Below are 144,179 nucleotides of genomic sequence, written 5' to 3'. Positions count from 1 at the left end.
GGTCTTCTCTGTCAATGAATGTTTGAGCCATTAATTCTTTCAGTTCCTTACACTTACAGAACAACACCTTCCTATGCTACAACTGCAAGAACACAAACCATTAATTTTCCAAGAAACCAGACAAATAGACGTGGAAACATCAAAGTGGAAACCAGGAGGAATACCTTCTGCTAAGTTGCTTTGACAGAATAATTTCAAGAGTTTTGTTTCGCAAGAACTTTCTGACAAATTCTTCCCACAACTGCCTCCAGAATTCTCAAGATTGCTGCCCAATATACTTTCTGAACTTAGAAAAAATAACTACAATAGCCCCATTTATAACCTAGTGATTGTTTCTGGAGAACTGATAATTAATTGCTGACATATTATGGTATCCAGGAGTCTTTAGGACTCTGGGCCTCTGACTTGCACTTCCAGTGAAGAAATGCAAATGTTTTGTTAGGATTTTTCACAGAATTTTTCACAGAATTTTCCCCAAAACAACCACTGACAGACAATATTGCATTAGCGATATTAGTGTGTTCCTGGAATAGCACCCAAGAGAGAAGACAATATCTGCTCACCATTTTCTTTTATTGTTGATCCTGTACAGAGGCAATAGCAAAGATTTCTTTCAAAACACTTATTTCTGCTTTCCCAAGATTATTAGTCTTTCCCAGTCCATGATTTATAGTCCTTAAAAATAGCTGCCAATAAACCAAATCCCTCAACAGACTCCTCTAGGATTAAAGCTTTCACTTAGAAACAAAAAAACAAAAAAACACCCACCAAAAAACTACCCTCCATCTCTTAATTTCACCAAGCATTTGACTCTTTTTCCTCATAAAAGACACATAGCAAGACAAATTTGAAATGAAGCAAACCCACAGAATTCATAGAGGAACTGCTATTCCTCAGTGAGGCAGCTTGGCAACCCAGACTGAAAGAAATAACTATTAACTATTAAACTCTATACATCAAAGAAAGAGTAGTAGGGGCTGGTGTTTTCTCAGTTTTGTTTGATTAACTCTCTCTTTTCCAGAAAGAATATCAACCTAGAGCTGAAGAGTTTTTCCAGGTTGGAGTGTCAGGGATTTCTGAGGTCCATTCAACTGCATCTTCCTCAAACTTAGATGGTTGATCTTGATCTAACCCTATAAAGGTGGAATCTTTTTATTCCTTGATTTTTGCTACTTATACATGTCTAGTGCCCTAGAGCATGCCAGTCTAGTGCCAACAGCATGTTTTGGCTTTATCTATTTAGGTTGCAGTTCAGGGGGACAATATGTTATCAAGTATTACTGCCTTCCTCTGGCATGAAAAGAGGCTCTGAATTCAACCATAGGCCAAGGTAAATACAGGCCTCAGGGTTCATACTCAAGCAGTGCTTTTCAATTGCACCTGAGACTGATTCAATTGTGATAGATTTGATTGTGACAGTCTAGTTTAGCAACCCTGGGATTCTTGTTTATATTTCGTTTATGTGAAAAATTTCATAAAGTCTGCCACTGATTTACTTATTATTACATTATAACTGTATTGCCTCTCATATGTTTTTCCCAAAATATTTAAGACTCTTTTGGCAGAAGACAACTTAGTATTAGATAGATAACAAAAGTCTCCTTTCTGAGAGAATAACATGAAAGGATTCAGGATTTTATTTAGTTTTGTAACATTTTCCATTCATAAATTAAAAAATATTTTATGTTAATAGAAATTGCTGAATGGACATCAATTCAAAAGCAAGTTTAGTCCTTTTAAGAATACACTCTTAAGATGAAAAGTAGCACTAATTTCTAGCATACATGCACCTTTAAAAATAACATTTTACAATTACTGGTTTTGATATTCACTTTGTTAAAAAATAAATTATTTTCTAGACTGAGAAGAAATTAGAAGGATAAATAAGATGATAAAACCAGTGTAAGAATAAATATAAATATTTAAACCCTCAGCCAACTTGTACATATGCAAATGTTAGAAGGTCCATTTGACAGTGATAGGGATGAGGGTAGTTGACACAAAATGACTGACTGACTGACCAAAAAAATTCTGGTGATAGTCACCTTTATGTTTCCTTGTCCCATGGTGCATTTCACATTATATGTAATTTATGGGAGTGGGGCATCACAATAGAAGTTAAGATAGCTGACAAGCAAAATATGAATGGGATTGGGATAGAAACTAAATTCAGTCCCAAAACCTTTTACTAGTGCTGAAAGCTTTTGCCCCGTCTGTATAATGGACAAATTTTCATGTTGTGGATCTGAGAGATACTTTACATAATTTAGTTAACAAGAAAAGTTGGCCTTAGGAAACTATCAAACCCCAAAAGAACCAAAAAAACCCCACATCTCGTAAGGTTCAAATGCACTTCCCTTCAAAGCAGTCATCATACCAAGCCTTTTAAATCAGGGGCAGGCCATCCCAGCTTCCTCTGCTATGGAACAGAGAGAGTCACGTCCAAACTGCAGTTCTGCTCACTTAACCTCTGAATCACCTTTGGCAAAAGCTTCTTTCTCTCTCTCTCTCTGTACCTGCTGTGGGAGTAAATGACAGGGGTTATGCTCCAACCTTAAGCACCTCACACTGCCGTCGCAAGACAAAGAAGTTTGAGTGCTTTTACTCAGCCTCTTTCCACCCTTGTTTAATATATGTATGTGAATCATACATATAATTTGGGAGAACCAAAACACAAAAATACAGCTCAGAACTATAGCTGTCCTGCACTACAATCCACAACACCTTAATTATCATATTATGCTGAGTACAGAGCTTTACTGCAGCAAATCCTCTGGCATGGGAAGAGTAAAGCTATTTAGAACTCCTGTATTATTATTCATTTCAGCAATGTGTCACTTCTGTCAAAAAACAGCAAGACTTTTTAGAGCACATTTGTGTTAATTCAGATTCTGTAACAATTTTTTTTTTTTTGTTTCTTAGATTGTTTGCACTGGCATAAATTGTTTCAAATCCCTTTTGGGGCCAGAGACTTAGGTAGTAATTAAGGCCTTGCATATTACTGAGTGGAACACAACACTGAAGTTGAAGCTTAAAATCCAAAACACTGAGTCAAAACTTGTGTTGGTGTTATTCATTGTTTTCTACAGAAATGTTCCTGTTAACAGCAAGACTGAATGTTCCTATGTGTTTTGCATAATTTCCCACTGAAACTATTCAAATTTGTTTTTCCAAACATACCAATTAACAGCAAGTGTCTCCTACTGTTGCTGTCATATAAAACCTTCCAAGGCTTCTCTCCCTGCATCCCAAGCAAAAGTTCATTCTTGGCAACACATACTGGAAGTTGTTATTTGCTTTGGTTGTGCTAGTGAAAGTGAGAAGCTGTGACACATTGAAGGAAAATTTACTCTTTATCTAAATTTATCTACACACAATTTGAAGTTACTTTACTTTCTGGGAACGTGTCACGGAATAGAGGGTGAGTCCTGAAACAGTTTGTGACTGTGTTGGAAGTGTGGAAAAAGCAAAACAGTGAAAAAACTGCAAAACACACATTTCCTTAACACATGGTGCCCAGAACAAACACAGGACGGGATGGAGATCCAGTGATTTGTGTTGCCATGGCACTAAGGAGGAATGCGAAATGAGGTGGAGGCCACGCGATCCCATTCTTCCACTTTTCTGAAGGAACATTTGACATGACTATGCAGATTTATCTCCTGCTCTTCCTCTTCTCTCAAGGACTGTTTTGCAGTACTCTGCAGACCTTATCTCTCATTCTTCCTCTTTTCCCACAAAAACAGCACACACCTTGCACCAAGGAATGTGCTGTGTCGTTACTCAAGAAACAACGGCTTGACCACAGTCCCACCCACTCACACATACATACTATGATAAATATTACCCTGAGTTTGTATCTAACTCGGAGGGACAATAATCTGATACCAAATTGGAGAGATAGATCAACGGGTTTGTGCTCCTCACACATCCCCTTCCCCCAGAGAAGGGACGCCTTTGGTAAGATTTGGGCCTTCAGCTACGCCAAGTGATTACCCGGGAATTAAGTGTGCGTGATTGCAATTGTTTTTTTTGTGTGTAGTGCTATATAGCCAACCTGCACTTTGGGCATTTATTGTAGGCAATCTCAAAGAATCTGTAGATGTTGCATAAGAATAAACCGTACTATTCATGAACCTGACTGCTTCTCTTGAATGCAACTGGACCTACAGCATATGGGCTGTTTGTGCATCTGGTGTCAGGCCTATAGTTACAGTCATAATTGGCATACTTATTAAGAGATAAGTCCAGCCTCCCCTAGCCCATCTAATCTCTGGGGACTGGCTAGAATGCAAGGGAATTTATCTCTTACTAAATTAATTCATTACCTTAAATGCAACAGACTGTCTGTTCCAGAATGAGTTCACATGAGTGTAGCTAAGGAAAGCAAACTGCACCCAGACTAAAGCCAAACATCCTGCCATTGACTGCACTGGGAAACCAAGCTGTACAACAAAGAGTGTCTGCTAACCATGAGCAGCGGGACTCTTTATAGAGAGAGTCCTGTCATTATTTGTTTAAAACAAAACAAGAAAATGTCATTGATGCAAACTTTGTTTCAATAGAATGCTTAAGAAAGTGACAGCTTTGTCTGACCTTGATCTAATGAAACCATGCATAGAAAATTCAGCATTGCATAAGCTTTCATAAGTGTTTAACAAAAAGAAAATGTGGATAACAAGAAGGATGAAGAATTATCAAGCAAGTGCAAGAGAACATTTGAAAGAGTAATGGTGTGAAACCATCAGTGTGGACTTAGACTAAACTTTAGCAAAGTTTTCTTACTGGCAAACCTTGAGCTTTTTTAGTCCAGCATAAAAATCTAAAGGGATCTTAAAGTTCTCTGCTATTAATTAATGGGCATTAAAACATGATTTTCCATTCCAGTGTTGATGGATAAAGCATACTTTAAAGAATTAATAGTTAAAATCTCTCGTATTCCTTTCAACCTCTCATTTCTGCCTGCGACTCTTTGACATAGGACGTGCACTGACACATTGTCACGGTCCACTCGGTGGACTCGTGATGATTCGTTTGCTACGATCTCGAAAGTGCAAAATTAAGGTGACCAACACCAAAGGGGATAGCAGTAATCAAACAGTGAAACTTTATTGGGTTGCCTGTAAAGAGGCACGCGATAGTTAGAGATGGGTGAAAGAAAGGAGAAAAGTAAAGTTAAGTTTTAGAGAGAAGAGGGAGAGAGGTTATAGCTACCACCGCTGATCTCACGACGTCCTAACGGTCCCAGGTCCAGCTGATGCTGCGTCGTCGATCGTCGTGGTCCTTGGTGGGGAAGCTTCCAATTTTCGTTGTCCAGAAGTAATCTTTTATGCTTAGTAACACACCTTGCTCCACCTCTGCCTCGGGGGTCTCCGCCCTTCTCAGGATTCAATTATCATATCTCCACCCCTCTCGAGCAAGGCCATCGCGCGTGCGCGGGGGGGAGTGTCTGAGGTGTGGTCAGTCTCGGAGGCGGGTAACCTTCAACCAGGAGGTGTGTTTTGGTATTATAATGAAGCAAAGTTCATCTGAGGTTCATGATTTCTTCATCGGTGTTATGGCAACAGTCACGATCCATCTTTTTGACAATGGCTATGCAATTATCACTAACTGCTCTGGCTAGGCCCAGGTACCGAACAATAGCACTACACTCTTTGTACTGCACGGCTCAGGCACCAAAGAACAGCACTGCACTGCCTGCACCACACGGTTCAGTACTCAGGAGAACAGCACAGCACTGTCTGTGCCACACAGTTCTGCATTCAGGAGCCTTTGCACCACATTCCATTCCAGGGGTCGGCAGCTGCGCTCCAAACAGGCCGTTGTCGGGTACCTCACTGTCCATGTCCCTGATGACAATGTTGAGACAATGCTGATCTTCTGACCGACTCTTACACACATATGCACACTTTGTCCTTTTTTCTCATTGCCTTGTAAGAACCCTGCCCCTTTCCCAATATGAAAGCATGCTGTGATGTCTCAGTGAGATGTGTATTGTTTCTGAAGAACATTATACTAACATGCTCATCTGCAGGAATACTAACCTGCTGAAGTGTACTCTATAGATTAAAGCACAGCATGCAGATTACTTCTACCTTGGCAGACGCTATGGGCCACATCTTGGGAGACTATTATACTAACTGAATGCTTGTCTAGACTAGGATAAAAGGTGTATTTTAAAAACATGTGCCTGACAAATTGAAGTTAAGTCAACAATAAGTAGTAAAAATGCTAATAGCTAAGGTAACAGCTAAGGACCCTGAGATTTATATTACATTTTTTGTAATGCGGATGCTCTCCTTTTGTGGGAAATTTAATTAAAACACTATTTGGGGAATTAGAGAACAGCTTTTCTTTGTTTCTGTTCTTTACTTACAATTATGACTGTTCACCGTTTTAAGTGATGCAGAACAAATGTTAATGGTAAATTGTTGGAGTGTGATAATTGATTTCTTTATTAATAAAGGAGATTTAATGCTCCATGGAAAGCACTATCTAACTCAGCATTAGAGATTTTGCTTTAAGAGTCATCTACAAAGTGCAGTTCTTCACCTTGAAGGGTACTTATTCCTCTTACTAAGCATAACTGCCTTTGCACAACTTCTTATCGTATGTGGGATGTGATATTTTGGAATCACTAAGTGATTAACACTGTCATTAACTTCCTGTGGGACTGTGCTCAGCACTTCTAAGAGCCAGTTCTGTGGAAAATGAATCTGTTCTGCCATTAAATGTGGATGATTAAAGTGGAAGGAGACCCACAGCAGGCTTATGATGAAGAAGAGCAGGGGGCAGGTCTATCTTAATTTGAATGTGCATGCAATAAGCTCTTGTGGCAGGTATCCTGAAGAGCACAAGCAGAGAGCACAGGAGGGGCCTCCAGAGGAGAAGCACAGTGTAACACCAAAGACCCAACAGTATGGACACAGATCTCCAACCATCAGTTACTGGTCATTAAAAGCAGACAACCCAGAGAGATTCATAAGCTCTATCCTATCCAGTTATAGGATGTTACGAAGAATGCATATCCCATGTATATAAAACATCACACATTTGGTGAAAACACGGAAGAGGTAACAAGCACCTATAAGAAAACCCACAGTCACAACCTGTAGAATAAGAAGAAAGAAATGGTTTGCTCCATTACTGCCCCCCCCCCACCCCCCCCCACCCCCCCCCTGCTGCAGGACACCAGACCAGACCATTCTAACGTTTATCCACAGCATCTTACCTTCACTGGACAAAAAGCACTGCTTTCTGATTTACCCTTCATCACATTTTGCTTCTGCAGGCTCAGCAATCATACATACGGCATTACCTTTTACTATATCTTGTAGCAAATGCATTAGAATTTTAAAAAGCTCTGTGTGTGTCTGTGTGTATCCAAAGGACAAATGGATCAGCACTGAAGAGGAAATTGGAGAAAACGCCCTGTCCCTTCATGCCAGTGTAAGCAGTTGCCACACTGTGGGCAGTAGCACAACAGAAAATATGGCAATAGAAATACTAGAAAAAAAATAATCTGTGCCTTCCAAACAAAACCAAAAAAAAAGTGAGAGTATTTTAAATTCAGATACTTTCAGATGTCAGCAAAGGAACCTTTCTTGTTTAAAGGTGTACTTCCAAGATGACATTAGTGCAAGCCAAGCTTTCATTCTGACAGATGTTATCACTGGCCCAGCTGAACTGTGTGCACATACTCCAAGGCCATTTGTTTAAATCACCTCCAGCTAACAAAAAGGTGATACAAGAGTAAATAGGAAAGTGTGTGAAAATTGCCTGAGGGCAATTATGAATGCTATTTAAGCAATAGCTTTTCTAGAATGCACCGAAGGACTTCCATAAGGATGCCACAGAGCTACTCCAGAGGCATATGTAGGATGCCAAAATGTTTTTAATATGTGTTACAATATGAAATATTTATTCCCTGCTATGTCGCTACTTGTGTGAGAATTATTAAATCTCATTTTGAAGTTAATAATGACTCATGTCAAACTGACACAAAAAATGTTAAGAACTAAAACTCCAGCTATTGCTATTCAACATATTCTGAAAAAATGGAGCCTCAAGTGCCATCTAGCGTAGACCTGACTCTACAGTCCTAGCATGAGTTCATTCCTCTCATATTACTTAATTCCTTAACATGGCTATCAAAGGAGAAGGTGTGTTGCTGCTTTCAGTTTCTACAGATACTTAAGAATAGAGTTAGTACTTCAGAAACCTTATTTAACCTCAAATTCTACTATCATTAAGATAGTGATTTCAGCAAGATGTTATTTTGGTTAAATTTTCAAATCAGAAAAAGGAAAATTTCTTTAAAACTCACATATTCTGTTGTTCAAGGAGAGGAATTTGTAGCACAGGCAGGTACATTAATTTTATGTGATTAAAAGCCAAGGATTAATACAAAACTGAGAAGTCTCATCTTCTGTGAATCTCTGTCCTATGGATTCTGATGTTCAGTATTCTGCTAAGTGAAAGCAGCAACCTCTGGTTGGCAGCAGCACTCATTTTGGTCTCTTTTCTCTAGCCACAGAGGAAGCTGCTCTCCTTGATAAACGTCATTGAAATTTTTCCACAAACTCAAAAAAAATATGAAGAAGGAGAGACTAACAGAGAGTACAGTTGAAAAAAAAAAATATATAGTATATATATATATAAGGAAACTAAGTCAATCAAATAATGCCTTTGAACAAAAGGACAAAAATCTAAAATAATTTTTAAAAAAATAAATTTAAAAGGTCAGTTCTGATTACACTGTGTCAGAAACATGGCTCCTACAGGTCAAACAGACTCAAATGTTATCAACATCATTATATTCTACATGGTACCTGGTGTCATTTTTAAGAAATAGTGGCAGCTTGCTAAATTCCTTTGAGGGAAAAGACTATTTGCTATTTGGGTATTTTACTGATAATATCTGATATTCATAGTCTTATATCCATTGGGAATAGTTAGGGCACTTTGAAATCACATTTTATCACTGATACATCTAGATTTTACATCTTGCTTTCTCTTTGTTTTATAAATGAGTGCAAAACATATTGTAAATAGGTCCATATATAACATTAAAGATAATCTAAATTACACATATATAAAGATAAACTGATCAGAAAATTTACTGTTTGTTATTTAATTTCAGCACATACAGACATGCTTTTCTGCAATATAAAGTATTTTCCATAAAATTCACTAGGAATAGAAAATATTTCTCAATAAATTGATCTTTATTCCAAATTAGAGAAGCAGACACGGAATGAAAGCAGAACAAGAATCAAGTAAAATATTGCCTACACAATCTGCATACCAAATTTCAAGACAGTTTTTTTGTCTCCATTTTATCTTGCCATATTCATGCATTCCTGCCCTTATAAGAAGGCTCTGTTTGACCTTCTCCAGACATACAAACAAGGGAGAAAGCCTACAAAGTAGAAGGAAATGCTGGGATCTAACAGTTCATTTTGAGAACCTTATTCCTGCAGACCTTCAAAATTTACACAATGCTTTTTGGCTGATTTCTCCTATTTCATACTACACAGGTCAAACCACATTAAGAACTTAAAATTATAGGTTACCATTTGAAGTGCTCTCTGAAACAAAGTAGAAGGAAGTACAGAAGAAATGTCAGTTCAATGAGCTGTGAAAGCCACGAAAAGTGTTCTTCAACCCCCTGATTCATCAGGCATTATATATAGATGCCAGACTTCAGTTAACTTCAGTGAGAGTCCTGTATTTGGAAATGCAGAAGAACCCAAATATTTTTTGTCTTGATTAGATTTCTTCCCTTCTTATTCTCTAAATATATGTAAAAATTCAGAAACCCTCCTAGGTTTCCTAATTGGGCAGCCATTCCTTGCTAGTGATAGAATAGAAAGCTCTAAACCAACCAGTCTTGTGGCCAAAAGCAGATTCTAACTTAAAATCAGCAGGATGCTGCTGAAGTTTCTAAAGAGAATCAAGACATATCTAGTGGTGGAATAATTATGATAATATCTCATCTCTTTATGATACCAGTAACCTAGGACTGGATTCTGAAACAGAACTACAAATTCAAGTCACATATGAAGCGGACTAAAGCCTTTTTTGGATACTGATGCTTTCAGCATGAGCAGACAAGCATTTATTCGTAACCTTAAATGTTATACTAGCTAATATACTATTTATTCCAAATGCCAAAAGAAAAAAACATAGCATATGCTCCATGGTAAATGTTAACAGAGATTTTCTGCAGCAACCAGATATACTGCATCAACCAGGTTTGCTTATAACTCTTCAGCTGTCTAAAGCTGTTCTCATTACTTGCAGTGCAAAGACAGGTGACAAATTAAAAAATAGTAATAGTAAAAAACAGGGATGGGGTGAGATGATTCTTTGTTTTATTTACACAAATGAACAAAACAAACAAGTTAAGGTCATGATACTCATAGCTTGAATTTTGCTCCTGCAAAACATGGTGTTTTCTGGTAAACAGAAAATACAGCATGGTAAATTAAAAGTTTTCCTTGTAATTTTTCCTATGGCTTCTTTACAGCAGTTTTCATGTCTGATTTAGAGAGCTAATAATTTGAAATTTTCTGCTCATTAACACTGCCCCTTTATGCGGCCCCTGAAGTGCTCTACCATTGTGTCACATAAAACTCACATAACCCATTCCCTGCGGAAAGAGCAGGCATGGCTGCTGTCTGAAGTAGCTCACGGCTCATTTCCTATGCATGACAAGAAACTTCATTATCACCTTATTTAAGTGAAGTTATACATTTCTGCACTGATCTATTTCAGTAGCTGGAGGTGTCAAAATGCTATTTGGTTATTGGCATACTATGCGGATGGTTAGAATTAATACTAATAACTTTCTTATCATCACTACAGTGTGTAGAGCATTTTTATATATGTATATATATATGTGCTCCTCACCAGCTGGAGATTAATGATATTTTCTGAGCTATATAAGAAGGGAAAGTACAATATGGTATTTTATTCTCTGCAGAATGACTTTCTCTCTGAAAGTAGGCCCAAGAGCCTTGCTAGATTTCCCATTTCTGTGAACTCTGTTATTATGAAGACTTACTAATTGGTCATATCTTCTTGAATCAGCCATATATACTGTCTCTATTACAGCAATAGTATATATTTTTTATGCTTAGGGCTCATTACAATGTGCTGCTTTTCCTCACACCATCCCTCTTCATTATTACATCTTGTATGCACACTGTAATTTGCTAATATTAATATTCCACTCCAGAACTCTAAACTGATAGAGAAAAATCATCATTATTGGGACATTTTGCCAGCCAGAACAAGCAGATGTCCCTATGAAGAGTAGAATTTATTTAAGAACAAAATCTATAATGGCTAAAGAGGAAATTAAAACAAAATGAATCTAAAACAAACAAACCAACAAAAGCCACATTGTGGTGGATTAAAAGAACTGCACTCCAAGAAAAATTCATTGAAGGCACAATTTCATTGATTTCAGTGGAATTATATCTGATAACACCAGGAATTCACTATTCAACTATTGTCTTTATTTCTTCATTTAATCTTAATTTTAAAAGATGATAACTAAGACAGAACACAAAAAAATATCATCTGTTTAACATCTGGTTAAATTATACTTAAACAGTTGCCACTATTTAACCTCCTTTACATGGTTTGGGGTTTTTTTTTGTTAGGAGTTTTTTGGGGGGTTGGGGGGGGTGGGGTGGGGGGAGTTGTGATTAAAACTACACCAGTTCAGCATTCATTATGTTTATGAGTGTCAGATTAAATTGATTCTGAAGAAACAGGCATCTGAAAAATGCAATGCAGATACCCAAGAGTATCCATACCATTCCACTTTTGCCTTACCAGACCGTTGCATTCATATCTTCCTGAGACTTCCTAGGCCATACTGTGCTTTTTTGTTTTATAAATTAATCTCCTCTTGAAGGTCTAGATGTTCCACGTTAATAAAGGTTCCAAAACGGATGAAGATGGATAAAGGTTTGTTTCCTTAGGCCGCCATGGTACCAGAGAATTAGTGTGAAGTTTAATGCTGCATTTAATCAGATCTGATAGCTGTCAGTTGCCAAATGAGAAACTGTAGTGCTTTTCCCTGTGCTATGTCATTCATCTGCCCTTAAGGTAACCCAGTTCAAAAACTCAGACCCAGCTAAAATTAATCCTAAAAAGAGAGAATAGTTTTCTACTGGTAGCAGCTAGCCATAAGATTAATTTCTCTCTAACATCAGACTACACCTGTTAAGTGTGTGGTGTGACATTTCCATCTGCAGCTGAATGGTCCCATCTCTTCAGGTAGCTAACCAGGAAATTGTGGCCTGATGATGGAAAAGACAAACCAAGGAGACATTTTCAATATCATGGTCAGCTTAAACCAAACCTTCCTCTGAAATCCAATTAAATGCTATTTCTGAGGTTCTAAAACTAAAGATTCTGATTCAAAAAGGGATTTAAGATTTAGAAGGTGGAGAAATGATAGTTTCGCTCTCAGTATACACAAGTCTACTGGGACACTGAAAGAGGTGTCATAAAGTGAAAACACTTTTTAAGATGTTGTACACCTAAATCAAGAAGTTCTAATATATCATTTTGGTGGTTCAAGTTCAAAATTAAATCTAATATATCAGATAGTTCATTAAATGTTATGCATTGAATCAAGATTATATCCTGAACAAAATATTTATTGGACAGGTCCATCAAAAATAGATACACTGGCTGTAGTTTTTTTCTAGTTATTGGTTGATGAGACCCATTCTATTTCTTTTTATTATGCATTCTACATTTAATGTAGTTTTACTAATTTTGTACAGTATTTGCAGCTCAGAATTCCCTGAGGAATACCTGTCAAGAAATACCACTTATTTTTTACACAGCTGAACATTTATGTGAATGAAGAGAAACTATGGTGGCTTGATTTTAAAGTTAGCTTAATGTGTATTGTGGGGAGGGAGGGCAAAGGGTATAGAGTTTTTTAATGCTTACCTTGTATAATTGGTTATGCTATATTCTGTTTCACACTGCACTAATTGTAAAATAGCAGTTTCAGACCATATTGGTGATTTCTGTAACATTTTTTTCTTAATTTCCAAAGTTTTCTTTCGTTGTTGTCAATTTAAATCAGTATTTAGCCTATGAGGTCAGACCTAATGCCACACCCAAAAGATTTCCTGCCAGACTTCAGCAGGATATGTACATTAACCTACATACCATAAATATATTTAATTTGCATTACATTAAATATCCTAATGGAAAAAGATGAAATCCCTTAAGGATGATGTGAAATACTGCAGTTTTTACTTTTTAGGTCAGCATATACACAGGCTCCTATTCAAGCACATGCATAGATCACTGCAATGCAAATTTAAAGGTATGTATCTAAGCACATCAGGGTGTGGAAGTAACTTATCAATGTTATGGACACTCATATTATTTTTCTTCCACATTTCTACCACATTAATGGTAAGCATTATTTTGTAGGTTAATTAGGGTATTAATGGAACTTATTTTTTGCTTTTTCCCCTGATCAGCACAAGGTGCTCACAGTGGGATTCATTTCATTGAATTTGTACTTTGGCCATAAATTCCTTTTGTAGTCAACACAAGGTAAAACGGATCTCCACATTACAATTCATCTGATCTATTGAAGCTGAGGAACCTTAATTATTTTAAAAGGAGCTGTTTCACCCTCTGGAGGTGTTAGGCCACATTGGCCTTTTTGATGCCTAAAATAAGGGAAGTGATTCTCACCACCCTTTACTTGCATGGCACACTCTCAGATTAAGTTAATATGGAGATACTTCAATAGCTTGACTGAATCTGACTTATGATCTCAAACCCCTAATACAAACCATCCATAAACCCCAAACCCACAAAAAGAATTTAAAACCTTTAAATGCCTATCCCCAGCAAAGTCACCTTCAGCCCAGATTATCTTTGTAGACTGGGACTTCTACAGACTGAAAGTATAAATAATTTCCAAATATCCAGGTATGGAAAGTTTTGACTGTTAGATATAAGTACAATGTTGAGTAGTGGGAAAAGCATTGATCAGTAAAGTTTAGTGACCCAACCCAATTATTTAAAGCTCGGTTTACATTTCCCACAGTAATCCAAGGGTGTATAAAGCAGCGTGTTCTTCTGCTGTTCAAATCAAGGTGAAGTCACATAGCACAGTCTTTGCAACACAGCAGTGCTCCTGCTGTGAGGAAAGGGGGTCAGCTGCTTACCCTGTATATTGTCATGGATTTGTAATCCTACCAGCCTTTAGTATGATTACAGGTGGCTAAATTCAAAAACAGCTTTTCTCACAGTACTTACTATAACATACAGCCAACACACTGGATTTTTTTTTAACAGGAACTTTGTTAATATAGCTGTATATATTGTCCATGGGCATGTCAAAAAAGTTACAGGTTTCCGTAAGGATCAGAGTACATATGAGAATGCAGTAAGTATAGAACAAAGTCACGATGAGGAGTGCTGGCAAATGTACTTAAACAACCTGTATTTAGTTGCAGTATTGACTGTCTATACATATATATATAGGTGTACACTGTTGATCTCTAGCGGCTTTTTCATGGAGCAGGTTCACTATCTAGAGCAACTACAGAAACCATAGCAAAGTAAGTCACAGCATTTTTTATTTTTAGAGGTGGTTGGTGAGAATTTTGGCCTTAGGTCCGCTGAAATGTGACAGGAATATATAATACCTGCCTCTTTTGCAAATAGTAAGAACTTTTACAGGGCACGAATACCAATATCACATAAACAAATGCATCTTATCTAAAGGTAAATCACATCTTTGCTATGTACTCTAATGCACACAACAAGCAGGGAATGTTAATAAGAGAGTATGAATATTACCAATGATTCAAGGAAGGTCAGCAGTTCTGAAATTGATGTTAAATACCATGCAGGTTAATGTCTGTCCATACTGTTGGGAGAACACTGTGCTACACTAAACACAAAATTTTCAGTCAAAAAACCTGCCAAGGATATATGCAATGTGATGTAGAAGCAATAGCAACACAATGACAAATTTTACTCATAAAATCAATGACAACTTTCTTTGCGAATCCTGTAGCTGGCATCTGGCATTACAAAGATACAAAGCTTCTTTTCCCAGTTAGAGAAATCTACATTCCCTAACTATTTTAATTTCAAACTTAAGCATTAGTAAATATGAGTTAGGAGCAAAGAAATTGAGCTTGACCACTTCTGTAAACATTTGCTTTAACCACAATCAAAATCACAAAACTCCAGTTGATCTATCTACATTTTCCTCACAAACATTGTGTTTTGCCCTTTGTAGTTTGCAATTCTAAAGAAATGCTACTTTCCTCTTTTCATGGACATATGTCAGGAGAAGGGGTTGGGAGAGGTAGGTAAAGGCAAAAGACTGTAACAGAACTACTCTAAGAGCACGTGCGGTCTACTCTGTAGTCATCCCTATCTGCTCACACTCAGAGGAATTACGTTAGCCTTTTTATCAAGCCCAATGGCCTAGTACGAGAAATGCCACAGGGCCATAGACAGTGCAGGTTGAAGTGTTTTTCCAGAAGTGCCCATTAGAGAACATGTTGGTATTTTATGGAGATTATTGGAAATGCCTGAATTGTGAACAATAAATGTCAATGGAGACACTAAGGAAGAGCTCCTACATTGTCTTAGGAGATGTAAGCAAGGAAGTCTTTGTTTTTGTTGTTCCTTGGTCTCAAGATTGGTGGTCTTCTAAACAGGCATGCCAGCTACAGATTATCCATTTATTTAACTGGGGAAAAAACAAAACAAAATCCAAGCACCTTTCAAAGATTCTTATCCAACTTTATGAGAAGTTCTTCTATTATGTTAGAAACATATAGTTTGCAAATTCTATTTCATCGACCAAGGTCACAGATTGTGAATTTTAAGTAGACTATATATCAAGCCAAAATAATTCTAGGAAAATGACATCTTCATTCAGTTTGGGAATTTCTCCCAAAGTAATTGCTGACTTTAAGATTCTGTGTGAAAAATGATATACAGATTTTCAGGAGAAAACACATCCCTTTTAACTTTCCTGGGGAACTGTCGGAAGTACCTTCATGATAAAACTGAACTCACATTCATACTTTTTTAACTATGAATAGACTAAAATAATGTTGATAAGTAAATAGTAAACTACATAAAAACAGATATTTAGTTTACAATATCTTTGTCTGACATAGAACAACAGTATTTAAAATATCATTACAGGTTCAAATACAAAGGGCCACCAAGGATAGACTATATGCTAACCTAACCTTAACTCTGACATTTAGGCAAATTGTTTGTGTTATTAACAGATCTTAAATTTTACCTGTGACTTAATGTCATTCTCAAAAGTGATTTCACTAGGATCATAAGATAAATAAGAAACTAATGATATGTGGATTTGTAACTCACTTGTGAAGCCATATTGTCCAATGGTTTTTAACTATGTTACTGTCAATCAACAAAGTACTCGAAGTTCAAGCTGAAGTTCCACTTGAACTAGATGTTGAAGTATTTACATGTCTGCTAATGCTTCTTTATTGGCTGTAACTTTCTTCCTAGAGAAAATGATTGAGAGCACAATTTTATCTGGGATGCATTCTTCCCCAAGCCAAGGAAGAACTAATAAACTTTTTAGATAAATTTTATTTAGTGGCATAACTTGTTATTGCCTGAGAGGTGGTATGAGTTCAGTTAAAATCTACATTGAAGGAAACATGGCATAGAAGGTACCAAAACCTCACAAACATAAAATGTTAACTCACGTGAGCAGGCATGTTGTAAATTTGCAGAAGAAAGGCAGGAAGCAGCAGTGGAAGAACACTGGCCAGATAAATGCTGAGCCTACAACTGTGTCACACATGGAAAAGGGAGTCAAATAGGAAAGTATGGAAATATACATTGAAGGTATGTTGAAGAAAGCAGTCATTCAACAGTGAGAAGAGGACCAACTTCAGCTGTAGCAGGAAAAAAAATAATTTAAAAAGCATCCATATTGTCATTAGAGCACAAAATGGACAGAAGCTCATCAAAAGCTTTCAATTAAATCCTCATTTAAACATCAGTGTAGTGCCCGCAGAAGCCTAGGTGCATTCAGAACATGCTGCTCCAATACTCACTTCACCAATGTAATTTTGCCATTCCATGCAATTTACCTCTCTTTTGTAAGGTATGTAGGAAGTTACTGAGTAAGGATGAATTCCGAAAGCAAAGATGACTCATGAGTATCATTTGCTTTAAATATGAAGAAGTTATGGCCTAAGCAATTAAAAAAAGGAACAATTTAATAATGTTATGTGCTGTGATCCAAAAAGTGCACATGGAGGCATAAGTAATGAAGAGCACAGCTGTTTTATTTAGATGTGTTATACTCAGGTGTTGCTTTATCAGTTGAATTACAAGTTTGCACTGTACACCACCATCAGACTGAGGTTTGGTGTGTTTTGTAGGTTAGTATTACTGTAAACAAAGGAATTTTCAAGTCAATTAGCTTCAAAGGAAAGAATTTACAAAACCTGGGCAAGTCATATTTTTCTGGATTATTGCTCTTCTCTTCCAAACACACAGCCTAGAGAAATGATATGCAAAGTATCTAAAGTTAATGAACCAATATCAGCCAGTAAGAGCAATGACAGAAATCAAAATCAGTAATGCCAAAAAGTTCCAAAGTCACACTTTCTCCCACAGTTTTGACTTAGCAACATGATCCATCTGTGGAGTTCCCATTTTAGTTTCTGTGTTAACTATTCACTTTCTTAATGTCTTATTGTTTATTAATAAATTCTAACAGAAACAGTGCAGCCAGTTTTTAGTGCATTTGGAATACTAGCAGAACTTCAGCTTCTAGAAATTCTCATTTCAGGCTCTTCAATAGTCATAATCTTTTGAAGTTTGAGTTCATTTAACTAGAATTTATGCATAGAGTTTGGGAGGAAGGGAGGTTATATTATGAGAAAGCTATACCTGTATTGCTTTCACCTATATATAAACACTCTTAACACTCTACAGCCTTTCCCTGAAAGATGAAAGTCTACAAGGAAGTTCAGACTGAAATACTCCTTTTGAAAGGAGAAGGAAGTAAAATAGGTGAGAGTGTAAGAATGTGTATGTAGGGAATAGCTGGAATGAGCTTTCTGCCCTGCTAAATATGTCGGTGCTGCAGGCAGCGAGATGTAGCAACCATGTTTACACCTCTGCTGCAGGAATTGATGAGCAGGGAAGATCCAGGGGACTTTTGCACCCACAGTGCAGTGAGGTGGATCTAGATAATCTTATCTTGGTTCTTCTCCTATAGACAAAACTTTCCCTATACAAAAAATAAGAAAGTTAAAAGAAATAAAAGGAGAAAGCACAAGATCAGGGGAAGAATAGGAAGAATGGAGTGCCCAGTTCAGAAGTGACTAGGCCGCTAAATACTTCAACACAGAAATATCGGGGTATAACTTCCACCATTTTTTTGCGGTTCCTTATGGTCACACATTCTACACCCTTCTTTAGTGCAATGAACTATATCCACCTTCAGGTTATCTCCCTCTCTAGGCTAGTTACCATCCCATTTTACTCCAGAAATAGATTAACATCACACAACCACTCCTCTACAAAGGCAATTTAAACTACTTCAGGTGCAGTCAAACAGAGCTCACACATCCCCAGGCCATCAAGTAATCAATCAGCACATATGCAACTTCACCAGAGAGAGGCACCCTCCACTTGGCCAGGCCACCATGTGCAGCATGCCAGCCCTGAGGGAGGCTGCTCTAACTTCCCAGTTATGAGTTTCACCTCCTGGCTGGTTTGGTCAGGACTGAAAGAGAACATTGACTGCTTGCAAATATAACCAAGGCATCTGTGAACAGCTCTGCTGGAATGATCCTCTTTATAAGTAGAAAAATAGCCCCTAAGAGTAATAAGACAACCAGCAGCATTTGAAAACCTCTATAAATAATGCATACAAATAATATCCCATAAATGTAAATTACATTGCTTCTTGGGGTAAAACTGGAGTTTATTTTACTCATTACTCATCAACTGCTAACTCTAATGTTTATGAGCAATTTTGAATGTGAATATGTAAAATATACAGCATTTATTATATTATTCATTGAATGACATTTACAGACAAATGCTTCTGATTTTTGATTCAAGAAGGTGGGTTCTCTCAATATGAGTTTATTTTAATACCTGCAAGATTAAAATTCAAGCAATTGGGTGTTTTTGCCATGTTATTATTCTGTATTTCTGCCAGCCCAGAAGTCTGGCTCTGTAACAAAATCTGAGTGGAGGAGGAGTGTACAAAAATGAGTTTTAGAGAAAATATAGACAGGGCTAAATATTAAAGCCCAACTCACAAGCAAGGGACAAATGTTATGTATGAATTAAGTCTTTCCAGAATTTCTATCAGGCATCTATTTTTATCATGAGTGCTGTCAGTGATCTAACAATCATTTTCAAGAATTCTCTGAGATGGTTTCAGCCCTTCCTGTCCGATCACTTCTAGGCAGTAATGATACAAAATTGCTTCCCTTCCTTTAAGTGCCATTGGCTCTAATCTCTCCCTCACCATATTGTCTATGTTTAGCTGCTAAGGGAAAACTAAGAATCAGGGATTCTAGTTTTGATACTGAACAGCTTATCTGAATTTTGTGTTTATTTCTAATATTATAACCACTATACAGTTCTTACCAGCATCTCTCAGTTATTGAGGTTTAGATGAAACGCAGATACTTGAAACTGAGCCGTGTCTCTACTGAGCTATTTATTAGAAGGAAGGTTAATAATATATGCTTCATTAATAGCTGCTAATTTCTAGAGAAGTAATTACAAAAATGTGAAATAGATTCTCTTATTCTTAATTAATTTTAGTTTATTAAAATCGTTCAATTCATTAAACCTCTACTATATTGTACGATCTGTTATATAAGTGCAAATATAACGATTGAATCACATCCTCTCCATGAGATTCCACTCTTAAAATGCATTGCTCAGCTGCCACAAAAATAAGCACTATTACACATGCAATGCAAGCCATGCACTGTTGAATTGATTTGTTACAATAAAGACCCTCAAGCTTGAAACCTTAAAAAAAATCCATCAAAAGGTATGACAGAATGTAAAACCAGCTGGTATCAGTCTTTATATCTGACTTTTGCCATGAATACATCTGTGAGAGACAGACCTTGTTCTGAGAACTCATCTGTACTTCTTGTGTATGAGTACTATTGGTGTTGGCTCATAAAACAAATGCTAATTAAAACAGCTGAATTAAAAAAAAAAAGATAAGGGGAATCTATTCTGCTTAATCTGCATGGATAATTTTGTGACTAAATCTTAGGCACTTCACAAGAGAGTTCTTTAAAATAAGTCATTAAGGTCACAGACAATGAAACTTTGAAGCTCATTAGAATACGTCTGCCTACATCAGGTCTGGGACGTCTCACCTAACTTTAGCTATTCAGTAGTGAGGAGACTTGCCTATGCCAATGAGTCATCTGCAGTCAGTGGAGGGAAATGGGCAACTTGCCCCCCATAGATTAAATACCATCTATCTCTGTTTAAGGTTAATAGTACTCTGAAATAAACTGTTTCTCTCCAATGTCTATAACACAGCCCAATTTATTAGTTTAGACTAGACCCTTAACCTTACATGACTATAAAAAATCGAGATGGGTTACATCCTAGGTACCAAAACTTGATCAGATAGGACTTCCTTTGAGAATCACCTACCTCTTTCCATTTATTATGCAGGGAATGAGAACTATTGTATTAGGGCAACTGCTTCATTTGGCACCTAACAGTTTCTCAGGTAAGGAAGCTAAATCTCAAACAATATTTTTTAGAGCTGCCAAGCCATATTCAAATGCATGCTAGTTGTGCTGCATTTCATATGCTTTGGTGACCATGGATCCATTTCAATTTCATTGATAATTCCAACAAGACTCTTCCCCTCTAAAGCTGTTGAAAAACAGACAGTGTCACTGATATTTTTCGCTTAGTGTTTTCTCTTCGAACTTGTTAGCTGTAGTTTTAGATTACAAAAAAAAAAAATTTAAAATGTATCCCAGCACATCAGTGACAGATTATCTGATTTAACAACTTTTAAAGCATATTATTAAAACTATATCTTCCGGGACTGTGTGCCTCACAAAAGCTCCTTGACAGAAAGTATATACTCATTTCCAGCACAGAATATAACATCGTATAAGCAGCATCCTATTTCCTTTGGCCTATATTAAGTCAAGCATGTTTACTTCTCTCTGTCCCTTTCCCTTTCTTCCTTCCAGCATTCAGTATTTTTTTTTCCATTTACACAGTGAAGGATGCACACTCACTTGGTGCTTTGATTTAGTACTCTAAGTGGCAAGTGTGCAGTTCATCTGATTAAATGTAGACATCTACACTTTAACTAATCTCTTCAAGTTCTTTTTTTGGTCAAAAAAAAAGAATAGGTACAGTTAGTGCACAATTGTTCTCAAAATGCCTAATTCTTTCCATTGACTGTAATGAGAATGTAGTGTGACTAGCTCAAAGACAGACAACTACTCTGTGGATCAGTGTATTTGCTGAAGTGGACCTCACACACAAAGTCTCTTGAGAAGAAAGAAATGTTTCACCTGTATCTCAGTGTCACACAGAATTCAAAAGAATTCTAGTCCCAGTGGTGTGGGTTAACCCCAGACAACAGCTCAGGCCCACCTGGGCATCTTTATTACTCTAAACTCTTCTAGTCACTCGACTACCAGACATGCTAATTGAGGGTGATTTTTTTTTTTTCTTAGTACGTAATAAACAAATGAGCTACTACTCTAAAAAATCAACAAACATACTAATACCTTTCAAGAAAAATAAACAGCAAATTTGCATTCTCTTGCATCCTTTGCCACTCTCTTTTTTTTAATTGCATTTCCCTTTTTTAGAGAGGATAAAGAGGAACAAAAATATATAAAGAACATGGAGAGATAAAAAGGGGAAAAAAACTCACTGCTAGAAAATACCAAAATAAAGTGCGGATCTTTTTCCATGAAGAACTGCCATATTTTGTCCCATTCAGTTTTAAATTAAGGTTTTTTTGCTTTCCCTTATCTTCACTTAAAGCCAGCTCCCCAAATGATTGCTTAATGATTGATGTTCTCAATAAATTATAAAGCATGAGAGTGAAGTAAGACAGATGAACAGATTGAATGTTATACCCATTTTCATCAGTAACAACGTTAAAAAACTTAAAACCTCATGTGAATGTTCTTCTAGTTTCTGGTTTGAATCTCCCTTTGTGGCTAAAAGTTAATGTCCTGAGTACACTGAATTCTGAATTAGATGAGGATTGGTAAACTACATGACTTAACTGTGAATAAATCCAGAATAATCATGCACTATTTTCAGCAATGTTCACATATTTTGTGTTCCAAGGAAAAAACTCAACCATGTCTATATAGTAATTTATGCAATAATTCATATGTCCATTAGTCAAAAAATCTTAAAATTATATTTATTTGAAAGGTATATATCATGGTTAGTTACAGTTCAGTATATAATTTTCCCTCTGTAATAATATTTTGGAAAACAGAGTAAGAATTTTTCTTATCTGTTGAATTATATTTGCTTATTACACAGGCATATGACACGTATCAGTTTCAGGTGCCAAACAGGTGCTAAGGACTGCTTACTTTTATTTACTACAGCTGGATGTGGAAGAAACCTGTATATGTTCTAATCTCTATCATCTGGTTATTCTGTTGATGCCTAAATGTGCTGCTTGTGGATTCTCAAATGCAATCTACTCAGGACTCAAGCACAGACCTTGCATTGCTTCACCTGCAAATGTATTACAAAGTCACAGAGATACTGTCATTCCTGCATAGTCTAAAATATCAAGTAGCCCACTTCAGTCCAGCTTCAATGTCAGACCATTTATGGCTTTACTGTAGTTATTACTCCTCTTTTACTGTATCATACTTTTACTGTCTTGAAATTTGTGGTCAAGTGTGTTCATCCTCTGAAGGTTATAAAGAAGTTCAAAACTAAAGGTACAAAAACCCCGAAGTTTTAAAAAACATTTTAGCATCATATGTACAAAAATACATGTTACATATGCATACCTTCTTTTTTTTAGGCCTTTTACTTAAATAATTCAGTGACAGTCTTTTTAAGTCTACATATTGAGCAATTATCATTAAGATAAGTATGTGCATTATGTTTCAGCATGCATTAAGTAAGATTTGTTATGAATGAAAAATGCAGCAGATTTTACATTTAGAGCATCAGTACCAGTTGACTCTATTGAACTCCTTCAGCAATAAGAAATCGATAGCATCCCAAGTTACTTTTGTCTAGAAAGCAAACCAAAACTACACCAACCTATGTTTTGGTAGGGCAACTTGCATTTCCACATGTTATTCTTTCTTTTCTAAGACTTATACACTGTGGCACTCCAATTTGGACTCGTTATCTTCTCAAACTGTTCATGGAAGAAGATGATTCCACTAATTATCCACCTGTGTAACTTTAAGCCCATGCACAACCATGGTATGTTTGTTTATGCATGTTTGTGACAGCAGGATCTTCGAATAATAATTTATTTATTTTTTTAATAATAAAATTCAGTGTCCAGCTTTGCACTGTATAGGTATCACTCATAAATGCATAAACATAAAGGTAGACCTGAAACCACGCCAAACATGTTGTGAGCTGAGAAATAATTAACATATCTGGCAAGGATGTGGAGAGGTAGGCCAGTGTTTATGTAAACACTGTATGTTTCCCCACAGAAGTATTAATATTTGAAAAGTATTACCTAGCTTGCCACAAGTGATCAGTTCCTTTTCATTATTGTGAAGCACTGTAGCCTACCTGCTGAGTTCAGGAAAGGTGATGAGCCAGAAACCAGGTAAAACCATAACTCCAAATCAAATCTGTTCCCTGGAAAGTGTGGGCAGACAGGAGAAGAATAATTTGCCAAAGGGGCTCTAGATATCCAGAGAGTCAGCTGCAGGCTAGCTGTACCCATTCTGCAAGCTGATGGGGCACATTGCAGATGTGGCTGCCAAATATGTTAGCCAAAGGTTGCATTTAGGTCTTGCTGAGACAAGGTGCGTGCTCTAGATATGTAAACACAGTGCTTCCTGGTCAGGAGTGGCTTGGCTGCTGCAGAGAGGCACTTCTTGCCTGCTACCTCACCACAGATAGACTTTTTGGGAAAAGGGCATGGGGTCCAGGTCTCAGCAGCTCCTCCACCTGATTTCAGATCATTTCTGAACACTTCGCCCTATGTTTCTGAGGGTCAAAAGCCAGGCAGACCTGATAGTCATTTCATTCCTGCTTGGCAAATGTTCCCACACCCTTTGAACATCCTTTGATTTTTTCTGGTTTCATCAGACAGGGAAGGGGCAACGATGACTTTCTTGTTCACAGTGCCATTTAGTCTGTATCTTAGTGACATGAGGGACAAAACAAAGGAATAACTAATACATTACTTCATAATACAGCAGTGTTTGACTAAACATGTGGATAATATTTAATCTCTTTGAATTAAGTCAGGTTTGGTTGTACTCTTGCCAGAGGAGAAAAGGGGCAAGGTGTATTGCTTGACTCAAGCAGGTGAAGAGTGGGGACTCCTTTACATATCCAGCTGCTCCACTTTCCAAAGTTAAAGAAGGATAAAGATAAACATTTCCTGACCATTCAAGTGTTTTCTGGAAAGCAGTTTTCTTTAACTTTTCCAGTCAGATGTCCCAAACTAAAAGCTGATAGCATGATAGTAGTCAAAACTGCCATTAGGAGGGAAAGAAATGAAGCTGAAGCAAGAAATCAAAAAAAGGAGGGAAAGAAATGAAGCTGAAGCAAGAAATCAAAAAAACCTAAATGAAATAATTTCCTTATCTTCACACATATCTGATTATTACTGTGTTGTAGCTTCATATGAAATTATGATTACTTCTGTCAGATATGTAACACCTCACTACTCTGTCACTACTACCTTCCCTGGGACAGGCCCAGCAGGCAGACAGGACGCATGATACAAAGGATTCCCTATCCTCTCTCCACATGGCAGAACACAGTTGACTTCAGGAACAGGGGGCAATGGCGACAAGTTCCTGCCCAGCACAGCAAGTGCGTCTCCTCTGTGACCACCCCACATTCTCAGGTCCCCCTGCATAATAGATATCAGAGTCTGCAAGTGGAACCAAACAATGAGGACGATGGTTCATCTAGCTTGGAGTTGTCACCGAGCTTAAGTTGGTCTATGCCCTGCATCATAACTGCAAAAAAGATAGGTCACTGTCATAGGAGACTCTCTCCTGAGGGGAACAGAAGGCCCAGCATGCAGACCAGACCCACTTCTTAGGAAAGTCAGCTGCTTCCCTGGGGCCTGGGTTAAAGATGTGAAGCGAAAGCCTCCTACCCTGGTATGGCCCTTAGATTATTATCCATTATTGATTTTTCAGGTAGGTAGCAATGAAATTCCAACAAGAAGTCCGAGGCCAATGAAGAGAGACTTCAGGGCCTTATGATTACTAGTTAAGGGATCAGGAGCACAAGTAGCGTTCTCTGCTATCTTTCCAGATGCAGGGAATGATGAGGGAAGAAACAGGAAGAGCCAGTAGATCAACACCTGTCTCCAAGCCTGGTGTCACAGACAAAATTTTTGGTTTTTTGAACATGGGTCAATTTACATGACACCCGACCTGCTGGCAACAGACAGGGTACACATATCTCAAATGCGGAAAAGGATCTTTGAGCAGGAGTTAGCAGGGTTTATTGGAAGAGCGTTAAGCTAGATGTGAAGGGGTAAAGGGATAAAAACAGGCTCACTAGAGATAAGCACGTGGGCAGCATGCCAATGTTTGAGGGATGGTGTGATAGCAAGGTCCTTCTATCTGCTGTCTCAGTGGAGGTAGTGGATGGAGATCCATGTGGCAGCAAAGATGTAAGTTCTTGATGTGTTAGAAACCATGGAAACACCTGAGAATTGTCATGTAGGAATTAGGGCTTCTCCCCCAACTGAATTACATCTACATCAATGCACACAGCATGGGCAGCAAACAAGAGGAGCTGGAAGCTGTTGTGCAGCAGGAAAAATATAATATGGTTACCATCATGGAAAAATGGTGGGATGACTCACACAACTGGAGTGCTGCAATGGATGGCTGTAAACTCTTCAGAAGAGATAGACAAGGAAGGAGAGTTGGTGGAGTAGCTCTGTATGTTAGGGAGTGTTTTGACTTTCTAGAGCTTGATGATGGTGATAATAGGGTTGAGTGTTTATGGGTAAGAATCAGGGTGAAGGCCAACAAGGCAGAGAGTCCGTTACAGACCACACAACCAGGATGAAGAGGAAGATGAAATATTCTATATGCAGCTGGCAGAAGTCTCACAATTTCTAGCCCTCACAGAATCACAGAATCATCTAGGTTGGAAAAGACCTTGAATATAATCTATTCCAACCATAAACTTAACACTGACCATTCTCAACTACACCATATACCTCAGCGCTATGTCAATGCGACTCTTAAACACCTCCAGGGATGGGGACTCCACCACTGCCCTGGGTGGCCCAGTCCAACGCCTAACAACCCGTTCTGTAAAGAAATGTTTCCCAATATCCAGTCTAAACCTTCCCTGGTGCAACTTGAGGCCATCCCCTCTTGTCCTATCACTTGTTACTTCATTAAAGAGACTCATTCCCCAGCTCTCTGCAACCTCCTTTCAGGTAGTTGTAGAGGGCGATGAGGTCTCCCCTCAGCCTCCTCTTCTCCAGACTAAACAACCACAGTTCCCTCAGCCGCTCCTCGTATGACATGTGCTCCAGACCCTTCACCAGCTTCGTTGCCCTTCTCTGGACACACTCGAGTAATTCAATGTCCTTTTTGTAGTGAGGGGCCAAAACTGAACACAGTAATCAAGGTGCGGCCTCACCAGTGCCGAGTACAGGGGTAAGATCCCTTCCCTGTCCCTGCTGGCCATGTTATTGCTGATACAAGCCAGGATACCACTGGCCTTCTTGGCCACCTGGGCACACTGCTGGCTCATGTTCAGCCGGCTGTCAATCAACACCCCCAAGTCCCTCTCTGACTGACAGCTCTCCAGCCACTCCTCCCCAAGCCTGTAGCGCTGCTGGGGGTTGTTGTGGCCCAAGTGCAGCACCCGGCATTTGGCCTTATTAAAACTCATACAGTTGGCCTTAGCCCATCGCTCCAGCCTGTCCAGATCCCTCTGCAGAGCCTCCCTACCCTCGAGCAGATCAACACTCCCACCTAACTTGGTGTCATCTGCAAACTTACTGAGGGTGCACTCAATCCCCTCGTCTAGATCATCAATAAAGATGTTAAACAGGAGTGGCCCCAAAACTGAGCCCTGGGGGACACCACTTGTGACCGGTCGCCAACCGGATTTAACTCCGTTCACGACAACTCTTTGGGCCTGGCCATCCAGCCAGTTTTCTACTCAGTGAAGTGTGTGCCCATCCAAGCCACGAGCAGCCAGTTTCACCAGGAGAATGCTGTGGGAAATGGTGTCAAAGGCCTTCCTAAAGTCAAGACAGACAATGTCCACAGCCTTCCCCTCATCCAATAAGCAGGTCGCCCTGTCGTAGAAGATCAGGTTTGTCAAGCAGGACCTGCCTTTCATAAACCCATGCTGACTGCTACTGATCATCTTGTTGTCCCACATGTGTTGTATGATGGTACTCAGGATGAGCTGCTTCCCGGGCACCGAAGTCAAGCTGACAGGCCTGTAATTTCCCCGATCATCCTTCCGACCCTTCTTATATATGGGTATCACATTGGCCTCATTCTCCTGGGGGACTTCAACTTACCAGATATCTACTGGAGATACAATACAGCAGAGAGAAAACAGTCTAGGAGGTTCCTGGAGTGTGTGGTGCCTGGTACAGCTAGTGAGTGAGACAAATAAGGAAGAAGCCCTGCTGGACCTGTTGTTTGAAAACAGAGAAGGACTTGTGGGTGATGTTTGGAGTCTGTCTTGGGCACAGCAATCAGGAAATGGAAGATTTTTCAATTCTCAGAGAAGTAAAGAGGGAGGTCAGCAGAACTGCTACCTTGGACTTCCAGAGGGCAAACTTTGGCCTGTTTAGGAGACTGGTTAACAGACACCTTTGGGAGGCAGTCCTGAAAGGCAAAGGAGCCCAGGAAGGCTGCACATTCTCCAAGAAGGAAATCTTAAAAGCACAGGAGAAGGTCATCCCCCCATGTGCTAAAAGACAAGCTGATGGGGAAGAAGACTGGCCTGGCTGAGACTGAACAGAGAGCTTTAACTGAAACTCAGGAAAAAAAAAAGGAGTTTACGGCCTTTGGAGGAAGGGGCAGGCAACTCAGGAAGACTACAAGGACATTGTGGGCTTATGCAGGGAACAAATTAGAAGGGCCAAAGCCAAGCTAGAACTTAATCTGGCTACTGCCGTATAAGACAATAAAAATGTTTCTATAAATACATTAGGAAAAATAGGAGGGCTAAGGACAATCTCCATCCTTTATTGGATGCACAGGGAAACATGGTGAAAAAAGATGAGGATAAAGATGAGGTACTTAATACCTTTTTTGCATCAGTCTTATTAGTAAGACCAGTTGTTCTCAGGGTACCCAGCCCCCTGCTCTGAAAGACAGGGATGGGGAGCAGAATGAAGCCCCTTTAATCCAAGGGGAAATGATTATTGGCCTGCTACACCACTTAGACACACGCAAGTCTACAGGGCCAGATGGGATCCACCCAAGGGTACCGAGGGAGCTGGGGGAAGTACTCACTGAGACACTTTCAATCATTTATCAGCAGTCCTGGCTCACCACAGAGGTCCCAGTTGACCGGAGGTTAGCAAATGTGACGTCCATTTACAAGAAGGGCCAGAAGAAGGATCTGGGGAACTACAGGCCTGTCAGTCTGACCTCGGTGCCAGGCAAGGTTATGGAGCAAGATCATCTTGAGTGCCACATCACGTCATGTACAGGACCAGTGTGATCCAGGCCCAGTAAGCATGGATTTATGAAAGGCAAGTCCTGCCTGACTAACCTATTCTCCTTCTATGACAGGGTGACCAACTTAGTGGATGAGAGAAAGGCTATGGATGTTGCCTATCTAGACTTTAGTAAATTCTTTGACACCATTTCCCACAGTAGTCTCCTCCTGGTGAAACTGGCTGCTCATGGCTTGGACAGGCATACTCTTCTTTGGGTAAAAAACTGGCTGGATGGCTGGACTCAAAGGGTTCTGGTGAATGGAGTTAAATCCAGTTGGTGGCTGATCACAAGTGGTGTTCCCCAGGACTCAGTACTGGGGCCAGTTCTGTTTAATATCTTTATCAATGATCTGGATAAAGGGATTGAGTACACCCTCAGTAAGTTTGCAGATGACACCAAGTTGGGTGGGAGTGTTGATCTGCTTGAGGGTAGGAAGGCTCTACAGATGGATCTGAATGAGCTGGATTAATGGTCCAAGGCTAGTTGCATGAGGTTCAACAAGGCTAAGTGCCGGGTCCTGCACTTGGGTCACTGTCATGGTTTGAGCCCAGAGGGAAACTGAGCACCAGACAGCCACTTGCTCATTCCTCCCCCCTCAGGAATGGAAAGGAGAAAATAAAACAAAAGGCTCAGAAAATGAGACAAGGACAGAGGGGGGTTATTTACCCATTATGGCCATGGGCAAAAGACAGACTCATTAGGGGAATAAAAGGAACATCAATTTAATTCAAACACCACCACCACCACCACTTAAGAATCAAACAGATTAGAACAGTGAGAAGTATAACCACATCTTAAAAACACCTTCCACCCCACCCCTCCCTTCTTCCTGGGCTTAGCTTTGCTCCCAATTTCTCTACCTCCTTTCCCCCAGCAGCACAGAAGGGCAAGGGATGGGGCTCGCATTCAGTTTGTCACCTGCTGTCTCTACTGCTCCTTCCTCCTCAAGGGGAGGACTCCTCACACTCTTTCTCTGCTCCAGCATGGAGTCCCTTGACACTGGTGAGGCTACACCTTGAACGTCATGTTCAGTTTTGGGCCCCTCACTACAAGAAAGACATTGAGATGCTGGAGCATGCCCAAAGAAGGGCAACAAAACTGGTGAAGGATTTAGAGTACAAGTGTTATGAGGAGCGGCTGAAGGAACCAGGGTTGTTTAGCCTGGAGAAAAGGAGGCTCAGGGGAGACCTTATTGTTCCCTACAACTACCTGAAAGGAGGTTGTAGCAAGGTGGGTGTCGGTCTCTTCTTCCAAGTAACAAGCAATAGGACAAGCAGAAATGGCCTCAAGTTGTGCTGAGGAAGTTTATATTGGATATTAGGAAAAATTTCTTCACCAACTGTTGTCAAGCATTGGAACAGGCTGCCCAGGGGAGTGGTTGAGTCACTGTCCCTGGAGGTATTTAAAAGACATGTAGATGTTGTGCCTGGGGATGTGGTTTAGTGATTGACTTGGCAGTGTTAGGTTAATGGTTGGACCTGATGATCTTAAAGGTGTTTTCCAACCTAAATGATGCTATGATTCTGTGATACTCAGTGAGGTGCTGGATAGTACTGACTACTGGGTTTTAGAGCAGAGGTACAAAAACTGGGCTGTCAGTGATAAAGAGGACCATAATTATGCCAGTGATGGTGTTTATATGAATGTAATATAACATGTATACACTCTATTGATTAATTTACTTCTACTTATCTGTTCATGTCGGTGATGCGGACTGACAGATTGCACAGCTATTGCACTTTGCCATCCCAGTGAACAGTGCATCTCTTTTCTGACTATTACATCTTGTGGATTAATTCTTAATAACCATTTTACAGAAACCAGATTATTCTCTCTTGAATAAAAAAAGGCAACAGCTTGACTTGCCATTAAGACATTTTCATTAGAGCAAGACTGAATACAAATCATCTTTTCCAGAAATTGAAGACCATTACTATTTCCTAATGCAAATACCAGGAAATTTTAAAATCTTTTATCCTCCAATGTAAATAGGTAGCAAGATCTACAGGTTGGGGGGGTGTGTGTGTTTATTTTAAACTGTACATATACTAATGTTTCACGGCTTATGTTTTCTCCCTCTGATGACAGGATGAAATAACAAAGAACATGAAAGGTTTTTTTTTTATTATCAGCTCACATATCAATGTTAAAATTACTCCAATGATATAAGAATCTGTGGAGAATATTACAGAACCCAAAAGGGGAAAACTATTTCATTCCACTCAGCAGTCCAAATATTGTGGGTTTTTCTTCCATACATTCATTAATTTGATGTTTCTTCAATTTGTATCTTTCTAATAGCTTTCTATGTTATTGCAGTGTTCTGTATAGATTAGTAAATAGACCAATATGTTAATCAGAATTTAAACTCTTCTGATAATCAAGACGTTTATTAGTATAAGAAGCCTATTGTGCTACAGAAGAGAAATTAACTTTAGAGATAATGTAAATATTTGAACAAAAATTTTGAATTTAAATTGCACTTAGCAACATTTCAGTCTTAGTGAAAAAAAAAGTTTTGCTATTGGTTTCCAATACTGACAGGACTTTAACCACTATACTGTGCTGACATATGTATAATAGGTAGGATGCATAAGTAGTGAATGACATAGCCACAGACTCATTTTGGTATTTCTACTCATTACGTTTAGCTCAAGGATGACAAGAAGGCAAGAAAACAACTATGGAGTTCTATGCCAACCCATAATTGCACTACAATAAAACTGGTTTTAGGTTGTTTAGTGTTATAAACTTGAAGTAAGAGAATGAATGTGGTTTAAGTGTGACAAAATATATTTCAAAAAAATTGAAACTCGAACAAGGCTGTGATTTATTTTGCTTGAGTTGTGATTTAAAGCACATCATTCAGCCAAATATGAAGAACATGAAGAATGGCACAATTTAGACATGTATAAATCAGACAGCACTCAGTACCTCTATGCTGTAAATTTAAATATATTTTCCTCTGCAAACTTTTAATCTATATTAATTTCTATGAGAGATGAGCCTAAGTGATGTATTTTGGATGTGGATTTGGGCACAATTTCCCCTAAATCTTAAGACTGACATCTGTGCGTGAGAATGGGCTGATTTTTCATGCTAATTCTGAACTTCCCACTTTTACAGTCTCTTTGTTTATTCCTTGGTTACTGTACAACCCCACTTTAAAAAAGCTGCTATTTTTTTAACATATTATAGTCTCCATTGTGCCTTTGAGAGTATTTTGGGCTCTTTTCTTTCCTCCCTACTCCTGTCTCTGAACTATAGGAGGTTTGATTGCTATGCCTTATCAAGAAGTTCTTTCACAATGAGTGTTTCTTATTTTGTCTGAACCTGTTTATGTTTGCACACAGGCTTTTTACTGTTGTAATATACTTCTTTTATAATAAGTCTAAGAAGTGTTAAGGAGAACTCTTCAAATTCTGCTGCTTCTGATGACCTCTGGCTGGCTTCTCTCCTACCTATCAGATTTTATTCTTTCATCAATGTAATTCTCTTGCTGTCATCTCAATGATGTATCACCTGTGTGATCTGTAGTAAGTAGCTTTAACACTGTTGTCGTATTCTAGGTTGCTTACCTCATCTATTGATATTTTCTCTGTATTGCTGTTAGGGTGAAGTCATTCCTTTGTAGAATTCTTTTGTCATTTTTAGAAGACAAATAAAGAGTCAGTGGTTCTAGATAGCCTGAACTGTTGATAATGAAAAAGTCCTAAAAACCTTTTTTTTGGACAAAAAAATCATCATATTTCTGAAGCGTATAGCTGAACTTAATAGTTATAAAGAGTTATTTCAATAAAGGCCAGAAGTATAACTACTCCTGAAAGAGTAGAAATTGTGTATTCTCTTTGATGAATACTTTTTCTGAATTGCAAAACCAAAAGAAAGTTATCTGTATAGAACTTAGAAGTGTTTAGAAATAAAGTTAAGATCAAGTAACTATTTCCTCTTAGACTTAGATGGTAACATTTTCAGTGTTAAAGTGGGTCTTCATGTCTACAATGTGAATTAGATGAACTTCGGGTACATAAATTCAGCCCTGAGATCCAGAAAAATCCCTCCCCTTTCTTGCCTAACACAAAATATTTGCTAATGATTTCCTTAGACATCTCCTTTGTGTCTATTTTACATCATCTTAATCTTGACAACACATGGCTTATGTGGCAAGGTTTTGGTAGTAGGGGAGCTGCAGAGGTGAATTCTTTGAGAAGACACCAGAAGATCTTCCCTTGTTGGACAGAGCCAGTTCCAGATGGCTCCAAAATGGACCTGCCGCTGGCCAGAGCTAAGCCCACCAGTGACTTGATAACACATTTAAGAAAGATTAAAAAAAGATGCACAACAGCTATGAGAGAGAGGAGTGAGAAAATGTGAAACAACTGTGCAGACAGCAAGGTCAGTGAAGAAGGAAGGGGAGGAGGTGCTCCAGGTGCCCGAGCAGAGATTCCCCTGCAGCCCGTGGTGCAGCCCATGGTGAGGCAGCTGTGCCCTGCACCCATGGATGACCACAGTAGAGCAACTATCCACCCTGCAGCCCATGAAGGACCCTATGCCAGAGCAGGTGGATATACCTTGAAGGAAGCTTAGTTTGTGGCCTGGACATTAGTAGTATAGCAAATTAAATAGTACCAGAGGCCTCTGTGAAGCCTGAAAAACACGCACAATGTAGTGCTGAATCACTCTGGCAGGCAAAACTCTAAACTGTGTTCAGAATATATAGGAAAAGCAGGACAGTTTTTTGACTGACTGCTAAGAGAAAGGAACCTCTGAAGGAATGTCCAAGTACAGCAAAGTTCAAGGAGGAAATTTAGCCAGTGTCTTATATTGTAGGGTTTTTTTTTCAACATTGAGTTGAAACATTATCATCTCTATAAGGTGTTTGAGAGTGTTATTAATAAGTCTTTTACATATTAATAGTGTGAAATGTAAATAACTTTGAATCTCTAGAAACTATGGTAACTTTGCTTAAACCTAGATTTATGTTATAAATGTAACTATAATTACTATGTTGATGACTAACAGCATAGATATTATATCATGATGTCATCAGCACAGTTGCTCAAAAGAATGTACAAATAATCATCATCCATAAATAAATGCAAGAGTGATGGGGGGGTGGTACCAAACAAAGCCTGTCTTTCACCACTTTATTATAGAAAAATCTAATTTTTTTTTTTTTTTTTAAAAAAAAAAAAGGTTGAGAATCTGATATCACAATGTAGTAACTGTGAGAGATGCTACCCTCTCTGTGCACTTTCCGGCCACTCTGATGAACAAAAGAGATAATGTTTGTTTCAGAGTAAATGAGTGTATGATAATTGCCTGAGACTTCAATTTATCTTAGATGCTCAATAGAAACTCTAAATCTTCCTAAAGACACTTAAAAGTGACAAGTGTTGTTAAGCTTTGTTGGGAAACACTGTTATAACTGATGTTTGTTCTCAGTTTATGTATCTTAGTCCATCAGATAGATAGCGATTATGCATTTTACTTGAGGCTCATCAGCTTTGCTCACACACAGATTTCTTCTAGATCAAACCTAATGTAGGATAGAAGTGAAACATTAAATAGAAAGAAGACTTTCATAGACTATATTCTGATTTCTAACTTGTAATTTGAGAGAGAAAAATAAATGGCATAGAGAAAAATAAATGGCATAGTGCTTAGGGATATGGTGTAGTTGAGAACAGTCAGTGTTAGGTTAATAGTTGGACTAGATGATCTTCAAGGTCTTTTCCAACCTAGATAATTCTGTGATTCTGTGATTAACTGTACCTATTCTAAAAGCAGAACATTTTACAACCATTAAAAAAAAAAAAAGTTATTGAAAAGTGGGTAGATTAATATATATTTTGTTTACCCATCTGTCATATTTTGAAATATGAACAAATGTTTAATTATGGTTAGAAAAATCTCCTATGCAATATTTAAAATAAACTATTAAGGATATAGATTGAGTTAGATAACAAAGAAGGGCATCTAGAAAAACTAACATAGTCCTGAATCTTTCTGTTTCACTTGCCAAATTTATTCATGTTAGATCTCAAAGTCATCACACAAGTAAAACATACAGTGAACCTGCAAATGTTCTGCCCAATAAGATCAAAGAAATTTTGTCTTTGGCCTTTGGGCCACAGGTACATAGAAAGGACAGGAAGAAAGAGATAGAACCTTAAAACAATGCCATCTTGGATAATGTTCCCCAAAAGATAACTCACCCCTTCTGGAAATTGGTAGAGAAATGCAAGCATGTAACAGAAAAGGTGCTCTTCTGACGTACTATTTCAAAATAGTGTTTTCTTATAAAAAGCTCTTCGCTACTATATTATTACAAAATCTTTAATACCTTCCTTGGTCTCTTTACATGCTATTACAAAATGTAAGGGAAATGAGAGCAGAACTTGGGTTGTAAATTACAGTTTAAAAGAACAAATTTTTACAGTGAAAAATGTTGCGAAATTTTTATATGTAATAAAGTACTCAAAATGTTGTCTAAGTCGTACAGATGAACCACAGAGATTCTGAAACCTTTTGCACATTCCTAAATTGCACAAGCCTCAGAGTAACCCTAGAGGCTTGTTAGGGAAGGTTATCTTCTATTGATCTTAATCAGAAATATATTTGCTCACCATCAAGGCCATTCTGATCCATCTCTGTTACATTCAAAAAGAAAGTAGTGGTTAGTCTTTCCACTCTGCATAGCTGGATGGATATTATGCCACAGTCCAAGTAAAATACTCTTAACAAGAGATTCCTAGTGTCTTTGCTATTCTTGCATCCATTTACAGTCCAAGCCCAATCCTTAGATTGAAGAGGAATTCTCTTCTTTGTGGCCAATATATTTACATTATTTAATGTACCATTTACATTAATAATGCCCATTTACATTAGTAATGAACAATTATACACATACAACTGTTCAAAAGGGACTTGGAATTATAGTAATAACATTCTTCTATTTTTGCAGAACCCATGTATTTAATGCTGTTGTCAGCATAAAAGTGAAAAAATAATATTAATAGGAGCACACTGACTGGAATTAGAAAGTGTGGTGCCACATCTATTATTCTGTAGAATTACTCCGTGAATATTAAGTGCTCAGCTACTGCTGACTCTATACAAAAGCAGGAAATCAAAGGGGAAATAGATAAATATAGCTAAGCATAAATATATAGATATTATGTACTATATTCTAGTATTTGTTGACACAGCTGCAGTCAATATCCTTATTTCAGCTTTTCTGATTTGGGACATCACAGTTCTGATCTCTATCCAATCTCCTAACCCAAACTCTGACAAAATGCCCAATACAAGAATAATAATCTCCTCTTTGTACTTAGATCATATAGTCCACTTACTCTTTGGCTGTACTGTATCTCACACTGCTGGAAGCATCTTTCTGATAGTTGCTGGTTTTCTCTTTTTATAAGGAAGTAACTGCAAGATAGAATTGCTATAACACCACTGATGGATAACAAGGTTGAAAAATGCAATCTAAAAACCCCACAACTATTAGTCATGGAAAGGGTAAACGAAAAAATCTCATTAAATAGAAGCATGTTGTTTGACATTCCTGAAATCCATGTTTCATTATTGTTTTATCTTCCTACCTTGTGTTAATGTAAACCTAACTTATTCATGAAGACTTGGACTTTTTACTGTAGGTAAATAAACATTTTCTCTACCTGATTTCAAAATAAGATTTTCTTGTAAAGTGAAACTATGTAGATAAATATGTAGTAGCTTTAGGAAATACGAGATTCTTTGATTTACCAAAATACACCTGTTTATCACTGGCATGTTCTTCTGCATCATTCTAAAAGTTGTCTAATCATCTTCCTCTCCTTCCAATGTCTACACAGGAATTCCTTGCATGAAGATATACTACCAATATGAAAACAAAGTCAGATATATCCTCCCCTATGAATTATTCAAAACAAAAATGCTTGCAAGCTGTCAATATCCACAAACTCCATATAACTGCAATGAAGTTTTGATTGACCTCTTGGACTGAGATTAAGGGAAACAAAGTACTTTGTAATTCAATTATGCAGGACTGAAAATCTTATTGTAGACCTTCGGCATTTAGTTAATTGGAACAAGTTAGGTGAATATTTTGTTTCCTTTACACCCAGTGTTCGATCTTGACTTTTCACAGAATGTGAAAGTATCTGACTGTTAGATCTGACTTAATTACTCTTCACTCTGCAAATGTACCTATATCCATATAGAGAAATGGATATGTATTTATATTTCTCTCCGTATTGGTATGGAAAACTATATGAATATGGATACAAATATATTGAGGGGAAAGCAGAATAAAATCAATTTAAATTTGAAGACCAGGCAGCATGTCTTTCAGAAGGGAAACTGGCCATAAACAGGCATTGATGGAATCATGAGATCATGGGACAAAAGTAAAAGTGGATTCTAGATAAGAACAAGTTTTGGAAATAATTTGAAAAGGAATAGTTTAACTCAGAAATATCTCAAGAAAAACACAAGGTCTAAATTATTTTTTTAAGATTATGAATACAACCCTGAGGAAATCTATGAAATATGTAAAGACAGTTACATAAAAAATTAAGTCATATCAGAGAGGATATGGTGATCTCTATATGATGTTATAAGCACCCTTCTAGGTACCCCTTTGTTACTGGCATGCCTTCTGATAGAAAAGGTGTCAAAGAAAGGGTAACTTTGTAAGTCTTTGGATGCCTAATACACCTATTATAACTGTAGATACATTTTCATGGAGTTTGGTTTAGTTTGGTTTTTGTAGGGGAGTGGTAAAATGAGTTTTACTGTGTTTGTAAAAGACAACATTCAATCTTAGAATTTCTGATGTGTCCCAGTTGCAAAACTTAGTGTTATGACATAAATCTTGTCCATGAAGAACAGTCTTACTTGGATTGTTCATATCATAGATTTTAACTAGCTATTGGCTTCAGGATCCTGAGAGGAGAGAGCAGGGCAAAAAGCAAGATCATAGTGCTCTACTTCAGGAGAGTAGACTTTGGCCTCTTCAAACATCTGCTTGAAAGAGTCCTGTGGGATAAAGCCCTGGAGGGAAGGGGGGCCTGAGAAAGCTGGTTGATATTCAAGGATCATCTCCTCCAAGCTCAAGAACAGTCCATCCCAATGAGCAGGAAATCAAGCAAAAATGCCAGGAGGCCTGCATAGATGAACGAGGAGTTCCTGGCAAAATTCAAACACAAGAAGGAAACAGAGAAGGTGGAAGCAGGGACAGGTAACTTTAAAGGAATATGGAGACACTGTCTGAGCATGCATGGTTAGGAAAGCCAAAGCCCACACCTGGAGTTAAATATGGCAAGGGATGTCAAAGGCAACAACAAAGGCTTCTGCAAGTATGCAGGTGACTAAAGGAAGACTAGGGCAAATGTGAGCCCACTGCTGAATTGGGCAGGGAACCTGGTTACACGGGACATGGAGCTGAGGTACTGAATGCTGTGTTTGCCTCATTCTTTACTAGCAAGACTAGCTTTCAGGAATATTGGGGCCCATAGAGGAGAGGGAAAGGCTGGATCAAGGAAGACTTACCCTTGGTGGAAGAGGATCAGGTCAGGGAATACTGAAGTAAAACAGACATATGCAAGTCTATGGGCCTTGATGGCGTGCACTCATAAGTGCTGAGGGAGCTGGCTGATGTTACTGTGAGACCACTCTCGATTGTCTTTGAATAATCACAGTGTCTGGGAGAGGGGCCTGAGGACTGGAGGGATGTGAACATCACTCCTATCTTCAAAAAGAGCAAGAATGAGGATGCAGGGAACTACAGGATGCTCATCCTCCCTTGATCCCTGGAACGGTCATGGACCACCTAATCCTGGAAACTCCAGGCACATGAACAACAAGAAAGTCATCAGAAGTAGTCAGCATGGATTCACAAAGAAGTCATGCATCACCAACTTGATAAACTTCTATAATTAATTGACTGGCCTTGTACGTGAGGATATTGTCTGCCTTGTCAGTGGATATTGTCTGCCTTGATTTCAGTAAGGCCTTCAACACTGTCTCCCATAAGATCTTCACAGAGAAGTTGATGAAGTATGCATTGGATGAGCAGACAATGAGGTGGATTGAAAACTGGTTGAACATATGGGCCCAGAGGGTGGTGATCAGTGGCAAAAAGTCTAGTTGGAGGCCAGCAACTAGCAGTGTACCCCAGAGGTCAGTACTGGGTCCAGTCTTGTTCAATATCTTCATTAATGAGCTGGATGATAGGGCAGAGTATACCATCAGAAAGTTTGCAAATCACACCAAAGTGGGAGGAGTGGCTGATAAGCCAGAGCGTTGTGCTGCCATCCAAAGACCCCTTCACTGGCTGGAGAACTGGTCTGACAGGAACCTCATGAAATTCAGCAAAGGGAAGTGCAAAGTCTTGCACCTGGGGAGGAATAACCCCATGCACTACTTCATGCTGGGGGCCACCCTGCTGGAAAGCCTGGGACCTGGGAGTCCTGATGGACAACAAGGTGAAAATAAGCCAGCAATGTGCCCTTATGGCAAAAGGGGTAGTGGTATGTGAGGATGCATTAGGCAAAGGATTGCCAGCAGGTTGAGGAAAGTGATCCTTCCCCTCTACTCAGCAGTGGTAAGGCCACACCTGGGGTACTGTGTCCAGTTCTGGGCTTCCCGGTACAAGAGAGATAAGGACATGCTGGAGAGAGTTCAAACACTAAGATGATAAAATGACTGGAACACCTCTCATGAGGAAAGGCTCAGAAAGCTGGGATTCAGCCTCGAGGAGATGGCTCAGGGGGATCTTATCCATGTGTATAAGTACCTGCTGCAGGGCAATAAAGAAGACAGAGCCAGGTTCTCTTCTGTGGTGCCTAGTGACCGGACAATAGGCAATGGGCACAAACTGAAACACAGGAGGCTCCATCTAAACATCAGGAAACACTTTTTTACTGTGAGGGTGACAGAACACTGGAACAGATTGCCCAGAAATGTTGTAGAGTCTTCTTCCTTAGAGATATTCAAAAGCCATCTGGACATAGTCCTGGGCAACCAGCTCAGTGTGGCCCTGCTTGAGCAGGGGGGGTTGGACAAGATGATCTCCAGAAGTCTCTTTCAATCTGGACCATTCTGCGATTCTGCGATCTGACCTACCTGTCTCCTTTCATAATTCATAAATGCTGAGTTTTTATTAATTATATCAGTTTGCATCAATTTGCATCAATTGCATCAGAAAAACAATCTGTTTATTGCACCTATTCAGGGGATTCCAGACATTCCTCACTGAATGTGATAAGCAAAAGTAGGAATTGTTTGGAAAAAATGTTTTCAACTAGAGGTCATCTACAGAGTTACACATACATAGCTTCTATTGTTTGCCTCAAAGGTTTCAACTTCTTCAAATAATAGCATTGCATCCCGTCTGGTATATATGAATACAGGGTCATTGGCTTCAAACAAATTTTCCTAGTTTGCAGCCACAAAAGATTCTGTCAAGTTAAAAGCATCCATATTGTTAATATGTATTGTAAGGATACTACTGAAAGAACAAGAGTTCATGGAAGTATGCTACAGAGATGCAGCAGAGAGGTAAGATTGCTTTGGTAAGGTCTCAGTTAATATTACAATGTCAGCAACTATTGTTTCTGAAATGGTGTAATTATTCCAGAAAGTACCAATTCTCTATCTTGAGGCTATAGTTCCAAAAGAGTCATCCAAATGTCTTATATTCACCACAGTTCGCAGAGAACGCATAAAGCAGAAACATCTCTGAACACTAAAATGTCATTGGTGGATATTTTCTGAACAGATTCAGTATTGCTTGCCTTAGCACAATGTAATAGCCAAGTAGAACATTTTGGACTGTAAGATTTGATACACTTGAGATGAAAGAACTTTTTTTCTTCACTTTGAATTTTCTGCCTCTGTGATATTTATGGACTGTGCAACATAGGTGAATGAAAACTCCCAAACAGTGTGAAATGAGAAAGTAGACTGTAGGAGAGAAAAATGACTAATTGTGAATAAACACAGTCCCCCAGAATGGACTAAACAGTTTGTGAAGCAGACAAGACCCTGCAGAATAAAGATAATTCCTACACTATCCAAACCTAATATTGTCTGAACAATGCAGGAGCCAGCTAATTATAGGTAGGTCTCAGAGATTTTCATTGTCTTTTAAAACAGTTTTTAACCATATGCAGGAATGCACATTCCAAAAAATGCAGACCATAAATTCTCTGTTCCACTGGCTGCTGAACCAATACAGCACCTAAGTTTGCATAGCATCTAAATTTTGGTCCTGAGTTTTCCATAGGATCCTTGTAGGTATTTAGATTTCTGTCATGACCAAAAAGGCTTCAGGGAAAGTGGCTAACTCCTGACCAATTTGCTTTATGAATCATCCAGAGTGCTGATCTTGGAGCTGTACTGGGAGCTATGTCTCATACATGACAACCACAGTGAATTCAGGAAAATTAGACCCATCACACTCGTTTATGGTCAACAACCTCCTTTTGCACAATAGCTAAGTGTTTCAGGCTTAGGCTTAATTTTCTGCTCATATCAAAGATTACAGTTTAGTAGCAAGGTTAAACAACTAATTTAACAGTGCTCTTTACTTATAAGGGTCTTACTAAGATAAACATGCTATTTCTTTGCTCCTGTTACAGAAAATGAATTGAATTGGTGAATAGCTGTTGTTCTTTATGATTTTCAATAAGATATACATCTCTGTTATAAATGTGTTGTGGTTTAACCCCAGACAGCAGCCTAGCCCCACACAGCCGCTCGCTCACTCCCCCCAGTGGGATGGGGGAGTGAATCAGAAGAATAAAAGTGAGAAAACTCATGAGTTGAGATAGACAGTTAAATAGGTAAAGCAAAAGCCACGAGCACAAGCAAAGTAAAAGAAGGAATTCATTCACCGCTTCCCATCAGCAAGCAAGTGTTCTCCAGGCCATCTCCAGGAAAGCAGGGCTCCATCACATGTAAGAGTGACTTGGGAAGACAAGTACCATCACTCCAAATATGCCCCCATTCCTTCTTCTTCCCCTAGCTTTATATACTGAGTATGATGTCATATGGTATGGGATATCGCTTTGGTCAGTTCGGGTCAGTTGCTCCAGATGTGTCCCCTCCCAACTTGTTGTGCACCCCCAGCCTACTCACTGGTGGGGTGCTGTGAGAAACAGAAAAGGCCTTGATGCCATGTAAGCATTGCTCAGCAATAACTAAAACATCCCTGTATTATCAGCACTGTTTTGGTCACAAATCCAAAACATATCCCCATACTAGCTACTATGAAGAAAATTAACTCTACTCCAGCCAAAACCAGCACATTCTCCACTCCCTATCCAGTACTATTTTTGTCATGCCCAGGTCCCACACTATACAATACATCCTCATTAACCACCAGCCCCCTTCCCATCCTTTGACACAATACACAGATACCATTCCCGTAGTCTATGGACCACCTGTGAGAAATGTCTGTAAAATGTCCATAAATGTCACAGAATCATCTAGGTTGGAAAAGACCTTGAATATCATCTATTTCAACCATAAACCTAACACTGACTGTTCCCGACTACACCATATGCCTAAGCACTATGTCAACCCAACTCTTAAACACCTCCAGGAATGGGGACTCCACCACTGCCCTGGGTGGCCATTCCAATGCCTAACAACCCGTTCTGTAAAGAAATACTTCCTAATATCTAGTCTAAACCTTCCCTGGCGCAACCTGAGGCCATTCCCTCCTGTTCTATTGCTTGTTAGTTGGTTAAAGAGACTCATCCCCAGCTCTCTGCAACCTCCTTTCAGGTAGTTGTAGAGGGCGATGAGGTCTTCCTTCAGCCTACTCTTCTCCAGACTAAACAACCCCAGTTCCCTCAACCACTCCTCATACGACATGTGCTCCAGACCCTTCACCAGCTTCGTTGCCCTTCTCTGGACACACTCGAGTAATTCAATGTCTTTTTTGTAGTGAGGGGCCCAAAACTGAACACAGTAATCAAGGTGCAGCCTCACCAGTGTCGAGTACAGGGGTAAGATCCCTTCCCTGTCCCTGCTGGCCACGCTATTGCTGATGCAAGCCAGGATACCATTGGCCTTCTTGGCCACCTGGGCACACTGCTGGCTCCTGCTCAGCCGGCTGTCAATCAACACCCCCAGGTCCCTCTCTGACTGACAGCTCTCCAGCCACTCCTCCCCAAGCCTGTAGCGCTGCTGGGGGTTGTTGTGGCCCAAGTGCAGCACCCGGCATTTGGCCTTATTGAAACTCATACAGTTGGCCTTAGCCCATCACTCCAGCTTGTCCAGATCCCTCTGCAGAGCCTCCCTACCCTCGAGCAGATCAACACTCCCACCCAGCTTGGTGTCATCTGCAAACTTACTGAGGGTGCACTCGATCCCCTCATCCTGATCATTGATAAAGATGTTAAACAGAACTGGCCCCAAAACTGAGCCCTGGGGGACACCACTTGTGACCGGCCGCCAACCAGATTTAACTCCGTTCACCACAACTCTTTGGGCCTGGCCATCCAGCCAGTTTTCTACTCAGTGAAGTGTGTGCCCATCCAAGCCATGAGCAGCCAGTTTCACCAGGAGAATGCTGTGGGAAATGGTGTCAAAGGCCTTACTAAAGTCCTAACATCCACAGCCTTTCCCTCATCCAATAAGCAGATCGCCCTGTTGTAGAAGGAGATCAGGTTTGTCAAGCAGGACCTGCCTTTCATAAACCCATGCTGACTGCTCCTGATCATCTGGTTGTCCCACACGTGTTGTATGATGGTACTGAGGATGATCTTCTCCATCAGCTTCCCGGGCACCGATGTCAAGCTGACAGGCCTGTAATTTCCTGGATCATCCTTCCGTCCCTTCTTATATATGGTCATCAAATTGGTCGATTTCCAATCTGTCGGGAGCTCCCCAGTCAGCCAGGACTTCTGGTAAATGATGGAAAGTGGCTTGGTGAGCACCCCAGCCAGCTCCTTCAGCACCCTCGGGTGTATCCCATCTGGTCCCATAGACTTGTGTATGTCTGTGTGATGCAGTAGGTCACTGACTATCTTCTCCTGGACTGGGGGGGCTTGGGGTGTGTGGGTGTCATTCTCCCCATCTGTCTTCTGGCTGAGGAGGCTGGATTCCCTCAATACAACTAGTCTTTTTATTAAAGACTGAGGCAAAGAAGGCATTAAGTACCTCAGCCTTTTCCTCATCACTTGTTACCATGTTTCCTCCTGCATCTAGCAGTGGATGGAAGCTCTCCCTGATTCTGTCAAGCAGGTGCCTAAACAAGTCAAAGTCAGCCTTTGGAAGTCCAGGATGTCAGTTCTGCTGCCCCCTCTCCTGGCCTCTCTAAGAATAGAGAACTCTATTATTTCATGATCGCTGTGCCCTAGTCGGCCTCCAACCTCCACATCATCCACCAGTCCTCTGTTCACAAAGAGGAGATCCAGCAGGGCACCTTCTCTGGTTGGTTCTCTCACCAGCTGTGTCAGGAAGTTATCTGCCACACATTCCAGGAATGTCTGGGACTGGTCCCGCTATGCTGTGTTGTATTTCCAGCAGATGTCCGGGAAGTTAAAGTCTCCCACAAGAACAAGGGCCAGCGATTGTGAGATTTCTCCTAAGTACCTATAGAATATTTCATCTACTTCTCTGTCCTGGGGAGTGGCCTATAGTAGACTCTTACTACAACATCTGCCCTGTTGTCCACAGAGTTAATTTAGTCTCTGACTTTGATCTCCATCTATTGTGATGGTCACTCAGGATAGGAGAGGTGGTGTGAGGGAAGCAAACCCCATGGCAAGCACAGGAGCCTGTCAATTAATAGCTAAACAGCAATAACAGCTATAAATTTGATCTAGCACACTAAAATCAAATCTGTCGCTGTCTCGAATCTTTCAAGCCCCACATTGGACACCAGAAAAGACTGTCATGGTTTAACCTCAGCCGGCAACTAAGCCCTGCACAACCACACACTCACTCCCCCACAGCAGAGTGGGGGACAGAATCAGAAGAGTAAAAGTGAGAAAACTCGTGGGTTAAGATAAAGACAGTTTAATAAGCAAAGCAAAAGCTATATACAAGCAAAGCAAAATGAGGAATTCTTTCACTACTTCCCATCAGCAGGCAGGTGTTAGCCATCTCCATCTCCATCACACTAATGGTTACTTGGGAAGACAAACGCCATCACTCTTAATGTCCCCCTTCCTTCTTCTTCCCCCAGCTTTATATGCTGAGCATGATGTCATATGGTATGGGATACGCCTTTGGTCAGCTGGGGTCAGCTGTCCCGTCTGTGTCCCCTCCCAACTTCTTGTGCACTCCCAGCCTGCTCGCTGGTGGGGTGATGTGAGGAGCAGAAAAGGCCTTGACGCTGTGTAAGCGCTGTTCAGCGATAACTAGAACAGCCATGTTATCAGCACTGTTTTGGTCACAAATCCAAAACATATCCCCATACTAGCTACTATGAAGAAAATTAACTCTATCCCAGCCAAAATCAGTACAAAATGATTTCAAACACAGCTCTAGTTGTTAGCATTTTTCTGGCTAAAAATCTTCACAGGAGTCCTGGCAGCATGGGGTCTTTCTGACCTCCTATCTCCTTTACTGTTGATATATCCCACAACTACAGATTATGGAAGCATGAGGAAATGTCACATAAGAAGAAATAGAGTGGACATCATTCAGTTGCTTAATTTCTGTCTACCATTAAGTCAACATGCAAAGATAATAATAGCCAGCAATATCAGATAGCACTTTGCTGTCATCTGCTTTGACTCTGCAAATAACGTCCGTGTAGCTGCTTCAGACCATGATTCATGATCAAACGCCTTTCCACAACACTGTTAAGGAACCATTTAAACAACTGTCAATGGCAAATTTAAAGCCTGTCATTACTATAGACAGGCTTCAGGACAAAAATAAGAATTTCTTTTGATGAAGGTTTTAGGACCAGTTTAGGATTAGATTTTTACAGATCTTGTTTTGAAAACACTGAGAAGTTGATTAAACACTTTTTTTAAAAATTTGTTCTAGATATTTTTTGTCCTAATCTGGTCCTAATGTACCTTTTTGATCATCTAACTAAAGAAAGATATTTTTTTTGCTTATCCCCCACATTATATGGTTAATATAGACATAATTTTATGTTTCAAGGATAACTTGCAGTACCCAATCATACTGCAATGTGAAACTAAAATTGTACAGCACATAGGAATTAATTTTTCATGTTCTAATAAAAACAATATATATAAAAAAGAGCGCTCTTAAACATCCAATTCATTGTGATGTTCCTCTGAATATTTTATCTTCCTACATTTTTCATATTTGTCTCCCTGGCATCTAGTTCTTGTCACATATCTGAGAAGTTTGAGTTCTCTGCTGAAGATTATACTGTCTTTTCATAATAATCCTTATATCCTTTATTCTTCTCCATTTTTGATGGCATTACCTTTTCCAGGCACATTGTTTTTTCAGGTGTTTGGTTCCCTACTTACCTAACTTACTTTTTATTGCTTGGAGATTTTTAAACTAAAACAAATAAACTAGTTATTTGCTCATACTGTTAGTCTATTTTCATCTTTCTGACTTTGGTTGTCCTTCTTTGCAGTGACCTTATCTGCTTTTCAAACATTTTGCTTTCCTTTAAATTTAGTTATTTTATAGCTTAATCTTTTCTTTAGGCACAAACAGCTTCAATTATACACCTTTAACTTAATTTGATTTTATCCACAAAAAAGACTTTTTCTTTTATAGTTTCAGAACACATCATGTTTATTTAAGATAGATCAGTGCATATTACATTTTTAATGGTTTATTAGATACGCCTTTTGCATGGTAGAGAAAAAAAAAGCCAAATATTGTCTCTTGCAACTTCCCCTATTTTTATAACATTTGCAGTACTTTACTAATAATAAGTAACTTTTTTTTTTTTTCCTAGTCTATCCCATTCATACACTAGGGATGGTACTTGTTCATTATTATATTCTTAATGAAGAGTACTTAACTCTTTTGTTTGCTTAGTGTTATTTCAAAAGTCACTGATGCATAGAAACAGTGGTCCAGTTGAGAGTCAAGCATATGAATATGCTGTGAGAGCTGAAGATGGCAGAAAGCATCTAGCAATATATCTTACATTTATGAAAAAGAGTATTAAACTCTTCAAAAAGTCTTATTTTCTCAAAGTGGCCCAGGAAAATTCCAATGAAAACATACAGATATATGAAGGTGAGAAATATCCATGCATTCTGTCTTCTAGATATTTTTCATGTTGACGTATGTAAAGGTATGTAATATTATCACACTTTGACAATTTTTGCCTTACTAAGTTTACAAGCTGGTTTTGTTTTTATTTTTTATTATGTATGTAATAATCTTATGGTATCCTTTTAAAATGGTCTATTTACATGGGCACTGTTTATCATGTGAGAATAACCATACAGAAGCACGTTGAAGAACAGAAAAAAGGATGCTGTGCAAATAGTTTCTGCCATCCTTGATATAAGAGTAAGGTAGAAGGTCACTGTAGCAAGATAAAAGTATTGTAATGCAGATTACATTAATTTTCTCCCATTTGCTGCTAGAGAAGAGAACAATCTCACAGACCTTCCCACATGCATTTTTCAAAACATGTGGCTTGTTATTAGTTCAGCTAAATGATAACATTTGCAAGCGAAAAATATGGGATAATACTTCTGCTTTATAATCTTGTGTCACAACTGCAAAACTATTAAAATTACTCTATTGTCCCTTGAAACTCTTCATGATGCCAGGCAGTAAAAAAGACAATTCCCACTATCCTGCATCATCTGAGATTGTCCTCCTAGTTCACTGAACGCTGTGATAATTCAAGTCATAGCTTCTCCTCTATAACTTCACAGGACCAGATGGCACTGTATCAGTCTGTCACTATTTTGCTTCAGTGGGGCCAATCCCTTTTATGTCAGTAGAAGATTTCTTCTACCATATGCAATGCTTGGAGCTACGTAACTTCATCCTTGAAGTCTGTTTGGTTAAATGTTAAACAACATTTACTAAATTGAAAAATGAGTTGACACAAGTGGGTTTTTAATTTATTCCAGTAACCTCAGCCAAATTATTTCAGTAACTTCTCTAATAAGTTCTGTCTTTGGTCAATAATCCTGTACCAGTTTTGGCTGGGATAGAGTTAATTTTCTTCACAATAGTCAGTGTGGGAATATGCTTTGGATTTGTGACCAAAACAGTGTTGATAATGCACGGTTGTTTTACTTACTGCTAAGTAGCACTTACACAGAGTCAAGGCCTTTCCTGCTCCTCACACCACCCCACCAGCGAGCAGGCTGAGAGTGCACAAGAAGTTGGGAGAGGACACAGATGGGACAGCTGACCCCAGCTGACCAAAGGGATACCCCATACCATATGACATCATGCTCAGCATATAAAGCTGGGGGAAGAAGAAGGAAGGGGGTCATTAAGAGTGATGGCGTTTGTCTTCCCAAGTAACCATTAGGTGTGATGGAGCCCTGCTTTCCTGGAGATGGCTGAACACCTGCCTGCCAATGGGAAGTGGTGAATGAATTCCTTATTTTGCATTGCTTGTATATAGCTTTTGCTACGCCTGTTAAACTGTCTTTATCTCAGCCCACGTGTTTTGTTCCTTTAACCCTTCCAATTCTGTCCCCCATCCCACTGTGGGGGAGTGAGTGAGCAGCTGTTTGGGGCTGAGCTGTTGACTGCGGTTGAACTGCAACAAACCTGGAGCAAAACCTTCAGTCTCAATACAACTCACACTGCTGTGAGGTATATTGTTCACAGCAATGGGACAGCTCTTAACAAAGGGAACTACGTGAAACTGAGCTGTCACCTTCCCCTTCTGTGGTGCTATTATTGTTGTTAGAAGGTCCTGGGCCTCAAATCATTTTTATAGTCAGACAGAGAGATTGTGATCCTGATGAGCAGGTTTATTTAAGCTTCTTAGAGAAGGTACTGTATTACCTTATAATTTGCACCACCCCAGAAAAAACCCTTACTTAAATGCATATATGTTTTCCAGTGCATGAGTGGACTTAGGTAGTCAACTTGCAAGTGCAAATTTGCATTACTAAATTGAAATTCTTTTCAGCCAGTAAGCCAAACCAGTAGGGCTACATTATGTTTTATGTCAAAGTTTAAATCTTGACTATTTGTGTAAAAATAGGACTGAATTGTGATTAAAGTACACTTTCTTAGATAAGCAGTGACCCATTTTTCTGTTCTCTGTATACGTCTTCAAGCACGTGATTCACCACTCAGTTGACTATGAAATATCAAAACAGATCTGTGGTAGAGGTGGGAATGGGAGAAGAGGAAAGAATTAGAGAGGGTTGTTTTTAGGGTTATCTTTTCTTAAAAAAATTAAGGAAAAAGAAGGTTTCTGTCTAGAGGGGGAAAAAAAAGTGGGAAAAAAAGAGCAAGTTAAAAATTGGAGCATGTTCTGTAGCATCAGCAATGCATCAACACCAGAAATCAGGCTCTTCTACACCTTGGTTTCTTCCAGTGAAAATTCAAATTAATTTAATTATCCTTATGGATGTTTCAAATACCAGACTGCAAAAGCATTTATTTGAAGTGGTATAACAGACTTTAACTGGGTTAGCTAAATAGACATTTTATCCCTGAAATAAGCAACACATTCCTGAGCCATATGTATCTAGATGTTGAAGATTACAGAAAATTAATTGTTCACAAATTGATTGTTCACACTGTTTTTCCCCTGAGAGGACATGCAAAAGATTCTAGTTCTCAATGTCTGCATTATTCAGGCTCTAGAGGATGTACTGCATCATTTTCTATTACTTTTTTTTTTTTTTTTTTGGCTGAAAAGAGTTGGCATATGCAATTGGGAATGTAGTGGAAAGGAAACCAGAAAAGAACATGTATAGCTGAACGAGAACTAAAATCAGAAGCTTTTCTACGCATCACCATCTGAGTAGTAGATAAGAAGTAGACTTTCAGTACCCTGAATCCCTTACTTTCTGTTTAACTACTTACTGTGATTTTTCAGATATTGACGTTCTTTTGTAAGCGTGACTGGGACTTCCGATACTCCTGCAGCAAAAATAATAATAATAGTAAAAAAGATCATTGATTGAGTTTTTGATCCTTAGAGAAACAAAGAGAGGAGTTGGCAAAACTGCCCTCTTAGACTTTCAGACGGCTAACTTTGACCTGTTCAAAAGACTGATTAACAAAATCCCTTGGGAGGCTGCCCTGAAGGATATGGGAGTCCAGGAAGGCTGGACATACTTCAGGAGAGAAGTCTTAAAGGCACAGGAGCAGGCTGTTCCCGTGTGCCAAAAAACAAACAGGCGGGGAAGGAGACCAGCCTGGCTAAACAGGGACGTTTGGATGGATCTCAAGAACAAAAGGAGAATCTATGACCTCTGGAAGAGGAGCCAGGTCTCTCATGAAGACTATAAAGATGTAGTGAAGTTATGCAGGGAGAACATTAGGAGAGCCAAAGCACAACTATAGCTCAACTTGGCTACAGCTGTTAAGGATAATAAAAAATGTTTCTATAAATTCATTAACAGCAAAAGGAGGATTAGGGAAAATCTCCCTCCTTTATTGGATGTAGAGGGAAACATGGTAACTAAGGATGAGGAAAAGGCTGAGGTGCTCAACACCTACTTTGCCTCAGTCTTTAGCAGTGGAACTGGCTGTTCCCTGCACACCCAGCCTCATGAGCTGGGAGATGGGGAGGGGAAGCAGATTGAGGTCAGCACAGTTGACGAGGAGGTGGTCAGAGACCTGCTACACTGCTTGGATGCACACAAGTCTGTGGGACCAGATGGGTTACACCCAAGGGTGCTGAAAGAGTTGGCAGATGTGCTCGCCAAGACGCTTTCCATGATTTACTTGATGTCATGGTTAACTGGGGAGGTCCCACTAGACTGGAGGGTGGCAAATGTGACACCTATTTACAAGAAAGGCAGAAAGGACGATCCAGGAAACTACAGACCTGTCAGTTGCTGACCTCAGTACCAGGGAAGGTCATGGAGCAGGTCATCTTGGGTGCCATTAAAAGTCATATAATGGACAACCAGGGGATCAGGCCTAGTCAATATGGGTTTATGAAAGGCAGGTCCTGCCTGACAAACCCGATCTCCTTCTATGACAAGACGACCTGACTGTTGGACGAGGGAAAAGCTGTCGATATTGTCTACCTGGATTTTCGAAAAGCATTCGACACAGTTCCCCATAGGATTCTCATAGAAAAACTGGCTGCCCATGGCCTGGATGAGCAAACGGTCTGCTGGGTCAAGCACTGGCTGGATAGATGGTCCCAGAGAGTGGTGGTCAATGGAGCTAAATCCAGCTGGTGGCCAGTCACAAGTGGTGTTCTTCAGGGCTCAGTGTGGGACCATTTCTGTTCAACATCTTTATTGATCATCTTGATAAGGACATAGAGTGTATCATCAGAAAATTAGCAAATGGCAGCAAGTTAAGCGGGAATTTCGATCTGCATGAGGATAGGGAGGCACTACAGAGAGACTTGGATAGATTGGATCGGCGGGCCAACGTTAACGGGATGAACTTCAACAAGGTACTTGGGCCACAACAACCCCATGCATAGCTACAGGCTTGGGGAGCTGTGGCTGGAGAGCTGTCTGGAAGAAAAGGATCTCGGGGTTCTAACTGACAAGCAGCTGAACATGAGCCGGCAGTGTGCCCAGGTGGCCAAGAAAGCCAACGGCATCCTGGCTTGTATTAGAAATAGTGTGACCAGCAGAAGTAGGGAGGTGATAGTCCCCCTGTACTCTGCACTGGTGAGGCCACACCTGGAGTATTGTGTCCAGTTTTGGGCACCTCAATACAAGAGGGATATCGAGGTGCTGGAGCGAGTGCAGAGGAGGGCAACGAAACTGGTGAAGGGCCTGGAGAACAAATCCTATGAGGAGAGATTGAGGGAGCTGAGACTGTTCAGTTTGAGGAGGAGAAGGCTGAGGGGAGACCTCATCGCTCTCTACAACTACCTGAAAGGACATTGTAGAGAGGTTGGTGCTGGTCTCTTCTCACAGGTGATTAGTGACAGAACAAGAGGGAATGGCTTTAAACTCCAACAGTGGAGGTTTAGACCGGACATTAGGGAAAAATTTTTCACAGAAAGAGTGGTCAGACAGTGGAATAGGCTGCCCAGGGAGGTGGTGGAGTCACCACCCCTGGATGTGTTTAAGGGTCAGTTAGATGAGACGCTGGGGGATATGGTGTAGTGGAGAACTTTGCAGAGTAGCGCTGATGGTTGGACGCGATGATCCCAAGGGTCATTTCCAACCTGAATGATTCTATGATATCCATTTGGAAATACTTTGTTTGTGATTCTCTGAGCATGTGGCTAGGAGGGATCATGTTGAAACTACTGTTGCATGTCTATTCATCTCAGTTATAAAACTGGAGGAAATTTCATCTAGCTTATGTATGTAAAAATATTTAGCTTTTTAGCATGGCTTCTTATTGACAATATGCTTTACAGCTATACTTCCTCCTCACCCACTCATTCTCATGTTTCTATATAAAATTTTTAACATCATGGTCACTATCAATGAAATTCAGCAGAGTGTTAAATGCAAAATAGATAGTGAATGGTTATAAGCTTCATGAAAAGCGCTGGGATCTCGAGAGTGTTCCCTTTGAAGAAAAAGACGATAAAAATTCAACTGTTATCCTTCCAGCATGGTGGCAGGTGACTTTCATGTACCTTAATTACAGTGCAAGCTATCCTTGTCCCACTAAAAGTCCAAAACAAGCTAGATAATTGTGGGGATGGGTGGAACCTAGAGGTATTGCAGTGATGACATGACAGAAAATCTTAGGGAAATAAACTCCATTTGTTTCATTGTTCACAAAACAACTTCTACTACATTATTTTTCCCATCTTTTTGTTTGCTTGTTTACTTGTTCGTCTTCCTAAAATGTGAAGCTGTTGCCTAGTTTCCTAAGGAAAAATAATACATAATACCTTCATCAAACTGCCACATAATAAAAAAAAAAAAAAAAAAAAAAAAAAAAAAAAAAAGTGTTCCTGGAAGGAGGTAGGTCCATGAATCAGTCAATTCTTCCTCAATATTTGCCATAGAATTTAGCACTTCATTTAAATTCTTTTTTTATTGCTCCCTCAATTAAACATTGTTAATAACTAGCACCTCTGTGAGAAAGGTGTTGAAAGGTTTGGTTCTTTGGCATTTGGGAAGCAGTTGAACTTCTCTATGGAATAGTGTTTTGTGAGTGCTGTATTTATTAAGTTAGCATATATACATGGGCACATGCACTGGCCTTTCAACACATTAAGACATAATTTAATAGGATTGTAAACAAGTATATTTGGAGCATTGTGGTACAGAACATAGAAAAAGTACCTTACTAAAAATGGCTTAATATTTTATGATAATGACCCAATGAACCTTGTAGACAAGAAAGAAATAATTAAAAAGAGTAATAGAAAAACCGCTAAAAAGGAGATGGATTAGTACTGGAATGGCTATATAACAGAAAAAGCATTTGTCCTTAATCTCTAGGGGTAAGGCTAGGGATAGTGATTCATGGTTAAAGAACATGAAAAGCAAACCATGTAAAATTTACACCTAAAAAATCATAATTATATTACTATAACCCAGAAATGCAGGCTTTTTCTTTTTTATTCAATAAACGTATTTAGGCTGGAGAATACCACTAGTAAAAAATGCAATGAGAATTTTTTCTAACAACACATTAGCATATTAAATATTTCTTCACTGACTGTCTCACTAAGTTTTAAAACCAGATCCCCTGCATCTGTTTATCTGTGACACACTTGCAACACTCTCCTACAATAGTTCTTTTCCTCCGCTATATAAATCACAGCCTTGGCATATCCATTTCCAGGTCCTCTGGCTATAGCTATGCTGCAGGACGTCCTAGCTCATGGTTTCATTCAGCCTTCCCCATATCTTCCCCATGGAAAGAAACCTGGACAAGCAGTTTAGAGGAAATTATTTCATGAGCCTGACATGGCTGTGATAGAAGTCCCTGATTATTTATCAGGAGAAAAAGACTGCAGCAAGGTTTATACTGATGAAAAGTATTAATGAAACTCAGCAGAGTACTAGATATCAAAAAGACAATAACTCTGCAAGTGATCAGCAGTGTCACTGCTGAGGGAAAGATGATAAAAACTTTGCCGTTATCCCTTTGTTTGGTAGCAACAAACTTTACTGCAGTGTATGGTTATGCTGTACTGTGTAATTTAGATATGCCCAGTAAAAAGCACCACCTGGGCTGTTTTGTGAGGAGACCTATAGCCCAACCTACCTGAACAAGTTCTGTCACCATCTGTGGGATGATAGATCCTTACCTGCAGAATTCCAGGACATTTCCGTCCTTGGCATCTTCCACCAAAGCCTGGCTGAACTAACCTGTGCTGAGTTCTATATTGCCACAGCAAGAATGCAACTACTACACTAAAGTTTTCCTTTTAAGCCTAGCTTGGCTACCTTTAATCATTGCCTGTGTGTAGCTTAGAGAACACCTCTAAGTTCAGCCTTCTTGGGTTAAATAGGGAGGATAACAGTTTTTTAATACCTTTTCAAGGCCTTTGAGCAGTATTTGGAAAGCTTTGTTACTCCTAAATGAAAGACATGGTGTCTCTCACCTAAAGAACTCTTTTAAGGATACCTGTGAAAACAAAGAATGAATTTACATACATCTAGAGGGAGATAGGAGTTTAAATGCCTTTGCATGTCTGACTCTCTGCTTCTGGAAAAATAATCACCAGTTTTGTGAACCTCCGTGCTCTTCTTTTTCTCCACTTTTATCATTGTATGTAAATATCAAATTTTCTATCCCATTCTTCCTAAACCCTCATTTGCTCCTGCCTACCTTTGTGGACTTCAGCCCGCTTCTGAGCACGAGCTAGCATTCAGCTACATGTGTTATTCTATGTCTTTCCCCTTTTTACAACTTATCATTACTCATCTCCCTCCCTTTAACCTTCCAGCATCACATTGTCTATCTAGGCTGTTGAAGCACACCATCTAGAAAGCATCTTTACACCTACTATGCCCTTACAACAGCAGAGAACATTTCCTCTCCTCTTTGCCAATTAGAAGCAGCACAATAGTCAGTTGTGGAAGTTTCTTTGATACTCTACAATCTTTAGAGCCTTTAGGTCGTAGTAGTAGCTTTACCTTTGTTAAGAGTGCAAAGCTATCTGGTCGTTCTTTATATATGATATAAAGTTTGGCTGAGTTAGACAAAGGAGCTTTTTGAGGAGGTGGGGAGCACTGCTTTCCTTGCTTAGATGTAGACCTACACCTTCAGAAATTCCATCACAGAAAATGGATGGAATTCTTAGTATTTTTAGGTAAAGTCTACCTTTTGTACACATTCTTAGTACTGAAAGACAGAACATAGATGAAGAAACTGGTGTTAAAGGAAAAAACACACATTTTCAGTGACAAACTAGTGCAATTTGCTTAGAAGTTTAATTTACATGTAAGTTTTTGCAATTATTTGCAGAGATTTTAAACACCATATTCCTTAAATTCTTGTCTCCCTATCAATGATTTCTCTATAACTACATGATACATAATTCATTGAATTATCATCAAAGCCACTAGCTGGATGTTTGATCATTGAAACCTAAGACCTTACATTTATTTATATAGTACTTGAGGGACCAGGATAAGTGAACACATTGTACCTCACTCCCCATATTACCATAAATCTTACCACTTATTTTTTATCTCTCTAATAAAGTGATTTTTCATGGGTTGGTTAATTTTAAGCACAGATGCACAGCACTTCTTTAATTTAATGAGGGAACATAGAACAATATGTTAATCAATTTATTTTCATATGTGTCAGATAACTGAGACATTGTTCTTGAGAGAAGCAAAGAAAGATAGACCAGCAGTTTTGCAATAGTATATGTAATACAGGCTTTTTCCCATTAAAAATAACAATCCTTTAGTGGAATCTAAATTTTGTTGCCTAAAATAGTTTCCATTAGCACCAATGCTAGCTAGGGAGTTAAAAGTTTCATCTACCCAGATGATGAAGTCTAGCAATGGAATCATCACTGTGCTGACAGGCTTCCTTTAGCTCCATATCCATAGTCCATTCTACCCACCCTGAACATCATCACATCAGGCATATCTGTAACACAGATATATTCTTAAATATATACCTCACAGGTCTTATGATTGTTCCCTACAAAAGTAATTATCTTTTTTTTTTATATCAATTCCCCTCTGGTACTGCCAGTCTTCACATACTTTTCCTTTCTAAAGCTCTTGCTGCTTATCCCAACCTGAAGCTGCTCCCATTAATAATTTTGTTTAATTTTGTAAGTGTTCTCTGTAGCCAAGCAGACATCAGATCCTGTCTTTCTTGTGTAGTATTTGGGTTTTTTCTGTTTCCAAAGAGCTCTACCTTTAAACACTCCCTGTGAAATATGCAGGGGAAAAGCAATAACGAAGTGAAAATGAACAATTAGCAAGATTAGTGTGGCTAAGGAATGATATGGATAATTGATTTCCCTGTCCTCAGAACTGGCCAGCACCATAGTGCTAGCAGTCACAGAAATTTGAGAAAGAAACAAAACAAAAAATCAAAGGACAATGTTAATTTGAAGATACTTTTTTTTAATTAGTAAAGATGTTATCAAAATAATTCAAAAGACCATTTTTAAACTCCTGCACACAAACAACTTGTCACCCTGATTAATTTATATATTTCTGACAAATATTTTTAAATTTGTTGTTTGGAATTTAATTTGAATGCATCTTTCTTCTTACCTAAGAAAATTAGATTTCCTTATGCTGAATGTCAGATCTTTGCCTTATATTCAGTTTCTCTCTCAGCAAGTGAAAGCCTTCAGCTGCATTAAGTTTTGCTATTGAAATATAAGGCTGCAGGATGTTGCCTTTATATGATTCTCAGCCAGCCACATTCAATATTACAGGAGATATATAGGAATGAAAGAACTGAGAAGGCCTGTGAAAAAGAAGGGATGGAAGCATACTAAGAAAGGACAAAGAAAGAAATTACTTCTTGGGGAAAGGATGAATCAACTGAAGAGGAGAAATAAAAACAGAAAGTTATGGCCACTTTCTGGGTTAAGCAACAAGTTACTTTTTTCTCATCTTGCTCTTGAAAGTTGCTATGCCTTCCTGTTTTTTATGCTTTTGTAGGGATTCATTAATAGAAATATTCATTAATAGAAATATCGATATGATGTAACTGATAATATAATGGTAGCTCCAGAATGATTGTACAAATACCAATGTTAGATACTGAGACTGCCCAGCATGACCCAGAGTATCACAAAAGACTTGAGCAAAACTCACCTTATCTCAGAGCTTTTGTATCTTTGATCAGCTGTGTTCTCACACTGCTGTGACTGCGGTGTTTCAAAATTCAACTGTAATAACTGTAACTCAACTGTAACTGTAACAAATGTAAAGAAAAAAAAAAGTGCTTTAAAGAAGGTTTCTGTCGTTTGTTCATTTGTTTCACAACAACCCTACAATTGCAGTAAAGTTTCCATCTTTAGTTTTTCCAAGCTTGCTTAAAAAGAAAATATCTATGATTCCTGATAGTGACAGTGAATGAAATTTTGATCGTGTCCTAGAGTCATCATCATTTTAGGGAGTTTTTTCACTAAAATAGATGCCTGTTCCTCAGAAGTGCAATACCTTAATCCTTATTTCTTTAAGTAGAAGTAGACTTACAGACAGTACTGGGACACCATTGATCAATGAGGTGAGTGATTTCTTTCTGTAATATTTCAGTGAATGAGATTTCATATAGGACTTCAATTTACTGAGATAAATGGAAGCTGTTTCAGCTTGTTTCATCATGGAAGAGAAGGTAAAGGACTAAACGAACTCATTAAATATTGGCTAGTCTGTGACAGGGCATGATGGACAAGCTCTGAACAGGTACTGGAACAGAAATCTGCAGTGAAACCTGATTATATTTAACTATTCTTCTTTCAGGCTTCCAGCGTCTTTACATTCAAATTCTTTGGATTAGACTGCATTCAGTGAGTATAGCTTGTAATATTTACTTCCAAAGCCAGTGGATTAGACATACTCCTTGATAAGGTCTAAAGCATTTTCAGGAGGGGATAATCACATTCTCTGGTGCCAGATATTAGGTGATAATACCATTTGAGGAAATTGTTTAGTGCATATAGGAGCAATAGTACAGTCTCTGCAGTGCCTTTTCCAAGATGCGAGGTCATGTATGAATCTCGAGACTAGACTGGCTGTTATTTTCTTACTTTTTGGCAATGACAGGTCTTACGTCTAATACCCTAATTTCAAAGACAGATAACAGTCTTTCAGACAGCAATTTAACAGAATTTTACTAAGTACCAATAATGTTTTTGCACATTTCTTGGTCAATAGGACCTAAAATGTCACTCACTTGTGTTCCAATTCAAGAGAATGTTAAAATGGATTAATATTTTCACATTCATATTTAAGAGCTTTCCTGAATAGGGATCCTAACAGGGCCCCATTCATATCATCAGAAAATGACATCAGATTCCAAAAATCTAAAATTGACAGATAAATCTGCAAAATGCATGTTTCATATACCAACCCAGTGTCCCAGGCCACAGTGAGCCAAATTATTTTCTCAAAGACCATTTTTCCCACAATGTAGCTCTAAGTTTGGAAACATTTTGGCAAACTGTTTTAAAAAAACAGCCATCGATCTGCAAAAAGCAAAATGCTACAGCCCCAAAACCAAAACCCCAGTTCTCAATCATAAAAAGAGACACAAAGGACAAAAAAATGAGCAAAGTTTTCAAAAATATAACTAAAATTGTAATAATAACATGATAACACAAAATAGAAGTGCTTTGGTAGACAGTGAAAGAAAATGTGCTTTCTATTGCATATGGTGAATTGTGTTGTGAAGATATGAATATCATCTTCCACTCTTGAGAATGTCAGTAACAGTAGATTAAGTACTATCACTAACAGTAAGTTAAATACATTAAGAAAGAAAATATTATCATTACTTTATCAAAACCACCAAAATGTTGCTCCGAATTGGGTAATTGCATAGTTTTTGAGATTGACTTTAATACAAGGTCTTTGTCTTTCTATCAGTGGAGATGAAATATTAAAAATCAACATTTGCCATATTATTTCTGCAGTAGTTATACCATACATCATACTGAGGGCAAAAAAACATTCAAAAGATTATATGAATGTGCAAAGTTTTTGTCAAATAAAATATTATTTACCAGCTATGGCAAAGCAGCAAACAGAAAACATTATTTTCAGCAAGGCAGTAAGAAAAGTTTCAGTTGTGAATATTCATGAATACAGAGTATTATATATCACACACTTGAAGTTATGTCTTCTTTTGCCAGAGGATTTTTACCTTCCATCTCTTTTTAGATGAGAATTAAAAGTAATCTTTTCCCCTCATATTGGCTTCCTACTTTATAGGTCTCTTTTTCTTTCACTCTCACTTCCAAATTGTGACTCTAAATACAGTTCATAGAAAAGAGTCAAAACAAAGATACACTATATTGCATTGCTCATTTGGAGTTGTTATTCCTAGACAACTCCAAAATTTTTAAAATTATTAAACAATTGAAAAGACTTATAATCACATCTGACTTACCTAGTCACTAATGGATCTCACTAGTCATACTGGAATGCTGGATAGCATTTAAACATATGACTATTCTCACTGACTTCTCCAGAAGTACTGTTTGATTAAAGACTGCAAAATTTATCCCATATGTAGCATTGTTTCCAAAACAACAAAATATGATTTCACATTGTTTTAATGCAAACAGGAGTTTAGCTAAAGAATTTATTTCCTGAGTAACAGTGGTTCTGGTCCTTATGGGTAAAAATTTAATCTTAGATCCATATAGAGATAATTCAGTTTGCCATCCTGCCTTAAGTATTTTGATCATAATGATACAACATAAGGAAAGCATGGTTTCTGGTCCATCATATCACTTTGAGGGCATGAATAGTGTTCTGCTCCATGCAGGACACTATTATCCTGATTCAAATAGTCTATAAAATGAGTATCAATTTCTATTATCTGCACAGAAAGATGACTACCTCAACAGAAAACCAATAAGAAATTGGATAGCTTCTTCATAAACTCAAGGATTACTCTATAGAAATTAAATATAAAGGTGCACAAAGTAGCAATTAAATAATTTTAATCTATGCAAACCATACTCTAATTAAACACTCACCATCTCATTACAAAAAGATGAAAGACCTTTAGATACAGTGATTTATCACATCAGGATAATTCCACACCCTATTTAACCATTGATGCATGTCTAAAATCTGATTTCCCCTGAAATTTAAGCTGCTGTCTTATACTTTTCTTCCACAAGAAACCTACCTAAAGAGCTCTTTGACGCTGCAGGAAAGAACAAAAGCTATAACCCGTATTTGCCAACAAAGCATGAGCTGAGAAGACAAATAAAGTGTTCTCCTAGAACTGGTGAAACTGGTGGCTCACAACTCACACCACTTCAGACACCACCATGTTCTTCCATCTTTGTGCTTTTTCAAAACAATGCAAAAAAAAAAAAAACCAACACCCCAACACCATGTTTTACAGTCATATTCTAATAATTGATTCATTAAGGCAATAATTACATCTTGCCTGCCAGACCCCCACCCAGTCTCTCTCTTACTCCCCCTTCTCAACAGGACAGGGGAAGAAAATAAGATGGACTAGCTCATGGGCTTGGGATAAAGGCAGTAAAATAAGACAAGCAAAAGCTGTGTAGAGAACAAAACAGTAAGAGAAATTCATTTACTACTTCCCATCAGCAGGCAATGTCCAGCCAATTCCTAGGAAGCAGGTCCTCAGTATGCATAGTGGTGGATAGAAACGTAAAAACATTGAAGCATAGTGCATAGAAGCCAAATGCCATAACCTCGAATGTCCCTCCATACTCTTCATTTCGCTGAGGTTTTATTGCTGAGCACAACAGTATGGAATATCCCTTTGATCAGTTGGGGTCGCTGTCCTGGTCGTGTCCCCTCCTAAACTCTTGCCCACTTCCAGCCTACTGGTCTTTGGCTGGGGGCAAGTTTGAGAGAAAGCCTTTATGCTGTGCATGCACTACTCAGCAACAGCCAAAACATTGGTGTGTTATGAACACTTTTCTAGCCACAAATGCAAAGCATAGCACTTTAGGGGTGCTATGAGGACAGTTAACTCTATCCCAGCCAAGCCCAGTACAGTAAGTAAGGAAAGACAACTCAAGAGTGAAAGACATGTGACCACTGGGGAGGCAAACAGGAACAACTACTTAGTGAGCATTATAATTTTCTATTATTCTACTCTTTCTAAATAGATTTGATGGAAAATAACCTGTGAACATTTACTCTAAAACAACTGTTGTAGGTTTATTTGTTTAGATCTAAATGGGAAAATAAAAAGGTTTCCTCTCAATGTAAGATGAAAAATTACTGTTGGTCCAATCAAATTGTGTCCACAGTCCCAACTGGGTGTGTGACTAAATGGGCAGGTCAAATCCCCAACTCCTTGTCTCTATCACCAGGTCTTATAACACTCAGTGAAAATATAGATCTGGAAACCGTCTAAGAGGGGGCTGCTAGGGCTCCAGGATCTTCAACTCTTTTAATTGCCTGTGTCAAAACAGATTATATTTGGTGAACTGTGAAGAATGAAAAATGTATTTGTTTTAAATTATTTTGAAGAGAGCAGAGGTTATACTTCTCATCATGACAGTGCCAGAATGAGGTCCTGGTTGACATTGTTCCTTCAGAAATGTTGACTTTAACTCTGCTAAGAATTACAAGTTTTTGTTACTTATTGGGTGTTTAACTGTGAGGTTTAGGGGTATTTTTTTATAACTGAAACCTATGAAAAAAATATTTATATTTTAACAAGTATTTACAATTTAAGCAGTACACATGAGTACATGTGTAACTTAATATTTTATATATATTTTGAACAGTGTTATGAATTAATCTTTTAACCAGTGAAATCAGCCAACGGACAATTACCCAACTCAGTAATTCCTTCCAAACACAACTTCCTGGTCAGAACAGGTACTTCAAAACAGGTCCAATTAGGGAGGGAAGAACTCTGTATTCAACAATATTGCCTTAGAAAATGACACCAAGCTGAGTGGTGCGATTGACACACCTGAGGGACAGGATGCCATTCAGAGGGACCTGGACAAGCTTGAAAAGTGGGCCCATGTCGACCTCATGAGGTTCAAAAAGACCAACTACAAGGTCCTGAACATGGGTGGGGGAAACCCCTGGTATCAATACTGGTTGGGGGATGAAGGGATTGAGAGCAGCCCTGTGGAGAAGGATTTGGGGGTATTAGTGGATGGAAAACTGCACATGAGCCAGCAATGTGTTCTCGCAGCCAAGAAAGCCAACTGTATCCTGGGCTGCTTCAAGAGAAGTGTGACCAGCAGGTCGAGTGAGGTGATTCTCCCCCTCTACTCTGGTCTCATGAGGCCCCACCTGCAGTACTGTGTTCAGCTCTGGTGTCCCCAACATAAGAAGAACATGGACCTGTTGGAGAAAGTCCAGAGGAAGGGCATGAGGATGATCAGGGGCCTGGAGCACCTACCCTGTGAGGACAGGCTGAGAGAGTTGGGGTTGTTCAGCCTGGAGAAGAGAAGGCTCCAGGGAGACCTTACTGCAGTCTTTCATACTTAAAGGGGGCTTATAAGAAAGACGGGGACAAACATTTCAGTAGGGCTTTTTTCAACAGGACAAGGGGTAATGACTTTAAACTAAAAGAGGGTAGATTCAGACTAGATACAAGGAAATTTTTTATGATGCGTGTGGTGAAACACTGGAGCAGACTGCCCAGAGAGGTGGTAGGTGTCCCATCCCTGGAAACTTTCAAGGTGAGATTGGACGGGGCTCTGAGAAACCTGATCTAGTTACAGATGTCCCTTCTTATTGCAGGGGTTGGACTAGATGACCCTTTAAGGTTCCTTCCAGCCCACACCATTTTATGATTCTATGAAAATTAAATGTCGACTAAATCAATCCCTCTGTAATCCTGCTGCCTTAATAGTAAACAGGCAGTCACTTGTAGGCTATCTGAGTTTCTTGACCACATGTGTTAGACTTCATTTATAAGAACTAGTTCCACTGAGGTCATAAAATTATTCTTTCACATGTTTTTCTGTGGACTCAGTTTCTCAGGACAACATAATACAACATGGGAGTCCAATGAAAGCTATTGCCAATGAATCTGTAAGCTTTTTTAATATTTAGGCTCACATTCACCCACAAGTGTGAAAGAGAAAGTTTTTCTTCATTCAGACAACTCTGTCTTATAATTATTAGTAAAGACAGTGAAAATTTGATGCAAAACTTTCTGCAGACAGTTCATGAATTTTCAGAACTTCATGGCCATCCCCTCTATGTCACTGTGTTGAAAGGAACAGTAAGAAGTCACTGGGAAAAAAAAATATTCAAAATTCAAGGTTCTGAGTTCAGCTCCATCCTGGGAGTTGCACACATCCATGTGCAAGGGGCAGGAAAAGATAACTGCAAATAAATGGGGAAAAACCTCACCTCCTCTGTAGACACCTTCCCTCATCCCACAGCCTCCAAGTCAAAGCAGTGAAATCCCTGAGCATCAGTTTTTCCAAATCTCAGCCCACTGGCCTATAATGTGTATGTACAGTAGACATGGGTCTACATTTATTTTATTTTAGATAAAACAGAGTCCATAAACCTAGGTTTTGGAAAATGAAATAAAAAAGGCTAACACATGCCCTGCGCTGATAACAGTGCCTAAGCCTGCAGACAGCTTGCTGCTAAGGATGAACAGCTGCAGAAGTCAGCACTGAAGACATCCAACTGCACACCTACCATTAAAAAGTCTGGTGCAGCTGTCTTCTCTCACTGAAGACAGGGTTGCACGGAGATGTGGAGCCCCACTAAGTACCCCACTTAGTACCCAGGGCCTGCATCCAATCCCTGGACCACTATGGTCTTCAGGCAGCACAGCCTGTAGCAAAACTGCTGCTGAGAGGTGGAGGGGAAACAGCAGCAGAAAACTGAGACATTACAGTAGATGAAAAAAAACTTCTACATATGTGAGAGAATTAGCTGAACCATGCTTTGAAATTCTGAAAATAGGTGAGATAAACCCTACCTTAAATATGTTCACGGTCTGCATCTATAAAACCTTATCCAAGAGAAGCTTTTTTCTGAACCCTGAGTCTTGTGCTCTGTTCTCCTTCTTGCTACTGCAGGGACCGAATTCTAAATTCCCTTTGCTTCACTACAGTCTGTGAGGCCATTTAAGTCCTTGGGAGTCGTTATTCCTGCCTGAAGGAAGGATGTGAAGAGTGGATCAGAATCTCCTCAGCCGGTAGCTCACGGACTGCAGCCTCTGTGCTCACCTGGCACATCAGGATATCTTAACTGATCTCTCTGACTGCAGGCGGTAAATCACATTAGAAAAAAAGCCAGACTGAATAATGGTGTGGTATTCTTTTAAAAGCACCTCACAGATCAAGACAAAGTTTCAGATCTACATCCAAAGCACCAATTCACTCTTTTCAGTGTTTTACAGTATCTCTAATGTGGTCAGCCTAAGAAGTAACAGCAAGAGATTGCCTCTAGGGCTTAAGCAGAGAGTCAGGAAGAAAGCAGTTGTTGTTGTTACGTATTTGTAAGAACTGTTGGTAAAAAAACAAACTCAAATACCTTATTGCAACTCTAGCTGCTGATGTGTCATTATACAGCCACAGAAACGGTCATATACTTAGAGCAGTGTACAGAAGCATATACATGACAAAGCAAGAACAGAAGTGGATATTTTTAAGGCAGGGAAGGGCCTAGCTTGTACAATACAAAAATGGGTTTGTATTACTCATCTACATCTGGATTTATTTTTTAATATCAACTGAAAGGAAATCCTTTCCTGTGCAGCCAAGGTATTGAACTGTCCTTTAAAAGTCCTTCTCTCACATATGACCATACATTAAGTGATCTAGCAAGAAACCTATATGAAAAGGCTCTAACAAAGCTTGTACAAACACCAGACCTGTGAGTAAAATCTCCCTTATCCAGCAGCTGTAGCCAACACATTGTATATAGAGAACTTTGCTTTGTTTTGCCTTTAAATATCACTATATAACAGATGCATTGTAACTGGTAGGAAAAAATAAAACCTTTTTAGAGGCAACAGAGAGAAAAGAACATTTCTTTGCAATGGACATTAAAATAAATGCATGTACATCTTCCCACACAGGGTTCAACTACAAGGTCACGGTTAATATCTTATTGTGTAGTTAAGACCCTGGGGAATAAATACATTCCTCTGAGGAAAGACAAAGGTGCAATATTTTTCATTATAAAGAATCTTATCATGTCTCTTTAAGCAGGATTTGTGGAGTAAAACAAAAAAAAATAAAAATACCCCCCATTGGGGGAGAGAAGCAGAGAGAGTTGACTTACTGTAAAAGGCTCATTTAATGGCTTTTGCATTGTAAAGAAGATGGCAATTCCCAGGGAGAAAGAGCAGCCTTTGGCTTGTCAGCCTTAATGAAGTGCACTCAGTACATAGCTTCAATGAAGATAGATATCAATAATAAGGTAGGTAAAACTGATGAGTTTGGGACCTATTTGCATAAACTGGTACTTATGCTTCTGAAATGCTCACATTACAAATACTGAAACCACACAGATTTCACTCTAACAGATTTACCACATTAAAGGAGTGCTATTTATCTACATAAATAAAATTTTTGTGCTGGGTGCTAAATGGCGCATCAGGGATTTCCCAATTTATCAACTCTCCTACTTGCAACAACACAACTTTATGAACACAGCAGTATTTACAACTGGCTGTAGCTGTACATTTGTTATTTTTATCTTGCTTGTTCTAGATAGGAAAGAACTGGAGATTACATGACTTTTTATGATAAAACACTGAAAAAAAATCAAGTTAAGTTGCAGGAGGGTGTTTATTTGGTTTTGGGGGTCTGCATGAGGTAGGGGTTAGACTCTCAAAAGCACTATATTCCTACCTTGTAGTACATGGCAAGAAAGTACCAATTTGAATCACAAACGGATCTTTTTTCCCCGATGTATCCTCTGCAAGGATTCATCTGCAGCAGCATTAAACTACTCTGCCTGGGTGCACACAGTGACATCCACTGGTGCAGAGTATTTTTGCTGCAAGAATCACAGAAATACCATGTGTCATGATTAATTTAGGCTTTGAAAGCAATTTCATTCACTTCTACATTATCCAATACAGCACAGTATTTAGTACTGCTTAACTTTAAGCATGCAAGTATTTCCACATGGAAATGAGTTTAAGTGATTTGCTCATTCGAGTCAGGGCACTTTGAAAGACTCAGTCTTGAAGAATAGATGATGTTCCCAGTTGGAGGATTCCCATCTCTTCTATATGGTTTATAACTCAACTTGCCAAGAAAACACAGTGCACAACTTATTATCTGCAGCCTCAACATCTGTTTCTTTTTCCTTTTTTTTCCTCCTCTCTACCTTCCCCAACAGGCCTAGAGTTCATGCCTCTGAGGAAGAAGTTGAAATGCAGGATGAAATCTATTGTATTCCACAATCTTGTGTGACTTTCTGCCAACATGAAAAAGCCCAGCAATGTGAAGAGTGGAAATCACCTTCCCAGGACTCAGCAATTCTGGGCTTTATGGACCAAGAAGATGAACAGCAACAGATATACCAAAGCCCTTCTGGACTGCACTTGTTGTGGAGCCTCCTGGAAAAAGCACAGTTTAACAACACAGCTCAGTGCATCTCAGATGTTTTGGAGTAATTGCATGCAACCAGCACAGCATCTGCACAAATTTCATAAAAACACAGGCGGAAGTATGGGTGCTCTGCATATAACTAATCTCTCTCCATCGTTTGAGGTTATGGTGATGTGCAAAGCTCTATTGTTTGAGGGAGCAAAATCCTAGATGAGTGGATTTAAGGGGAACCAGCAATCATATGTTATATCTCTAAATCGAATAGAAGGCAAACAGCTCAACGAGATTTTTTTTTTGTGCTACTGTAAAATGAGGAACAGATTATTGATAGATGTATTTACAGTTGAATTACTAGCTATGTTTCCTCAAAAATTTAATAAATGAAAAATGTGGGTTTGTTTTCAATTAGTGAGCTCAAAGTCATTTTTCTTGGTTCCCCCTATGATTTAAAGATTACAATGCTATATACTGAAGAATCTTTCAAATTAGTATACCTTTTTAATTAAACATGTAAAAACCGAAAAATTTGGACATCTTTGGAGTTCAAAAAAATATGTTCTTCCTAATTATTTTTCATATTTGGTATTTTCTGAAATTAATTTTTTTATTCATCAACAATTATGATACTAACATATCTGAAGTGTCACCAAACCCTACATTCCATTTCAGTTTTCCAAGTCCAAAGATAATTTTAAACCAGCTTTGAATAATATTAATTTTTTAATGAGTCTTCTCTAAAACCCCAGACCTGTCAAAAATTGCCAGAATACCTCTAGCTGACTGCTCTGTAAAGCCAGTGTGTTACTACTACAGAAAGCCTCCTTTTCCCTTATTTCATGTTATGCACCATTAGCAAACCTGTCAGCTGAATTCCAATTCTGTAATCTCTAGTTCTAGTGACAGCTTGCAAAGTAAAAAAGAGCAGAGCCTTGTTCTTCATACAATAGATTTTATCTCTTGTTCAGTGCATACAGTTTAGAAAAAACCTTTTTTCTTTTACTTTTAAACTGGGCAAATTTGATGTAGAAGAAACAATTAACAAGTGTCGAAAACTGATTTTTTTAACTGACTGGGCTTTTAAAATTCAATTTATACTTTTCTGATCACATACTTCCAAATAAAGGTACAAATAGTGATTTTTTTTAAAAAAAAACCTTCCAACTACAAAAACATCTCAAACAGCAGCAAATATAGATCCTGTGGAATCCAAACAGCTGCAACTAAAATAAGCGATCTTAGTGAAAAAAAAAATTATCATGTGCATAGGGGTCAATTCCTAAAGTAAGGGGAGGTCTATGTTACTTTCATCTCATGACTTCTTTCTTCCAAAAACCAAGATTTCACCTGATCATTTAGCTAAATATCACAATGATCTTCATTCCACCTCATTGTGGGGTTTTGTTCCATTTAAAATAAAAATAAATACTGGCATAATGCAGAGAGTTTATAATTAACTTACATATTCTACTGGACATGATAGTTTTGCTCTTTGAATATTTTTGTCCTTTAATTTACAAATTTGTTATTTATATGTCTTCTAACAACACAAACCATGACAGAAAACAGCATTTTAATACACAAAAGGTTCAGTTCCCTGGTGCAGCTCAGTGTCTATTCTAATAAGCTTGTGCAGCTGCAGTTCCTCAATGGGTGCAGAAAAGCAGCTGTGCATCCTCTAGCAGATTTCCAATGACATGAAAGAGTCATAGTGGGTGTAAAGCTCTTGCCTCATTTTCCCATGAAGCCCATAAGCAAAATGCAATCAAGTAGTGATCCTGGGGTAAAGCTAAAGGACCAGCAAAGCTCACACCTGAAAATAAGGGAAACAAAAATACTTTCCACCCCACCTTCATGACCATTCAGCAATTGCTAATTTAGTGTCCCTCCTACTATTTTAACAACCTGGGTAAAGGCTCATTTTATCAGAGAAGATCGTGCTGAAGAAGAACTGAAACTAACCTCTGCCTCTATTCATCTCCTTCCCTCTCCCAGCCATAATTTTATTCCTTTTCTCACATCACTCTTCCCTCTCATTTTTAAATACTGACTTTACTGTAATACCCTTACAAGTTCCATAATATTTTCAGTGATTATATTATAGGCAGGTACTTATAATCTCACATAAGAAAGAATTATGTAGTAATTCTTCTGTTCTGCTTAAAATTTATATGTAATGTTGCATCCTGGAGAGAGTTCTTTTCTTCAGCTTTCCCTGCAATACATTCCCATTGAATTAGAAGCACATATGAAAAGAAATAAAAGAAAAGGTGATTTTAAATAACTTTTGGCTTGGTTTTCCTGCATTTAGTATCTACATAGATTGATTAATGTATCAAAAAGCCTCTTGGAAAAAAAAAAAAAAAAAAAGCGGTTTTAAAGTTGGGCTATGTAATTCCACATGTCTGTAACATATTGCCATCTATTGGCAAAAGGGAGAAAACACCGATTTTCTGAGCTGAACGTTAGCATTGGAAATTGAAATCCCTCTCCTTCAGGCATTTATACATAACTAATTTTATGTGTGTATAGAGCTGCTATATAATCTAATAAAGTTTTTCATATTGTTTGTGCAAGATCCATGTCATAAGAAATTAGTCCAGTTCTTCATAGGTGAAAAACGTAATGTTCAATATAATGCATAGAAGAGTTGACCTTAAAACAAATGTTTCCTCAGCTGGAAGAGCAGATATATACCATGTTTATGCCCCATACTCATATCTACTGGCGGCTGAAAGAGTGTGTTGCAGATGGGATGTTCCCGTGCCACAGATGTAAAAACATTAATAACAGCTAACTGACAACACAGAACCCCGAAACAGATGACCATAGCTGTCACATAGGATTATCTCTGCTGTACCAAACTTGTAATTAAAATCTTTCCTAGTTGCTACTTGCCCCTTCCTCCTAATGGAGGTACAAGTGTTCAAATGCTGCTTTGCCAGCGGAGGGTCAGCTGGTGAAAACCCAGAGGAAATGCACAGAACCAGCATGAGGACTCCCTGCATCAGGGAAATACCATAGCATCTGGCTCCCTTGCCAGGACATAAATACATTAAGGATGAATTTTCAGTCATGTAGACAGCTAAATATACAGAGAGCATGTAGTAGGCATGTTTGAGAATACTTATGCCCCTCAGTGACTTAAAGAAAATTAAAACCAAAAAACGCTGTTCCTTCAGGTATTTTGGAGACACAAAAGAGATTACTTCCACAGGGTCGAAAGCTTCTGTGCTGTTTTTCTACCAGTTTCTCCCTTGAAAGTTAACATAATTATTTGATTTACATGCCAAGTAATTTCAAGAGACCTGTTGTGATTTAACTGCATGGACTGTAAAATGTCACACAAACTAATAATATACTGAAATATTAACTGAATGTTACAAAAATCAATGAGTCAAAGGTAGAGGAAGAGAAAGAATAAATAAAAATTGAACAATGGGTGTACCACATAGATCTGGAGGATGATGGATAGGCTGAGGGTTAGGATTAAAAAATGAAAGTTCTGGAATATGTTGAAAATGAAAGAAAAACAAATGGCAGAAAATTACTGAACCTAAACCTGCAAAGACATGCAGAAGGGCAACAAATTACACTACTCAATACTTAATTCACTGGGCCTTTTTTTAACTTGGCGCAGGCCAGTTTCTGATCTGATCTACATACCTGAATGGGGATGTTAGAAGATTTAAGATATTTCTCACTCCCACTTTGGTGCTTGCTAGTGCCACGGAGAGGACAGAGGGGGAAGGACGTTTTCCTTCCTCCATGTGGAAGGGAAGAAACAGGGAAAGGTCACAGACCAACTTCTACCACTTATAACCTCAGCAGACAGCTGCGTCAGGGATGTGTGTGGAGCTTTCTGAAGGACTCTTCCTCCTCAGATGAGAGAATCTAGGACACAGATTTACTTCAGTGCAATTCAGCTGCTTGCTCAATGCCTCCTGAAGCACTTTTCTGTGCTCGGCAAAGCCACTTTTCAGTCTGTTCTTATTCCAGGAAAAAGATCAGTTTCTGACAGGTAACTTAGAACAGAAAAAGTCTATTATTAATTAAACCAAATCCCTGTTATGAACTAGTTATATACTTTTATATATATATATAATATCGATATGACTCTGTCCCCACCCCAGAATGATCAGCCCTGGGAAGAGTAAAGTGTAATGGAAACTTGTTTTCTTGCTCCGGAGAATGTGCAGAGGTCACAAAAACATCCTGTGCTCCTGGCTGAAGAAAAGCCAAGACTTCTGACTTCTTTTAATGAGATTAAGAGAGAAAAATATTTTTGAAACTCATCTGGGATGTTCTGACTTTTTCTGAATCGGAGAACAGCTAACAAACCAAGCTCTCCCACCTCCCAAGTCTGCAATCTGCCCACAAACAGACCTCCCTGTGTGCATGTCTCTTAGGGAAACTCTCCCCATGAAAGGTTTACTGCAGCTAATATAATCCCAAAGGAAGCTTTATTCCATAAAGACATTCACTGCTGTCAGCTGGGAATAAAGTTGTAGGCTGTGAGGCTAAAGATAGTGACATATTCTTAGGTCTGTCCCCTGCTCAAACTATGACCTCCCATTAAGTCACTTAAAGGACATGTCTCAAAAGTACATGAATAATTCAGGAGGCTAATTCTCTTCAAGCTTTCTTTCAATCAAGTACCTTTAAAATTGCACTTCCTTTCTTACATTGCTGCTCTGTTTTCCCCTCAGCAGTGAATTGCCATCTCTGTGTGTACTTTAAAGAGAGTTATGAGTATGACAAATAATGTTAATGAGCTATTATCAAAAGCTGGTCACCTCCCTGCAACTTCTTCAGCCATCTGCCAGAGTCTGCCAAAACTACTCTTAATATATGCACACTCTGAATACATTGAGAAGGAAGTACATAACTCACCCAAACCTTTTCTTTTTGAGGGCAGCTGTTCCCCTTAATCCATCACTGTAGCCCAATGAGGGTAATGCAGTATTCTACTGCAAACCGTTATGAACATACTTTTCTTTTTTATAATGCCTTTCATCCAAGAGAGATGGACCCCAAGGTGCTTTAGAGATTGCGTTGTATGGTGTGATAATAACAGTATATGGATCACTGCACTCTCACTGAAATATAGACCCCTCTGGGTTGGAAAGCAGCACACATCTACCATTACCAGAAACACTTTGCAATATATTAAGACAGAAATGAAGGCTACTTCATCCTCTTGTACCCACAGGTGAATGCAGGTAGGCCAGACTGTATTTTCTTGTGCTATAATTTAACCAGGAATCTAGAATAAATAGTGTCAGAAATACAGCCTGAATTTTAATCACTTCCAAGAACATATTGGTTCCTTACATTAGTGCTAAAAGAGAGTTAAAACTATGCAAATCCAAGGCCAGCTCTGCAGTAATCCTGACCTCAACAGAGTTCAGAATATCCTGGGGATCCTCTGCACCCTGTCAGGTCAACCTCCTCCTCTTCGAAATATCAATGTATTCCTGCCCTGATCATGGCGGGAGCTGATGAAAGGGAAGGCGTCATGTCACAGCATTCAGCTCTTTTCCCTGAAGAGGGCCTATTTCCTTCCTCCTTGTGGTGCTGGAGACTAATGTTGTCCCATTATTTCATGTGTTCACCTGCACTCTTTGTTTGTATTGCTAGGTTATTATTCTACATTTTGGATTTGTAAACCTCAGGCAGGTATCATATTTATGTATACAGTGCACACTAACACTGATCTGATTAGGGTTCGTATCTCCTATACCCTATATAAAGTATAGAATCCAAAATCAGGAGAAAGATAAAGGATAAAAATAGATTCAATATATGTATTTTCTTAATTTTTCAGTTTTATTGAATTTTTAAAACAAACACTGCAGTTTAAAAAAGCCATTTTACAGTTATTGTATCACTATCTCATGACACTTTAATGCTGGAAACAGGATTCTGTTCTGTTCTAGAATTTAACATTAATTTACAGGTAAAGAGAATGCTGTTGCTGGCCTCAGTCATCGGTTAGTAAGTGCACATGTTCAAAATGTCCCTGTGCTGCTTCCTAAAGAGCTCACCTTTACTTCATCAGACATGCAGAAAGATCAGACAAGACTCTCCTCACTGTACTTCTGTCCCAGCTGAAAAACAGTAACTTCTACAAGCCTCACAGGAATGGAGAAACCACTACTTTGATTTATTGCAGAGGCCAATCTCTTACACTGGCCAGATCCAGACTTTTCTAAAAATTATGAAAGGTCTCTGTACTGGGCAGCAAGAGGCTAGTTCTGATCTGTGAGTTTTAAAAGGAAAAACCTCATAAGATGTCCCTAGAAAGACTGTCCTGACATATGCAGCACCTTTTAATGGGTTCTGGACTTTCTGACTTACCTGATCCACCACTACCCATGTCTGATGAAGTTCAGTGAGCCTAGTTCAGATACCCCAGGAATATCCTTAAACCAGAATAAGTGTGGAAGGGATCCAAACCAACAAAGCTTTAGAATTCCTACATCTACTGAAATACCTGAGTAAAAAGAGTAGGAGTCTTTGCTGATCTAAGCAGCTGGTTAATGTTTACATTTATAATTGTACTGAAGAATTTTTTTTTTTCAGAATTCTTCATACGTTTCTTTACTCTGACCTCTTGTTTTTATGACAATAACATAAAACATACTGTAAAGATTTTGAAATCCTTCTGAATTTTTTTTAAATATCTGCTAATTCTGCTTTAACTCCAAGCAAAGATAATTTTTCATAATTTCAGAACACAAAACACTGAATTCTACTTTGCTCGTTATCTTCTTCTCACTGAATACTGCATCAGTATATTATTCTGATGTATATTGTGAAAATATTCACAGAAGTCATAAACTTTGTGTGCAGATAAACACTCCTATAGTAACAGCTCTCTTTTAGTTATTTTTCTAGTGTATTCCAGCATTCCAAATTAAGTTTAGGAAAAAGAAAAGTTGATATACGGAGCACAGAGTAAATTCATTAACATCTAGTTGCAAAATCTATAAAAAAATTATTCTCCACAAATTAACTCACCTGAGTAATTTGAAATAAGATAGTTTGAGATCAACATTAAACGGCATAAATAACAGTTCCATCATCATAAAAACAAGTAGAACGAGTCCAGTAGGGAGTTAAAAAAACCCAAGGACTTAAAAAAAACTCCATTTACAGAGACATAGATCTCTCCAAGACTTGAAACACTGGTAAGTAGCTGAAGATCAACAGTTCACACCTCTCTGGAGCCTGGACTTTATTTAATAACCTTCTAGACAGAACAATGCAAATAAAAGGGAATTAAACATCTTGATAAAGTACTAAACTACAAACTGAAGGACAAAGCCTGGGCCTTTCAGGCAGTAGTTCTGTAGTTTCCTTGAACTAACAGATTCTTATTATTATTACTAGTTATACTACTGGGGATGACAATGACTATACTTCTCTTGTTGAGTAATAAGTGACCCAAATTATTCTGTCCTGGCAGAAGCAAGTAAACAGGCCATGCTTTTGAAAGCCTCTTGGGCCTTGACCTTGCAAACATTTGCATTTTTGTTTAACTTTAAGCACCCCAGTAATCCTGCTGAGCTCAATGACTAAACAAATGAGAATGATCGACAGCTGGAGGCTACCGCAATGCTGATCAGAGGCAGCAAAGCTCTGCGTGTGTTCCCCTTTGTTGAGAAGTGAGATATCCTCCTCACCCATGAGTTTTTAATCGGAGCAGCTGCTGTAATGAGAAAGGATTCCTGCACTGGGGAATTGAAGCAGACAGGGAGGAAAGGAAGTGAAGAATGAAACACATTCAGAGAAATTCCTTCTGGGGCAACGCTGAAGAATTCATGTGCTTTATTTTACTATCTCCCCTCTTGTTTTCTCTAATTTATTATAAAGGTCATAAACTTCAGCTTGCTCTGTGGGGGCTCATATACCTGTGGTGATGAGGACAGTGCAATAAACATGTTTACAGTGTGATATCTGAAGGAAATCTTGAATTTTTCTGTTCTGTTATATTCCCTTTGATTTCTACCCAAATTCCTTTGTCCCTGAGTTCTTAGATAATTAGACAGTACTGTAAAAATTCATACACTATGAACAAAATAAATTATATTACCAAGTCTGGACTTATCTTTTCTTACTAATTTGCAAATTACAACAGAAAACCAATTAGGCAGTTTGGCAAACCTTGTCCAAATGAATTTTATATAGAAAAACTCCACCAAACAGGCCACCTGTGAGCCTGTAGCAGAGATGACAGGGACAGCACACAAAGAATTTCCACTGGTGTGCTGCATGCCTGGGTGTTGGAAGCAACACCGTGTCTTCCAAATTTGATTTTATGTGGGAGCTACAGCTACAGATAGCAGCGGGACACTGCTCCAGAGGTGACAAGAACCTTTCTCCTACACAGGGGTATCAGTGGTGTCCTGGTTCCCACTGGCAGCCAGGAGACCCTGCTTTGCATAAGACAACTACCTGATCAGCTGCATCTCCATTCTCTGAAAGGTGGCATCTCCAAACTATGACCAAGTTGCTACTGGAACCATTACCTTTAAGCTTTTCTTTCCCTAAGTCCATGACAAATCACTCTTCAGGGTTGCCAGCCCTGCCATAGAAGGTAGAACACATATCTTGAAATATGCCATGTCACTGTACGTATTTTTATTCTAGGAAATGCATTCGTATCTAACATTTAAGACATTGTAACATCAGAGTATAAATACCTCAAAGGTGATACATCAAAGAGTGGTTACTTTATGCAAGAGCTGAAAGCCCATACAGAGAGAATACAACGGAAATATGGATCCTGGACAAGAAGATGTAATGTGACTACTTCTGTGTGGTGAAATAGCCTTTTCACCCAAGGAAGTTATAACAGTGCTGCACAGAAAGAAACGTGGACTTACAGAGAAGCAGCTCTTCAAACTCTGTGTAGGCCAAATTCTGCCATGCAGACCACAAAACACCATACATCACAACCAGCAGTATTCAATATGGTCTACAGCCATTCGGACACTGACAATTGTGAAGGTCAAAAGTGGAACAAGACTGACATTCAAAAGGAGTCCTTGTGGCTTTTCTCAGCAAATACATAATGGGAAGAGAGGGGGTGGAGAGGAAAGGGAAGAAAGTTATTTTAGCCATCCCTGCTACAGTTAATCCTGGGGACCTGAATAACAAACAACAAATATATTTACAGCGTGGGACTCATCTAACTTTGGAACTGTTTAATTTATCTATTTTATATTGAGATGAATCATTCTCAGGAAGTGTTTCTGAAGGGACTGTAGCCCAGCTAGCCCCAAGTTAGATAACTAACGTATAGATGCCTATGCTGAAACAGAAGAATTTCCTACCCTTTATCTCTACTATCTCCTACAGTTACTTTAAATGTAGCTTCAGCTCCTCAGAGCTGATAAAAATTCGTGTGTTAGCCAGGCACCCTGGAAGCCACCATTCTATACATGTATGTAAAATGTAGACGATGGGAGAGTTAAATCCATCAGAGAACTGAGTGTTCAGATAAAGCATTTGCTTATTTGTGGTGAAAGAACCACACCTTCCTTGGCTGGATACTTCCCACCCTTTTATAGTATCCCTGCATTTACTTAAATAGCATCACGCACATACAGCAATTCAAGACTCCTAGAAAAAAGAATAAATTATTACCTTTGTGCTGTGCTGTATTATATCCCTGAAATGTCAGTAGAAGAAGCCAATTTAGTGTATACTTTCTATAAATTATGTATTATAATTTTTTAAGTCTCGCGCAGAATTCTAATGTCTATTGAGGATAATTGCCAACAGCGTTAGGCAGAGCCTGAGGGTACAGACTGGGAAGGTGGACAACAGGGGCTCACTTCAATGCAGAGCATCTGAAAAATACAGTGCTTATGCTTTTAGCTCTGTCCAGAGCTAACCCAAAACTCAGAATTGAAGCACTCATACACAAATACATTCAAGTAAGACACTGCACTGCTGCTTGTTTAGTTTAACTAGTATTTCAAAACTATATCCAATGGAAAAACATTTACTCAGTAGTTAGATTCATAAATAAAGCATGGATTAATAATGAGTAAAAATCATGTTTCAGAAGAATCCACTTAAAACTTTATTATAGATTTATGATTCTACATATTTTGGAAAGGGTCAAATACAGTCACATATGCAAGTGAACTGACTGGAGTCCCAGTTTCCTTCCCACTTATATAATCCTTTATAATATATAAAACTCCTCTCCAGTATGTACAGCCAGTTCCTTTGCTTAACTCTGTATGAATGAAGGGGTCATGCAACACGAGTCTTAGAGGCAGTCAGAAACAATCCACATGAGCTGGAAATGCACACAAACCCTTTTTAGCATCAGGCTGGGAACATCAGTCTTACCCCAGATCAGCAAAACCTGCAGATTAGTCATGCTGCTTTAATGCAAATAATTGCAGTCCTTGCTTACATTTTCCATGGCAATGCCCATCTTTTGTGAGATAATGTCTTTAAACACTACCCAGCACAAGCTTCTCTGAGCTTTAGCTGACTCCCTCAATTCCAGCAGTGTTAATCCATGATTAACTCCTAGATCTGTTCACAGGTCTGTTCTTTAAACCTCAGCAAATGTAATTCCTCTTGACTGCTCTTTAGTAACTTGTTCCGCTGCTCCTCTTCCTTCACAGTTTTCAGCATTGCTCTGCTCTCATTCCTTGGTGGCCCATGAATACACCAGTAAATTAGTACCCAACACAAAAGAAGGAACATCGTCCCTGTGCTGCTGTCAGTCAGAAAGTGGCCCAAGATTTTTGAGACCCCCAGTTTATCATCCACCAGAAAGATGATATGAAATGAGAGTGTATAGTGCCGTACCTTATCAGGCTAATAGAGAGATTATAAAATTTTAGAACAAAAAATATATGTTTTTATCATGTATTGATTGGTCCTATCACAATGAGGTTTTAATCCACTAACAGAGCTTCTGCACCACTATAGTAGCAACTAATAGCAGTAACTGTCAAGAAAATTCAGTGGCAAAGACCTATTTCTGGAATGAACAGATTTGAGATAAAATGTACACATACAAAGTATCTAGAATTTTAATATGTATCAGAGCGCTGGGGGGAACAAAGGAACAGAAGATGAGGCTGAATAGAAACCAGATCTACTTGACCCTGGTTCTTAGTGAGGTTTGAAAATATTCACAAATGTAACAAGTTTGTAAAGTCAGAAAAAGATCTTATTGTGAGTTTTCACTTTCAAAATAATAAATTATTTTATGAAAAAGACAATTTTCTTCTAAATGCACTCTCAAAAAAGTAAGATATAAGATACACCTGGGGAAAAAACCCTACATTTAACAAGGCCATATAGAGAAAAAAAAAAGATCTGCAAATAACTGCACCAGTTTTCACATGATGTAGGCACGTAGGAACTGAGTAATCTTACACTGTTAGGGACAGGCTGAACAAACACAGATATAGTTCAACATTTGTTCTAGAATTCTCTGATATAGTATAAAAAACTCTGAAACGTTCATTGACTCCCTCATTGCATAAATGTCAGCTACTTTTTGCTTTTAAACTTTCCCCAATGTAAAGTTATTTATGCCTGAAGATCACATTTGAATAGAAGAGAGATCTTTTCACATAGACAGTTAGGAGGAAAAAAAACAAAAAACAAAAAACAAAAACAAACAAAAAAAAAAACGCCTCGGTTGTTATCACAATGAGCAGCAGGGAAAAACAGAGCAGTATGAAAAACAGGGAGACATAAAGATCAGGGAAACAATAGAAATAGAGAGTGAAGTAAGGGGAAAGAGAATAAATAAGTCCCCAGAGGAAGAGAGTTCATACAAATCAATATGAAAAGTTCCAGCCCAGGTCTCATTACAGAGGATGGTTGACTGAGGAATTGAATTAAGGTTTGCAAAGGTGACTAGGGATACAAAAAAGAATTGCTCTGCAGTGTCAGGAGCCTTCGCTTTCCACTTTTCTGATGAACATCATCTTCAGCAATCTTAGATTTTGCTGTAGTAAATTCAGTGTCTGCCCAGAATAAAGCAACTGGGAGTAACAAAAGAAATTCAGGTGTAGTTTTCATTTTAAGTGCTGATATCTTGTTGAAACAAAATACAAAGAGAGAGGAATACTAAACCTCACTTTCTTCTGTCGAAATATGTCTTCTTCATATTATTGTATCTATAATCTCTCTGTATGAAATACAATAAAGCTGCATCCAGTTTAACAAGGAGAAAGCAAGGGTAGAAAAATTTATAAAAAAGCATGTGTCATGTGTCATTGGAAAAAGGGTTGAAAATAAAAAGAGAGAAGGTTATGATTAATATGGGAGAAAATTAAAAATGTGAGAGTTCAATGAAAAAAAATCAAAAGATAAGTGGGATCATATGTTGAATGAGGGTACTAAACAATCCTTTTTGTCTTAAAAATAGATCTCCAGTTCCATCACTTGTTAGTCTTGGCATAACTGCAGAATTTTGTTCCCATTGCATATTTAGACCTGACAACATTTACATTACTTTTTCTTCTTGGAAAAGTCAAGCTAATTATTGACGTAATGACCCTCTTTACCTGAGCGTGGGTTGCTCTGGGAATCAAGAGTTGGCAGAACAGTGTGCACATCATTCCAACAACCTCTGTCCTTTCTTTTTCTAACTCAGAAGGCCACCAAAAGTCAAATGTGATCCTGAAGTGTAGACAAATGTTAAGTCCTTGGAAACATGATTAAAATCCTTCACCAGGGTTAATTCCTCCATGATTAAATAGTTTAACCAAAATATTCCTCCAGATATTACTGTGCTGTAGATTTCGTTGCATGTTCTCCTTTGTTTTGGGTTTGCCTGGCAAGGTTTTGGTAGCAGGTGTGGCTAAAGGGGTGGCTTCTGTGAGAAGCTGCCAGAAGCTTCCCTCATGTCCAACAGAGCCGATGCCAGCCAGCTCCAAGATGGACCCACAGCTGGCCAAGGCCAAGCCCATCAGTGACGGTGGTAGCATCTCTGTGAGAAAATAGTTAAGGGGAAAAGAAATGCTGTGCAACAGCAGCCAGGAGAGAGGAGTGAGAATATATGAGAAACAACTGCAGACACCAAGGTCAGTGAAGAAGGAGGGGGAAGAGGCACTCCAGGCACTGGAGCAGAGATTCCCCTGCAGCCCGTGGTGCAGCCCATGGTGAGGCAGCTGTGCCCTGCATCCACGGAGGTTAACAGTGGAGCAGATCTCCACCTGCAGCCCAGGGAGAACCCCACGCTGGAGCAGATGGATGCCCAGAGGAGGCTGTGACCCCGTGAGAAGCCCATGCTGGAGCAGGCAGGACCTGTGCAGAGAGGAGCCCCCACTGAAGCAGTCTGTTCCTGAAGGACTGCAGCCCAGGGAAAGGACTCACACTGGAGCAGTTTGTGAAGAACTGCAGTTTGTGGGAAGGACTCATGTTGGAGAAGTTCATGGAGGACTGTCTCCTGTGGGAGCGACCCCACGCTGGAGTAGGGGAAGAGGGTGAGGAGGAAGGACCAGCAGAGACAATGTGTGATGAAGTGACCGCAACCCCCATTTGCCGTCCCCCTGTGCCACTCAGAGGAAGGAGGTAGAGAAAATTGGGAGTGAAGTTGAGCCTGGGAAGAAGGGATGGGTGCGGGAAAAGTGTTTTAAGATTTATTTTTTATTTCTCACTATCCTACTCTGATTTGATTGGTAATAAATTAAACTAATTTCCCCAAGTCAAGTCTGTTTTGCCTGTGACAGTAATTGCTGAGTGATGTCCCTGTCCTTTTCTTGACCTATGAGCCTTTTGTTATATATTCTTTCCTCTGTCCAACTGAGAAGGAAAGTGATAGAGCAGCTTGGTGGGCACCTGGCATCCAGCCAGGGTCAACCCACCAGGCTGTATTTATTTTACAGGCCCAGAACTACATCTTAATAGAAAATTGATAATATTTCTGTTATAGTTATAATGTTAATTATAATATAATATTATACATAAAGTATTGTTGCATATTATGTATATATTTGTGAATTATATTACTTAAATATTATTTCATAATAATCTAATTCATCCCACTGAAGTCAATGGAAATGCTATTGAACTCAAAGGAAAATGTGTTAGGACAGTTCTTAGTACTAGAGAAATATAGTCTGTGTTTCATGGAAAAAGAGCTCATACATTTATTTAAGATCTCTTCTTAAAACCCTGTGCAGTACAGTAGACACAGAAGTCATCATCAGCTGTTTGTGATTTACATTCACATGAAATTAAAGTGTATACTATGGAAATAGATATTTTCTATACATTCAATTAAATCTAAGATATTTTGATACTCACATCAAGAGAGATGCTGAAGCTGAGTAAGGCAGCCTGATCTGCTCCCCGTATAACAACCAATGTAACTAAGGTGATGGGTGATAGTAGTAGGTGACTCTCTTCTGAGAGGTACAGAGGCATCCATCTGCCGACATGATGCACACTCTTGTATCAGGGATGTCACTGAGAGACTGCTGAGCCTCATACAGTCCACTGACTATTATCTGCTACTGTTGTTTCATGGGGGCACCAATGATACAGCCAGGAGCAGTCTGACGACTATCAAGAAGGATTACAGAGCCCTGGGAGAGGTGGTAAGGGACTCTGAAGTGCAAGTAGTTTTTTTCATCAGTCCTTGCGGTCAAAGGGAAAGAGTTTGAAATGGCCAGTCAAATCTGGCAAACCAACAGTTAGTTACGGGACTGGTGCCACAGCCAGGGGTTCAGCTACTTAGACCATGGGACTCACTTTGAGAAACCTGATCTACTGGGGGCTGATTGGGTCCATCTGTCAGAGAAGGGGAAGAGCATCTTCAGTCATAGGCTTGCCAAGGTGGTGAAGAGGGCTTTAAACTGAAGTTGATAGGGGAGAAGAACCTCAATTCATTCCACTCCTACCAGCTTGATGCCAGTGACAGCAATAGATGCCCAGAGCCTGGTGAGGGATCACAGGTCATCAGAAGAGAACCTGAAGAGCAATAAAAATTAATTCCAGCCTGTAAGTCAGCTTCATTGGGGGCCCAACTTAAATGCCTCTATGCAAATGCACGTAGAATGGGGAATAAACAAGAGGAGCTAGAGATGTGCTCATGCCTGCAGAGCTACAGTCTTATTAGTATCATGGAGACGTGGTGGGATAACTCCTAGGACTGGAGTGTTGCAATGGAAGGATACAGGCTCTTTAGGAAAGACAGGCAGGGGAGATGAAAATAGGGTGTTGCCCTCTATATCAATGACTAGCTGGAGTGCATGGATGGATGGGAAGCCGACCAAAAGCTTATGGGTCAGGATTAAAAGGAAGACAGGGACAGGTGAAATTATAATGAGGGTCTGCTACAGGCCACCTAATCAGGAAGACCAAGCAGATGAGGCCCTCTATAGACAGATAGGAGCAGCCTCACATTCACAAGCCCTGGTCCTCATGGAGGACTTCAACCACCCCGATATCTGTTGGAGGGATAACACAGCACAGGGCGTAAACAATCCAGGAGATTCCTGGAATGCATTGATGATAACTTCCTTCTCCAAGTGATGGAGGAACCAACGAGGAGAGGTGCTATGCTGGACCTTGTTCTTACCAATAAGGAGGGGCTGGTGAGGAGTGTGAAGCTCAAGGACAGCCTTGATTGCAGTGACCATGAAAAGGTGGAATTCAAGGTCCTTAGGGCAGCAAGGAGGGTGCACAGCAAGCTTGCTACCCTGGGCTTCAGGACAGCAGACTTTGGCTTCTTCAGGGATCTGCTTAGTAGAAGAGCATGGGATAGAGCCCTGGAGGGAAGAGGGGCACAAGAAAGCTGGGTAATATTCAAGGATCACCTCCTCCATGTTCAGAAGCTATGCATCCCAGCAAAGAGGAAGTCAGGTAAAAATGCCAGGAGACCTGCCTGGATGAACAAGGTGCTCCTGGACAAGCTCAAACACAAAAAGGAAGCCTACAGAGTGGGGAAGCAAGGACAGGTAGCCTGTGATGAATACAGAGAAACTCTCTGAGCAGCTAGGTTAGGAAAGTTAAAGCCCTGATAGAATTAAATCTGGCCAGGGACTTCAACGGCAACAAGAGAAGATTCTGTAGGTACATCGGGGATAAAAGGAAGACTAGGGAAAATGTGAGACCTCCCTGGAAGGATACGGGAGATCTGGTTACCCAGGATATGGAGAAGTCGGAGGTTCTCAATGACTTTTTTGCCTCAGTCTTCACCATCAGATGCTTCAGCCACACCACCCAATTCTCAGAAGGCAATGGCAGGGACTAGAAGAATGAACCACCCACTGTAGTAGAAGATCAGGCTCAAGATCATCTAAGAAACCTGAAGGTGCACAAGTCCGTGGAACCTCATAACATGCATCCGTGGTTCCTGAGGGAAGTGGCAGATGAAGTGGCTAAGCCACTCTCCATCATATTGAGAAGTCATGGCAGTCAGGCAAAGTTCCTGCTGACTGGAAAAGGTGAAACAAAACCCCTAATTTTTAAAAAGGGAAAAAGTAAGACCTGGGGAACTACAGACCAGTCAGTGTGACCTCTGTGCCTAGCAAGATCATGAAGCGAATCCTCCTGGAAACTATGCCAGGGAACATGGAAACTAAGGAGGTGATTGGTGACAGCCAACATGGCTTCACTAAGGGCAAATCGTGCCTGATGAATATGGTGGCCTTCTACAATGGGGTTACAGCATTGGCAGATAAGGGAAGTGCAAATGAAATCATCTACCTGGACAGCATATGACACTGTTCCACATGACATCCTTGTCTCTAAATTGGGGAGACATGGATTTGATGGATGAACCGCTCAGTGGATAAGGAATTACCTGGATGGTCTCACTCAAAGAGTTGATGTCAATGGCTTGATGTCCAAGTGGAGACCAGAGACTAGTGGTGTTCCTCAGGGGTCGGTATTGGGACCGGCGCTATTTAACATCTTTTTTGGTGACATGGACAGTGGGATTGAGTGCACTCTCAGCAAGTTTGATGATGACACCAAGATCTCTGGTGTGGTTGATACACTGGAGAGAAGGAATGTGCCATCCAGAGGGATCTTGAGAGGCTTGAAAGGTGGGGCCATGCAAAGCTCATGAAGTTCAACAAGGTCAAGTGTAAGGTCCTGAACATGGGTCAGGGCAATCCTAAGCATATCTACAGGCTGGACAATTAGTGGATTGAAAGCATCCCTGCAGAGAAGGACTTGCTGGTATTACTTGATGGAAGATTGAATTTGACACAGCAATGTGCACTCACGGCAGAGAAAGCTAACCGGATCCTGGGCTGCTTCAAGAGAAGTGTGGCCAGCAGGTCGAGGGAGGGGATTCTACCCCTCTACTCTGCTCTGGTGAGACCCCACCTGGAGTACTGTGTTCAGCTCTGGGGCCCCCAACATAAGAAGGACATGGACTTGCTCGAGCAGGTCTAGAGGAGACCATGAAGTTGATCAGGCGCTGGACCCCCTCCCCTATGAGGACAGGCTGAAAGAGTGGAGGTTGTTCAGCCTGGAGAAGAGAAGGCTCTGGGGAAAACTTATAGCAGCCTTCTAGTACTTAAAGGGGACCTACAGGAAAGATGGGAAGGGACTCCTTGTCAGGGAGGGTAGTGATAGAACAAGAGGTAATGGTTTTAAACTGAAGGAGGGCAGATTTAGTTAGATGTAAGGAATAAATTTTTTACTGTGATGGTGGTGATGCACTGGAACAGGTTGCCCAGAGAAGCTATGGATGTCCCCTTCCTGGAAGTGTTCAAGGCCAGGTTGGACGGGGCTTTGAGCAACCTGGTGTAGTGGAAGGTGACCCTGCCCATGGCACGGGGGTTGGAACTAGATGATCTTTAAGGTCACTTCCAACCCAAACCATTCTGTGATTCTATGATAATGAAAACAATGTACACAAACAGATATGGTTATGTTTCAGAAATCTTTCACCTGTTTTGTCAAAATGTCTTGCAATTATGCTATCATTTATGAAAAAAATGAGACAGGATACAATGTGTTGGAGGCTAACATCAGGTATGTTGTTCAAGCAGTGATCATATGCATTTTCTTTTTTCTGTTTTGTAGTTGAATCATAATCATTGCCAGAGCATTGAAAGTCAAGCTAGGACTCCCCTTGTCTCTGAATGTTTCATGCTCATATGGGAATGAATGTTAGGAGATATAAGTTATTTGTTTTCAAAATATTGCAATAAATCACATCACAAAGTTCAGAGCTGTGATTGTATGAACAGACTTCATTATGTCAAATCTTGATTTTTGGAGTTAGTGATGTAAGCTCAGAATACATATTAGTGACAACTAGAAGGAATGGTATTTATCTGATTTTTATCAGCTGTAGGCAGCTTTCACATTAACTTCAGTTATCAATGGACTTCCTCACATCTCCATAGAATACTCATCTTACCTAGAATTTGTCTTCCACAAATGCTCTTAGTCACTTCTGTGACATTCCTGTCATTCTTATACCTCCTGTCATGTTTTACACATTAATTTCCAAATGATATAGCTGAGTGTCCCTGTATTTTTTGACCTTTACACTCAGTTTTATCAAGCTAGATCTCTTCTTTTTCATGTTCCCCAACTTTTTTCTGCCTCTTACAGGACTTATGTTTTTTTGTACTGATGACACTTAGAGCACTGCCTTGTTTGTCTTTGTACGGATAACAAGTTTCTCAGGAAGGTTAAAGCAGGAAAGCAGAAAAGGAAAAAGAGCAGATTTGTAGTAAAGATCAGTAACAAGGACAAGCATGATTAAAAGGTACATGTCCCATGAGGAGAGAGAAAAGACAGAGACACAACCAATTCTCAGAAGAGAGCAGGATGGGGACCAGAAGAGATATATTTGCAAGCAAGCCCATCCCTTCCATAGTCAAATCATTATTAGTTTTTCCATTATTTAGGACATTAATGACAATACATAAACCTGGAAGAGTGCTAAGACTTGGGCACTGGTTTTGTTTGTTTGTTTGATACACAACTTCATGTCCTTCTGTCCTCCCAGGATGCACCCAAACTTCACTGAAATTTTGCTAAGTTATTTTAGTGAAAATTGAAATAAAGTTCCCTCAATTTTGTATCAGTGATTACCTCTGACAATAATAGCATGTGGCACTGCAACTACTGTTGGTCGTCATTATGAATGAAGTCTAAAAATTTTGCTTCTAATTTTTTTACACTTCTTGAAAGTCTCAGCCAATATCTTCTGGATTAGCCCTGGCAGGTACAACTGACAGAACTGTACCACAGTCAGTCAACTGGTAGTAAAAGGCAGAAAGATTGTTTTGCTGGAACAATTTTTCCAATGAAATATCTATAATTCATCCCACAAAAAAATTGTGAAAGTTACTGCAACATTCCCAGCTCAGATAATTCCCAAATGGTAGATTCAGGGCAAGAGAGAGCTCTGTTCAGTAAGGAGGGAAGAGCAGGCTAGGCGATAGCGGCTCTCCTCTCCCACTGTTCCCTCGTTATATTTGTCATGGATTCTCTCAATGCATTTCCTTATCCTCACCTCTTTCCTCATTTTTAGGGGTGGCAAAGTCAACATCACTACTTTCTGTTTCCACATATTACATTCAGAAAATGGAGATGGAAACAAAGAGGATTATCTTCTCTACCTTCTGTAATCTGAACTAGGAGTTCTAGGCACCTGTGTCAAGTGACTTTATGCATCCATTTCTGTCCTACATGAAAATCTTCCCAGTTTATACAGAAGTTATATATAACAGCAATGAAAACTCCAAAATACTGTAAAACAATTGGAGTTGAATGGGTGTGACCTGAAGATAATAACCAAGTAATGCTATATCCTTATAATTTTGCAGTTGCCTCCTCTTACAGTGTGTATTCATTCATTTATCTGTTGTAATATGTTCCGAAATTTTGTGGTATCCACTGTCTTACTAATGTGCTAAGGATTAAGAAGATACTTAGAACCTGACAAGGTATTTCTAACAGGCACTCCTAGCCTCTTTCCAGTTAGGTTCAATCCAAGAAACACAGTAGAACAGAGCCAGTACCACTCTGCCAAAGAAGCAATTTCTTATCCTGCTAATAGATATTTTTTTTTTTTTAATTGGATCCTGTTTACCTCATTTATCCTATTTTTTAATTTAGTCTCATGAACTCAGATGGTAGGAGTTTTTGTATCATAGGTTGCAAAGTGGCAGCAAACATCAGCCAACAAAATTGTCTGACATAAACCAAAGGACAGCTGAAAATTACAACCTCTGCCTTCCTCCTTGTTGTTTGTTCCTCAGACTGTCGCCAGCCTCTGCCAGCGATTCAGCACAGGCACTGCTGAACACTGCAGCATCCCTCCCTTCCTGCCCTGCCCAAAGCCCTTTGGATTTATAGACAGCGTTTCAGTTGTCTCTGTCTACCTTTGCACTTCCCTTTCTTATCAAACTATCAGTTAACTACTTCAGTTTCTGCTTGTCCTGTGGAGAAATAGGTGTTCTCTAGCAGACCGGACTAGAGATTTATCCTGACTGGCAATTTTGCAATCCCGGTGGCTGCACTAAAGCTAAAGGCTTGCTAAGAAGAAAAATAGCCTGACCCAAACCGTGACAGAGAGCCCTTATTTAAACTGGGGCGACCCACGCGCCGGTTCCCGCCTGCCGCCGCGGGCTGTCGCCGCAGCTCGGCTTTGGCAGGCGGCGGCGGTCGGCCCAGCTCAGCTCAGCTCAGCTCAGCTCAGCTCAGACCGCACCACCAGGTGGCAGAGCAGAACCGCGGTCGGGAGCGCGGCCGGGCTGGGCTGGACTGGGCTGGGCTGGGCGGCCTCTGCGGGCAGCCTGCCTGGGGTTGGAGGAGAAAGACGCATCCGAGCCCTGAAGCACCTACCTGCTCTTCAAGCAGAGAGTCTCCCCTTCTCTCTTCCACTATCAGGTTAGCGGATCGAGGCAATCCCAAGCGGGTCGAGGCTGGGAGAAGGCTGGATTGAGAGCAGCCCTGCAGAGAAGGATTTGGGGGTATCAGTGGATGGAAAACTGGCTATGAGACAGCAACCTGCGCTCGCAGCCCAGAAAGCCAACTGTATCTTGGGCTACGTGAAGAGAAGCGTGACCAGCAGGTCGAGGGAGGGGATTCTCCCCTTCTACTCTGTTCTGGTGAGACCCCACCTGGAGCACTGTGTTCAGCTCTGGGGCCCCCAACATAAGAAGGACATGGACCTGCTCGAGCGGGTCCAGAGGAGGGCAATGAAGATGATCAGGGGCTGGACCCCCTCCCCTATGAGGACAGGCTGAAAGAGTGGAGGTTGTTCAGCCTGGAGAAGAGAAGGCTCTGGGGAAAACTTATAGCGGCTTTCCAGTACTTAAAGGGACCTACAGGAAAGATGGGGAGGGACTCTTCATTAGGGAGTATAGGGATATGACAAGGAGTAATGGCTTTAAAATGAAAGACGACAGGTTTAGATTAGATGTAAGGAAGAAATTCTTTACTGGGAGGGTGGTAGTGCACTAGAAAGGGTTGCTCAGAGAAGTTGTGGCTGCCCCCTCCCTGGAAGTGTTCAAGGCCAGGTTGGATGGGGCTTTAAGCAACCTGATCTAGAGGAAGGTGTCCCTGCCCATGGCAGGGGGTTGGAACTAGATGACCTTTAAGGTCTCTTCCAACCCAAACCATTCTGCCATTCTATGATATTTTTTCCAATTTATGAAGAAATTTAATACAAAATATTTTCAGGGAGGATGTGGCACAGACAACAGTGGTACAGAACTAGCAGCACAAATCCTATTTTTTAACTGACTTTTCATGAGTTCACTTTAAAGTAATTTACACATCTCTTGTCAACAAAATTAGGCAGACTGGTTTCTGAAACAGTCCTGCTTCCTTCAATGTCTTCCAGCAGAGTCCATCTCTGCTCCTACTGGGCTGAATCTATTTAAAACACCAACTAATACTCTACACCTGCATGCTGTCCTCCAACAGAGCAGACACAGCTGTTTTCTCATGGGTTTGAAGTACCCATATGCTTTGTTACAATGTGATAACCCTGGTGGCAAATATTCTTCAATCACACAACATTGCTTCAATGTAAGACTGGAATGGCGAAATAACCTTAATCTGGGGAACAGATGGATTGTATAAAGCTGTCTGTGGTCAGCTCCCAACCGTTCCCCTTGGGAAGAACTCAGTGGGAGTCCCCTCCAAATGACAGATTTCCTTCATTTACAGCATTGCCCAAAAGGGGATTTCCTGCTGCAAATTTTCACTGCAGATCATCATTCCAAGACTGTTGATTTCTTTTATCTGACCTATTGTAGTCTGTCACCAACGTACACCCAGTGACCTGCTCTTAGTGCAAGAGACATCTATTATTTTTTTACTTATAGATCATATATAGAAATAATTTTTGCTAAAGAATCAAGTTTAGGTGTTGTACAAACAAAGGACAGGCACAGTTAGTTATGAAGGCAAAATAATTTAGCATTATTTAATATGTCACCAAGTGGTTTCACAATTTGAATTTCCACAATTATCCTTTAAGAAACATCATCTTTTGGTGAACTAAGCCCTTTTCTGATGAGACACGTTACCCAGGAAAGGACTTACATTTAAGTGGAGGAAGATTCCAGTACAAGTACAGGAGACGATCACAAGATAGGCAGGTAAGTCATTTGGCTTTCCTGTACTGGAGAGGATGATTAGAGGTCAGAAACCTCAAGAAATCATTTAGTGCAGAAAGAAATGCAGGCTTAGCTACCTAGCTGCTTCATTCAAGCAGAGTAGGAACAGCATACAGGATCCAAGGTGCAGATTGATTAAGCGATCAGTCGCAAATCTGACTCATGTGCAGTCAATAGTAGCACAAGGGTTTTCAAACGTTCTGTAAATTGTTTAGCTGGACAGTCATTTTACCATTATGGATCAGAAATGACAGATTGCAAGTGACTAATTTACAGGGTGACATCCCTTCCTGGAGTACAAGGAAGCTGTTTACAAAAGGGGAGATATATGAGTAATTATGTTCCCCATCTGCATTTTACTGAATGTAAAGGATAATTTGTCCAGTCTTATTTTGTTAGGGGCTAATTGTGACCTGAATGATGTCATCAGAGTGTGTAAATGGTCTAACAGTGGTAAAGAACTTGGGGGAAGCTGCAGATTTTCTGTATGTGGCCTTTGTAAACTGAGGCCATAAAAACTTTGAGTTATTGAGTAATGATGGAGGTAGTAAATGTATACTCACACTTCTTGTTTAACACCTCTGTTTCCAGTTGCTTTTTAGTTTCTGTCCTTAAATGTAGACCTTTCCAAAATGGATATTTGTCCCATACTGAGAGCTTTCTCCTCCTCCCAGAAGGAGCACAGGAGAAACTAAGTTGTTTATCCCTGCTTTTAAAAAAGAAGCAAGTCCCTTTTTATCAATATACTTCAATAGCCCAAGCTTTCCAGCTGACAGAGAAATGTAAGTGGGCAACCACATACCTTTTGCTATCCTTTGGGAAAAGTGATCAAAACATGGTGAGATCATGATTCCTTGAAAAGTTCAGTTTGCAGACACTGAAAGAAACAAGGATATGTTCATTTAGCAACAAGGAGGAATGATTTTTTTCTCTGCAAAAGACACACTTCACTTTGGTGGCCAAATGGGCTGTTTGCTTTCCCTTCTACTGTGCCACTCGTCAAGAGAACTGAGACTATGGATACCACTGTTTGTCAGAAAACGATTGCTTAATTAGAAATACAGAGCTGCAAAGAATGAGTATAAGTGACATTATGTCTGAGCAGGAAGGCTGCAGGAGGGAACAGGGATGAATAGATGCAAATAAGGATGGCAAGCACGACTGGGTTTGAGTAGAGCAGAAAAGCAGGAAACTGGATGAATAAGAACAAAACTGTCTACACAAAACTGTCTGCAGATCACTACAAGACACATTTTTCTCTGGATCTTGGTACTCTGAACATTCTTATCCTTTCACTGTCATGAAATAGCTGGAATGCTGAAAGTGTAAAGAAAGATTTTCTCCTCTAGAGGGAAGAACTACCTACTAATACCAACAGTCAGTCTGTTTACTCAAGTGAGCAGTTTAGTTACTGAACTCTATTTACTCAAGTCACACCATTCCAGGATGTCAGAATAACTTCAGCTAAGCAGTCCTCTAACAGAAAATACAATTCTGTCAAAATCAAAATACTTCAAAATTCAATCACTTCGGTCTGTGCTTCATTCCCGAGGAAAAAGAGCTCACCAATGTCAAAGCATCCAATCATTCAATTTAAAACCAAATTCTAACTCCAATATGTAGCTTTTTTCTTGAATTAAAAGTAGGAACATTTCAGTCTTGCAGAATTGAAATGCCATGTACATCTGCAACAAATTTATTAGACATCTATTTCAGGAATAATATTTTGTATTTTGTTTGAAACTGAAATGAAAATAAGCTTCAGCATTGTGGTGGAAAAAGAAATAATAATCCTGTTCTTTCCCTAGCTCTGTGTTGAATATTATTTGATGTGTGGACTCTTTTTTTTTTTTTCTTTTTCCAGAGGATCATAGCTTAATTCAATATATAGAGCATGCTAGAAAATAAATCATGGTCTTTTCTCTGTGTGTTATATTTGTGCCTTTTTCAGCAGGCTGTTATACAGAAGTGGTGACAAAGATGGAAAATACTTTCTACCCCTTTCAGTGGGACCTACATAGGGATCAAGCAAAATTATAGCTCTGTCCCACTCTGAGAGCAGGGAAGAGAGATGGTCATGATTCAGTTTTCTCCACCCTCATTGCTACATCAGCAGCTGGTCTACATCTTCCAAAAATTGCTTTTAGAAGACATAGCTATTACATTCCTAGCAGCTCACAGAGAAAGAGTGTTTCTGTACTTCTCGAGGTACATAGCTGTCCACAAGCCATGCTACAGGCTCTGCCAAAATGGGCCCATCACCCTTTGCTTGTTGTTCCCCTGAAACCCCAGCAAAAGCACTTTAGGTAAAAAGGTCACATGCTCTGATCTAAAGTCTGTCTCTGGCCTGCACAGCATGTTGGTTCACATGGTGGTAGCTTTCCTGGTTCCACCTTCTAAATCATATTATAAGGCAGCTAAAAATATGTGATTGTTATTCAGGATATTACTTTTCAATCCAAACAATGCCAGCAGCTGCCACAGAGATAGTTTTCTCAGTCTCAGGATGGACTGACAAAAATAAAAGCAATGGTTCAAGAAACTGCTAATAGGAAGAAGATGGTCAAGGAAGAAGATGGGCAAAATTCTTTATCAAGATATAGAAAAAGCTCAAGAGCTCTAATTTAGGAAATGTATGTTTTGCTTTAGCAGGAATAGCCAGGGAGGCAGAAGACAGCAATTTCCTTCATTTGGGTGAGTTCATCTGTTGTTGAACTCTGCTTTCCAGCAATGACTTCTTTCCCCTAGGAGCACAAGTGTAAGTCTAAGCAACATTTCCTTTCTCTCTGAAGGGTAGATAGGGGCAGGCATTTCCAATTAATTTCTCTATCAAAGCCTATGCTCTTCTGTGCTCTCTTTTCTTAGCACCTTGAAACTCATGTTTACTCTGCTCAGTACTATGAAAGCTTACAAAACAGATAGATCAAGGACAAAGCATAAACTTTTCCAGACACTTGAACGTGATAGAAGTTTGTTTGCCAAGAGCAATGCCATCCTCCTCAATTATACCTATGAGTGTTTGTGTGAAGACAGCAAAGTAAACACATTATTCCTCCTGTTACTCCATGTATTTTCTCTGCAAATACGCTTTGCTGTCCCTAAGGGTACTGGAAGGGGCCTTCCTTTTGCTTCTTTCTGGTGTAAACTGAAATTCATTTCACTGAAGAAGTATGAAGCGATGCCAAAATAAGAGAAATCATAGGCAACTGTGTGCTGTGTTGGAGGAACTTGTAGAAGCTTTATATGGAGCAGAAAAATGACAATGTTAGTACTTCTCTCAGCTAAGTAGATTACCAAATGTTCTGAATTTACAATTTAAATGAATCAATCATTTTGTCCATTACTCTAGATTTAGAATGGTGAAGCTAAGAACAGAATCAGTCCATTGTTTCTAAGGCAGCTGTTAAATATATGAAGCATACAACAGCCTTCCTAATGAAAAAAAAAAAAAAAAAAACCAAATCCAAACAACAAAAGAACCCCAACACCCACACATGCATCCCACCACTGCTAGCAAAAGTACAACCAGAAAAGCTCAAGATCATTACAGAGGCAAAAATTATCATAGCTCTTTCCTCATCTACAGACCTGCAAAAACTTGACTACTTTACACTGCAACTAATTTGTCAGATTGTTTGATAAATCTTCCTTGGAAAGTCAACAGAAGAACAAGGATTTAGACAAAGACTTTCAAAAACACAAAAGGGAGGTAGGCACCTAAATCTCATCATCTTCTGTGCACGTGGTGTTCCCAGCTTCCATTTATCTTATTGGGAATCACCATCCCACTTAGATTTTCTTTTCACACTAAATTATTTCTTAGTTATTCTGTTTCCCTGCAACAAGTCTTATACGAACTTGATTCGAGTGAAGAAACAATCAGATCCTTATCCTGGTCTGGATAAACTGAGTGGCCTTTCAGTTGCTTTTGTGTGATGTTTTTCCCTGAATGAAAAAAGCTATCCTTTCACTTAAAGAAAGATGGGCGAACTGTGCAATTGTTAACAAACAAACTTGTATAAGAAAGTGTACATGTCTCATCAGGGAACTATTATGCATTGATTAAATTACAAGAAAGTTCAACCTAAGACTTACTATTTTTTCTTGTTTTTTTGAGTTGGCTACTAAGATTGATCACCTTGGAGAAATTAATCACAACAATGGCAAATCCTAAGACAGACCATTTAATTAGACCCGTTACTCTCATTAAGAGTTAGTTTTATCTTACAAGAGAGGACAGTGAACTATTTAATATAGCCAAACACTAGCAGATTGGAAAATACAAGGTATCTGTAGAGTAAATCTACTGATCTATACAGAAAGCATTCATCAGCAACTGTCCTATCATTATACCTGTAGGACAGTAGCATGTTAATGACCTTGTTGAATGTGAATGATGAGAATTCTCTCTTCCAATCCCTGCTTCCCACTGCTCATTCTTCACGTTCTAGCATGCACCTCCATATCATTCATTCCTCATCTTTCATCTCCCTCCACTCCAAGTTCCACTTATCTCCACATTCCCCATCACTCTGACCCCTCTTCTCCCAATACTCAGATTTGGGAGAAGACATTTCTCTTTGCCTTTTTTTGGCTATCCTTTTTCCTTTGAATGATCCTAACTCCGTATGGCTTAAAAAAAGTCCTCAGTTACTATGCTTTGTAGTGGGCATCAGAGTTTACACCTGGTTCCACCAATTCAAGGACAACTGTGTAGGCATAAGTTCAGTTCCCTACAAAGGCAACTTGTAGGTGGCCCTGAAGACCTCCGGAGGGCACTGTAAGGACACCTAAATGAGGGTCTGTCTTTTTCTGGTGAATGTCTAAGGAACCAACAGGCTACTCTGAGCACTTCCATCCTGTCAGAACCCAGACCACCACACAGGTAACTCACAGACCACATGTGGCCCTTTATAAAGAGAAAGGGGGGTGTGTGTGGTGGGGATTTCTCTCCCCTCCTGTTAGTAACTATCTTGTATAATTACCTTAGTTTTGCTCATTTGACCAAGAAACAGAAAATTTGGGCTCATTGATCTCCTTCAACCAGCTGAAGAAGGATTGCAGAAGAATGCCCTAACCCCAGTTCTAGTCTGTGGCTACCCTTGCTGTTGAAGAGGGAATATCATGTAATCATGAGTCCTAAGGCAGACCAGGGAAAAGTCTGCTATAAGTGGTGTTTCAGATTCCACTCCTTGCAATACATATGGACATTGATTATTAGACCATAACAGGTTCCATTTTTGTACAGTCCTGGAAATATGAATCTAAACATGAGAGCACTGTTAATCAAATATGTGCCTTAACTACTAGAATCTTGACTCAGCCTAGGCTACCATCAGATTGGGTTTCCAGACCCAGTGGACAATGGACCAAGTGTCATAGGCAGATAGAGCAGAATACCCAGTATTGGTCGTTATAGCACTCTGGAGGTGCAAGATCATGCTTGCTAGAATCAGAGGACAGGGGAATCCCTTCCCTTTTCTGAGTAAGAGCTTACCCTTTAGGCTATGATGCAAAAGAATAAAGGTTCCCCCATACCCTTCCTCAAAGCAAGGTAGTCTATACTGTAGTGTGAATACCTAGCTTGAGGCATGCAGTCCAACCAGTGCTGCATGTGCAGGGCTAGCAAACAGATGGTCTGGTTACTGGCTGAGAATTCTGTGGAACATAGTTGCCAAAATTTCAATAAGCAAGGTTTAAGAAAGCTTGTTCTGTCCCTTTTTACACTAACTGTCAGGACTTGGAAAGTGAAACCCTGATTGCTATTCTTATTGCATTGATCATCTTTCCACTTTCTTCTACCTCTGTCTATTAAAAGATATTATTTCCTCACTACATATTTGCTCAGCCTATATTGTCACATCTTCCTGGCTACTACAACACAACTGCTAGACAATAAAATGAAAAATCTGGACAGTGGTGTATTATACAAAAATTTGCTGTACCAAATCAAAGTTTGGGATAATAAGCTTCTCTCATGAAACTTTTTAATACTTGATACTCAAGCTCAGTTGAGTATGAGTAGCAGTATAACTCTTCTCACCACTCAAGATAAGTTAATTAACCCTCCTTAGGTCTAATTTTAGCAAACATGGAAATGCCATATTGGTTTATCCATAATAACAAGAACTAGAATGACCAGGTGCTTTCTGATGCAGCAAGAAAGCAATTTAAAGCAACCCAGCAAATTAATCCTGAATGTAACTCTGCTGAACTGTGGTACCCACTAAAAATACTGACTGAAATTAAGCCATCTGAAGATCTACATCTGAAAGAGATGCCACTGAGACAATCCACAAGTTAATGTAATCCTATAATATCTGATCTAGAAGCATTTGATCAGAAGTTATTTTTCCATGTGATAGTTTCAATGGCTAGTACATCATGACATAACCCTTCCTTTAACTGCACATTAGAAAAAACATTACACCACTACATTTAAATCATCCTGATTTTTTTTTTTTTTTAACATTGCCTTAATCCATGTTTCCCAACTTGTTGACTGAACAAAGTGAAGCCCTATAGGCAGCTGGATGTTAAATCCCAGTCTGTAAAACTGTAACTTTGCAAACCACATTTGATTCATTCCAAAGCTTCAAGAAAAATCTAACCTCAGCTGGCAGAACCCATCACATATTTACATATGTAAGAAAACATATTTAAAGAAAATCATGCTGATGGGTTGACCATCTGATGTCACAACATGCAAAAGCTATGATGTCTCCTATAAAATTCTGCTAGCAGTTTCTCTCTTTTCCTTTTTACTGGATATATAACCATGCAGGTACAGAAGTCTTCATGCTGTGTTAATAAATTTCAGATGGAATGGAGAATTTTTGTTCTGCCCATAGTTTTTATTTTAGAAGAACAATTAGTATGTATTACCATTAGTATTTATACTGCAAAACTCTCTACAGCTTCAGACACAAGAAAGTGCCTTGTGCTGAGGCACTCCAGAAACACAACAGAAAGGTGGTCTCTCCTCCAAGCAGTTTACAACACATGTGAATCATCTGAAGGCTACAGATTTCTGAAATCTGTTTTACTGTTAGATGTTATTGTTACTTCTAAATCTATTATCTCACTGGTCTGCTTCATTGGCAGTGAAAACAATGGTTTGGAAATGATACGATTTTCTCTGTATAAGTAACCCTGTAGGTTCTTGCCTATTTATAAAAGGTCATGATTTCATAAATAGATTTCTAAGATTTTGTAATATACATTTTACATCCTTTAAACATCTTCCAACATTTTATATCTTTCAAAATGTCTCTTAGAACAGTCTAGGATCACTAGCACCCCAAAGCTGACAGGAAAATCACTGGTTTTTACTAAAATGACTAATAAACAAGTCCACCTACCTTTAAAGTGAATGGAAACTCTGACTTCGTCTTCTGTGGGCGTTAAATAGAACTCAAAACTCTACAAATTCATTCAGCCAAAGTTAGAAAGTAACAAAAAGAATATATAACATTTAGATTCTTTTTATTTAACTGTCCATTGTTAACTCCACATTAGACAGCAATATCAACTATAACTTGTGCCTTATTGTATATATTTTTACTATAGTAATTCAGCTTATAAATCTCCTTAGCTGATTAAATCTTGTAACAAATATTTAGCTCTTAAATAGCTTGCTGTAGTTTGAAACTCAGCCATTTGTGTGTTGCTGATCATGTACCTGAAAATCTCATAACAGTTGCGGATATTTCAAATAAAGGAATTAAGCACCAGAATAACTCTGTGGGATACACCGTTATGTCAATTTGTCAAAATTAATCTTTTTTTTTTAAACCAGGCAGGGGTAAGAGCCTGTGGTTTGTTGTTTTCAAGAAAGCATGGTCACAGAACACATTTTTCAAACAGTTGATATTATGACTGCTATCATTCCAAGTGAAAATTGATATTTAGGATCAAAATAATAATTTAAAAAAAGGAATAAGAAAAAATAGAGACAAACCCATTGAAAACTGAGCCTCTTTTGCCTAACCCTGAAAATGTCATAAGTCCACATATACCTAAGGAAGATAAAGTTTTGTTTCTACACTTGTTCAGAACACTGACATCATTGCAATGTCTCACCTTGATCTAGTTGAATCAGGCTGCATGCAACACTAACCAATACTTTATGTAAAACGATACTGGTATTGTCAAAAGTCCCCCTTTAACAGAGCAGTTCACCAACAGCTTGAACACTCATGCAGAAAGCAGGAGAGCATGTTTCAGGCCTTTCCACTGCCTGAGAGCACTCAAAAATTACATATCCCAAGGAGGGAGGCTAGGAAAGAAGTCCAAGATACAAACCCTGTGTGGGGATGTTCTTCCTAAGGCAAGCAGGACCCAGGGAGTTTCAGATTTTGTGATTCTTCACCTGTCTAGTTTAAGTCTTACTCAGCTTGCTGGTATTTGAGCATTCATTTTCAGAAAGCCAGCTTTCTAAATTTCTTGTGTAGGAGCACAGTGGAGAAATATGGATTTTAAACAAGGACCAACTGCCTGAGTGTTAAGAGTTTCAGTCCCCAACACTTTAAAATCTGAGTCTTCATCTATCCCAACAAGGGAAGACAATTAGATCTGAGAAGTTTCTATATGCTTGTGAATGTTATCTATTTAAAACTTCATTCCACCTGTACTGTGCCACAGCATCTGCTGTTACCACTAAAACCAATAAGCAGAAATCCCACAAGCCAATAATAGATATCAGTGACATATGCATCACGCAAATCACCAGCTATTAGTAATACAGAGAAAAGCAAAAGTGTTAACAAAGACTGACCTCCTCTTATCCCTATTACTTAATCTAAATTTCACATTTTTTGTATAGATGATTTATTGTAACCTTAGATTTCACATAAGCGAAAAAGTGATGTCACTACATAACAAGTTATGTTGGTGGCATATTATTGCTAGTACATCTGAGAAAATGCTTTGCTACAGATCTGGGAGCGCTAAAAAACATTCAGTCTTATACTGAATATAACCAAACCCTTTATAAGATTCAAACCAGTATGCAATTCTATCCCTTTTGAATCATTTATAGAGATTCAGCAAACCCATACAGAGGACATATAGCAAGCTTTTCTCCTCCTCATATATTTCCAGAGCCATTAAAGAATGAATTAATAATCTAATTACAAAAATTCAGAAAGATCAGAAAAATATCTGTTATTACAAGATTAGCGGATTAGACAATGATCTTTTATTCCTCCATATATCCCAGGTGTAATAGCAGCAGTGGTAGTTTAGCCATGGATTTGAAAGAAAAAATTCTAACGTGTGGCTTATCTTTTCCTACCTTTCTTCTCATATCCATAAACAATGTGCCAGTTATGAAACCATTTTTGTTCTGACTAGAAGTAACTAAATTTTCGTTGAAATTAAGACTACATAGCATGAAGAAAAGAGAAATCAACCTAAATACCACAAGTGATTGAATAAAGGACTTTTCCCTATAAATATTGTTCCTTTCATCTTCCCTGGTGTCAGAGTAAGAACTGAATAAGCTAGTTAGTCATCACATCAACCACAGATGGTAAAGGATCAGGTTCGGAGTCCTTCTTCTTCTCACCAGGCAGACACATGACACAGTGCTGCTAACTGACATGGAAACCAGCCAAAGCTATCGAAACCTTCTCTACACCCAGAGACTGCTGACCTGCATATTTACAAAAGGAATAAATCAAATTGTGGGATAAAAAACTGAAAAGAAAAATGGTTTATTTAGACAGAGAGTGTGTGGGAACCTAGCCCTGAGTATATTGAGCCTGCAAGTATTCAGATGTGAAGCAGGGAAAAGAGTATACACAGGTGCACGTACCAGCATACGGGTGCATGCAGACAGGCAAGGTGGAGAAAGGCCACAGGGACTTACACATCCGCGTTTTTTCCCAGATTAGGGAGGAACATGTGGAAGGAGCCCTGTATTCTACACAAAACAATAGTGACTGAGTACGGTACGTGCACACGAGAAGCAGACTTTCAGTTGCTCTGCTTCTGCCTTCTAAATCAGGTTACTATTGACAATTAACTTAAGCTGACATAAGTAAAGACCATTACCAAAAGAAGTACCTTGCCCTTTTACCTGCCTCTTTCCCCAAATCCTGTCACAAGGGAAGACCAAACAGACTAAAATGTAATCTGACAATAACAAAATAGTACTGATTTCCACCTGTATAATCTTCTTGACAAGCAGAGACATAGCCCCATAGCTAATTGCTACTGCAGACACAAGGAAGACAGCAGGACACATGGGCAGAGACTGGGAATAGAATACAACCTAATGCTTTCGTCAGTTTAAAATGATCCTCAAACCACCAATAATTCTCTTTCAAAAGAGAAACAATAGCAGAAAGTGAGTGCCATGCTCCAACTCTTTTATTCAGTCTGCTTTTGCTCAGCACGCCCTTGAGAAAATGGCATACCTAGAAGACTTTGCCAGAAGCATGAAAAAATATCAAGTACATTTATTCTATTAGCATTTTATATGGTGATTAGTGTCTAATTACAAATCATTATAGTAATGGTGCATTTAGCAAGTATATCCCAACAGCACTATATCTCTAGCCTCATTATTAGTTGAGTAAGTCATCACCTGCAGGAACTGAACCTGGAAATTCAAGTTAAACTGTGGCCTTCTGTTATTACAGCTGAAAGTCAGATTTCATATCCAAAACTGTCTTGGACTTCACAGCACCAAAATGTGTGCACGTGAGTTGTAACTGCCACTTTCCCCCTGCAAAAACCATATCGAGTTCACAGTGCTCTTTGACCCACATGGCCCTGGGAATCACATTTGCATCATTACTTCTTTTGATGAGCCAGCACCTGCAGACATTTAGATCACAGTATACTAAAGCACCAATTTACACTAATTCAGCTGAAAAAGCTTGATAAGGCCCTAGGTCAGGCCAGAGTTTTGAGGGGGATTTTTCATGGAAAACAACCAAAAGGGCTCTTGGACCTTCCCCACACACTGCTTTCTTGCAGGTGAGCTTTTTCTACCAGATTTGACCTGAGATCAGCACCTCAACAACTTTCTGCATTGCAATAAACTCCATACAGTCCCTTTAAAGGCCCTAGAAAGCCTCTCTCCATCTTGTCAGAAGCCTAGCTGCATGAAGACATGCCTCACAATCTTTTCCAAAGTCTCCCAGATTCTGCTGTAATCCATCTCCCTGCTCACAGAATTTTCATATATCCCTTTCTTTCCCTACTCCTTCTTTTGTGTGTGCAATGTCTTTCAAGAAGCCCATCTTCCCACAAATTCCCTGTCTGTACCAGACAAAGCAAACAACATCCATCTTCTCAGAGGCCCACCACCTTTATAAAGGAACAAAATAGACAAACTGTTGATAAAATGGTTATTGTCCATCACACAGAATCACAGAATCATCAAGGTTGGAAAAGATCTTGAAGACCATCTAGTCCAACCATTAACCAAACACTGCCAGTTCCCATCTACACCATATCTCTCAGCGCTATGTCAACCCTGCCCTTAAACACCTCCAGGGATGGGGACTCCACCACTTCCCTGAGCAGCCCATTCCAATGCCTAACAACCCGTTCTGTAAAGAAATACTTCCTAATATCTAGTCTAAACCTTCCCTGGTGCAACTTGAGGCCATTACCTCTTGTCTTATTGCTCATTACTTGGTTAAAGAGACTCATCCCCAGCTCTCTGCAACCTCCTTTCAGGTAGTTGTAGAGGGCGATGAGGTCTCCCCTCAGCCTCCTCTTCTCCAGACTAAACAACCCCAGTTCCCTCAGCCGCTCCTCGTACGACATGTGTTCCAGAACCTTTACCAGCTTCGTTGCCCTTCTCTGGACACGCTCGAGTCATTCAATGTCCTTTTTGTAGTGAAGGGCCCCAGTGAACAGAGTAATCGAGGTGTGGCCTCACCAGTGACGAGTACAGGGGTAAGAACTGAGCCCTGGGGGACACCACTCATGTCTGGCCACCAGCACCCCACAAACTAAAACTGTTTGTGCTAGCTTTTTTCATTCGTATAGTGTCTTCACAATATCAGAAACAAAGAGATGACCCCAGCTGGGATGAAAAAAAGGTTTGACCAGAACTTGAAAATTAATCAGAAATCTGTTTACTTTTTTAATAATACACAGACATGCATGCTTTTTATCATGACAAATATTTACCAATAGGAAACTTTTAAATGAAATTATTCCTTTTTAAATGAGAAAATAGAGAAATGATAGTTTGCATATCACTGCATGCAACCCAAACACTGTGATCTACAAGACTAAATATAAGATAAGCACATTAAATACCAGATAAAAATGAAATTGCTTTTCTCTAGAATGTTTCCAGTTAACTTGGTAGGTCTTCATACAGTAATGTACTGAGCTGTTATAAACTCTGAGGGCAAAAGGCAGCAGCAGCAACATTAGGCTGACTGGACTGACATAAACAGCATGATCCACACAGCTGTGAGAGGGAAAAAGCTATAGTGCTATACAATGTGTCTAGAAACAGCAGGACCTCTATAAATTCAGCTGTATCAGTATCTAAGGCCATTCTCAAATGTCATTTTTGTTCATCATTTCATGTCACAGACATTTCTTACACTTGCGTAGACATGCTCTGCCATAAACCTCCATTTCTTGTTACTGTGGGATGCTGAGCTAACTCAGCATGGATAATCTTTTGTACCTATGCTTATAGGTGAGCATATGTTAAAAATTTTTGCATGACTGAGGCTTTAAATGGTAGCCAGTCAGTCATTAATTTTCAGGAACTGCTTAGAACTGTGTAGGGGATACAGGAATTACTTTGCCAAACATGACCTTTATTTAGGCTATGAAAAACAAGCTTTATGCCAATATAGAGATGACAAATTTAATTGAAACCTTAAATTTTCTATGTAGGACAGCATTTAAAAAAAAAAAAAAACAAAAAACAAACCTTAATTTAAGCAAAATTTACTTTTTTATAGTGAAATATTTAGTCAGTCCTACATTTCATTCAGTTTTGTAGGAAGTGGGTTCCTTTATATATTACCATACTGATAAAAATGATTGATTCTTATCATTTCATTTCACTTTTATCATCCATTTTCTTAAGGAAAGTTAATGTCTGAGTTAATGGAAGACAGAAACTCCTGAATCTAGAATCACTGGTCACTCCAAAGTAAAGATCAATCCTATCAAATGCTGTGAATAATGATTCACAAAAGATTCATATGACACATGTTCTCACTTTGGGGAACATCAAACAGTAAAATTCTTATCTATACCTTAAACCACTCCTTTTCTAGTCTAGAATATTATCAGTAGATACAAATCTCTTTAGAAATATATAAGCCACTTTGTAACACAGTGCTCTGTATGTATTTTCTCACATGTTTCCCAAAGAATCACTGTCCAAAGGTTACACTGGTATACTGACTCTAAATTAGAAGAATTGAGGAAGGGTTGTAAGATAAGGATATATAAATTATAATAAGAACAGGTTGCTTTTATATCCTTTCCAATTTAATTACAATCACTGTCATAAAAATGGATTAGATACTGCTGTTTTCTCTTCCCATTATCATCTTTGTCATAAGAATGAGAAATCCAAACTTCAATGCTTGTCAGCTTCAGTCGAATGCTGCATAGTTCTTTAACCTTTCTACAGCTATGTCATTTTATTGGCTGGCTTTTCCACTTCTTTCATGTTTAAACCAAATAGCTTGCAGTAATGAACTGGAATAGATAACCAATTCTGTAATAGCATATTGAAAAGGCCGAAGCAGTTCATCACTGTGTAATCAATATAATAAATTAGACAACACAAATCTTATTCTCATGAAAAAGGCTAACAAAACATGCTAACATGAATTTATAGTGATAAAGTTAACTTATATGGAGAAAACAGGCCCATCTTCTTACAGTTTTAGTATTTTATATACTGAAGTTTTATACTTTGGCATTGCACAGATATCAATGAAATTCACAGTTAAGAGTACTGTAATACTTTAGACATAGGCACACATTCCATATATTGTTTTTAACACCTGTATCTTTCTTATTTCATTTCAATGTTAATATATGAATTTACCAGTTTATATCCTCTTTTAGAATGGACTAAGGTATATTCATAAAAAATAAAATTCAGTAAATATTGGCATTATTTTCAATCTGGAATGACCAAAGTTTCTGGTTTTATGCCCTGATGCAACAAAGCCATTGAACGCATGCACAGGAAAAGACCCGGCATCCACCATGGGCACGTGTTTGCCTGCAGAGCCCTGGGGAATGAGGGTGTCCGCTGCCAGGACAGTGAACCCCGGGCACGGCCAGCTCCCACCCTCCCCCAGGAACCTGCAGGAGCAGGGTGCCAAGGAACAGGCAAGGTGAGATCTCCTGAGGGCATCTCTCTGATCTGCTAATTGGGTTACCGCACTCAAAGTTAAAAGGGTTTTAAGAATGTATAGGAAGCACTCATGAAATAGCAAATGTGAGCCTAGCTTTGGCAATGAGTAAACCTTCACGATGAAATGTATCATAATACTATCACACTGCAAAATCCTATTTTTCCCCTGTCCACTGAATGATGAGATACCCACTATTTCTTGGTACTTAATTATTCATTGCTTATGGTTTTTTTAGCATAGCTAATCCAAAGTCTGCAATATAGAGAAATGTATTAATTATATCCTGGATATGACCTTGCCCTTAAGTGTCAGTAACTTCATAGATACATTTATCCACTTATTTTTAAAGTATCAATTGAAAATTAGGTGGCAGCATTATTCCCATTTTATAGATAGAGAACTGAGGAGACAAAGATTGAGACATAATTATTTCTTTTCTTTTTTAATAACCTGTGAGGGCCAAAAGCATTTTCAGTAGAGATGAAATCTTTGAAGATATTATCTGCCAATTACTTGAGGCTAAATCTAAGTGTATGGAGAGCCTGGATTATTTTTTTCTGTCTTCATTATGCATTTTACTGAAGTGGCTGTAGATTTTACATTCATATTCACATGTTGTGTCCTACTGCACCACAGACAAGTGTTTCTCACTATACAGTAAAGTAGTAAGGATGGAAAACATCTATATTATTTATGAGAGTATAGTTGATACTAACTTGAATAGTTAATCATTTCTACTGTACAAGTCCCAAATTAGATGAGGACTATGCCTGCAGAAGGAAGAAAAAATGTCAATGGTTTTCTAACTGCTATTTATTTTGGTCAAGATAATACCCTAATTTTAGATTCCAAGTGTAGGGATTAACATGATAAATATGCAAGCTTGCACAGCTAAGGTTAAGATGCAGTCCACAGTAAACGTTTTATCAGCAACAAAGTGATAGTCCTGTGTACTGCAAGTGACAGCTTTACTGGAAGTAAGGAGGGAGCCTGGGGAGCAAAGAGTTTCAACTTGGCGGTAAAAGATAGTATATATTCTGTTTTAACAAAGATTCAATGAGTCTGCTTTAATATAAATGTTGCCTTAGTCAAACAGATCTCTAAACTGGAAGTTTGTTTTTCTAGGCTGCTAGGTGAAGAATAGAGATAAACAATCTCCTTGGACAGTATTTAAAAACAATATTTGTGTTAGACTGCTGTTGCCAAGAGTTGGGAATGAATATAGAAAAATAAGAACCTTATATTTCTCTGGGTCATGTTCCTCTGTGAATATTTGCATTATGAAGTATACAATGAAAAGAGCATTAGTCACCAGCCATCAGAGTCTGATCCAGCATCCACTAAAGTCAGAGCAAAAACTTCCACTGACATCAATGGAAATTGGATCAGGCCCATGATGTTCTTGTCCAAACTCTGTATATTTTGTGCCAAATATGTTGATATTGGAACAGAGCTTCTGACAACAAAAGCCATTGTCACAGACATGACCTGCCACATTGCCTGCTCCCCACTGCAGGCACCTGGGAGGAGCAGTGGAGCTTCACAGGACTGGAGGAGAAGAGCAATTTTCAGAGCAAAGGACATCTACCCTAAGCAAAGGGAAGGAGCCAGGCGAGATAGAGAGGAAGGAGAGGAGCCAAAGGGGAATGATTATTGAGGAAGATGTTGGTCTGGGTTGTAAATCAGAAGTGGGGAAGCTGGGACAGACTCTGAGGAAAGCTGGACAGGAGCTGCTGGCAAGCAACACTGCAGGGTCAGAGGGAAGTTTCCACGGGGAAGTCTGGAGCGGCTGGAAGAAGGCAGGCAAGAAGCTACTGAGACAGGCATCAAAAGAGGTAAAGAAGACACAGTTCAGCAGAAACAAGAAACATCAACTGCTATGGGAACAATCATCTCCAGAAACAGAGAGAAGTTTTCTGGGCTGCAGCAGTTCAGCAGTGTAGTGCTGAGGACTGTATGCTCAGTGAGATATAAAAACAGTGATGTGCACAAGACTCAACAACACGAGAGGAAGGTGCTAATGAGAGGGATGGACCCCATAGACACATACACAAGTTTACTTACCTTCAAACATGGCTTAGCCTGACCTCAATGGGACTCACCAGTCAAGGCTTTTGGAGAACTGAGAACTAAATCACTACTAGACAACACGGAAAAATACTTGAAGCTGTTAATGCAAAACTGCATAAAAATAAAGTAAACATGTAAAATCAAAAGAGAAAACTCTGGTAGATTATATAGTTTATTGCTTTTATTCTCTCAAAACTTACAGAACAGAATAGCTGTATTTCAATCCTTTATTTGAGTTAAACTAAAACAGATAAAACCTGGAGTCATTGTACGAAGTTAATAGAATATAAAGATATAACCTGAGGGTGGCTTTAATGGTTTACATTCTGTATTGTTTTCCTGAATCTTTGAATAAATATTTCTCAATACAATAAATTTTAAATTAGGTTATATCCAAAAGGCTGATGTAATTACAGAACTACTCAATTATATAGTTCTTCCAACATAACAAAAAACATGGCTGAATGGATTTCTGATAAATTTCAGATGCTTGTGTTCTGCCAGCCTGTATAACATTTGCAATATTGTAAATTTGGTAGAGAATTCCAGTTCCCAGTTACACTTTCCTATGACAGGAAAAGACTCAATTAATACATTTGAAATGACAGAGAAGACCACCCTGGTTAAACAGGGAGCTTTGGCTGCAACTCAGGGAGAAAATGAGAGTTTACAGCTTTTGGAAGAAGGGACTAGCCACTCACAATGATTACAAAGATGCTGTGAGTCTATGCAGGGCAGAAATCAGGAGGTCTAAAGCCCAGCTAGAAAATAATCTGGCTTCAGCAATCAAGGACAACAAGAAATGTTTCTATAAATATGTGAGCAGCAAAAGAAAGACCAGGGAGAGACTCTATCCCCTGCTAGACGCAGGAGGAAACATGGTAACAAGTGATGAGGAAAAGGTTGAGGTGCTTAATGCCTTCTTTGCCTCAGTCTTTAATAGCAAGACTAGTTGTATTGAGGGAATCCAGCCTCCTCAGCCAGAAGACAGAGACTGGGAGAACGACCCCCCCAAATCCAGGAGGAGATAATCAGTGACCTACTGCATCATATAGACATAGACAAGTCTATGGGACCGGATGGGATACACCCGAGGGTGCTGAAGGAGCTGGCTGGGGTGCTCGCCAAGCCACTTTCCATCATTTACCAGCAGTCCTGGCTGACCGGGGAGGTCCTGACAGATTGGAAACTGGCCAATGTGACACCCATCTATAAGAAGGGTCGGAAGGATGATCCAGGAAATTACAGGCCTGTCAGCTTGACGTCGGTGCCTGGGAAGCTGATGGAGCAGCTCATCCAGAGTACCATCACACAACACATGCAGGACAACCAGATGATCAGGCCCAGTCAGCATGGGTTTATGAAAGGCAGGTCCTGCTTGACAAACCTGATCTCCTTCTATGACAGGGTGACCTGCTTATTGGATGAGGGAAAGGCTGTGGATGTTGTCTACCTTGACTTCAGTAAGGCCTTTGACACCGTTTCCCACAGCCTTCTCCTGGCGAAACTGGCTGCTCGTGGCTTGGATGGGCACACACTTTGCTGGGTAAAAAACTGGCTGGATGGCCGGGCCCAAAGAGTTGTGGTGAATGGAGTTAAATCCAGTTGGTGGACAGTCACAAGTGGTGTCCCCCAGGGCTCAGTTTTGGGGCCACTCCTGTTTAACATCTTTATTGATGATCTAGACGAGGGGATCGAGTGCACCCTCAGTAAGTTTGCAGATGACACCAAGTTGGGTGGGAGTGTTGATCTGCTCGAGGGTAGGGAGGCTCTGCAGAGGGATCTGGACAAGCTGGAGTGATGGGCTAAGGCCAACTGTAGGAGCTTCAATAAGGTCAAATGCTGGGTGCTGCACTTGGGCCACAACAACCCCCAGCAGCACTACAAGCTTGGGGAGGAGTGGCTGGAGAGCTGCCAGTCAGAGAGGGACATGGGGGTGTTAATTGACAGTCGGCTGAACATGAGCCAGCAGTGTGCCCAGGTGGCCAAGAAGGCCAATGGTATCCTGGCTTGCATCAGCAATAGCGTGGCCAGCAGGGACAGGGAAGGGATCTTACCCCCGTACTCGGCACTGGTGAGGCCGCACCTCGATTACTGTGTTCAGTTTTGGGCCTCTCACTACAAAAAGGACATTGAAGTACTGTGAGAGACTGAAATGTCCTATGACTGCCTCAAAGCTTGCTTGTGTCTGTGCAAACCTCCAAGAGAAGCTGCTGCGGCCTGTGATTTGGTCTGGGGGATGTCGCCCAGAGAAGCAGGAGTGTATTGAAGGATGCACCCCCCCACTACTTTGCGGTTGCATTGTCCAGACTCTTTAGACAAGCCTCAAAGGGGCAGAGGTGTGCTGAGTTGCCCCATCCTGTAGCCATTTGTGGCTCCATTGTGTAGGCCGGACCCCATACATGCATTGCTAATGAATTGACAAGAGGCAAATGTTCCTGCCCTGAAGCTAGATGCAACAAAACCTGTTGGACCAGAGAAAAAAAAAACTAAAGGAGAGCAGATATGTTAATCAGCAGATATGATGAACATAAAAAGGCAGCAAAAAATTTTCTCATAGTGCATCTGCCATTGAAGCTTGATTCGTGTGCACCCACCACTGAGGAACTGAAGACTGAGGACCAATGGGACATCGCTGGATCCATGGTGGTGACTATTCTTGCAGCCCTATCCTGCATCCTTGCTTTATTTCTGCCTTTTCCTTCCATTCTGTCCTATCGCTACCCCTCTTCACTTCTTTAATAATAAAAACCTGTTTTGGGTATATGGCATTTGACCTCGTTTGTGTCTTAATCTCGCTCTTGGGATCATATCGAAACCTCCCCCGACATTGGATTGGGACAAGTACTCAAGCGTGTCCAGAGAAGGGCAACGAAGCTGGTGAAGGGTCTGGAGGACAGGTTTTATGAGGAGCAGCTGAGGGAACTGGGGTTGTTTAGTCTGGAGAAGAGGAGGCTGAGGGGAGACCTCATCGCCCTCTACAACTACCTGAAAGGAGGTTGCAGAGAGCTGGGGATGAGTCTCTATAACCAAGTAACAAGCGATAGGACAAGAGGGAATGGCCTCAAGTTGTGCCAGGGAAGGTTTAAACTAGATATTAGGAAGTATTTCTTTACAGAACGGGTTGTTAGACGTTGGAATGGGCTGTCCCCATGGGGTCCCCATCTCTGGAGGTGTTTAAGAGTAGGGTCGACATAGCATTTAGGGATATGGTATAGTTGGGAACTGTCAGTTTAGGTCAATGGTTGGACTGGATGATCTTCAAGGTCTTTTCCAACCCAGACGATTCTGTGATTCTGTGATTCTGTGAAATGCAAAACTACCAGAGATTAATTATTACTTATTTCAGTTATTCACATCAGTGATACTGAAGGAATACCTAAGAACCTCAGATAAGATCAGGACTCTGTCTTGATAGAAGCTAGTCTTACACATAATGAAATAGTCTTCACTGACTGGAAAATGAAATTGTTGAAAATAAGGTGAAAAGAAAAAGTAGTATCCTCATTTTTCAGCTAGGGAACAACACACAAGAAGCCTGTGGCAAAGCAGAGGTTTGAAACCAGTCTAGTGACTTGTCCAGGAGTTTAAACAAGCTTTCCTCTCAAATTATTCGCCAAATGTGAAAAAGAGTTATACATTGTAGTCCTTTAATCTTTAGCACAGATTAAATCAGTATCTTTCTCAGTAATACACACAATTTCTTTTCAGGTCATAAGTCATTTTGTCCACTTAAGTAAAAAAAAGTAGTTTTAAATGATATTGTAAATGATACAAATAGATGAGATCTTAAAAAGATCAGATAACAGCTTTCCATGAGCTGAGTGGCTGCTGTACTCTGTAATGTTACCTGTCACTACTGAGATTTGATGAGACCTTCAGAACTGAAAACAGCATTTATTAAAAAAAAAATAATACAATAGCAATCAATAGCTCACATTATCTTTTTTTTTCAAGCCTACAGTAGGAATTACTTGGGTTTTTTGGCCAACAGTAAAATTTGCAACCTTCTGGCACTCTTTAGCTCTACATATTACATCTTAATATCCTTAAGGGAAAAAAAAGCATTGTAGAGAGGTGAGATATAAAATCCATGGCACACATACCAGAAGTGGAATATATTATATTACTGTAGTAGGCACCAGAACTGTCATTTTGGGCTACCCTGAAAAATCTTGACACTGACTACTAGTAGTGTCTGTGGCAACGCATGGAATATGAGTGAGCACACAGCAGTGCTTCATTGGCACCTCCCCGACTGCAGTGACCTGTCGTTCAGGGACTCATTGCACCTGAGTTGTCATCCTGTATTTAATGGGTATTTTTGGTTTTGATACCAGGTAAAGTTTGACAATCAGTGTTTCAGAGAAACGTGTCCCACAATTTATATACACGTAGTATGAACAAGAACCTTTTCCAGATTGTTTTATTCCTGCCACCTGGTAATCTTGTAGAGTTCCTTCTACTTTTGGTATTGTAAGAATCATGAATAACTTTTCACAGTGTAAATTATAGACAACTACTATAGTCCTCTTCAGTCATCCATTTTCTGGCTATACAGTCATAATCTATTTAGGACTTGTATGAGAGTTGGCCAATATTCTTCTCCATACTTTACGTAATTTGTTTTTTCTCATTTGTTTATAACCTATAAGAGGAGGGGAGAGAAGGACAAAGAAAGGCAGGAGAGGGGAAGGAAGGGGAGAGAAGAGAGGAGAGACAAACTCTTTTTGGTTTGTTCCTAACATTTTTGGGTTTGTTCCTAATACTTGTCTCAGGCAGTTTGTTTTTAAGCGCTACTGAAGACTGATTTTTAAAAAGATAAAAAAGAAAACCCGGGGAACTACAGGCCAGTCAGTCTCACCTCTATGTCCACCAAGAATATTGAGAACATTACCCACATGACATCCTTGTCTCTAAAGTGGAGACACATGGATTTGATGGTGGACCACTCAGTGGATAAGGAATTACCTGGATGGTCGCACTCAAAGAGTTACGGTCAACCACTCAATGTCCAAGTGGAGAGCAGTGACAAGTGGCATTCCTCAGGGATCAGTATTGGGACCAGCGCTGTTTAAGTTTGTCAGCAACATGGACAGTGGGATTGAGTGCACCCTCAGCAAGTTTGCTGATGACACCAAGCTGTGTGGTGCTGTCAAAACTCTGGAGGGAAGGGATGTGCCATCCAGAGGGACCTTGACAGGCTTGAAAGATGGGCCTGTGCAAAGCTCATGAGGTTCAACAAGGCCAAGTGCAAGGTCCTTGTGAGAAACGCTCAGTTGCCCATTATCAACAGCTCAGACAGGACAGGGTGTGAAGCACTCTATTTTGTTCTTGCAAGACCGGGCGCCCCATCAGGTGGATGCACCTAACAGCCGTCGTGCAATGGTTTATATCCCTTTCTCCCAACCGCAAGTTCCCTCCCCTGATTCCTCATTGGCTGAGTACTACAGGGTGTACAGACTTCCCGAACTGCCTACCGATACTCCCCTTCATGTATGTGTTCATACATCGCGTGTTCATGGAAATGAACCTTGGCTTTCTCCAGGGTGGAGAAGTTAATATGCATGAGCTCATCACGCAAGCGTACTAAGATGGAAAAGTTCGAAATTCAGGTTCCCCAAGTCTTTTGGTAACTGCATCCATCTAAAGCCAGTTCCAAGTACTGGGTCATCACAGCTGACAAAAAGACCACTTGTCTTCTAGCCCTAGGCCAGGGATTTCAATGGTTGTGAATTGCTCTTGTTGATTGCTTTGGTGAATCGCTCCTGCCCTTCCCATCAGGCTTATTATGTGAAAACAACATTCTTTCCCTTACAGTCCTGAACATGGGTCAAGGTAATCGTAAATGCAAATACAGGCTGGGTGATAAGTGGTACTCATTGTAGTGGTACTCATTGCTCTCTCTCAATCCAAGAGCAGCCCTGTGGAGAAGGACTTGGGGGTATTAGTGGATCAAAAACTGAATATGAGCCAGGAATGTGCACTCACAGCACAGAAAGCCAGCTGTGTCCTGGGCTGCAAAGAGAAGTTTGTCCCACTAAGGCTGTCCTAGCCCAGCACTGATGCTGGTGAGCAAGAAATGAGACTTACCAGGATTGATCCCGTTATTGGGGAGCTTGAGATGGGGGGATGCTTTCATCATGTGACAGAACACCAACTGAAGATATGTTAAGTAGTCAATAGTTCGGGAAAAACAAGATGAAAAAGCTCATATTGCTATCAGCAAAGACTGAAAAAGTGCAAATCTGAAAACTATAAATCTTAGAAATGTTTCTTTCCTAGTGAATGAGGTGCTAAAGAAAACCAAGTCTTATCAGGCTTCAGGCATGTAGATAAATAATTGCAGGCTTGGGCTTCCCTCTCTTCAAAGCAGACAGTATGATCAACTTTGAACAACGTAGGTAATGAGGCCTCAGATAGCAAAGGCATGGCAGACTTTATCTGACATGCCCCTTAATAGCATTGTTTTAATTGCCAGAAATCTCTAAAGCCTCATGCTGTGCTGCAGACAAAAAGTGACATCTGAAGGCATTTAGATTGCTGCTAAGGAGCTAGTTCCTTCCATTGCATTGCTGGGATTTTTGCGGTCTATTGGGAGCCTTTTAGAGCCTAGAATGATAAAACAAAAGTGGAGCAACACTCTCAGCATGAAATGAAATGCTCAGTGTAAGAACAGGTTGAGACCAGCTGCTTTTGCAAATGAAGATAAAACCACATAGACTTTTTGCTGTAGCATGTGGGTGGTTCAGAGGAGGGTAGGAAATTAAGATGTTGCTGTGGCAAGGGTTAACCATGGATGAACAAAATTATTTAAAACTTAATTAAATACCATAGGTGATATGAAAGCAGGGAGAAGTGGTTCTATAATGAAAGAGGGCATCAAGTATACACTAATTAGTTGCAAAATAAAAAAGAAAGGAAACATCAAAAAACAACTGACTTACTCATCTACACCTGCTCAGAGCCAGAGATCAACTCTTAACTCTTATTTTCTACCAAAATGCATGAAATTAGAGGCTTCACAATAAACCAAGAAAATATAGTAGGCCGAGCCAGCAGCTCAAGGAAAATCATTTGACAGCGTTTCACCATGAAAGCCTGTTCTCTTTCGTTGTACACTTGTCAAATTCAGCCGTTCAAGCTCAACTTTTTAGGCCAGATATCTGTCTCTGAATTCTTGGAGGAAGACATGGCTAAAATAGTTCAGCTGTTGTCAAAAATGACACTAGGGAAAGAATATGTCAAAAACACATTGGTCTATGAGCTGAGAAAAAATAACTGTGGCAAGAGCGACTGTTGGCTCTAGGACCCTACCTTGCTCTTGTGAAAAGCTGGAAATATAAAGAAAATGAGGCGGAGCATTGAAAGTAGAGAACAATCTGTATTTAATTAAACACTGAGAAGGACTGGGCTCAATAGCTACTTTTGTCTGTCAGGTTTCTGCGCAGCACTGAGAAGACAGATTCACACAGCGTAGTCAGTGACATGTGGGGATGCCCAAGCCAGCTCTTTTGCTAACATTTCTCCATAACACAGTGCTGTGCTGCAGTACTCTAGCCTGAGCTCTAGAAACATCAGCTCTGTGTTAGCATGGAACTTCATAGGGATTAACCTTTTTTTCCTTGCCCAATCTCAGGGCAAGGAGAAAGGCAGATTAGGTAACGCAAACATGTTGCTTCCAGCATCAGATCCAATTTAAGTAGCTCTAGGTTCTATTTGTTCTCACAACCTAGAGTGGGAGGTCAGCTCAGTAAACCAGAGACATTTGACACAGCAAAACCTACATAATTTTTAACAAATTGTGAGTAATCCCAGTTTCAGTTGATTGGGGCTGGAGTTGCACCATGGATAGATGATATGCTACCTTCCTTGTACTCATTAGGCACCACATCAGGTGTACTAGACACCCTTCTAGAGTTGCCTAAATTCCATAGGGAGCAAACCCTGGTCCTCGGGGGGGACTTCAACGACCCCAATATCTGTTGGAGGGATAACACTGTTGGGTATAAGCAATCCACCAAGGTTCCTGGAATGCGTTAATGAGAACTTCCTTGGAAACTAAGGAGGTGATCGGTGACAGCCAACATGGCTTCACTAAGGGCAAATTGTGCCTGATGAATTTGATGGCCTTCTACAATGGGGTTACAGAATTGGTGGATAAGGGAAGAGCAACTGACATCATCTACCTGGCCTTGTGCAAAGCATTTGACACTGTTCCACACGACATCCTTGTCTCTAAATTGGGGAGACATGAATTTGATGGGTGGACCCCTTGGTGAAGAAGGAATTGGCTGGATGATCATATTCAAAAAGTTGCAGTCAACAGCTTGATGTCCAAGTAGAGAGCAGAGACAAGTGGTGTTCCTCAGGTGTCGGTATTGGGACCTGTGCTGTTTAACATCTTTGTTGGAGACATGGACAGTTCATTTGAGTGCACCCTCAGCAAGTTTGCCAACAACACCAAGTTGTGTGGTGTGGTCAAAACTCTGGAGGGAAGGGATGTGCCATCCAGAGGGATCTTGACAGGTTTGAGAGGGGGGCCCATGCAAAGCTCATGAAATTCAACAAGGCCAAGTGCAAGGTCTTGAACATGGGTCAAGGTAATCCCAAGTGCAAACACAGGCTGGGCGATAAGTGGATTGAGAACAGCCCTGTGGAGAAGGACCTGGGGGTATTAGTGGGTGGAGAACTGATTATGAGCCAGCAATGTGCGCTCGCAGCCCAGAAAGCCAACCATGTCCTGGCCTGCATCAAGAGAAGCATGACCAGCAGGTCAAGGGAGGTGATTCTCCCCTCTATGCTGTTCTCATGAGGCCCCACCTGCAGTACTGTGTCCATCTCCAGGGCCCCCAGCATAAGGAAGACTCGGACCTGCTCGAGTGGGTCCAGAGGAAGGCCACAAAGATGATCGGAGGGCTGGAGCACCTCCTCTATGAGGACAGGCTGAGAGAGTTGGGGTTGTTCAGCCTGGAGGAGAGATGGTTCCAGGGATACCTTATAGCAGCCTTCCAGTACTTGAAGGGGGCCTACAGGAAAGATGGGGAGGGACTGTTTGTCAGGGAGTGCAGTGATAGGATGAGAATAAAAGTTTTAAACTGAAAGAGGGTAGATTTAGATCAGATGTAAGGAAGAAATTATTTACTGTGAGGGTGGTGAGACACTAGAACAGGTTGCCCAGAGAAGTTGTGGATGCCCCCTTCCTGGGAGTTTTCAAGGCCAGGTTGGACAGGCCTTTGAGCAACCTGGTCTATTTGAAGATGTGGCTGCCCATGACAGGGGGAGTTGGAACTAGATGATCTTTAAGGTCCCTTCCAACCCAAACTATTCTATGATTCTATGAATCACAAAATAGTTGATGTTAGAAGGGACCTCTGGAGACCACCTAATCCAAGCTCCCTGGTCAAAACAGGGTCATTTACGTCATGTTACCCAGGACTGTGACCGGTCAGGTTTTGAATATGTCCACCAAAAGAGACTTTACAATATCTGGACAGATTGTTCCAGGTTTTAACCATTCTTACAGTAAAAAAGCTCTTCCTTACTTTTAGACAATATTTGCTGGTTTTCCATTCAGTTCATTTCCTCTCATCCTGTCACTGAGCAGCACTGAAAAGAGTCTTCTCCATCTCCTTTACTCTTCCTGCAGCAGGTACTCATGCACATTCATAATATCCCCCTGAACCTTCTCTGCTCTAGGGTGAACAGTCCCACCTCTCAGCCTTTCTGTGTGTGAAAGGTGCTCTAGTCCCTTATTTATCTCAGTGGGTCTTTGCTGGATGCTCTCCTGTAGCTCCATATGTCCCTTGTACTGAGAAGCCCAGAACTGGACACAATACTCCACGTGTGGCCGCAGCAGTGCTGAGTAGAGAAGAAGGATCACCTTGCCTGACCTGCTGACAACACTCTGCCTGATGCAGCCCAGGATGCTCTTGGGTTTCTTTACTATAAGGGCACATTTTTCATCTTGTTGTCCACCAAGACCCCCAGGTCCTTCTCTGCAAAGCTGCTTTCCATATTGTCAGTCCCCAGTATGTACTGGTGCACGAAGTTGTTCTTCCTTAGGTGCAGGACTTGGCATTTCCTTTCTTGAACTTCTTGGGGTTCCTTTTTTGCCCATTTCACCAATCTTTCTAGGTCCCTCTGAAGGGCAGCACATCCATCTGGTATAACAGCCACTGTCAATGGAAAGAGAGAGGCATCTACAAACATCAGGTCCTTTTCCCACCCTTAAATATGTTCTTCTCCATTAGCTGTAGAGGCAAATGAGAAATCAGGTTAGACCAGTCCCTAGTACCTAGGTGGCTGCAGTTAAGGAATTTAACTGTTATTCAGTTTGTCAGTTCAGCAGACTCTTTCTTGGTTATTCTCTACCAAGTAATGTTATTCATGATGATATGAACAAAACATAGAGGTTTAGTACATGTCATCTACAGTTATATGATCTTCTCTGTAACACTAATAGAAGAAAAGACTTCCATTTTGCAGGCACCTCAGTTGCTTTTGAGACATCTGCCTGTTAACTAGGCCTTAATAAACTTTTTGTGACAGAATAGATCAAAAAGATCCTTATCAAGTTCTATGTTTTGTCTTGTTTCTTCCCCTCATAAAGGAATCCATATAACAATTTATTGTCAGCTACACAACTACTTCTATATTGCCCATGAGCTCCATGCTCCTCTGTAAACTGGTGACACTGAAATCTTCCATCATTACCCTTATATCACCATGACTGTGCTTTTTGTATTGACCTGCACATCTTTTAAGAGCCCTAACTTCTTGAAGACTCCACAATATTTATCACAGAATTGACAACAGTTAATATCATGAGATTACTTCCTAAAACATAAGCACTCAGCCTTTGACAGTGCTCCAAGCTGTGCTTTTTGTTTGACCCCCAGTGGTCTCCCACACAGATTTCACACCGTTGTTGCAGCACTAACATCTTCAGTATCTTTCTCTTACTAAACCCATTTATTCTCAGTTTGAGTAAATCAGTGGATGCAGAAAAAATCTTCACTCACTGGTAGCATTAAAAAGTTATTATTGTGTACACTTTTCAAAATTCCAGGAAATGCTTCATCTGCTGATTAACAGGAGCCATTTTGTTGTACAGTTTAGCCTCATAATTATCAGTGACTATTAGATACTGTCTTACAAAGCAATGGGTCATACTTGCAACAAAACACAAAGTTCTGCCAAACAGCCAGGTTCTAATCCTTTTCTCCCTGCTAAGCATACCTTACAGTCCTACTGCTGCAGGCTGCAGCTGTAATTTAACTTCCACTAGGTCTCCAAGGACACTCACTGTATTCCTGGTTTACATGCTCCCCATCATCACTGACTGTTGTGTCTTTCCTCTCTCAGCAAGTAAGCTTAAGGGGAAGCTGGACAGATACAGTAAGATAATTGTCTTTATCAGTTACACAAAGTTTAGCTACTTAGTGCCCCACAGCTTCAGCCAGGCTCCAGTGGCTTCTTCAGTAACAAAGGGAGGACTGACAGAGGACTTCTAAACTGTTTTGAAGAATAATATCAAATTTCTCCAGATTATTACTTCTATTACTGGAAAAAAGTCTGTTTTGTAACCTGTTCCTCCTAGCAGTCATGTATACCCAGTGCTGGACAAACCATGGAGGCTTGTGTTTTATCCCAAAATGCCCCAATATACAAGCTTAATCTGTACTGATTTACAGAATGAAAAATTAAAATTCAGACTCCAAGTTAATTTTCTGGTCGAGAGATGGGATTTTTTAAACAAACACAGCTGAAAGATTTACATAAATATCTTTAAATGATGTTACAAAAAGGTATGATTTTTTCACAAAATTTCATTTTATACCTTTGTACAAAGGTTACATGGGCTATTTTGGGAGTTGATGCTACAACTTTTGGCTCAACCAGTGGAGAAAGCAGAGGCTTAAAATTGCTACAGTGAGAGAAGAGCTGCCTAACACTTGCTTTGCTACATGTTCAATGCACTATGAAACATTGCTGCATTAGAAACCAAAGAGCTTTCAGAAAGCTGAATTCCCTGTATACTTAGGAGACTAAACGTACTTGGAGCTAGAAGGAAATGGACTTTGTGATATCATTGTAGTATTTCTAGGAAAGATGAGTCATGGAGCTTGACCAAATATAGTATTGCTGTAGGGAAGCTAGCCTTTAATTGACACTTTCTTTTTTTTTTTTTTTTTTTCTCTCTGGAAAATAGACTCACGTTTCTTTTGTAGAAAATCTGGGAAAACAACTTTCTTTTTCAAATAAATTCAGGAAATTTCATGAAATATTCTAATTGTGGATGCAGAGTATAGAATACAAAATATACTTTTCAAACCTCAGGTTTGAAAAGCACTTATAGTCATGCATGTTTTTAAACACACAAGTTGCCCCGTTGGAAATATGTTAGCATTCAGGAAATCATCTTTCTCAAATCAGGGTAACTGCTCATTAACTTCAATATTTTGCTTGTGCAAAGGGCACACTACAGTTCTACTAACTGTTTTCTTCCAGTGCTTGGGACGAGATGACCTAACAGAACTGAGATGGCAAAAATAGGGTTTAACAAAGTCTTACACAGGTCTAATTCTCTCATATATCAATATTCAGTATTAAAATTCTACTTCTTTGAGAAACATGCAAGGAACAAAGAAATCTGTTAAAATTCTATATTAGGAAAAAGATAACATTTCTATCTACAGTATATGTACTCACCAAAAGTATTTCCCCAAAAAAACCCCACAGTATTATCCTGATTACATCTTCACTTAAGCAAATTTTACACCTCTGCAACACATTATTCTTGATTTATACCAGTATACATCAGGGAGGAATTGGGACAAGCTATTTCAAAAGTCTGTCAGAGTAGCTGAAGAGACCATTCATATTAGCTTGGTAGGTGCATTTAAAACCAACATATAATAATATGTGCCTCATCAAATTAAACTTGTTTATAACAGAGGCTGATTTTGAACACTAGATTGCCTCTAGGTCACAAAGAAAGACCAATACGTTAATGAACAAGCTGTAGATATGCTGGCTAAGCCACCATAGGCTTATTTAAAAAGAAGGCTTTGACCCATTCTTCTATTCTAACTCATCTCTTTTTTCCTAAAAGCATCTTCCACTTACATTTTGGGATTGTATTTGGAAAAGTTTTCCCACAAAAATGTTTTGTTATATAAGTGCTAGTTTTAAAATGTAACTATAAAATTTTCAGCTGTAGCTCCTTACACTTGCATGGATCATCATTAATTTACATGTAGGTTAGATATCACAGGCACTGAAGATGTAAAACCTTACAGAAGTGTTAACTCTTTTATTACTGTAATTAATCCTACAGGACCTCTCTCCATTAAAACCAGTTGCTATAAAAATATTGACAACACTAACTCATCTGACCAGCATGTTCTTTCATTCCCATTGGAACTAAAACACCTTTAAAGAAAAGATATTATCGGCTGTAAAAGTAATATATGCTTTTAGAAAGGGAGCAGTTAAAAATGCACATTTCACAAACACCTGACAAATTTGCATGGTATAGCATTCACATTTTAAGAAAACTGAAGGAAAACATTGTTGAAAAATGTATTTTTGTTGAAGTACTATGGCATTTCAGAGTCCTGCCAAACTTTTAGAATAACAAGATTATTGGTTTGTCTTGTCATTGGTAAAAAAGGCAAGTGAAAAAGAATTATGCTATGTTTCAAAGACTACTTTTCCACAAGATAAAACTCCAAAAACACATTCACTTCTGAAAGGATGGTTGCTTAGCTAGTCTTAATCTTCAAATGCATGCTACAAGGTGGTATTTGCCACACACAGCTGATTTTTTTTTTTTTCCCCAGCTGAAGGGACTTTTCTTATGGTCTTCCTCTTTCCTTAAAAACACTAAGTAATCTCAGATATGTACAATACCGAGGTTGCAACCAAGGTGCTATATCCAAGTTAGAGGGTGTTTAATATCCTGCAAGTGGTGTCTTTTTATCGGCTGAAGGCAGAAGAAAACATCAGTCTATGGGCAGAAGTCTTGGAATTCTTCTGATTTGTGGGCTGTTATATTTAGCACAATATTTCCCATTTGAAACCAGGATGACTGCTGAAATCTGTAAGCTTTCCCAGCCTCTTTATCACCAGAGTCTTTCAGAAGAAGGAAAGAACTAGGCAGTAAAAATGTAGGACATGTGATTCTGTGAGCAGAGCAGGACATTTTACTGGATATGGTATTGACCTGTTCCATTTGATTATAAAAAGCATTTGTGTTATTCCCACTATCTAATGATTAAGAGAAAAACAGAATTCTCCTCACTTGTCTCCAACATAAGGATGTAAATCACACTCTTCTAAGAAGATGTGTGGTGCTTATTCTGTAAGTTCCCTTTAAAGGAGAATTGTATCTGTGTTATATCATGAATACTCCTTGTTTGAATCTCCTATGCCTACAAAAAGGTAAAAACTGGAGCTTTCCACTGATTTCAGCAAGCCACCACAATTCTCTGAAGACAGGATTCGACTGTTTGTCTTTGAAGAGCTGAAGCTTTGGAAAGTGCTTAACAATTCCAGTTCTCCTATTTTTTGGCCAGCTTTATTGCTGTTAGCAAAAGACCCTTGCTGTGGCCTGATAATGTCTAGTACAGGTGCCTGAATAGAGGGTGTATCAGAGCTCAGAGCACCAAGTGACATCCTACCGAGGCATTATTTCTGGACTGTCAATGAAGCTGAAAGCTCCTGAGGAATTCAGAAGTGGGCCACTACCGAAGGCTGATCAAAAGGATTTGGAATTCAAGGAATTGCCTCTAATTGGATCCTTACAGCACTTACAGAGAGAATTCTTTCAGAAACCCACTTACAGAAGACGGCATGTAGAAAATTTCAAATGCTGTATAGCTAGAGTACCAGTAATTAAAATTGGACTACCATTCATTGTATACTTTAGAGATGACTGATTCCCTGAATGTTCAGAAAAGCCCTTTTCATCCTTACTGAATAATATCTGAGCCTGGGACATCCTACCCTCTCTATTTTCAGACTCGGTCCTACTGTTCTCATCTTCTCTGTGTTAGCAAACCCTGCTCATGTGCTTGGGAATAGTGTGAAGTATTTAGTTCATGTTTAGATCAGTATAGTTCTTCTAAGGGCTGCGAGGCAAAAAAGGGATCCCTTGAATTTAAAACTCCCTCGGCAGTGGGCTGAAACTGGTGGCAGGTTAAAGCACGGCTATGCATTTGCAATGTTACTTTTGGATGGCACCCACGCTATTGAAGGTGTCTGCCCTGTCATGGAGAAGATTGACATGACAGTTAGAGGCACACATCAATTAGCTGAAATCAGAGTGCTTATTCTCATGCAAATTATGGATTGTGAAGACAAAAAACAAACTCAGACTAACATCTGTCATACAACACCTACAAAAGATTTCTCCTTTCGTGTCTCAAGGCTGTCTTGGGTTAGCCATAAATCGTATTTTGACAGGGTTTAATAAAATACAAATTATGGAACTAGTGAGTCATGCTCAGTATTTCCATCAAACAAATTCAAATGGGTGTACACTTTAACCGAGCTGTAAATAGATTAAATTGCAAACCTAATCCTCTGAACTTTTGTAGCTTTACAGATTTTGGAGGAATATAAGCTCGCATTCAGAATTCATTCCTAAAGTAATGCTGATCATGACTGTGTAAAGTGTTTGTTATGAGGTAAGATTAGAGGGATTTACCCAACATTATATCAGACACCGTATGTGTTTTAGACATGTACATAAGCATATTTTATTATTTTCATTCACCAGCAAAGCCCTATAAACAAAAGGAGACAAAATGTTCTTTAACTCTTTTGCAGTGTGCTGCTAGGCTCAGATTTATCCTGTTGAACCACAGGTGCACAGCCAAGATCTTTAAATTAGGAGAGGAGCTGCTGTAAGCTTCCTCTGGAGACAAGTGGACAGACAGCTCTAACCCATGACTCACCCTGACCTGACTTGCCCTTGGGAGGCTGCTTCCCTGGAGATAGTTGCATCTCCCTGCTGTGCTTGCTTTTAGAGGGAAGTCTCAAAACAACTACACTCCTTCATTTGGCACCTCATCTAAATGCTTCATTTTTGACTGAGGTGCTGTGATTCTCCTCTCCTTTCTATCTTGTAGAATTGATTTTGCTGTCAAAAACACGATTGTGTTTCTGAAGCAAAATATTAGAGAAATGAAGTATGAAACCTTAAGGGGAAAAAGAAAAGATGAAAAGGAAAAAAAAGTTCATGCGTCCAAACATTTTGATCAAACACTTGCATGAAAAAGCACAAAATGGAAACTGTTTGCCAAATGCCATTCAGTTTTGAGTGAAACTGGGAGGAACCTTATATTTGCTTTCTCCTTCTCTCTCTTTTTTCTTATACTTTTTTTCATTTTTGGGGTTTTTTTTTAATTCTTTCTTGGAGTAACTGCTACATCTTGCTCCTGCAGTTTAAGTATTAAAGAACTAAAGGGGGGAGATATTAAAATTAAGAGTAGTTCAACTAAACAGCCTGTGTGTTTTACTTTCATCAGAAATCACCTTCACATCATGAAACACTTCCTGAAAACTGTGCACAAGTGCCCAGGCAGCCAAGCACATTAATAGACCGATGTACATATACAGTTGTACATATTAATGATGTTAAATTACTCCAGTTCTTCCTTGCTTACACTTTGCTACAGCCTAATCTTGGAAGACTAACCTAATTCCCTTTATATGTGGTTTTCAGACAACTTCTCTAGAGATGCACAAAGCTGAAAAGAAATTGTATAATGATTTTACCAGTAAAGTCCTAGAGGAAGTGGCATGCGTGATTTCTCATGTATTTCCAGAAATAAGATGTATGTCTGGGCTGCAGTTTACACGCACATGTCCCTTATTCAGCCTGACAACTCTCAATGGAAAATGGCCTCCATTCCACAGATTTCTCATAAGTGACGTTTTGCCTGTTTTTGCCACCCCACTTCACTGATTCTGAGGAGCTTATTAGCAGACTGAATGTGTAACATTGTTTTTAACCTACAGAATGAAAACTGTATGCCTGCAGAAGACTGACCTTCTTTAATTAGAGTTCTCAGCAATAAGAGAACCCTTAATAAGATTAATCTACAAAAAGATAAAGCAAATGCAAACTATCTTATGATTTCAAACTAACACACTTTTCAGAGTGATTCATGCTTATTTCATCATTTTTTTAAAAATCACTTCAGAAAATTTGTTAAACAATGAGTAAAAATTTAGGTTTTGTTATTTTTTGTTGACAAATTCTGAGCAGGCCTGAATTAGTGAAGTATTGCAGAAAAAACACATATATCCTTTCTTAAGGCAGAAGAAAATACCTCTATAAAGCTTTTACTTATATTTTGGAACTTGTTGCCATTGTTTTTATTTCATTTTACAATGCAGAGAGAAATAATTAAAAATATATTAGAAAAAGCTGTTGCAGAACATAAGTTTGCTGCTTCGGGACAAATGAGTAATAACTACATAAGTGTCATCACACATCACTTTTAAGCCTTCATTCATAGTATACAGCTGTGATTTTGGGCAATGCAATTAATTGGAGGGTGAAATCAAAGCCATGGATCTTTCTTCTCTTGTGTGATTTTTACTCCCTGTTTTTATATGGCTATCATGCCCTTCTAATTAGATGCAATTAAATTGCATCTTTCCAACAAACATCTCCATATTCCTGTCAAATAATATCTGTACAGTCAAAGAAAAAGATATTAGTAAATGAAAGGCATTAGTGTTACTTGTAGATAAAAGGAAAGAACTCCTTAAGAAATTGCTGCTCTTCATGGTCCACAGCGCAACCATGAACACTATTGCCATTCTAGGAAAAGGAGAGATATAGTCAGACAATTCTTTGCCATTTAGGATCAGATTTTCAAAAGTTTCCAATGACCAGTACAGTCTTCATTTGGGGGCACTGAGTTCAAAATAGCTTAATTTAGATCCACACGATTATGAAAATATTGGTAGTTCTAATATTTACATTTTTAAAATCAATACATAATTATTTTTGTTCTTCTAGTGTTTTTTTATGATAGTATGGTTTTATTGAATTTTCAGAGTTACTCTTAACTGATTCTTCTAAGTCCAAAGCAAAATTTACACTAGATACCCTAACTCTGAAACTACCTTCTGCATGTTTTATGAATACAATCAAGAGAGTCAGAGATGTTATTCCAGGAACAGGCTGAACAAAGGATAATTAACGATCCTCTGGATGGATCTGCTGATACATACTTTGCCACAAATGCAACAAGAGCCCTGAGAAAGATTGAGGGAAAAAAGGCAGCTGTCATAGTAATATCTGCCCCTTGTTCACACCAGTTCTGATTGCCACAGTTTTTGCTGATGTCCACAAGACCAGCAAAAAACTTTTGTCTCAGCCAAAACTCCACACTGAGGAAAGAAAATTAATGTAAGCCTAACATATTTTTTCTGCATTTCACAAAATACGGCTAGACTTACAAAGATTGTGCCAATTATGTTTTGTCTATCCTACCTAATAGAAAAAAGGGCTCTGTGAGAAGGACATACATTTCCAAAGAAAAGTCATGAAATAATTCCTTGTGTATTCAGCCCAACTAGAAGTATTGGACAATATGTTCTTAGGAATATCAGAGAACCCAGTTTCTTTAAGAGCTTCATTTCTTCTTGTCCAGTTAATAAGCTTGTGATAGTCTTACATCTAATCACAGAAGGATTTCTCAAAGACTTTCCATCAGTATCAAGACCTTCATCATCATGAGATCAGAAGTTGGTACTCATAACCTTATTCAAATCTCTACCTGAGGCACCAACCACATAGTGGTACCTCATTTTCCCTAGAGACCTCCTTCAACATGTAAAAAACATGAGTTTAGTGAGGCAGAAACCCCTGAAGTCATCTGTGTTCCATCACAACAACGTTCCTCTTGTTCCCTTGGAGGGAGTGATGCATCTCATCCTAAAACAGATCAGAATTTTGCCTTTAAGTGTCTCTTTTTCTCCAATAAATATAAAGAGTACCTCAATAAACAGCTGAAATGCAGACATCTGTGTAGCAAACAATTACATTTACATGAAAGGAAATTTCACCCTAAGGGTCTATAATTGAAGTGTGATTGTATTCCTAAGCTACATGAACAGGATCCCACCCACTGTCTTTAAACTACTGTTGTTGCTATTATTTATTTGCAGTGAGCTAGAACAAGCAGATTTGGATCAAGGTTGACATCTCATTATACTTAGTCTCATACAATGGTTGTCTCAAATCATGAGACTTTCATTTTAAGAGTGAATATGAATGAGTAAAACACATAAGGGATAAAGTGAAGAAGTACAACAGCAATATTATGTAGCTATACACATTAACCATGAATTCATGTACTTATGTACAAGTCATCATTTATTTGCTCCATGATGAATCATCACAAATCATACATCCATAAATTGAGTGATACTCACAATCTCCCCTGAGTCTTATCTGGACAAGATGTCCCTCTGGCATGATAGAAAAATTAATTCAAGTAGCCTTTAGAGGAAGAAGATACACTCTTTACACTAGAGAAGAGGTAAGAATATTTATGATGAATAACACAAGCCACATTTTGCAAAGAACAAAAATAAATTGAGAAAAATTGTTTCAAAATCCTTCTTTTAGATTTTTTTTCCTTTTTTCCTGGTTTGTTTTTGACACTTCTGGTCTCAAATAATAAAAAAAATAATATTTGGAATTGTATCTCTTTTTCTCACAATCTATCACGGTAAAAGAGTCTCTGTTGTTACAGCTAGACCACTAGTAGCAACCAAAGTATGCAGTTTAACGTCAGCTAGTCTTGCTGTTACTGCAAATTGTCTTGACTTGTCCTTGTGGGAGATTTGGGTAGTTTGTTAAAATGTAGCCCAGCTGAATATGGAGAGACAAAGGCGGGGGGGGGGGCGCAGCAGAGATGATGAAATAATCCTTTCTGGCTGTCCTTACAATACCTATCTCAATTTTAAAAACCATGAATGAATACAACAAAAAATGAACAAGAAAACAGACTTCCAAATCGGAATGGATGAAAGCAAAACATATTACAGATTGATCAAAAAACAGGAGGCCCCCAAGCAGCCTTCTGGGTATGCTGTGAAAAAGAAAAAAAAAAAAAAACCACTATCAGGAAATATGTGATAGCATATGGAGAGGTGGATGACAAAACCTTTCAAACACAAATCTGCAAGGGGCGAGATACCAAAATCTGCTGGAAGAAACTGGCGAAATGCAGACACAGACCATGTTTGGAAAAGCACCGGATGTACCTTACAAGCTTCCAAGCTCTTTTAAGTATTGAACTTGTGTATTTTTCCTTTTGTTTTTTTTTTTTTCTTCCAAAGGATGATTAGTTTCCAGGCTTAACAAAGTGTGCAAAAGTATTCTGTGCATGCAAAGACATTGCTAAGTGTTGCACATGAAGAAGTCTGTCATCAATATTTCAAGCAATTACTTTGATATCATCTTTCTTTTGTTTACAGTAGGCTACCATGAACAAGGATGTCCCTAAGGAAAAAGAGTTTGGGGAGGGGAGAGGACATAGGAAGAAAAGGCTCTGAAAACAATATTTGGCTTGAAGCTTTTTCTAAGAAAAAAAATGAATCATGCGCAAAGTTTTCACTGCAACAAAAGAAATCTTGTTTGCTCGCCAAAAAGGTTTGTTATAGCAATGACAGGAAATGGGAGAAAAAGAGGTGGGATCCAAGGGATTTTAAGAATTAAAAAACAAAAAAGAAGTCTACAGATTTTTGAGGTAACTTTGCCTAGTATATATGTGGGTCTTTTTCCCTTGGTGGATATGTTTTCCTTGAGTAGCTGATAAAGTAATAATTGGTTCCATGTTCAGCAGTGCTTTGGCTTTAGCTTCTTTTCTTGAATGCAAGGAAAAAGGAATGCAGTTCAGAGTCACGCTTTTCTTTTTTTTTTTTTTTTTTTTTTTTTGGTAACAGTCTGAAGAATGAAAGCATGATTCATTTCATAACAAGGAAATGATGCTGCAGCTAGATGTAGAGCAGGAGTTCTTGAACTGCACTTGTTTGCATCCCACCATGAGCCATTGAGGAGGAGCATGCCTGTGCTGGGAGGGCTGGGATGCCTGTGTCGTGCTGGGGGACCAGAGCTGCTGGGAGAAGAGCCAGGCTGGGACTGGGCTCTGGATTGCATCACTTCTCTAACCTTAGGTTTCTGGGCAAATTAGCCTGTGCAGAGAATTGCAAAGTGTAGTGTAAAGACAAGTGAGTAATGCTGCAATATCCAGGCTGGGACCAGACTGGCATCTCTTAGATGTGAGGGGATCTCAGTAGGCTGTGTGATGGCAGCAGTGCTTTCTCCCAGCTACCCAGTGGGCTTTACCAGCACTCCCCTGTGGATGTGACAGTGGCTGTCTGTGCTCTGTTAAACCAGGAGGAAACTTCCAGCTTTCTGAAATAGCATTAGGTGGTATACAGCCTTAATACAATCTCTACAGACCAGAACAGACGCAGGAGCTGGTGCACTTATCAAGATACAGAACAGCCCAGCGTCATTCTGGTACATCGAAGACACTGCTAGTGATACATCTTGAAGATAATCTCCCCTGGTCCAGCAAAGTTTGCAAGTTTTAATATCACTCTTTAAAATTATAGAACATGGGCTGATTCTGCAGCTGTTGCTCAAATGAATAATTTTTATGAATTGGCCCACCCAGACATTCACAGTACAATGATATTAATCATGTTGGATCCATCTAAACCAAACCTGTCTAGTGATAAACCAGATTTCATAGGATGATTTCTGTAAGACAATGGCATTTCCATGAGAGTTAGGACTTAATGATGTGACCAGGGCCTTCAGGCTTCCTCCTGTCAGCATCAGACCTCTAATGTCCAGCCCACCTGTAATGGCAACATGCAAAAAAATCCTTAAGAAACTGGAAAACATAGCTTCTTGTTTAATGTAAATATATGAGTGTGTGAACAGAAACTGACATTAGAGTCATACAAAAAGAGCTTGCGAGCTAACACCAGCCGTCTTGCTGAAATAGGATTTTAATCATTCTTTAAAAGTTACAGTTAGCAATCAGAAGATTGTCCTTATATAGCACTATTAAAATCCTTTTATTTTGCCTTTTTTTTTGTCTCTCTAGTAATAGGAAATATGTTTTTCACAATCCTAACACACTTTCTTACCTTAATTATGAAATCACAATTTAGGAAAACAATATTATTTGTGCTTTGCAGGTCTCCCCTATGAGGAATGCAAACTGCTGCAGTATGTTTGTTTAAGTACCATGCTACACTAGACTGTAGTTCCCACGTGACTCGCTAGCTCAGTTTTCATTGCCCCTGGCACTCTTTTATTATTTACCTTGCTTCTGAAGTTCCTTGTAAGGAGATTAGAAGCCTTTACCAAAAAATACAGCAAGTTTGGGGATCATTTTAAATGCAGTTACTCACCCTGCAAAGGAAGGATGAATAACTTTGTGACTGAGTCACAAAACTTACTTTAATGACTGCCTTCTGACTCTGGCCAGGCTGGTACGGAGCCACAACACTGGCCATCTTACAGCTGGTGCAGAACAAAGGCAGAATAGGAAGGCAATGGAGGAGATGTGGAAAGAAGTGTGGTGAGCAAGAAAGCATTCGAGGCATTTGAACCTGTCTGTAGAGGGATTATAAAATGGATCTATAGCTTTGAACAGGATCCTAGAATGACTAAAGAACCTGAGACACAACTGAGGGTAGGAATGAAAATCTGTCTTTCAGCCACTGACGTGACGTGAGGGGACATCTGCCAGCTCAGGAGGGAGTCCAAAGCCCAGGAAGATAATCAAAGCAGTAATAAAATCTCATTCAGGAACTCATTTTAAGTTAACGCTTTCCACTGCGGCTACATTTTAGAGCAAAAGGCATCTTTCCCACATGTCAGTATGCAAATACCCTCCCCCAGCCCCCTTTACAGCATACTAACCAAAGTAAACAGGTGGAGTCTTTTGAGCTAATGCTAGACCAAAATCATCATCTAGCAACTGGTGGTGCCTAATAGATGCCTGCAGATGCCTAATTAACATTCATAAAGCACTTGAATCCCTTAGATGAAGTCAATATACAGTAAAAGGGTAAATTATTATTATTATGGGTAGTAACTGCTTCAGAAAACAATTTTGACTATTCTAAAAAAAAAAAATGTTTTATTATTCCTTTTGCTAAAAGAGAATTGAGTAAAGACCAATGGAGAAAGCTTTTTTCCTACAGATTAATTATTGTACTCCTGTGTAAATAGTAACAAACCCATATTAAAAGGTTCTCAGGAGTCTCAGGAGGTTGGATTTCTAACAAAATCTAAGATTCCATTTAAATCTGACAGAAAGCTGGACAATCAAAAATCATTAATGTGTTTGAAATTTTAAAGCAGACTATTCAGTCATGCTACAGAGCTGTTAAGAGCATTTTATGTCCTTTCCTTGTCCCTGACCCTTAAACTGCTTTTCATCTGGATATTTAAATACTTTGCACAGCTGTGTCTTGCAGACTTCGCCTTCTCCATCTGCTTGTTTGTTTTCCTGGTTTTATTTTTCAGGCTGCTATTTTGTATAAGCAAAATTATCCTTTTATGTCTCCTCTGCCTCTGTTGTTTCTTCTAGATATTGTAAACTACAGCATCTGTGGTACTTCTTCCATTATAGATTTATATTCTAGTAGGTAGTGTGGGATAAAGATAATAAGCCTCAATAGAACATGAGGCTGCTGCCCTAGTTTGACACATAAATCCCCAAAGCTTTTTGCTGAAACTTTCTACATAGTATCCCCTTGATGTATAAATGACTTCTGTTGATTTTTTACAAGTATATATCACAGGTCAATGGGTCATTTGACAGAACAAAGATACTCTTTAAGTTAGCAAGAATGACGTTTTTTTTTGTCAGATAATCTGAATACTCTGACAGTAAATCTTCCTAAAAACCGGGTGCATGACCTAAGAAAAGTAGCAATTCAGATTTGATTTTTAAAGCACTTCTCTGTCTTTGGGTCAGCATGTTTGCAGAACTAAGGGATGTGTCCTGACCTTTTTATCTCTGAAGGGTGGGAAGTAACTTCAGATTCAGAGATTTATCTCTTATATCCTAGAAACAAACTGGGCCAAGTTTTCAAGTTCTGTCTTCCGGTTATTTCTGGATTACTGAGATTTACTTACTCTGAACCATTCCACAAAGGAAGTTAAAAATTAATGCTGCTGCTTAGCTATATACTTAAATATGAGCTCATCTTTCAGCACAAACAGATGTTCCTTGATCAGTTGGGATGGTCTGGAAAAAGAAAACAAATATAAAAAGTATAAAACTGTTTTGATGTTTTCGATACTAAGAATCTGTTAATGACTTATGAATGGAACACACAAATGCCTCTGTTAAGTCAGGATCATGGCTTTCTTACCAGATATCAGAAGTAGATATAACAGGACAAAAGATAGGGTCACATACTGAAGAGCTGTGGTGCTTATAATATCTGACAGCTTTCATATTCATTAATGCATCCCTAATCCTTTGCTCCCTGTCAGTGTTACCCTGTACAGAGCCCTATCTATGTGAAACAAATTGCAAGATTTTACCTGCTTACCAATCTTACCCACTTAAAGAAATCTCTGAGATTACCTTAAAATTTAATTTGTGAGGTTTTGTAATAGCTGTTATATCCTGCTGAATTGTGAAATGTCAAGAACAAGGCAGCAAAACATGCCCTACTGAACAGAAGATTAGGAAACAAGAATAACAGAAATCCAATTCTGGATGACCTTGGGAAGAGGAGGGAGAAATAAGGTAATGCCAAATTTTCATAGTAGATTCTGATCATGAGCTTTGCTCTTTGACACAGTTTGCATTGAATTCGTGGGTGGTATATGGTACTTCTAGCTCCCCTTGGCTCCAGGGAAGTCTTAAAAATGTCGGGAATTGCTGCCTGAGACTCAGGAAAATCTAACCATATCCAGGTAAATTCCCAGTAGTTCAATAAATAATGAACACACATCACCTTGAAAAAGAAACCTTAAAGAGAAAAACAGCACCAAGCTCAGGGTGAGTGTCTACACTTCGGGGTATCCAATTCACATCTTTACTCATCAGTTCTAGATTCACAGACTTTAGAGAAGAGACCATTAAATTACCTAATCTTCATCTCCTATTTATCACAGGTGCCTAACATTTCCCCAAGTTACCCCTGGACTGAGCTCAGTAATTTGTGTTCATTAGAAGAAGGTGGTTTTATCATATGCCACCATTCATCAGGTCCTCCAATGTCAGTACTGAAGCCTACTGTGTACTAATTTTAATTAGGTCATGGCTGTATTAAAAGTTGTTGCTGATTTGTAATTTTTCAATTGTGCTCAGGAATCCCAGTTGTAGACCATTTTGCTTTTAGCATTCAGAAGTGCAACAGGAATTTATTCCCTGCCTCCCACAGATTACAGTCTAACATAATTCACTTCGGAACAGTAAACTCCCCTTGCTTTCTTCTAGTACTCCAAAGGCTAAAGCAGTTACTAACAGTTTATTATTGTCAATGCTAATTAAAGAAAAATTAAAAATTCAACACAATTTTTTGGAGAAAGTTTACCAAAATGAAGAGCACATTTAGGTTTTAAGCTCTGCTTCAACAGTGAAAAGAAAGGAAATGTAATAAAGTCACTGACCACCCTAAGGACTGAGGTACCTGAAAGATTTCATATTCCCATTTCAGAAAGAGTGAATAACAATCCTGAATGTGACTCTTGTTATATTTTCCTGGCAAGTTTGTCAGTTATTCTGAAGCGCACTGAAGCGTATTATATGTACCTATAATAATAGGACTTTAGGAGCTATGTGTGTTTTACTTCTTGAGGCCATAGGTGTACAAAACATCAAATGTTGGCTTTAGGGCTCCTGATACTGGTTCAAAAAGTCAAAGTCATATGATGTAAAAGGCTGATTCTATATTATCTTGTTCAACTGGCTGAAATTTGTTCAAAAATGTCTGAAGGATTAACTTTGTACCAACAGACTTTGTACCAGCCTAGGTATTGTTCATCTTCACCATTCCATCTTAATGCCAGAGCTAATACTATTTGTTCTCTTATCTTCGGAAAAAAACATAATGCCAAAATAAATTCTGGCATGTGTGCTCTGGCTAATGTGACAGAAGTACAGCCATCTGATCATAGACAAGCTGGATCACATTTGTTTCATACAGGAGTGGTTCTGTTATTGATCGCTATGAAACATAGTATTAGTAACAGGGGGACTGCAGTGTAACTTGCCAAGCTTGAAGGAAGGCTTTATGAATAGTCTCCTATACCATCTCTTGACACAGCATCTTTTGTCCCAATCAGTATTGATATGAACAACTCTAAGGTGTGGAGAAATCCTCCCTGCCCCAACTGAAATACCCTCTCCTTCAAGACTGCAGCCGTTAGTGTCCTCCACCCAAACGACCAAGGCATACACTTAACCTCAAACTGACAAAAGGAAATAGTTTCATACCTGACAAGGGGGTAGTTTTTAAATTCCCCCACCCAAATACCACATAATCCCATGGCTGCTCTAGCAGCCAAAACAGCCTACAGTGTGTTTACACCATGTCCTCCCGACAAACATGTCCTGGGTGAGGCTCTGTGGCTGACTTTACTTTCCACATTCTGCAGTTATCTGTGTGTCATTTTCACAGAATTATATGAAAATGCTTTCCAGTTTTTGCAGACTTCTTTGGAAGGAACTGCTTTTACCTACAACAAAAGAACAGTTTTGTTTCTTAACAGCACTGAGGATAAGCCAAAATGCACTAATTTCTCCTCACTTGTAAAACATTTAACATATCGCTACCCACACCCTGTAATTTCAAGACTCCTAGGATTTATATTTTAAAAGCATAATTGAAACTTCTTGGCAAGGGCCCTATGACTTCCAGTCAAAATGGTTATAGAAAAAAAATTCTCTGTCTTCATGTAAAAGAAATCCTGTCTAAATTAAAAGCAGTTGATATTAGCTCTTTTTCCCCTATAATAATATCTACCATTAAGATGACAGCTAAAATATAAGGTGTTCTTGCATTTCAAGGGACTATGAGAGGAAAAAGGGTTGGTAGGGTTATTTTAGTGATGCCAAGCTGAACTCATAATATATTTTGTCAAAACAACTGTTTGCTCATCTACATATGGAAATGTATTTTTAATTCAGAATTCATTCAAGATCTCATGTCTTAACTCATCATACCATAATAACTCAATGCCTAATCTAGCACAGGAAAAAAAATGCAAATGTTCATGTTGTGTGTTCTATATTGCAATCATAGATCTCTTAAGATTTGAAAATAATTTAGATTAAATAAATTCATCTGTATGATCTCATTGCTACTTTCAAGAAAAGGGTGTGGGAGTGTTGTTGAAGTTCAGCACTTTTTTCTGCTCTATACAAAAGCTATGTAAAAGCTCTGGAGAGAAGCAGGTCTCCAAATCACACCAACATAGAGGGCACTCAGCCTCCTACTGAATGCAGATGCTCACATAGTGTCAGTGAAGAACAATAACCTAAAACTGAATTTTAGTGAAATGGATCTGATGATGGCAAGACAGGACAAACATTCTCAAGAACCATCAAACACCATAACCTGAGCTCAAAAGTATGTCTATGCTTTCTGGACTGTTAACCTTGCATCTGTCTAAAGAGCTCCTAAAAACTCCCTGTACCTGTATTGCACCATCTCTTTTCTCCCCGGTTTCTGTCAGGCAGAAGGCTACACCCCAGTCCAGCACCATTGGTCTCCAGTGCCATGGACCTGGGGCAGCAGGTCTCTTTTCTCTTCGGAGAGGAGTCACAGGACTGTACAGCCACTGCCTGGGTCACTATTTAGCTGTTGCCCAGAGTGACAAGGATGCGTCCTCCTGCCCTCCTCTGCCAGTGAATGTCGCCCTCTAACAACACCTGACCCATAGTAATCCCCATTTCATACTACACAGGCAACAAATTGTTCTGATTTTGCTTGCAAGACAGTATTTTATTTTCTACATGTTTCATTAGTTTACAGGGAGAAAAAAAAGTTTAATGTTGACTGTAGTTCATTTCCTGCTCAGTGCTATTGCCCGTAGGCCAGAGACTGATGGCAGGTCTGCAATACTAGATCAAAATGAAAGGCCAGCTCTGAATTTCAATTATTCAAAGTACAGTTGAAAAAATGGGCTCTCTCTGCAAGGATCTGCGTTAACAATTATACAATTGCATTGATGAAATGGTAGTTATCAAAGAAAAATGTGAGATTCGTGAAGGGGAGAAAATTTACTCAGCATTTTACCCGAACTTATGAAATTCTATTGCAAAGGAGATGGGAAGGATCACTAATCCTGTATGTTCGCAGTATTTTTCTTATATTAACAATCACTTACATTAGGTAAATCAGAGATGGCCTTACAGGAGATAAGAAAAAATTGTTAAAGTTCTGTTTGTGAAAAGCCAACTGGAGTGCAGTGGCTGTCATTTTGAACTTTTTTTTACGTTTTTCTCATCTGTGTAGTCTTGTCTGTAGCTGAACTCTAAGACCCTTAGGGCAGGGAAACTTAATTCATCAGAGAAAGAGCTCTCTTTGTTCTAGATCCTGTATAAAGCTCAGCAAAAGCATCCTTAATCCCTTTAACACAAATAAAAACAAATAAAGCTATCATAGTAGTGTAGCGTTGGAAGAGACTTCAAAGATCCAGTAGTCTATCTGCTTGCTTTGAGGAAGAAATAAATGTGCCTAGGCTATCCATGACAAGTCTGTCTAGCCCATTCCTAAGATAGACTTCTCTTTCCAGGAGAGAAATGGGATTCTTCGGTTACTTTCTGAAGCCTGCCTCACTTAGCTCTTCTTACACTTAAAAAGTTTTTCCAGTATCCATGGATGGGAGAAACAAGGGGAAATTTTAATTATGATAAAATGTTGGTTTGGTTTTTTGGTCAGGTACCTACATAAGACACGTGCTGATAAGAGAAAGAGAACCCCAAGTCTCAGCAGTGTGGCTTTAGAGGAAAAGCATATTTTATCTGTATCATCAGAATACTTCTGATGTCAGTGCCTAGTTTCATATGTGGCTATCAAATATTGAGTTGCTTTTAAGTAGCTCTAAAGTAAAAATCCATGAAACCTATGTTTGTCAGGAACACACTAAAAAGTTATGAGTATTGTCTCTCATACCCTTCTCCAAATTTTTCATGCTCAAAGTGCTCCCTTCTTTCTTGAGGACAACAATAGCTGCATGATTTTCACAGTAAAGACAACCTCTTGTTTTGCTAATATGGATAGTGTGTCCTAGTTCATCATTTAATGGTTGCTAACATCTACCCTTGAAATTGTAACATGAAAAAATAATGCAATGTAAAAGTTTCTTTATGGTGGATTATTTTCCTTCTTTTTTTTATATGCATGTATGTCGGAAAACATTCTGTAAAATAAAATATTGTGGAATATTTTGCTTCTTTTCCTTGCAGTTCATTCAACATAAATATATGTCCTACTCTTACAGTTTGGAGGATATTCTATGTAAATACATGTTAAGAATACCCACCATTGCGTGTTGACAGATAGGAAAACTATGTCTACAATGCAATTCGGACATAGGTTTGGTGCACATACAGACATAACTGGGCTAACTCTAATCTTCTGATCATCTGCTTTGTACCACTACTGATGGAAGAAAACTCACCAGAACATTGGTTTTGCTGTGAGCAAAGCATGCTTGTACATAAACCTGAATGCTTCCTTGGCAGCTGTATCCTACAGTATGCAGTTTTAGATTAAAACTAGCTTGGTATGTGCTACATGTGTTACAATCACACTTCAATCTGAAGCCTCCATATATCCTAAATTGAAGCAGCAATGCATACTTCACACTCAGGAATGGTCTTCCAGCTCTGGCCATCTGTGGGGCAGATGTGCAACACTTTTGTCACAGCTACAGCAAAAACAGCTTCAGACCAATCTTCCTGTTGTGCTTCTTCTCATCGACCCATTTCCAGATCTCACTGCTGGCAGCAGTCATATTGCATGTTTGGTTTAATAGCTTTGCACCCCGGATTTAATCCATCCCTTATGTGTGCACACATTGCCCCAGGCTCTCTTGGCAAAGTCCCTGAGGTGCACACAAGTGAACAGGGAGGAAGATGACAACGGTAGCACTGAAATGAAAGTGCACCTACAGAAATGGGGAAGTGATGCAAACTGTGAGAACATGAGGTAAACTTAGGCGCAGAAGCTATCAGAGCAGGAATCCTGGACTGCCAACATATTTTAGGAGCATGTGAGCAGATTTTATCAAAAACAACCCCATAGTCCCTTCACCACTATGACAACACAAACACACACCCTATTGCACCAATAATCTAGAACTGACTACATGTTAATTGCAAGTAAAACATAAGGGTCTTTAGTGCACTTCACCGTGTGCATTTGCTTAACCACTTTCTTCCCCCAAAAGCTACTATTTTATAATATGATGGAAGTGCTTTAGAGTAGAAAACACAACAGGGTGCTCTACCATCATATAAAATGTAAGCTTTAAATAAAAAACTTTTTTATCTTTTTTCACAATCTCATCAAAAAAAGTCTTCCAGTCCTCCACACAGCTGTCAGACTTCACTTTGACACATGATGTTGCTGAATGGAGATAACTCACCACACAAACCCGTGGCCCTTCCAGCAAGCAATACCTGCCACACAGCGCCCAGTGACAGCATGGACTAAAAAGGAGAGGAGGGCACAGGTGGGATGAAGCAGGAGACTCTCAATGTGTTACCATTTAACATCAGAAAATGTGCTGCTTTTGTCTGGTAACATTTGAGTCAGAGCACGGCACATCATTGCCCTACAAACTACCCTGCTGCTCTTTCTGTGGCTGTGAAAGGAAATGGGAACCCATGGAGCAGGGGTCTAATTTATCTCACCCCTGTTAAGTGCATTTCACCTGACACATGTCCTCAGATCTTCTGGTGAAAGTAATTATAAAAGTGAAATATATGGTAACATATGATAATAAGTGCTTGTTTTCCTGCTCAGTATTGTGTCGCTCTAATCTGGGAATATTTGGTACCATGTTAATATAAATGTTTTGTTGCTTTGTTGCTGCTAATAATAATAATTAAAAATGTCTGTTCTTAATACTAATAAAACTAAGAGTTTGCAGTTTGTTTTCTGAAGAAATAATACTTAATGAAAAAGAAATGTCTTTATGGTAATCTTTTGCTAACCTGACTTGTAGCTTTTGTTATTTGAAATACACTTCTCATCCCAGTTTGAATAAATAATTTTTTTCATTTATTGTACCATGAAGGACAAGTCTAATAACTGTAGATACTCTAAATGAGAGTAATTATTGCTATAGCACAGATATCCATTACAGCCCAGCTAGCATTAACATGTTGTATCCTGTTTGATGAGAACTCAGCACAGTGGTATTTGCTAATGTTATTACTTCTACATTCAAAAGAAAGTGAAATGGGTCAAGATTCAGGAACTGTAACCATAGTAATGGGTAGCAGGATTCCAGCACTTAAAGGAGAACTGTTAAATTTTGAAGCATATTAAAAATGGGAAACTAAGATATAGAAAGAATGTAACGGAACATAGCCTGCTCGTAATGCCAAAGGGCCCAAACTAAGCTCCTGTTAACTTATTGGAAAGAAGAGCAGAGCTTAGTCTAGCAATTAATCACCTTTCCTTATGAATTAAAAATTTTGGAGAGAATGTTTCTGCACTTGGCGATCCAAGGAGTCCCAGCCGGGATGCTAAGCTCCATTCCCCAGTTCTGGCCTTTCCATATGCCAGAACAGAAGGATGCACACTCCATTTTAAACAGTTAAAGACAGCCTTTGCCAAATGCATTAAAGCTGTTTGCAGATTGAAACTTTGAGAATTTCAGCATGTATTTTTCTCTTTTGCCAATAAGCAAACATTTCACAACTCTTGAAGAAAAGCTGCATTCCAGATTCTCCAAGAATTTTAAGAATCACATAGTTGAATTGTATTTTATTGCCATCTTATCAATTTCCAGGTAAAGTGTATGATCTCACACCACACTACATAACATTCAAATTCTGTCCTCACACCTATGCTGTACTCTTAACTTCAATAATCTTATACGAAAAGAGTTCAGGCAGAGTTTGACCTAAGATGCTAAGAATTCAGTTGCCTCCCCTTTGACACTAAGTAAAATCTAAATTTTAGACAGCCAGATAGTCAGTCTCAATTTTTTTCTGATCTCTATAATTATTTTTACCTCTTAGATTATTTATTTACTTAATACTTGAATTTAACTGATTTTTTTTTAATGTCCCTTAGAAACTAACAGATAAGACTTTTTAACTTGAACAACGGTGCCTGTGTTCTCCAATCTTATTTTCAGCATGCTTTCTTACCTTGTTTTTCAGCTTCTTATGCTTCACCAATTACTAAGGGTGCAATTTTTTTCAGTGAATTTTCTGCATCAGAAAGTTAGAGAGTTAGTCAAAATTATTCATCTAAACTCTCCTTATCAGTGGAGAGAGGCAGTAGGGGCAATTGACCCGTGTTTCCTCACTGAATACAGGAGGAATCTAGACAAAGAGCTTAAAACAGTCAGCTAACTTTTAAATAGGTAACGCTGGGTGACATAATTGACAAATAATGAAAATAAATAGTTGCTAACATCCAAGGATATTGCAGATATTAACTAAGGAACAGAAGGGCTTTAAGAATGCTGAACTATTTGGATAATACCTCTAGACTCTTTCTATTTCTTCTGGCTCTTATAAATACGTATCCCATTTTAAAGTTAATTCACTTTCATTAGAAATGAAATATGACTATATGGTGGTTACCTTCCACTTGCTTTCTTGCTTATAGGTAAAACCCTGCAACTAGGAAATTTGATGATAAAATTCAGGCTTCTGCCAGAAACATGAGGTTTCTAGTCTTCCAAGGGAAACTGTGGCGTCACAGTACTTGTGGTGGGCTCATCTCTGCCTTACCTTAATATCTTAAAACTCTCTTTTGTGGGTTTTGTTCTTAAGCAGCCCTCTGGCTGGCCTCTGTGTATATGATTATTTTTCTCAGTGAGACATTAAAACTTCTGTGTCCATGCTTGTAGCTCCATGAGCCCCCTCCACTGTATGACCATGTGCCTGCCCAAGCCTGGCACCATCCTTTCTGGCCCTGAGGTGCTTCAGAGTCTCATCACCTCTCTGCAATAGTCTCTGTCTCATTTACAGTCTTCAAAAATCAGTAATACTCACAACTGTAGGACTCCCTGTATATCCATTACACCCTCTTCCCTGTTCAGTTTCTCCAGTGCAGCAAGAGAACATAAGCATGAGAAAACAAAGGGGAACCATTTAGAAGAGAAGGAAATTATGCTTCTGCAGAGAAAGACAAGGCTTACTAGCCTTAAATCTTCTCACAGCTGAAGTGAGAGAGCTGATGTTTTATGATATGACAAAACAACATGAACCCCAGTCAACCGGATGGGATATGTGGATGCAGCTTGTTGAGGTACTTTATATGTCAAATGTTTTTGCTCATGCAGTAGGATAAAATGTATTGTTAAGATGTTCTTTCAAAGCTTCATCTACTACTAAAATTTACCTTGCGCTGCAACCCCTTATAGTCAATCAACAATCAATTTGGATGCAGGAGGTAAAACTGGAATAAGCAAGCAATCAATCAGACCCAGTATGCAGTTGTATACCCACACAGACACATGAAGGCAAACCTTGCAGAAGCATGTAGTCAGAGGTTTGTTTTTCAAAAGGACTAGCTATAAAATATTTTGGATTTCCTTAGAGCTCCCCTTTGCAAAACATGATTGACTGAAATAAACTGTCAGCTCCAATTTGTTAATTTTATATGATTTACTCCTGATGTCTGAATGTTAAAATCTGCCAGAAAAAAAACCCTTTATAAAATATTAGTGATTTTTATCACCATTAGTGTTCTAGAAATGGAATATTTTCAGTACTTAATCCTCCTGAATGTTTGTGATGAGCAACCAGGGAAATGACTGCCACATGCCATACACTAATGAGGACAGCAAATAAATTACTAATAAACTGTTAGGCTGTTTGAGACTTACAATATTTTCTAAAGGGGAAAAAATTTCTTTATAATCATTACCATACTGGAGTTTTTAAAAAGTCAGTTTGAAACTGCATTATCTGATCCTTCAAAGAGAGCTGCATTTAAAATAGCTGCAGAGATTTGTACAATGCTTAGTATCACAGGAGACTCCTGTCGTAAGATGAATATTTCTCTTTATTGTAAATGCACTATAGAACACAATACTGCTTGAAAATAACACCACCAGTTTAAGAGGAAATGAAAAGGACTACATCTGCCTGAAACTACCGAGTTCGAATTTGAATGATGTGAACTGAGATTTGGGCAGAAATCTGTGATTTGACCTCCTCTTGAAGAGCAAAACAAATTGAGATTGTTCATTAAAAGGGTTAATAGGCTTTGGAGGGAATATAAATGTATACTGAGAGCATCAAGAGCCTGAGAGTGGGAATGGAATGATATCACCACTGTAAGCAGCAGTATCAGCACCAGGGTGTATAATGTATTAATATGGGGTTCTGATGATATGAGCCTCAGCAAACCTCCTGCAATACAATATGTAGTAACAGAATCCAGTCTTAAACACTGCCTTCACATCAGTTAGAAAATACATAGGTCTTTAATCAGATAAAGAACGTCATGATAACATGCTATGTTTAGCCAACACCTAATGTCCTGAAATATCACCTTAAATACTTGTCAATATTTATTTTCAGAAAGAGCCTGGATCTTACTAGTGACGCATTTGTCAGGAATGTCAGTTTGAACCTTTCCTATGACCCCAACCCAGAGATATTCAGATTTACTAATGGACTCCTGGGAATAACTATGAAAATAACTGTTACCCTCTTGAGGAGAATAAGGAGAAAGAGCATGCCCTACACTTATTTTGAAACTACAGATCTGCAAATGTCTGTACTGGCAGCTTCAACTTAAAATTAGAAGAGGTGGCACTGGTTATATCAGATTTGAAGAATATCTGTCCCACTTATATCTGGCTCGGAATTAGCCCTGAGATGAGCAGTAGCAGAAGGTCAAGCAAAACGGGAGGGGGGAATTTTACTGGAATTTAGGATTCCATACTAATGAGAAGAGAATTTGCAGCCTGATACTCTCTGCAAAGGAAGCCATATAGATGCAGAGCATAGCCATCAATTTAGTTTTATTTTTGTATTTCCTGCTGGCTGGTTATTAGAGTTCTTAATTCATTTTTTCCCATGTTTTCAGTGAAGATTGAACTTACCGGAATGAATGATAAAATTCCAATCTTGAAAAGACCTTTTTCTCTGGTTTCATGGAGTATTGTACAGTACGCTGCAGTGCCAAATGTATATTAGATGTTTAGGGTGGGGTAGGTTTTTTTAAATTATTTTGTTACTATAATTAGATGCAAGGTTACTAACAGAAGGTTCTCAATTGTAACAAAGTACAGTAACAGTTAACAATTCTACTCTAAAGGCTCTGTTTTGCCTTTATTCTTGATCAACCATTTTCACTGCAGTCTGTGTGATTCCATCCACCGCAGTGGATGTATGGCTTTGAGGATTTATGTATCATTTCCGCCAAATAAATCTGTGAGTGCACTTCCAAAATGATGGTGGACAGAATATGGCATTTGACCTACACAACAAAAGTTCTGCTTATCTTTTCTTTGATAAATTCCTGTTCCCTGTTTTTCAGAGCATAGGTTTGAAACAGGATGGAAAAGAACCCTTTTGTAAGATGTGTCTCCTCTGTTGTTCCCGTGAAAACAAGCTACGCCATGTCATAAGTCAGTCTTTGAGAAAAGTCAAAGCTCTCTCCAAAAACCAGGGAAGCTACATTTCCTGTGCCTTCAGCACCCTCCCATACTGGAGCCAAACACTGCAGAAGAGGAAGCCGCTGGATGGGAAGGGATGAGCACATTAGGGACAGAGAGATGGATGGGAGACAAGCATGTTAGGAAAGAGGACTGGGGGAGTCTAGAGCTGGAGTTTTACACAAAACCACAACACAAAGATCTACTGATCACAATTAGCTATCTACAGAGGTTAAATGTACAAGTAAAAATCTTATTTTTAATCAAAAAGCCCTGCCAAGCACCCATGAAGAAGCTGCTGCAGTCCCAGAGTGAGCAAGGACCAGCTCTACTTGCAGCACACCTTCCCTCCTCGTGTCACACAAATGGGGTGTGGTCAGTGCTCTCTGTCACCCCACAGATAATCCCAAACTTGAAACACTGATGCTGATAGAAGAAGCTTTCCTGTAATAATTTATGTTTAAGTCAGATATGGAAGTGCTACACAGAAGGTGAGAACACAGTTTCTTCTCTATCATAATCCTATCCTTGTTCTATTTTACTGAGACAGAAGAAAAGTTAATGGTGGTGGTAATGGTGATGTTTTTGCTGTTTGTTTGATGTGGTCACTGCTTCCTAGGAACGGATCTGAGAGCATAACATTCACTTTACACAGGCCAACGAACTCACCACATTTACAATAAGTTCTTAGGGGGCTGAAGATGAAATACCAGAAGCATTTCCCTCTGTGGCTTGCATATACTGAAATTTAAATGGATGCTGATTTGTGCTGACATTCCTATTTACTTTCCAAGGCTGTAATGACTAATACATCCCTAGAAGTATAATCTCTGACTATACTAAAAGCTTCCACTTTCCCCAACAATAAAATTTAAGGATTCATTTAACTTAGGTACCTCCTCTGGCCTTGTCGTTTTCATACATAAGCATGTTGTAAAATAAACGTTACAGAGAAATAATTTCAATTGGTTATTCTCATTTGATTTTTCCTTCTAAACCAGACATTTATAGCTGTTGATGGACTGTAACTTTTAATTTGTAGTAAAAGAACAAGCAAGCAATATAAAGTGTTTTTTACTGGCAATTTAGGTTTCATCCTAGGACGCAAAATTGTAAATTGTATCCCCATGCTCAGCAGCTGGAACTGAACACCTTGGAAATGATTTCTGGGTTTCTGTTGTTGGGTTTTTTTCTTTTTCTCAGAAGAAACAGAGGATCATCTGGAAAATATTCCACCCTTTGATCCAATACACATCAATTTTAGACTTACCTTAACAGCTTTAAGGGTGGAATTCCTTGTTTCCAGCCTTCCCTCTGTTATCAGGACAACATAGAGGGTTCTGTTTACCAGCAGTCAAATGATTTGCAGATGACAGTCAAAAAGGAATTTGTAAAGTCTCTGTTCCAAGGAAAGCCATGATCCACTTAGCTTAAAAAAATCTCCAAACTGCCATTTCCAATATTTTCAAGAATGCCTAAAAATCCAAAGCTCCACACTGAAGCTTTTTTTTTCTTCTCTCCTTTTCTTCCACCATAGGTTCAAAACATTCTTATCCCTTGATTCTACCATAAATATGAATTCACATTTCACATACAAGGCCAGAGGTCTTTATGATTTAGGGATATTTTTATTCACTTGTTGTTTAGAGAAAACTTTTTTCTTCCCTTTAAACCACTCTCTAAGAACACAGCCAGGTGTGAATATGAAGATCTTGGCCTCTGTAATATTCTTCCTTGTGTGTGTGTTTTTATGGCCTGCTGTTACAAACCTTGCTTGCTTTGGATAATCTCCACTTACATCAGTATTTAAACTGAAGTGAATGGAACCTCTTACACAAGACAGTACTTGACATGAGCCGTGGATGGTACAGCCAGACTCTTTGTAGGTATTGCAGGATGTGATTTTTCCCTTGCAACAATAACATGCTTCAAAAGAAAGGGCAAGGAAATCTCCTTTGAGCACCAGCCCTTTTGAAGTCATGCACTGAAGTCTGAAGTCCTAAATCAGTACACACACCCTTCATGCAGCGCATAGACCAATTTTACCATCCTGAAACTTTGTATTCATTTCTCAGTCTTTAGTGACAATCATATTTGTGAATATATATTTCTTCTGAATTTTATTTGTCAGCATTCATTTGCAAAAGAAACTGGCCAGGGTTATTAGTGTGAAGTGGTATAATTCCATATATTTCAAAAGACTACAGGTATCTGATATTATACCCACAAAATCTTAACCAGTATATTAAAAGAGTATTGGTCTGTGCAGCCTGCAAATTTCAGCATGCAGTACAGTAACAATGTCCAGACTTGCCAGTTTATAGGTATTATGTATGCAAAAATTCATATGAAAAGCAGACAGGAAACAGGATCTTTACAGTATTACTTGTCCTTGAGAAGTATTAAACACAAAGAAGTGTGAAACTGTAAGGAAGTTTCTTAAGCTATCAGCCATAGTAGAGACTGAAGACAGTTGTTGCCTCAAAACTCTAAAGAGTCCAGAGACTGATACTTCTACAA

This window comes from Strix aluco, chromosome 3, assembly GCF_031877795.1.
Source record: "Strix aluco isolate bStrAlu1 chromosome 3, bStrAlu1.hap1, whole genome shotgun sequence".
In the NCBI taxonomy this organism is placed as follows: domain Eukaryota; kingdom Metazoa; phylum Chordata; class Aves; order Strigiformes; family Strigidae; genus Strix; species Strix aluco.
The sequence above is the reverse complement of the archived record's forward strand: the minus strand, read 5'-3'. Positions refer to the sequence as shown.